At 45.0% G+C, this 118,047-nt stretch overlaps 1 protein-coding gene across 20 annotated transcripts; it reads right to left on the bottom strand.

Moving 5' to 3' along the window:
• Window positions 1-456: 456 nt before the first annotated feature.
• On the bottom strand, window positions 457-114,140 carry FNBP1 (formin binding protein 1). Of its 20 annotated transcripts, XM_033138312.1 has the most exons (20): window positions 100,669-100,846; window positions 71,270-71,385; window positions 62,209-62,265; window positions 61,496-61,643; window positions 47,847-47,909; window positions 47,066-47,170; window positions 36,907-37,035; window positions 32,806-32,952; window positions 30,356-30,550; window positions 26,739-26,924; window positions 22,189-22,278; window positions 15,990-16,004; window positions 15,784-15,819; window positions 12,928-13,037; window positions 11,728-11,860; window positions 10,148-10,269; window positions 7,380-7,519; window positions 6,577-6,735; window positions 3,377-3,408; window positions 457-2,035 (listed from the first exon to the last, which is right to left on the bottom strand). In XM_033138312.1, the coding sequence occupies exons 1-19, from the start codon at window positions 100,723-100,725 to the stop codon at window positions 3,395-3,397; spliced, it is 2,022 nt and encodes a 673-aa protein (XP_032994203.1). In that variant the 5' UTR covers window positions 100,726-100,846; the 3' UTR covers window positions 457-2,035; window positions 3,377-3,394. The 20 variants fall into 20 exon arrangements, with proteins under 20 accessions (XP_032994203.1, XP_032994204.1, XP_032994205.1 ...); XM_033138313.1 differs by lacking the exon at window positions 3,377-3,408 and having other exon boundaries at window positions 100,669-100,844; XM_033138314.1 differs by lacking the exons at window positions 457-2,035; window positions 3,377-3,408 and having other exon boundaries at window positions 6,351-6,735; window positions 26,739-26,894; window positions 100,669-100,847.
• Window positions 114,141-118,047: the final 3,907 nt, after the last annotated feature.

Below are 118,047 nucleotides of genomic sequence, written 5' to 3'. Positions count from 1 at the left end.
GTTTCCTAGGCATATTTTCATGTACGCTTAATGAAACACAACGCCTGGATAGGACAAGTGAGCACAGCATAATGGGGAAAATAGTTGTCAGGACAATGCTGTGCTTGCTGCTGTGTTTTGTCAGTGTGCTGCAGTGTTAACATGCAGGATTTGGCACTTATTTGCAGCAGCCTGGAGTTGGTTGCAGGACCAGGGTCACAACCCTGGACATATCAGCTAGAAGAAAAGCCCCACTAAATACAACGGGACTTGCTTCCACATAAACATCGCTTCTACAGCAAACATGGCTAGCTAGTGACCCTCTGGATGTCGCTAGACTCCAACTCCCACCATCCTTGGCTGGGGCTGATGGGAGCTGGAGTCCAACAAATATGTGGAGGACCACAGGTTCCTTGCTCCTGATCTAAGAACAGGCATCCTCCCCGCTCTCTCTTTCAACAGAGACATCCTTCCATCCCCCGCATGCACTAGGGAATGCTGCTGCTTAGATCAGGGATGGGGAGACATGTGACCTTCCAGATGCTGTTGGACTCCACCTCCCATCTTTCCTGTCGGCCACGGTGGCTGCAGCGACTGATGGGAGCTGGAGTCCAACCACAATGTATCAGAACATGGGAAGGCACAAGTTTCCCCACCACACGCTGCCACCCTAAGATTAGAGACAGAAGTGAGTGGCACTAAATATTATTTAAATAAGTTCTATTTTTAAAAAAATGAAAATACCATTATGTGGTATCTTTGCGGTTCTTTTCTCATAGGCACTTCGTAGACCTTCCAAACTTGTCCTAAGGAAGCACTTATTATTCCCATTCTGCAGAAGGCAGGCTGTCAGAGAAGGCTCCTAGCCTTAACGGCTGCCTCCCGAGTTCATAGCTGAGGTCAGGTTATGAAGCAGTAATAGCATAAGCAGCATCTGCTGGGTCAGGCCCAAGGAGACTCCATCTAGTCCAGAATCCTGTTCTTACAGGGGCCAACCAGGGCCATCTTGTTAGATTCTCCAGACTTAGGGTAAAGAAAGCCACACTGAAATGAATAGATCCAAGTTCGCCATGCTCATTAATTTCAATGTGTCTACTCTGAGCAGAGCAGACATTGGATACAACCCATAATGTTACTGCTGGGTTTCAATTGAACTACTCCAGTGTTTAGGCCTGATTAAAATCAGCAATCTACTTACCAAGCTCCCTAACCAGAACTGAATGCAAGACTTGTAAACTGGTTTTGATTCACTATTTAGCTCTGATCACCGCTGTCTAGAGCAGGCATGCTGGGAATCTTTGGCCCTCCAGATGTTGCTGAATGACGACACAATGCCTATCAGGTCCCCAGCAAGCACTGTCAGTAGCTAGGGATGATGGGAATCGTAGTTCAACAAAATCCAAAGGTTTCCCCACACCTGGTTTAGAAGCCATGTGCTTAAGTGGGTTTGCCTGTGTGTGGTTGCAAGGAAAGCAGAACCCCAGTGTTTTCTCAGCCTCGGTTTCTCATCTACAAAATGGGAACAAAGGCAGCTTGCCTTGCAAGCCCCCTTTTAGAAACTATCAGCAACGGAGTCAGGATGGATGAGCAAAGGTGGCACATAATGGTGGTCAGCTAGCCAAAGCAAATTGCTGTTGCCTCTACCAGAGAGCAACACGGACATGACGGAAGCTTTTTGGTTACGTCCTCCATTTAAATGAGACTGGTGGAACTTCCACATGGTTTAAGAGGAAGAGGAGGGATGGGTTAGTTTGATGCAGCAGGTGGCATGCTGGAGAGTTTTAGCAAGCAACTGGGTGATGATGTTGGGAGTCATGGAATGCATCCACTATTGGGGCAAGGGTTTTATTCCTCCCTCTGCAAATGATAGCTCCGTTTCCAAGGGAGGGGAGCCTAACACGAGGGAGGGTTGTTGCTGTTAAAAAAAGGTGGGGGAACCCACAAAAAAAACCCTGGTGCAAACAGGGTGCTTAAAAAAAACCCCAGACCATTTGTTTCTCCTGTGCCCCTGCTCGCCCCGATGCTCTTGTTACCAGCAGCCAACACATTTAGGAATCTAAACAGAGAGAGAGAAAAAGAAAAGAGAGATTTCGTTAGATACACACAAGTTGGGAGAAGTTTGGGGGAAGGAGGTGTTCAAAAAGAAAAGGCCCAGGGGCACTGTACCTTGAAGATCTAAAGCAGAAACGGATTAAGAAAACAAGACAAAAATTTATTTTATTATTATTATCTCCCCAGGGATCCTTTTTAGGAAGATTCTCATGAAGGCACAGATGTGCAGTCCTAACTCAGTTGATTTTAAATTGGGTTTTATTTGCTGATGACATACTCTTATTTATCACAGAACCTCATATTATTATTCCAACACTGATGCAAATGATAGATCAGTGGTGGGGTAGAATAAATGGACGGGTGTAGCTGCAGGCAACGATCGCGCTATCATTTGTCCTAGGTCACATCTAGCAACATTTACAGTGCTCTTATACCACTTTTAACAGTCATGGCTTTCCCCAAAGAATTCTGGGTAATTAAGAGTTGTAAGGAGACCCCTTACAGAGCTACAAGTCCCAGCACTTAGAAAAGTACAATTCTCAGGTTTTCTTTGGAGGAAAGCCATGACTGTCCAAACGATATGAGTGCTTTAAATGTGGTATGGATGTGACCTTAGATTCCTCTTGATTTGCTGGTTCTGGCGCAATGTGTTCACATCTGCAGAGGAGCCAGTCTCTCTGTGGGGAATTCCTAAAAAGCCCTCTTGGGCAGGCAAACGCAGGAAGTTGCCTTGAAATGAGTCAGATCATCGGTCCATCCAGTTCAGTAATGTCCAAAATGCTAGCTAGCAGCAGCAACTCTAGGGTTCCAGACAGGGGACATTTGTGACAAGAATCAGACTCTTTACCATCAACAGATCATTTTCTGGATGTGTGAAATGAAGACACCCCCCACCCCAGAATAAAATGACTGAAAGCAAGCACCAAAAGGCAAATTATTTTGAATTCAAGAAGGTGGCATGCACAAATAACATTTTTTTAAAAAAAGCAAGCAATCCATGTTTTCTGTACCAGCAGATAGAAGCTAATGGAGAACTCTTAAGGCAGATGAAAAATGACTTTTAAACGGAAGCAACTGGCAACTGTCTATGAACAGCTTTATGGAGGAACAAGCAGTGATGTGATCTAGTGTCATGCCATGGTCTCCAGCAGCTATGGGCAAAGTAAACAAATTATTTCTGTGGCCAGATAACATAAAGAAAATCTCACGAGTCTGAGAAAAAACAGGTTCTTTTTCTTTTATTGCTGGAAATGATAGCGAAATAACTAAGAGAAGGAACTCAATAGAATAATGATGATTATAATAATAATAATAATATAAAAAAACAGTTCTAGATTTAACAAACCTCAGAAGGTGGACTTTCCTATAATGCTGATTCTGAAGCAGGAAGTATGGAAAAACACAGAAAAGAAGGAAAGAAACTTCAACATCATAAACAGGTTTTTTATGTTTAAGTTACATCATATACACACTATGGCTCATCTACTTAATGGCCCTTGTTGCTTTTTACATAATTGCAATTGAGTTGCTCTCAGGAACATCTAAAAAAATAATTTGGCAAACATGAAAATAATCACTTAAAAAAAATCACCCTAGATTTGAAAGTGCATTGGCGTCCTTTAAACAGTGGGAGAGTCTGACTTGTTGGGAAAATGCCTGCAAACTGTGATGGTTGTACTACAAGGTCTCTGGGCTTCTCCCTGGGAAGATTTAATCTACATTCCAGGAAGAAAGGAAGGTCTAAAGAGACCCAAAGCGGACGGCGTTTCCTTGAGAAAAAACTTGCCCCAGTCAGGATAATACCTTGGGCAAAGATGCATTTCCAAATCTGTGTCTGCCCTGCAACAATAATACTGTACAGCAGGTGAGTGGGTTTGCACAAGACATAATCTGCAGGCAGACTGAGGGACCCCTCCCCTGAGGGAACATTTCCCCTGGGATGAAAGCAAACCCCCCACTTTCGCCCTAAAATGTTGAAGATGATGCAATGCAACACTTTTCTCCAGCCAATTCCACTTGCCTGCCTTTGCAGTAGCCACTACCTGGCCATATAATGCTGCCCACTGAAAAGCAGATAGGGCTCAGACCAATGTCGCCTCTTTAGGTCAGCAAGTGTAATACTTCTTGGTTATTATGGCAAGAGGCCCAGGTGTCCATTTGGTGGGAGTGGGGTACAATATGGCACAATGATGCTTGATGCAGGAGCACCTCTCTGGAGTTGACACGTGTTAGCAGTGAGTCATGGGGCAGGGTGCCCTCCGTGGCAAAACTGGAGAACTTCCCCAGCTGGCTCAAGTTTCGGAGACAGCACCTGTGTGCTGTTCCAACAATTCTGATCTCCGACAGACAAGGTTGCAAGTGTCCTCCAAAATAAAACAAAAGGTCTGCTCCTCACCTCCAAAAAAAAACCCCTCAAAAAACCTGATCTTGCACTAAATTGCAAATACCCGTTTGTTTTCCATGTTTTGTTCTGCTTCCACTAGGAACAACAGAGGGTTTAAAACGCCTATGTGGGACACACAATGCCCCACCTTCTGAAAATCTCTCCTCCTGCTGACTATTTCCTCTGCAGTCTTAAGGGCTAGAAGCTAACGTCTGATTTCAAAACAGCAGAAGCTGAGGTGGCAGAGGAAGCTGGTGCCTGGTGCCAATTTCTGCAGGTGCACAGAGCCAACTTACAGGGATTGGTGTGGGTTCAGGATCTTTGCCTTCAGGGACCTTCTTCCGTTTGGTGAGTGTGTATGTGAGGAACCCCATGACAGGTGGAACGCCACATGCCGTAGAATAGGCATGTCCAACAGGTAGATCATGATCTACCAGTAGATCACTGGACGTCTGCGGTAGATCACTGGTAGATCATTGGGTCCCCCCAAAGAAGCTGAACAACTGTGGCCCCCCTAAAAAAAGCTCAACATTTTACCTCCTCCATGAGAAAAACACAACAACCTTGACCCAACCCCCCAAAAAACTTGCCTTCTTCCTTCCTAAAAGAACAAAAACTCAACCACCTTGACCTGAACCCCAGAAAAGGGGGTAGATCACTGCCAGTTTTTAACTCTGTGAGTAGATCGCAGTCTCTTGGGAGTTGGCCATCCCTGCCGTAGAAGATTCCTGGGGCACACATCCCTTTCACACAGAGCACCAGCAAGGCTTTCCAGGCCTTGCCACACCCTCACGTCAACCGAAAAGGCAGGTTGGCGTTCTCTTACAAGCTGCAAGGGAAGATTGCTTAGTGGTGTGAGCAAGCTTGCCTTCCTGGGAGGTGGGCCCACCACCCCTAGTCTTACCATTTCGGAACTGCTGTAAAAGCTTCTGAGTAATCCCATGGTTTTCCACAGCAACACAAAAATAAAATAAAAACACACATCCGGGTCACCACAGTGTGCATTAAAGAAAGACACACATCTTTGTGAGTGTGTTGAACAATGAAAACAGCAACATCCCTACATTCAGACTTTATATTCACCAAGCTGCTGCTAGGGCAGATCATTTTTCCATATCTTTGAGCTAAGTCAGGCACCCCCAATCTTGGCCCTCCAGCTGTTTTGGGACTACAACTCCCATCATCCCTAGCTAACAGGACCAGTGGTCAGGGATGATGGGAATTGTAGTCCCAAAACAGCTGGAGGGCCGAGTTTGGGGATGCCTGCGTTAAGTGCTCTTGTGGTGGGTTGAAAAGCAGCTCCCAGAGAAAGAGCCAGCGAAGCTCACAATTTATCCTACCTTTGCTAGTGTTGGGAAGGGAAAGGGTCCAGCCCCTTGCTCCATCCCACCACCACCCCTCTGTCTAGTAGCAGCAGCAATCTGCTTATGCATTTCTCCAAGACACCATTCCCTTGCTCTCAAATGCATCCCAAAGTGAGATCCTCAGATGCTGCACACCTGAATGGCAAGATTGCAAGGTGAACAGAAGGTGTATGACCTTGAATCTAAGGCTTCTCCCCCCAAATCAAAAAAAAAATTTAAATAGAAAAAGGCTTAATAGGCCACATTTTGCCAGCCTAGATGAGAGCGTACAAGTTGTACGTCAATTGTGTCCAAGACGATACTATGAAATCAACAAACTAATGTCACTTTCCTACCTGCAGAAGATATGAACGGAAATATTCATTAAGGCCACAACCCTAATCATGCCTACTAGGGAGTAAGCCCCGATAAAAGACAATGATGCATACTCTCAAGTAGAAGCGCAAGGGACTGTCTTCTATAATTAGCCGTGCATTCTGTGCCTTGAGGGAGCGAAACTCTGAGCAATTTCAACTCTTGTGTCAGGAAAGTAAAGTTTTTTTGGGGGGGGGGCATATCCCACAATTATCACCCATACTTTTTCTCTCTCCCCCGCCTCTCCCTGTGACACCCTCTCATCTGACCAAGCTTTCGTAGTTCTTGGAGAAGCACAAGTCTGCTCCTTTTGGAATAGGGAGTAATGCACTTTTCTGGTGCAAAAGGCTTTCGTCACAGCATCGGAGGAAAAGCGCCCGCGGCAGCCCCTGCGGAAGCAAAGAAAGCGACCCAGGCAGGCGAGCTAAATGTAAGTCATTGCACCTTTGGCATTCTTTTCCAAAAAGACTTCGACGTAGGAGGTTGGGACGTAACCTTCCTCGTCCTCGTTCCTTCGGATCCGCGTCCAGCCATCGCCTTTGTCCTCCTCGATGACGAACAGCGTTTCTCCTTCAGAGACTGAGATCGTCCCTTCGTTCTGACCTGAGAGACAGGGGATAAAAAAAACAAAGCAAAACCCCTGACAGATTAGGACTAGTGTTTCCCGCGGATTTTTCTCTTTCTTTCTTTAAAACAATAAAAGCACCCACAACATCCATCTATCCATCCATCCATCTATCTATCTATCTATCTATCTATCTATCTATCTATCTATCTATCTATCTATCTAATCTATCATCTATTTCATTTCTATCCCACCTTTCCCTCCAAGGAGCTCAAGGTGGCACACATGGTCCCCTCCCTCCTCAGTTAATCCCCACAACAGCCCTGTGAGGTGGGGCAGTGACTCACCCAAGGTCATCCAGCAAGCTTCATGGCTGAGTGGGGTTTGAAACCCTGGTCTCCCAGGTCCTAATCCAACACTCTAACCACTACACCACATTTCCTATAAAGCATCTGGAAGCCATTTTGCAATGGCACATGCGTGTAAAACGAGGATGAGGATGACTTGGGGCTGCTGTGTATGTGCCAAAGATCCTCAAATGTAAAAGTATGGGTGGTTCCCCCTCCCATCTGTTTGCACGTGCCACGGTGCAACCCCTTGGCCACATTCTGGAACTGCACCTGGCCAAGGTGGGTCCCCTTGGCCACAAACTGCACCTGGCCCTGAGGGATCTGGGACGTACCTTCAAAGGTATACAGAGCTTTGCACGTCCCGATCGTGGGAAGCGGTTCCTCATCGTCAAACTCATCGTCAAACTCCGGTGCCGGCACTTTCACCTCACTTTCCTGGCTCGGCTCCTCTGTGTAACTGCCATCTGGACTGCTCAACACAGGAAAAGAAACACAGCAACTATAGCAACAGGCTTGGAGGGCAAGGGGGGGAGGGAGGAGGCGATGCTGGTCCACCAGTGTCATTATATAGCAGTCTCGGAAGCCGCCTTACACCAAGAAGGATGGCGCAGGCCCATCTATCTCAGCATTGTTTGACACTGACTAGCAGTGGCTCTTCAGATTTCAACCCAAAGTAATCCCTGGCCGTATCTGAAGATCCCAGGGACTGAACCTGGAACCTTCTGCATGCAAAGCAGTTGCACTACTGCTGAGCTACAGCGAGGCAAGATTCTAGTCCTCATAGTTCAGAATAAAAGACTGAATTGTACTGGAGCACTGGAAGCTGCCTTGCACTGACTGAGACTATCGATCCATCTGGCTCAGTGCTGCCTAACACTGATTGGCAGCAGATCTCCATGGTTTCAGAAAAAAGTCCCTCCCAAAAAAGAAAAAGAAAAAAAAAGGAAAAGAGTCCCTCCCCTGTTCTTCCTGGGGATCCTTCTGGGGATCAATGCTTCCAGGACCTTCCACATGCAAGGCTGATGCTGTGTCACGTGTGTGATCGACCTTTCCTAAATCGTATTTTGCAGGTACATCATTTAGCAGAGCAGATAAAAGCAACACACAAAGATGTAATTCACCAGGGAAAATCGCTTGCAAAAACCACGCATACTGGTTGAAACGGCATGCAAAAATAGGGTTTATTAAGAAAAATACCCACGAAAATATTGATCCAATTTATAAAGAGCTTTTTTTAAAAAAATCCAGAAATTGTTGCAGAATGAAAAACTTGGGAGGGCCGGTAATGACAGATTTATTTGTCCACCCACCCCTCATATAAAGATTGGCCAAGAAGCTCTTGCACTCTGCTGCTGCTTTCCCATCTAGATCCAGAAGGGGGAGCTGTGTAGTGAGAAGCAGCACCGGCTGAAACAGCAGTAGCAGAAGCCAGAGAGGGAAGGGAATTGTCTTGCTTGGGCAACAAGATTCAGGGCAGGGTGTATAGGGAGAGAAAAAGAGGCCCAGAGTTCTCCTCCAAGGGCCACTAGCTGCTGTTAAATTTTCCTAGGAGCTGTGAGAGTGAGCTGCTGTGCTCAGGATCATGTCTGCTTAGTAACTGGTGGAAGTGCAGTCAGAGCCGTCTCATCCATTGGGGCTGGTGGCGCGGCGCGCCAGGGCGCAATGGCCTGAAGGGCGCCTCCATCCTCCAGCCCCGCTGGCAGCGCCTGCCGGCAGCGCCTGCCGGCAGCGCCCTCTGACTCCCGGCAAGGGAGCTGGCCGGCCACGCCACGCCCTCTGGCTGCCCAGCAGAGCACAGGAGCACAGCTCTGCGCACCCTTCCAGCGCTTCCGGGACGGGAGGCGAGGGCGGCCGGCTCGCGCTCCCGCGCGCATCCGGATGGCGCGGCTGGGCAGCTTGTGCCCCATCGGGCGCGAGCCGGCCGCCCACCCGATGGGGCACAAGCTGCCCAGCTGCGCCGCCCGGCTGCGCCGCGCCATCCGGATGCGCGCGGGAGCGCGAGCCGGCCGCCCTCGCCTCCCATCCCGGAAGCGCTGGAAGGGCGCGCAGAGCCCCGCGCCGCTCCAGCGCCACGCCCCTCATCCCCCGCTCGCCCACCCCCCTCCCAAGGGGCGGCAAGCGCGGGAGGGAGGCGGCGGAGAGGCGGCATGGCGGGGGCGCCGGAGGGATAGCCGCGCCAGGGCGGCAGATCCCCTTAAGACGGCTCTGAGTGCAGTTGTTGAAGGAAGCTGGCTTGATGCCGTGAACAGAGCGCATAACAAATGAGTTAAGGTACACACAGGGCTACTGTGTCCTACTAACTCATAAGAACATAAGGAGCACCTGCTGGATAAGACTGCTGGCCTATTTAGCCGAGCATCTGTTCTCACAGCAGCGGCCGACCAGATGCCTGTGGAAAACCAGCAAGCAGGATTCGAGCACAAGAGCAGAACTCTCCCCTCCTGGGGTTCCAGCACCTGGTATCTGGAAGAAGTGGAGGCAGAACAGCAGAAGAGCCGTGCTGCACCAGGCCAGTGGCCCACTTAATCCAGCATCCTATTCTCACAGTGGCCAGCCAGATGCCACAAAGGAAAACCCACAAGCAGAACCCAAGTGCAAGAGTACTCTTCCTTCCTATGCCTTCCAACAACTGGTATTCAGAAGCATCACTGGCCCCAACCATGGAGGCAGAGCATAGCCATTGTGGCTAGCTGCCATTCTCCTCCAACAGGCTCTCTTACCCCTACTCTGGGACGCCTAATTTGTGCATGAGAAATGGAGGGGCAGAAAGCAAGGGATGGTGTGTTTTTCATAGTGAACCGGCATGGCTGGTTCATACTCTCACCTCAGTTTACTGGTCTCGCTAGCCTAGTGTGGATAGTGGCTCTCTAAATGGACAAGCAGAGCCTCTATCCCAGGCTAGCTGTGTGGGAAATGGCGCCTGGATTCTCCCTGCACATAAAAGCAAGCAATTGTTCATGAGATGAGTGTTTTGGTGTCTTGTGAGATTCGAGGTTCGTGCAGGTACGAATTCTTAGCACAGAAGCAACCTGAGAGGGTCTTGAGCAAAAATGGCAGCCCAAAGTCGCTGAACGGACACCGTGTAATACAGATACTGTACCTCTCACGATCCTGGGCGCAGTTGTTGACAGTCAAGGTGTTCTGAGGCTCATACATCCCGCTCTGGCGGCGTGCTGGCTCAGTGCGTGCAGGCAACCGGCCTTCTACCTCAGCTAGCCAGCCCTGTGGTGGGAAAGGAGTGAAACTAAATCTCAGTCCACAAAGGGTTGGAGCCACCTTATCCTACATAAGCCTGACACTCGGTTAAGGGTAAAATGTAAGTAATATACCGTAGCTGCTTTATAAGGTAAGAAAAGAACATTGTGGAAGGGTGGATGGGAAGTCAACGGAGATAAGAGATTTGTTCTGGTGGTTGTTTAAAAGAATTTGTGAAATTTGAAAAGTTAATATAATAAAAAAAATTTTAAAAAAAGCCTGACACTCAGTTAAGTTCTAAGTTCTAAGTTTTTCTAACAGTGCAGGTCAGAGACTGAAGGGGGAAGTGGCTTTTTTTTAAAAAAATAAGTTTTTATTATTTTTCAAAATACATCAAATTACGACCAATTCAACATCTAAAATACATTAACCATTGCTCTGCCGACCTACGACTCCCCTCCATCTCGTCAGCAGGTTTTCTAGTCCATTCTCAACACACAGTTTTTATTACTTCATATTAAACTATGTCAAAGGTTTATTCCAGCCCTACTAGTGTTTTTAAACTTCCACGATTCAATCTTAAATATTCCACAAATTTACTCCAATCTCTCTGAAACCTCGAGTCATCCTGGTTTCTGACCCTACCAGTCAGTTTTGCAAGTTCTGCATATTCGGCCATCTTCGTCTGCCACTCATCAATCGTTGGTAATTCCTGTGATTTCCAATTTTGGGCAAGCAGTGGCCTTTTTGATGGTAGCATCTAGACTGGATTTTGACCTCACTCATGGGCTAGGTGGGTGGGACTGACAGCAAGCAGTGCTTTGCCATTTGCAAGAGCAGTTTGGACACTTGTGAATGGACATTTTCCTTATGCAGACACCCCAAAGCTTTCCATTTGCAAATGCCTGTCTACAGGTGCAGTTTGAATCCAAGCACCAACTAGAAAAAGGCAGCTTCAAACAGGCTTCCTGGCAGTGAACTGTTCCTTGGCATGCTGGTTTGGCAGGCAGCTGAATTAAAAACTCTTCCCAATAACACAGGAACAAAGCAAACTGCCTTATACTCAGTCAGACCATTTGTGCTTCTAGCTCAGTATTGCCCATATTGACTCTCCAGGGTTTCAAACAGATGCTCTAGCCACTGAGCTAGGTAGGGCCCTCTCTCCGGTGGAAATCCCTCTTCTTGGATCATGGTTCCCCACTTCAAGAGATGGGAATGCAAGGGGTGGAAGAATGCCAGTCCCTAATGAGGCATTCCATTATGAGAGAGCAAGGTGCCTCTTCTTGGATCAGGGGTCTGGTCACCCCAATACATTTGCTGGACTCCATCTCTCATCAGCCCCTGCAGTCGGCATAGCCCAATGGTCCAGGGATGATGGGACATGAGGTTCAGCAACGTCCGGGGGGGTCACAGGTTTCCCCAACGCTTTCCTAAAGTATCATTGTTACCTTTGCTGTCTTTCAAATTAAAAGCTGTTTCCCATACCTCGAATTTCTGGGCTTCCAGACGCAGCTTCTCCAGGTTCTGGGCGAGCTCGGCCAGCTTGTGATCCACACTGGCTGCGTCTCCCATCTGAGGGTTCTTGATGTAGACGTCTTTCATTTTCGTTAAGGCATCTCTGCAAGGAGCAAGGAAAGCATATCAGGGACTGGGAGGCTAGAGTGCGTCCCTCCCCCCTCAAAAAACAAAAAATTAAAGAGCATATCTGCATGAGAGCCAGGGTGATGTGACGATGTGATGTGTCAGACTAGGACCTGGAAGACCAGGGTTCAAATCCTGCCCCCACTTGGCAATGAAGCTCACTGGGTGACCTTAGGTCATAGTTACTGCCTCTCAGCCTAGCCCACCTAACAGGGTTGTTGTGAGGATTAAATGAGGAGGGGGAGAACCATGCAGGCCACCTTGAACTCCCTGGAGAAAAAGGTGGGATGGAAATGCAATGAAAATAGCATGTAAGTAAATAATTAAACTGCACACTCCCTTGCACCCCAACACTACCAAAAGCTGGGATCACCTCCTCATTATAGGTGCTCTGATCACTGAATTATGGCCCTTTCTCTTAAAAATAAAAGTAGATGCTAGTCCTCATGGTTCTGAATAAAAGGCTCAAAGAAACAGGAACATAGGAAGGTAACTTAATGGTCAGTCACACCATTGGGGGTCTATCCAGCTTAGTATTGTCTACACTGACTGGCAGCTGAGGCTCTCCAAGTTTTCAGGAAGGGGACATTCCTGGGCATACCTGGAGATGCCACCAGAGATTTAACCCAGGATCTTCTGAATGCAAAGCAGAATCAGAGATATATTTGGCTGGTCCCTCTCCTTCAACAACCTAGTGAGGTAGGTCAGGGCAAATGATGAAATCTCCAAGCTTGCTCCTGGCTTGCTCGGGTGCAGAAATCCTGCTTGCAAATTTCTACAGAGTGTGGGCTAGTGGCCAGGGTGAAGGATGGGCATCTGAAGAAGGGAAGTTCCTGGAACGGAAGACCAAGCTGCCCAGACAGCCACGGCCCTGCCAAATGCCTTTTGCTTGCCAAGTGAACCACTCCTGGGCTGAAACCTTTTTGCTCCCCTGATCTGGGGTCCAAGAAATGGGAGATTCAAGGACAGTCCTGGGACCTCCTGAATGCAAGGCAAGTGCCACTGAGCCATAAGTGCTTCTTTGCGTGTTCCTGCCAACCATACCTTTGATCTATTTCCTTTTGGATGTCCCTGTTCAGCTCGTCCACCTTTTGCTGCAGCTTCTTCCTTCTTTGCTCAGGGGGCAGATTGCTGAAGTCCTCTGGTCCGCCACCCTAGACATGCCAGGGTAGCCGTCAAAGAGGAGGGAGGAGGGAGCAAGGTGGGGGGGGGAGGGAGAGGGAGAAAGAGAGGTCTGTAAATTTCGGCCCATCAAGGAATATCCCAGTTTTTGGAGACCCAGAGGGTCCTCACTAGTCTAAGGGGTGAAGGACAGCCCCTTGCAAGGGTTTCGTCAAGGATGGAAGTGACCAGGCATGTTCTTGCTATAGCCTAGCCTGAAATTGATTTAAATGGTGGTTCTGTTTAGGCAAGAAAACAGAAACCCTCTCATGATGAGGCACTGCTCTAGTTTGGCATCAGAACAACAGCCCACTTAGCCCTGCCACTGGCTGGAGGCAGGCAATTGTTTCATTTTTTTCGGAGAACGAAGGCGGTGTGACAGGGGCATTGTTCCCCACGGGGCATGTGATGGGTGAGGAATCTCTGGTGCGTGGGCCAAATCTCTGGCCCTATGGCTGTCTCCAACTGGCCCACGGGACTTCTTGCAGGCCGTGCCTCTCACTGCCCCTGTGCCACCCCATTCTCCAGTCCTTCTGCTGGACTGGAGCAGGCCCCTGACCTGTAGGAATGCCTCTTGGAGGGGAGTGGGGGGTGATAACACCTCTTGATTTTACATACTTGCTTTTGCCTTCCTCTCAGCCTGGCACCCTCTGGATGTTTTGGATTATAACTCCCAGTTCGTTTGGATGTACTTTTATTTAGCTGTAAATAATCCACCAGCTCCTTTTCGACTAATTTGCCTGTCTATCCAGAGATAATCCAGGACAATATAGTTTTAAAAGATTTTTGTTCTTCTTTTTTTGGAGGGTGCGTATGGAGACACTAGGGGGTTCCCCTGAGCCGCCTGAAGGCCTGTTTTGGCTCCTGTCCCGTCATCCCTCACCACTTGAGTCTGCTATTAGAAGGACAGAGAGAAAGAAAATAATAATGCTGGAGAGAGTAATCAGCTTCTTGAGAGGCAATCAGCAGTGGGTGCCTCTTCTGAGGTGATGCCATCGACGCCAGATGCATGGACCAGGGAAGCATGCTTTGCATCAGAACTACTGCTTCATATCCTATTTTACTTCTACTCAGAGTAAACCCACTGAAATTAATAAACACGGCAAACTCGGCTCCATTCATTTTAGTGGGTCTGCTCTCTAAGTAATGCATAGCTGGCAATAATCCATCAGTTTCATTCATAAGCAAATTTAATTGCTTAATTGCTTAATCATACGAGTTTCAGTTGAGACCAATTTATTGCCAACTAAAGCTCATGGGATTAATCCACTAAGATGCCTTTATTCCAATTAATATTATTCAATGACCGGACTCTGGCCAAGCTGAAAAGGTCGTGAAAAAGGTTAAAACCAGGGCATAAAATCCAATGAACAACCTCATAAATAGGTTTGGTGATCAAAACCTTTGTATTCCCCAAGCTTATGTGTTCTCCAGCACCATATCTTGAAGCAAACCCCACCCTTCATTATCTGATTCAGGATTTCAGATTAATATCTGTAAGAAACTTCATTCCACTATTGCTACTAGTTTTGAAATTAGATGGAGTTAACGTTTTTAGTTGGGATTGATGGGGGTTTGATTACAAGGCGTTAGTTGTTCTGAGGTACTATTGTGTAAAGGCTGAAAAACGTAGTTTGCCACTGACCAATGAATATCAACACCCAGACATGGAAATGCTTTGTGGCCAGTCATTGGAATTATCAGAGCAGTGGTTGAAGCTAATCTCAGTAAAAAACAGACAAGGATCCCAAAAAATTCAGTATCAGGGCTGGCTGACCTTTCCCCATACAATGGCCCGGGGGCTAGAAATACATGTTGGGATCAGGATCCGTATGTGCTGTGTGTTCTTGAATCTAGACCAGTGGTTCCCAAAGTGTGCAGAACTGCCTTGGTTGGAGGGCCAGTGGGATTATCTCTAGGGGATGTGAAGAGGCAAAGGGGCAGCAAGAGCTGGTGATTTAAGACTCCTGCTAAGTGACTTGAAACCAGACATTGGGAAACTGGTATCACTTCATCAAGCCCACCCACCGTGTTAAGAATTTACTGAAAAGTGAAATACTTTAGTTAAATAATTGTTGTTTATTTAACCTAAGACCCTTGCTAAATGATTACCAAACTTTGAAAAGCTGGTATCATTGAAAAAAAGTTCACCTGCTGCGTTGAATTAATTAAACCAAACAGTTTTAACTGGATTTTGAATAAATGTGCAATTAATTATTATTACCGGTATATGTTGTGCCAACCACTATTCTGAATAATGCTTTTTATAGGGTAGGGGGCATGGGAACGAGGGCATGGAACCAAAGGAGGAGGGATGAGAAAGTTTGGGATCCATTGATCTAGACTCTGAATTACCGTATCTGGGTTCTTGTCTGTAATTTACTGAAACACCAACACTTTCTCTTTTTACTTTTACTGATAAATATCTTTGAAACCAAGGATAAATGAATACTTCATGCATTATATCAGATGCAGCAACAGATCAAAGCATGAATCAACTTTACTTCATTTGATTTTATCATAGATAAATAATTATAATGCTATGATTGCTTGTTGCACTGAAAATCATTCTATTTTTATGACCTAATGGAAAGTATTTTTTAAAAAATCCTACTACATTTTTACAACCTCAGATTGCATTTTTTAAAGCCGCAACCTAATAATTAAAGTAACTAAACTACTAAAATTAAAGAGTTATTCTTTTTTAGCAGCTCAGTATAGGCATTAAAACCGGATCACCTCCATTAGATTCCAGACCTGCATATTCAGAGTTATCTGATAAAATATCAAAGCAAAACAAAAAAACACACACACAGAAAAGAGACAACAGAAAATCTGAGTTAATTTCAGGGGCGCTCGCTCAGGACGGGCTGCAACTGACGCGGACAAAAAATTGTGATTGCAAAACACAGACACGAAAGAACATTTGCTGCGGTTGTGCTTACCAGCTTGAGAGAAAGCTTCATGTAAGAACGGAGAAGTAGGAGGAGGAGAAAGAGAAAGAGGGGGAAAAAACACAAAGGTGTATCAGAAGGTGTGGAACTTTGACCTGTTCCAACGTTATAATCAAATGATGCACGTCTATACACACTGTCACACACACTCCTCACACGGCTTGTGAAAATGGGACACTGCGTTTGTCGCACAACTGTGCAAAAGTTCACGAGTTTTGTCTGCAGGTGTGGATAAGTAATTTTTTTTTTAGTGCTTGACTTTTTGGCTGTGCACAGTGAAAACCTGACTAAATATTGCTTTTAGCTGTTTTGCTGAGAACAAGGGAAACGTCTATTGTCCGTTTCTAAAAGTGTTTGCCTCTTATTCTGGAGTGGATTGCTAAGCAATGCAGAGGGTTGGACTAGATGACCCTTGAGGTCCCTTCCAATTCTATGATTCTAAGTGCATTAACAGAGGGTGGAGTGGGAGCACAGGGAAGTATCTCAAGTAAGGATGGACAAATTGGTGAATTTTAGGATCTCTTTGTTTCTTGTTTTTTCTAAACTTAAGTTCAATGCTCCACAATTCTAGACAAGTTTGAAATAAATAAATAAAAATGCTCTCAATAAAGTTAGTCTGCAAATTTCTCTTAATATATGGTTTTGGGAAAGCAAACTCCCCTAATATACACCTTTTCAAAGGGCAGCTTCTCCTAACATGATGCATTTTTTAATGTTTCTGCTTCTACAGTTATTAGAGGAGGGCCGTAGTTCAGTGGAAGAGCAGCTGCTTGGCATGCAGAAGGTCCCAGGTTTAATTTCTGGAACTTGCAGGTAGACAGATCAATGGTCTGGCTCTGTATAAGGCAGCTTCCTATGTTCCTGTTTAAACCAGTCCTTAATTCAGAACCGTGAGGACTAGAATCTTATTTCATTTTAGGGGAACTCCTGTTGTGCATGCTTTGCATGCAGAAGGTCCCAGATTCAATCCCCTGACACTTGCAGTTAAAAGGATCAGCTAGTATAGAAACCTGCCTTAAACTGAGTCAGACCATCGGTCCATTTAGCTCAGTATCATTTACACTGACCAGTATTGGCTCCCCTGGTTTTCAGACAGGAGCCTCTCCAAGATTTACCTGGAGATGCTGGGGACTGAACCTGGGACCTTCTGCATGCAAAGCATGTACTTTACCACTGCACAACAGTGGCTCCCCTAAAACAAAAGAAGATTCTAGTCCTCACTGGGCTACGGCCCTGTCCCTCAAAACCATAGATACAAAAGCATGGGGCAGACTTAGAGAGAGGACAAATCCACCAGTCCAGGAATTAGTACCTGGGTGGACTATGAAAGGACCATCAAATTGATTCGACACACACAAAAGAACCACACCCCCCCCCGCCTGCAATCATGGGGAGGCAGTGCCATTTTGATGGGCCTGTGCTGGAAACAATCCAGGGCCCTCTTTGCAGAAGCAGGGAGTGTCACGATCCCATCCCACCTGCTTGCTTCCTCCCTCTACCCTGCCCCATAAAATTTTGGCAGACCTTTTAACACCCCACCCACCCAGCCAGAATGCTAGCATCCCTGTGAACTTCAGCAGAGCCACATATGACACAAGTCGAGAGGGTTTCGTACATATTTTACAGACGGCAGTGGCGGTAACGAGAGAGGGAAGAAAACCGGCTTGCCTACAACAAAAGCAGTCTACGTCAAATGTAAGGCACAGGGATGCCAATGTTACGTGCACCAATGGAAGAACAAGTTTCTAGAGGCAAGACTACCACAAGGCCAGACAATGGCCAGCCAACCAAACACTATCTATCATTTTGCTGTAAATCCAGCAAATGGGAAGCCACACAGCACAGAGCATGCCTATAGCTTTTTAAGGGACGGGAGAGATCAAGGTGAGGAGCTTTTCGACTGGGTCTGTTTCTAGATACTACAGCAACCAAGCGCCTAATGGAAAGCTCACCCAAGCCTTGTCAAATGGCCACAGAAGCAGCATGATTCGCTAAATGGTGAAAACATGGGTTCCCCCCCCCTCCCTCAATGGGCAGTGAGGTAAACATATTAAGCCTCAAATGACTCAGGAGGATGTTTTTCGTTTTCTGATCTTCTGAATCTGTGGCACGTTTTAAAAACCAAAACTAGATTGCATAGAGCTTTTAAGTGTTCCCCACACATTATCTTGCTGTAAATCTTTATGGAAACTCTGAAAGGCAATGGAGAATGATTATGCCCATATCGCACATGGGAAAATTGATGCTAAAGAGAGCGCGGCTTGCAAGTTTTAATCTGTTTCTAGTCTACTGTTATTTTAACTTTTCGAAAGACTTAAAATTATGGCTGTCAGTTTTTCTTAATGATAATTTTATTGTTTTATCCTTTTTGTAAACCGCTTACCGGTAAGTTTTTTTAAATAGAAAACAACAACAATCAAGTGGTATATAGATTTTATGAAATAAATAAATAATAAGCTCTCAGTGAGATTTGACGAAGGGGACTTTCAGATTTGGAAGTCAGTCTCTTAGCTGTTATGATTCACTAATTCCTAGGTTAAAAACAAAACTGTTCTACATGTCAGGGCTCAATACAGTATAGACCAGTGTTCTTTGAACTGAGGCTCCCATCATCCCTAGCCACTGGATTACGGTAGCGGTGGATGATGGAAGTTGTAGTCTTACAACTTCTGGGACCCCAAGTTCAAAGGACACTGGTCTAGACAGAACAGTGACTAATGAAATATATTGCAGAACATTGTGATTCCTTGAAAGATCAACAGGAACCCGTTACTTAGACCAGAGATGAAGAATCTGGGACCTTTCAGATGTTGGACTACAACTCCCATCATCCCTAACCATTGGTCATAGTGACTAGAGCTGCAGGGCTCTAGTCACTATGGAATAGAATAGAGAATGTAATACTGGATCTTCAGAGTTCTGGGTTCAAATCACCAGCCAACCTAGACTCTCGCCCTGAGGCAAAAAAGCTACTACCTCCTTGTTTCAGATGATCCCTGTTGATAAAATAGGCACAGTGGTGGTCTAGTTACAATGTCGTAAAAAGAAGATGGGAAAAGGCAAGCTTATGTATCCTTCAAATCAAACAACATATATAGTATTGGGCTGAGTATAGGCCCCCCCAATCTGGCTTGTATAAAATCTGAGTGTGGCCTATAATCACACTCCCATCAGTAAAGAAGATGAGATTTAAGAGATCTCATTTTAAGGATGCAGCTTATATGGAGGGGGACAGCTTATATTCAGACCAATATGGCATGTAGTAATTTATGAGGCCTTGTTAAAAGGCTGCGCTATAGAAGTAACATGTGTCAATTTCATCTGTTCCTAATTTTCTGCTGCATTGGGTGGGCTTTGTTAATTAATCAGTTAAGCATACGTCCTTCCTTTCAACTCTGCCTTTCGACCAGTAGGCCCTACAACATTATTTAGGATGTCATTAAAAAAAACACACAACACCTTGAGATATTCACTCAGCCAATTTTGGAGACTCTGGGGCGCGGGGGAGCTGATGAGGCGGCGATTACTAGTTAATTACATTTCTAGGAAATGTAAAAAAAGAACAGAAGAGGGGGAAAGGAGGCAATATTTTTTCAGGCGCGCATCCTGGGGATGATTCTAAGGTAGCCATTTGCGGTGAGCAGATGGAGGAAGCCTAAGAGCCACAAGCGTCAATAACACACAAGAGCGCATGAAAAAGCCAGCAAGTTCTATGTGTTATTGGATAAGTCACAGACGATGACTCTCACTTACAACGGGCAAAACAGGCCTTTACCCCCCCCCCCAAAGTCTCTGGTTTTGCCAATGCAACAGTTCCCTTTGAGGGCCTCAGGCAGATCTCTCTGAACCCTTTCCAAGTTTAATGTGTAGATCAAGGAAATGAGGCCCATTGATATAATAATAATTATAACAATACAGAATGTTCTTTAGCTTTCTAAGGCTTGTCCATATTCTCCTGTGAAGCATCTCCAGTTGCAAATATATTGGCAGTTTGCAACAGGAAGCCACAAGGACCTCCCAACCACACTGGAACCCTCTTCATTGTCACAACTTGTGTTTTTTTTCTTCGGGGGGGGGGGGTGTTGTCAGTTTGGATGGTATCTGTGGGTCCCTTCCAGGCCTGCAATTCCATATCCAGCAAGGTTTAGAACCTAGCTGATGAAGTGGTCAGATTAATTTGTTTGTAAGAATCTTTGTAAGTTGTTTTTAAACTGATTTAAAATGTTATTTTAATTGTTGTAACCCACCCTGGGACCTTAGGGTCAGGGGGGAGGGTAATAAATCGCTAATAGTAGTGTTAATAATAATGGCCTTAGCTGCTAAGTACTGCCTTGTACATGTCCAACGAAGCTGACCCAGACTGACACCCACCAATAACAATAATGATGCTTTCTCTAGGAGCGATCTTCTTTAGAACAGTATTTTAAAACTTTAGGTAAAGGTTAATTTATAAAAAACCCAAAACCTGACATGGATATGTTGTCTTTTAATGGAATCAACCCAAGGCATGTCTACTTAGAAGTAAACAAGGAAGGAAAGATATGCTACCTTCCACTTGCCAAACTAAAATTAAAGACTAATTGGGTAGGAATAAAAAAAAAAACAACTGTAAAAAGGCTTCAAAACGTTATTGGAAAATGAAGTACAATTTTAATCCAAAGTAAAATAGAAAGGAAAGGAAAGAAAGAAAATGTTATCAAAATGGATAAAATTACAAAGATAATACTGTCCAGTGTTGGAGCATTCACAATGCTTCTGAATGCCAATTGCTGGAAACTGCAGGAGGGGGGAGTTGCTGGGTCCTGCTTGCAGGTTTCCCTTTGGGACACCCAACTGGCCACTGTGACGCTGGTCTAGGTGGGCCATTGGCTTGAACCAGCTGCAGGGCTGCTCTCATGTTCTACTTCCACTGCTGGAGGCAGGATGTTTCAGAATACCCATTTGCTGGGAACTGCGGCCGAGGAGAGAGGAGAGTGTTGCTGCTGCTACGAGGTCCTGCTTGTGGGCTTCCCACTGGGGAACCTCAATGATTTATCTATTCAGGTCAAAGCCTAACCAAAATCCTTACAGAGCTTGCAGATAACAACAAAATTGGCCAAAGACTGGTTGTCAAAATAGCTAAAATTGCAACCATGATAAAATAACAAATCAGCTTGCCTATTCAGCTCAAAGCCTGACGAAAATCCTCAACCGATCTGTGTTATCTGTGCAGTTTAGTTCATTTTCCTATAACGTTTAGAAACATTTTACATTTTTGTATTCCCATCTAACTGGGTCTTTTGAGTCTACTGAGAAGTAAAGCTAAGTTCAGTTCGACCTCCCCTCCACTGAAACTCAAGAGTGCAGGGGATTGCGACCTTAAGCGTTGCAATGGTCCATTTTGCACGCAATGAATGCTGAACCATAGTTTAGCGCTACTGGAATACACTTCACAGTCAGGAACGGATAGCTGTTGGGTCGAATACGGCCCTCTATGCTTTTCTGTTTGGCCCTTGGAACTGTCCTCAGGCCACACCCCTTACTGGCCCTGCCCTCCTTTTGCCTGCCTGGAATGTGTCCTTGAAAGGATGGGGAACGCACAGGTGTGTGGAAACCCTCTGATACAGCTGACTGCATTAAGTTATGCATCACACCTGTTGCTCCACCTACTTTTGCATCTGGCCCGCCACCCACCACTGGCATGCAGCTTGCAGCCACCAGCCCATGAGGGAATGCAGCCCCTGGGCACAAAAAAGCATTCTTGGCGCCCAAGTCTAAATGGCATAGTCTTCATGACCTTCCAACACCATACATTTGCAAATTTGATTTGCAGTCCATGCCTATCCTCCCAGCTTGTCCTCCCCCACCCCTGAACGGAGTTCCACTGTGAATGCAATTTTTGCCTGCCTAGTTTTCCTGCCCCACTTCTGGCACCCAATTCTTGCTCCTGTTTTGTTCAAGCAAAGGGAGCTGCTTCTGACCCTAAAAATAAAAAGCAAGCCTTCTTTCACATGGTCCCTTGCAATGTCTGCGAAAAGGCTTTGTTATTTTGGAGGGGTTTTTTTTTGAGTTAAGAATTTGATTCTGCACATGCCAGCCTTCCGCAAAGTGGCAGCCCGCCTTCTCTACCCGCCTCTTGCAATGTTGTAAATGAGGTCGGTGACTGGAGCAGCGACTGTACAGCCCGGCCACACTGTCAACACGGACTTACAACATATTCCCTAGCCTCAAGTGCATAGGTGGGTTTGCCTAAAGTCCTCTTCATGAGCTCTTTGTGAAAATACAAAGACTGTGACTGTTGCTGAGTCAGCAAGAGAAAAACACATGGATTAAAAGGGGTTGAGGGGAAAGGGGAAAAAAATAGACTTCTGCATTTACTGCTTCTACAGCAAAAATAAACAGATAGCTCTGCTTAGGTCTGACGTCCACATTATCACCCAACACAGCAGAGGTACCCAATGTGCTGCCCTCCAGATGTTTGAACTACAGCTCCCATTAGTCCCCAGCTGTCAGGTGGAACCCAACTTGTGCACCCCAAAAACGCAAGGATTCCCGCTTGTGCACTGGGACTTCTTCCTACCCCCAGCAACAAAACAAAAACAGTTTCAGAGTGTGTGCAGAGGGAGACCAGTTGAGTCAGGGGGAATTGTTGTGTTGGTGGGAGGTTGACTTAGCACCGCTTTCAATACAACCCACTATGACCAGTGGTTACACCACAGGGACATTTGGAAGGCACCACATTGGCTACCTTGGATCTGACCCCACAGAGGGACACCCAGAAAGCCACACCGGTTATTGGAAAAGATAAAGCAGGAAATTCAGGTGCCTGGAGATGGACAGATCAGAGGATCATCTTGCTAAGCTGTGAGGATGTCTCTGCCTGGGCCCTCACAGCGCTTTATCTTTGTGGAAAATGGGTAAGCTGTAGAGCCAAACCAAACTTGTATTTTTTGCGGGCAAGGAATCTGATGCATTTTCGCATTTTGGTGACTTGCATTTCCAAAAAACCGACACTGAAAACCTAACCACTCAGCTCTAATGCCTTCCTGATGGGTGAAACGAAAGCCTGAAGTTAGTGCAAAATCCCCCAAACACCCCTCCAGCCTCAGAGTTGTCAAATCACTTGGGTGGGTGGGTGGGGGTAATAAACAAATAATCAGAACTCCACTGTGGATATAGAATATGAAATCTTCCTTGCATGGTCACGCGCAGATTTTTTTTTTTTTGGTCATCAAACAAAAGAAAACTGTAGGGGGGTAGGGGCGGTTTCTGCTCTAGTTAAGAGACTTTGCTGCAAGCAGATCCTGAAATTATGCATGCGGTTGAAAGCATCTTCAAGTGTTCAACCATCCAGGTTCTGCTTGGGGCAAAAGTGTCAGACGAGCCACGATGTATGGATGCAGCCAATGTTGGTCCTACCCAGAGCAGACCAATAAACCCTCAGCTCTGTGCTGAAGAGGTTTTTTTTGGGGTGGGGGGTGGGGTATAGAGAACAGTCAGGGATATGTTCCCCAGCCAGCTCTAAGCAGCTTTGATGACGTACTGTGACATGTTAATAAAGTCGTGCTGGGTTCCCTTTCTGCTACTCTGTTCTGAAGCTGCCCTCTGCACATGCTCCACAGCTCATCTGTTCATAAGGTTCCTAAAAAACAGCAAGCCATAAATTTGGAGCTTGTCTGAGACATCAGGGTACATTCAGCTCACCATTTGGCATGTCAAGAAGAACTCTGAGACACAGAAGGGGGAAGTCCATATAAATATTTTTTTTTTTAAAAAAAACCAAAAACTCCACGCATCTCTCATGCCAGCATAAGACTATTAAAAATGTCTTCCTTGCTAGCTTTCTACAGGCAGGGAGTCGTCGATGCAGTAGGACATTCAATTAAAGGGTTTGTGGTCTGAAGTAGAATGACCACATGATTTTCCAGATGGAACATGATTTCCAGGATATATTTTCCAGCACGGATGGGACTCAAGAGTGTGCTGTGGAGTTGTTAGATCACAACATGGAAAGTCAGCCCTTTAAACCCAGTTAGCCCCGTGAATCAGCAAAATCATTCCATTTTTTAAGAACAGTGAGTATGTACACAATATGAAGGGCAACCCCTCACCCACCGAAATTTAACTGCAATAATTTAAACCAGGACATAAAATAAAATTTCACAGGCTAAACACTTTGATTTATATATCTTATATACCGACTGTACACAAACACAGATGAAAGAATCACTACAGCTGGATTGCTATAGTATTAAGGTGGGATATCTACGCAAACTGAGGGCTACTATTGGCTATATGCACACACACACACATATAAAATGAAACAAGGTGATGATCAAGTAACATTCCTGGTGTGAAGTGAAGAGTTAATTACACAGTGAGAAGGAAAGGGAAATCACATCAAGAACTTCCACGGAATGAAAACCACAAAAATTCAAGTGAAGAGTCAATTTTGTTCACTGGCAGAGTCTGGCTCATGGCAATTTGCTTTCATGGTGGCAAAGAAATCCATCCACTCAGTACAGGAATGATCTGACTCAACTCAAGTCAAAAGGAGGTGGGAAAGCCCATCAGGGGTAAACAAAAGGATTGTTGTCATTTAGTTGTGTCTGACTCTTCGTGACCCCAAAGGAATTAAGTGGTGCATTAAAGCAAGACCTGCACATTTAAAGCATTACCATACCACTTTAAACAGCCATGGCTTCTCCCAAAGGATGCTGGGAACCATAGGTGCCAACTCCTAGAGGCCCAGGTCCCTCTGCCCCCCCCAATAAAATATTTGAGGGGGCAGCCCTCCCCCCCCCCCCCGGTAATGGGTATTGCTGCTTTTCTTTCTTTTCCACATTTGGACTTCGTTTCCCAACTTGTAAACTTGTAAAAGGGTTGCTGGATGGCAAGGGAACTGGGACTGGGCAAAACCCTCTGACACCATTTCTTACGGCCCTTGTGAATGGAGCAGAGAGAGAAAGAGAGAATGCAAACTGCAGGTTCACGGAGCTCTGCTGGAATGAGTGTGAAAGCGGCTCTAGCTGATCATTAAAAAAAACCAAAAAACTTAAAAGCACATAATTCAGATGAGTAGGAAAGTAAAGCCCCCCTGTTGTTGTTGTTGTTGTTGTTGTTAATCTGCCCTTTACACCAAGGCTCCCAGGGCAGGTTACACCCATTAAAACACAATATTAAAAACCAATTTAAAACAACTTACTGTCACAGAAATAAGTTGAGTCTTAAAAATATGCCCAAGCAGGCAAATGCATAATTTTGCAGTCAGCCCTTGTTGATTTTGGGCAGGTGCAGAGAGGCAACCAGAGGCCTAGAAATTTGGGCTTGAGGAGAGTTGGGTTCAAGTCCCTTTTTAACTTTAAGAATTCAGAGTATCCCTGGACCAGTTGTTGCTTCTGAGACCAATCTCACAGAGCTGTTTTGGGGATAAAATGTGGGGTGGGGTGGGAGGGAACCTTCACCAGCACTAGGTGCATCTGTTACTAGGATTGGGGGCAGGGCTCAATTGGGCCCCCAAAATGTTTTATTCAAGTTGTTGTCTCTGCTGGGAACTGAAGTCTATTAAGGGTGCCGAGAGCTGTTAGAACAGTGTTTTTCAACCTTTTTTGGGCAAAGGCACACTTGTTTCATGAAAAAAATCACGAGGCACACCACCATTAGAAAATGTTTAAAAAATTAACTCTGTGCCTATATTGACTATATATAAAGTAATTTTCCCACGGCACACCAGGCAACATCTCGCGGCACACTAGTGTGCCACGGAACAGTGGTTGAAAAACACTGTGTTAGAAGACCCCTATTTTCCCTCCCAGAGCTACAATTCCCAGTGGGATTGTTAAACCACTCTGGGAATTGTAGCTTTCGGAATAGGAGCCTCCTAACGAATCACAGCACCCTTAACAAACTACAGTTCTCAAGATCCTTTAGTGGAAGAAGCCATGATATAAAGTACCGTACTTTACTGTGTATAAGACTAGGATTTTTTAAAAAACTAAAAATAATGTTAAAAGGGGGGGTAGTCTTATACACGGGGGCAATCTCCCCCATTTTCTTAATTTTGAGTCCCCTAAAATTGGGGGGGGGGGTCTTATACACGGGGGCATGTTATACACTGAAAAATACGGTAGTTTGGAGTGCTCTAAATGCTTGGCTTAAGATGTGGCCTTTAAGTCATGCAAACTCTTCTTTGGGGAATTTTCTGCGGCAGAGTCCTGCCAATTAAAGGTTCAGGGTGTTACGAGAAATAAAAAATGCCCCTGGACATGCAAAGGCTGCATCACTGCATGATGACATGCCTTCTGTTGTCTCTCCAAATTGGCGGCACTTGGGTCGTTGAATCAACTGCAGTCCAGAGCCACATATCTGCATTGTGGTTTCATTGTGGGGGTTTTTGACAGCAGCTTTTTAAAATTTCTCAGAGGTCACATCCACTCCGTACATATAATGCACACTTCCCCGCAAAGAATCATGGGAATTGTAGTTTGTTGAGGGTGCTGGTCCCTGTTGAGGGGGAAAGTACAGTTCCCGGGATTCTTAAGAGGGGTGGAGCTATGTGCTTTAAATGTGCAGGTTGTGTGTGACGAGAACTTGTATGGTATGCATTAAAAACATATAGACAGACACACGGGAAAGACGGGGGGGCGGGGGCTGGATGCAGTAGGAAAAACAGATTCAGTTACTCAAAGAAGTCATGATTGGATGTGCAATTTAGTTGCCCAAGAAAGAGACAGACAGAGACACACCCAGAAGCAAACTTACCCCGCGTTTTAGGCTCCGGAAGCAGTGGATTTTGGGTTTGGAGGTCATGAACTCGTTGAAGCGGTGGGAGAGGGGCTCCTTTTGCTGCTTGGGAGACTGGGGGCCATTAGGAACAGCGGAAGGTGAGGCAGAAGAAGAAGGGGGCGGAGGAGGGGGCTGATGGGGGGATGTTAAAAGGGACATAAACTACGTATAAGAGATGGAGAAGTGATAGAATTAAAAAAGGGGGGGAAAACGGTTACAAAACAAACCCAGAAACAAAAATACATCCGCGAAAGAAAACCGAACAGAAATGAACCCAAAAGTGCAAAAAAGCAACGTTTCAAAAGCATTTTTTTTTAAAAAAGAAAAGCCATGGTTTCCCCGCCCCCAAATAAAAATTATATATATATATATTAAATAAAGGGAAGGATCAAGGGTTGGGAAGGTGATTGTTTTTAACAATAAAAAAAGATTTGTGTTATTAAAGGAGCATGTGATATGGGGGGGATGAGTTTTAGTAAGTGGTCAATGCAAAGAGTTAATGCATGGCATTCCCTACCCCCACCCTGCGCTGCCAGAAATCCTCATCATGCCACATGCAAACAAGATGAGCAGGTGAAGCGAAGAAAATTAGGAGATTCCCTTCCACAGCCCATTTCCCTAGCCCTGATTATACAACTGGATTCATTAGGAATTTGTTATCTCGGAGTACAAGTGAATCCCCTCTATGGAAAAGACGATGCGTCATACGGCAAAGCTACCAGCCCACCCCCCACCCCCACTTTCAAATCTCTCACCCAGCTATGAAGTTCATCATGAGGCCTTGGCAAGACACACACCCTCTCCCTCTTAGCCCTCTCCACCTCACAGGGCTGTTGTAAAAAGGTACAAATGGGATAAACCCACGCACCGTTACAGGGCCCTGAAATTCTTAGATGGCGGGCAAGATGAAACTGTGGAAAGCTCATATTTTATTTAATTCATTTGTTATTTGAGAGCCAGCGTGTCACAGTGGTTAAGAGTGCTGGACTGGGACCTGTGTTGACCATGGTTCGAATCCTACACCTAGCCAAGAAGCTCACTGGGTGTGACTATGGGCCAGTCACTGCCTCTGAGCCCAAGCTACCCAACAGGGTTGTTATGGGGATTAAATAAGGAGGGGGGGGGAGGACCATGTAAGAGCACCCTTGAGCTCCTGGGAGGAAAAGGTGCGAGATAAATGAAATAAATAAATAAATACCCCACACTTCCTCTCAAAGGATTTTAAAAAAAAATCCCAGTGCATTTCTTTACATCAAATTCTGGCAGGCAGATGAAGATGGGGCAAGCAGGGATGGGTGGATCTGTCAATTCTGGTTGCCTTGTTTCTCTTTTCTCTCTTTTTGGGGGACTATCTTTTCATTTCTGTACATTTCCAAATCAGTTTGTGACTTTCCCCCCTATCTTTTTAATTAAAAAATGAGAGTCCTCATGACAATTCATCCGTATTTTGTTTGAATTTATCCTAACATACGTGGTTTTTAAGGCAATTTTCTCTGACAATACATTTTTTTATTTTTTTGCAAAGCAATTTGCCCTAATCTGCCAGGGATCCTTTAGCTGTGATTCCTGCATTGCAGGGGGTTGGACTAGATGACCCTTTGGGCCCCTTACAACTCTACAACCTTATGATTCTAATATAATGCATCTTTGCATTTTACTTTCACCAACTGATGCATTTTCAAGCACACTTTACCACAGCACACACATTTTTACACATGTTACTTGAGCCAGAGAACTGCATCACAAAATTTGGAGGCATGAATTTCAAAGGGCGGCTGCATTTGGATTTACATATTGCTTTAGAAATCTCAATTTTTGAAAGTTTGCACTTAAAATGAGGACTGAACTCATCCCCCATTCCTTGGCTCACGTTTCCATGTGGGTGTGGAGGGAGTTGCCTGCCAGCTGGATCAGTCGAACATCAGGAAACCCAGGTGGTTCTTAGAAGCTTATTGGGGACTCCTAAATGAAATATCACACACTTCTTCACTGGAAGAGATCTGGGTGGAAGGAGAAGGGCTGGATGTGTTTTGGAGGCTCTGATCTCCACCCACATATGTCCACAAGTTCACCAATATAAGAAGAGCCTAAAGGGAACCCATCTAGCCCAGCCTCCTGTTCTTACAGCGGTCAACCAGATCCCCATGGGAAACCTTTTTCAAAGCCATCCAAGTTGGCCATCACTGCCTCCCGTGGAAGGGAATTCCGCAGTTTAACTCTGTGCGGCCTGAAGGAGGACTTTCTTCCAGCATTCAGCTTCATTGGACGCCCACAAGTTCTAGTGTTAGGAGAAGGGGAGAAAAAAACTTTTCTTCCCTCCATTTTCTCAGTGCCATGCATAATTTTATTAATTTCTGCATCATGTTACCTCTCACTTGCCTTTTCTCTAAACAGACACCCTGGCATGGGGTAAGGTTCCCTGAAGACTGGGAGTCTGAAATAGCACTGTTTGCGACTAATAGCCTAGAGCTGGAAGGATCGAGGACACAGAAATTGCATACTCCCTAACCCACTCTTGAACTTCAGGGGGCTTGGTAGGAGGAAAGGAATCTGATCAAACAGAAGGATCCTGTTAGTCACACACCCCCTGAATACAATGGGACTTCAAGACAGCATGCCTTCATGCATCGATGGGGGAAAAGAGAAACAGTTATTACAAATGGGGAGAAAGTTACGCAGGCCGGCAGGAAATGTAAATGAATGGGAAATGAGTTACAAAGGGTAATCCAAAACATTTGCTGCCCAGGCCACAGATGGAGGGGCCTGATGCACTTGTGTGCCAACACTTATTGCCCAAGTCAACTGCCATGAGCAAGGATGATGTGGCTATTTAGGAAAGCTCTGGCAAACCAGCACTTATGTGGAACCAATGAGTTAACTGACACACGTGGGCAGATGAGCTAAGAACAGATTATAGACTAGTAACTTTCGTATCCTTGTCCACAAGGCTGACTGTGTAGCATGGCAAAATGCGAGTGGCCTAACAGCATCACATGGCCATTGTTGGTACATACGTTGGAGCAGATGTTTGGAATAATAAGACCTCATCAAGCAGGTTTTTAAAAAAAGAAGGTTGCATCCCATGAGTTCAGTTATGTTGTGGAAAAGCAACAGAGAGACAGGCACCAGGGATGCAATAAAGGAGACAGGCATGTTGTTAATTAGCTGGAAAGGGATGAGCAATGTGATCAGAGGGCAACAGGCAAGCATGAGACAATGAAAGCAGAGAGCAACTCTTTGGGATTGAACGGGAAACTAAAAACCACCATGGCAAAGACATGACAACTCAAACAAAACTGTGCTGAAGAAAACAGCTTTAAAAACAATAAAAGGCAACACAATATTTTTTAAAAAGTACATAGAAATCATAAAAACTTTACAAATTAAAGCAAAATCCAATAAATTAAAAATATTACAATAAATTACAAGACATCAGCTATTAGTTCTTAGAAACTAATTTCTAATGAAAAACAAAGAGAAAAGAGAGAAGAAAAAAGTCTTCACTGCTGGGATTACAAAGTAACACACAAGTAGCAAACGACAAAGCTACTGACACAACTAAGCCAAAATCGGGGGGGGGGGGGATCCGGTACCTTGTTTTTCTTGATGAATGGCCACAACTTGCCCTTGGACTTGCTGCTGAATCTGGACTCCGGCTTCCCATCTTTGGAGTTTGAAAGGCTGGAGTCAGAGACGGTCCGCTTGATTGGCTGTGTGAAGTCCTCGAAATCGACATCGCCTGGAGGCTCGAACCCAGATTTGAAGGCTTCTACCACCAACTGGGAATCCTGAAACAATCAGGACAACACAGAAAACAATGCTAATAATTTGTTTTTGTTTTTTTAAAATGCCATTGATAAGTGGTGTACCAGACAGAACTAGTATGTACACTGTACACAGTCAATATGGAGGCAGAGCTGGCCAGCAGGTTCACAGACAGAAAGCAGGTCAGCCTTCATAAAAACTACAAGTGAAGAGCCAGTCTGAGTGCTTATGTACATCCAGGCGGAGTCCTATTGGTCTACTTGTGTCATGATGGCTGCTGAACTGGAAGATGCAGTACCACACTCCTGCCACTAGTGGTGCTCAAGCAGAGAAGACAAGCTCAGCAGCAGCACCTTCTGACAAACCAGCCCAACGATGCTTAGAGGACTCTATTTGCCAGCATGTAGTATCACAGACTTTTTTGAAAGAAGTTTGTGATGTGGAACTCCTCTGATGGAAACTCAGAGCTCCTGGGATTGTCTGTCTTGGAAATCTCACAGCTCTTGAATTCCCCAGAAATATGAGTTTCAATAAAAAGAGCTTCATGGCTTAGTGGTATTTTTGAATTATGTCTGCAATTTACATACCAATTAGTTACAGACATCTCTAAGTGAAGTAAAAGAACACTCAATGCAATGAAAAGTCTAAAATGAGTGAAAACATTAGAATTCCATTAAAACATCTGCAGGAATAAAAAAGAGAAAAAATATTCAGTAGGTGCTGGAAGTTTAACAAGGAGGGAGCCTTTCTCATTTCAGCTGGGGAGTTCCACAAAATTGGGTCCACAATACTGAACGCAGCACAGCTCCTGGTGAATACCAGCTGTGAATCTGAACCACAAAAACTCCCCAAAAGACCCCAGGGACCAGGCACAGATATATAAGGGATCAGGTGGAGATATTCTGGCCCCAAACTGTTGGATATGCTTTACATACACTGTAGTCCCATGCATGGTCCTCAGGTGAATGGACCTGAAGGCCTCTGCCTGAGATTCTGAAAAGCTGCCTGACACTGGTTTGATTACTAGGGATGGGTGAACCTGTCATTTTCAGTTTCTTTCATTTTTTTCATTTTTCCAATCTTATTCTCCATATTTCCACATCTGTTTCCTTAAAGTCCTTGTGAAAATTCTTCAGGATTTTAGTGCAAATTATTTTCATATACACATTTTTGCATGCAGGGTTGCCAAGTATATATATATCTGCATTTTTGCACACAATCCTTGGTTGAGAAAACTGCATTTCAGTCTGCTTACTGTTTCAAAAAGTATGAATTAGGAAAGTTCACTTTTTAAACGCAACCTGGTCCTGAACTGAATTTCTCCCCACTCCACTCCACCCCAACCAACCACAGGTGTTGTAATTTCCCGGAAAGGCAGGGAATGGCACAACCGTTTTCCTGCTTAGCGCCCCCCCACCCCAAGGAACGCAGGGATAATTTATTTCTCCCTTCATCCTGTTCCCAGCAGGATGTGGAGGGCAGAGCTACAGCCACAAGCATGCTAGTTGTGGCACCCACATGTGGCACCCATGGGGGGGGGAAGAGGTGGAGAGAGGAAGAGAGTAAGTCAGAGATCAAAACTGAAATAGTAAAAATGTCAAACGATAATCACATTCTGGGGTTTTGGGGGGGGGGCAGATCCTCCTCTGATTCCCCAACCTTTAGAACTTTTTAATTGCTCTCCCCACCCCCATAAATACATATTACATACTTCCCTCAACAATCCAAACATCCTTCCTCTACAATGGAGCTAAAAATAGCCAGTCCCTTTTCTGCAGCAGAAAGGGATAGATGTCAAAAACAGGAAGTCAGAAACCCAGAACAAATTGATATTCGCTTGCCCCTGGCATACCGGGGAGGGTGGGGGCAGATCCCACACAGGTTCACTTGGTGGTCACTGCTGGGAGGGTTCCTCGTCAGCTGTGTCATCCTCTCCATCTTGTTGGAGATGCTACAAGGGGGGGAAGCAGAGACCAGGAAGGGAGGAGGGAGTGTAGGGTGGGTAGTATGTGACTTAAGTAGCATAAGACTAGAGGGCAAGTGATCAAATTCGGTGGCAGACCTATTTTCCATTTGGGGATAGGACAAAGCACTAATTTTAAGCTGGTCATACCAAACCGCTGCTGTACTTTTATTTCAAAATGTAAGTAATTGGGGGAAACAAAAGAGAAAGCCAACCAGGTACAGGCCGATCACCTTTCTCCATCAAGCATCCCTGAATACCAATTTGGCAGAGAATTCAGCAGTTGTGTTTCTTAAAAAGAAACATTGAACTCACATGCTTCTGATCAATGGATTCAGCTGCTTTTGTTATCTCATCCAGGCATTTTCCAATGATAGGGATCACCTGCCGGTCCACCTCCGCAAAGGTCTTCATGGATTCGCCTATCCTGATTATCCTCCGCTCCTCCATTTCTTGAATTTTCTGTAAGTGTAAGAATCGGCATTAATACAGCGCTTCGACGTGTGAAAAGCATTTTATGTACGTTATCTCGCTTGCAACCCTCCCAACAACCCTGTAAGGTAGGCCAATGTTGTCATCGCTCCCTCAAAATAGCAAACTCAAGTGATGAGTGCCGATAGGATTGGAGGCAAAAAGGAGAAACAAGGGGTGATACCTTTTGCAGGACAATAAAAAACAAAAAAGGGTTAACCCCTCAGCAAAACAGGATGCAGAACAAGCATGGGAAAAGGTATGAACCAAAGCCACATATTTCCATGACTTTGACCTGCAACTCCAAGTTACATATTTCTTTTTTTAAAATTTTTTAAATAATCTTTATTTCAAAATAATTTAAATGAATACATTCACACACAAATATACAACAAAGAAAAATGCAAATCATACAGTACAAACACAATCACAAAAAAGATAACCAATAACCCCCCCAAAAAATGAAAATGAAAAATAAAAACAATGACTCCCCGTCATTTGTATATCGTTTCCCTCTACGTTTTAACATTTCTTACTTTTCCTCACCATACAATACCACCATCTAGCAAATGCATCAATCTGTCATATAATACTGTATACTATCCATCTATATATTCCCTTATGTGTCTCATTCTACACAAATCACCAATTCCGTTTTTATACCTTCTTTAATCAAGTAATCCTCCACATATTTCCACTCGCTTTTGATTTTTTGTTTTGGGACATTTCTAATCGCTGCTGTCATCTTTGCTAATTTCATATATTCTACTAATTTAATCTGCCAGTTCTCAATTGTTGGGATTCTCTCCTCTTTCCAATTTTGAGCAATCAACATCCTCGCCGCTGCACATGCATATAGAAATACATCTCTCCTATCTTCCGGGATATTCTCAGGGATCAAGCTTAAAAGGAAAGCTTCTGGCTTTTTCTCGAACGTCACTTTCAACATTTTTTTCATTTTATCATAAATCCCTCTCCAGAATTTAGCAACCTTTATACATTTCCACCAACAGTGGAAATAACTACCTACCTTCTTTTTGAACTTCAACCCACCATAGGGTTGGGTTCAGGGCAATGACATAACAATTCCCAGAAGGACCCACAGATAGATTTTCAATAATAATAATAAAAGTTAAAAGAATAAGCTGGAGAACTAGCTGCACCAGGCCTCCTCTCCCTCAGCCACCCCATCAGATAACCTCAGAAGGGCTCATTTTGTTAGCCAAGCCCAGCTCCACCTCCCTGAACTGTGATGTTACGTTACTATTTATTAATATGCCACCTTTTGGCCAAAACAAGCATCCCAACACAAATACAGACACAAACATAGCCATGCAAATACAATACAATACAATACAATACAATGCAATACAATACAATACAATACAATACAATACAATACAAATTGAACTACCGGTAATATTTTAAAAGTATTAAAATGCATACAATTTCCTTCCCTAAAGGCAACAAATTGTTCTGCACAAAAATGTTAAGAGAGAGCAAGAATAAGTACCGGTACTTAAATAGCAGCTCCTCCTTTTAAGGGTCCCAGGCAGGAGGTGGGCGGCTTTCTCACATTACAGCCTGTGCCAAGTGATTACTGTCAGAACAGGTGTTTTAAGAACTGGTGCTTGGGTGTGATCTTCTCCTCTGACCTCCCTGCCCGTTCCCTTCTGTTTTCTTTTTTTTTTAAAATATACATTATAAGCCTGAGGAAAGGGGCTGCCTTGTTTTAATTGACTGTGCATAAGCCACTCCTGGGAGCCCTTTTGGCTGAAGAGGGGGTACAAATGCTCTAAATAAATAATCAAATGAATAAATAATAAATATGCCTGGCTCTTGCAGAGGTGAAGGAAATGCTGCTGAAACCAAATAGATGTTAAAGCAGACTAGCAATCGTGCCTTGATAGGGAGAAGCAAGCCAGGGGCTTATCCACACTTAACTTTCCTCTGCTCTTTTCAGGCAGTCTGCAATTTAAAGCACCGCTGTGTCCCAGGGCCTCCCCCTTTTTTTGGCCCCAGAGCTTTCCCCATGCAAACCTGCTCTTTAAAGCTCAATTGGAGCAAACATCAATCTGCTGGAAACTAGAATGGGTGTTTTCTCTGATTCAGCTTTAAAGAGTGGGTTTTCACAGGGAAAGCTCTGGGCAAACAAACACTCAGACACAGAGCATTACATTGCGGACCTCTCTCTGGAAAAAACGGGGCAAAAGGTAGGGCAAAAGGATAAGCCCCAGGTTTCCATGCTCAGACATTCACTAAACTAATCCCTTCTAGGTTGGTCTAACCCATTGCACAAAGTGGGCAATAACCAGGCTAACTTAGGGATAGGAGAATCTATTGATTCAGTTTATCGTTTTTCAATACACAACAAAAGTTTCATTCATTCTTCCAATGTTAAGTTCATTCTTCCACATTTTTGTATCAGTTTGCAATTAAAAAGAAAAGGTTCTCAAAAAAATTCAACCGTATTTAAGGGTGATTGATCTGATATGATTGATCTGTTCATCTTTAAGCCCAGAAAACACATTTGCTCTGAAGATTTCCATGCACCTGCTTGGTTCCCCCTTGCCCCTACTTTACATTTCTACTGTCCTTAATTATTTCATGACACAGTGTTGGGAAAACAAGCAAACAATCTATTGTAAATGGGGAAAACAATTGCCCATTTCAGCTGCAACAAAGGCAGCTGGGCAGCCCAACCTCCTGAGGTGACTGCAAGGCATCCTTCCTCTCTGCACATGCGTAGAAGCATATTTCCCAGGCTAGGCATTGCAGCCTGGCCATTAAGGTGGCATCCACAAATAGAATTAAGTCTGTGACATTAAAAACAAACACCAGCAGTGAACATTCAGCCTTGAAGGATAATGCATCTGATGCAGTTCATACATTACTAAGGCCTGTATCTTGCAAAATCAAATCCAACAACATGCTGTGGGGTGGGGTGCTGTTCCTGTTTTCAGCTGGCACCAGCCCACCCCATAACAATGCAAATATTTTTTGCTCATCTCACAGCTGCAGAACAGTGGCAACGGAATGAGAAACCGTGATGTCACCATCCAGCTCCCTTGAACAATAGCTATGGGCTCATCCAGCCACCCTGCGATCTCTACCACCACCAAGGGGCTACTTCAGCCCCAGACAAGTGGAAGAGCCACTATGGCCCTGGGGGGTGGGTTGGGGGAGGGCAGCAGCAGACATCCATGCCACTGTGGCCTTGGTTAGATGTTTCAAGGCAGTAGACACGGAACAATCAGGATGTCGCCATTCCAGCACTGCCCCACCCCACAGCTGACAGCCAGTATCATGGAGTGCAGCATACAAAGCAACACATAGAATTGAATATATAATGATAGCCAACATGGTGCCCGCTGGACACTGTTGGACTACAACTCCCATCAGCCCTTGCAAGGACAATCTGTTCAATTAGGTTAGCCCATTTGCACTGGGATAGATCCAATGTTGATTCTCCTTAGAGTAAGCCCACTGGAACTAATGGGCATGGCTAGCTCCATTTCATTTGTTTTAATGGATATACAGTACTCTCAGTAGGGCTTAGCTGGATGCAGGCTTTCCCAGCTGGATAAATCAGGTTTTACCATAAGTGTCTGCTCATTAAGGTTTTAGTATTGCTTTAAAATGTGTGTGTGTGTGTGTGTGTGTGTGTGTTTTCAATTATCTTAGATACAAACTGCCCTGATGAGGCGGTGGCTCAGAAGGCAATTACAGAGCAAAACCAAGTGTAAGTCACTGAGGTCACATCTGCAACATACACTTAAAACATGGCTATCCCCGAGAACTGTTGTTTGTTCAGAACACTGGGAACTATAGCTCTGTGAGGGGAAAACAGGATTTTTTTGGGCAGGGGGAAAGTGTGTGCTTTAAATGCAAGATGTGGGGATAACCCAGGAGATGGAGAAAGTGGGTTGCTAGAGGGGCTCTCACCTGGAAGATGTTAGGGATGTGGGTATGGTAATGGTCATGCTGCTCATGGTTGAATCTCTGTAATGTGGAGGAGTATTCCGCTTTGCTCTCTTCAGCCATCTGATGGCGGAGCTGAGCTTGCTGCCGTGCCTGGAGGAAAAAGAAAAAGAAAAAAGTCTCAGAGACTTTGGTGACCTGGGGAATTAATCCGGTATCATACCACTGGCATGGTGCATGATGCTTGCCGGACACAGTGCACATTTTGGAGGATTGCCATAGTTGTGTTCCATGTGCCTCCTGTAAACAGTGTTAAAGATAAAATAAAACAATCGTTTTTTAGGACAACCAACTAATCCGCTTTGATAGAGCAACCTGAACTTGCTGGTATGTGATGGAATCCCGCCTGAAAAGAGTGAGTCCCCCTTTATTGTTAGTCCTTGTTATGGATTACCAGTGGTATGTTCAATTTGATTGCATTTTTATTAATATGAAATGTTTTCATTATCCTATTGTTTATTACTGTTACAATAATATGCATAGAACATTGGAAGCCAGCTTATACTGCCTTAGGTCCATCAGATTCAATGTTATCTACACTGCCTGGCAATGGTTCTCCAGGGGTTTCAGCCAGCAGTACTTGGGAGATGCTGGGGATTGAACCTGGGGCCTTCTGCATGCAAGGCAGGTGCTCTGCCACTGGGCCAAGACCCTTTGGGCAAACGCTGAAAGGAAAAGATGCCTAGAGAGTGATTCAGCGGGAGTAGAGAAACCCTCTCCTTCCCCCCCAACTCCCTGCCTGTTTTTATCATTAGTTTATTTCTGAAGCCTCCCTGTGTGTCTGCCTCTCCCGGTCCCTGTCTTGTTTATCTACTCAGAGACGGAACTACAGTTTTGGCAGGCTGCCTTTTGGTTGAGGTACAACAACACAGCCTTTTGCTGGAGAAGCGGGAGGAGGTAAGGTCCGGCTAACTTTGAGCTTGGAAATCAAATTTCTGCTGAGAAGCCTTTGAGATGCCTCACTCCTGAGACCCAGGGTGGAGAACCTTTTTCATTCTCTTCTGGGCAACCCCCCACCCCCACCCCCTGCTCAGGGGCCACACGCCGGTGGTGGGTGGGTCCAGAAGGAAAAGTGGGTGGAACAATGGATGCAAATTTTACCTCTATACTGTAGGTTCATTTGTACACATTCATACACACGCCCCTTTCTAGCAGAGGGAGAACAACATATGCCACCTTGAGCTCCCTGGAGAAAAAGGTGGGTTAAACAAACAACAAGCACTGTAGCAACCAGATAATTAATCTAATGCAGACAAAGATTGATTAATATGTGTCCAAAAGATGCACAATCATACATGTGTGCTACACCCGGAAGTGACTCAAAACGTCACTCAACATATCACGAAAGCGAGGAATGGGGGTGGAGGGAACGGGGGGCGGGCGCTTATATGCACTGTCGACACACAGGGGCTGGGAACAGAACCCTCACGCAAAATGGGTGTTGACTGTAATTATCAACACTGGCTGGCTCTCATTGGACTGGTAGGGCAGAAGGCAGGAAGACCTCCAGTAGGTGGTGCCAGAGCCGATGACAGGCAAAGCCGCTATCTGTTTGGTTGTAAGTAAGAAAGCAGGTAGGTGGGGGTTGGCTGAGGGCACGTTGAGGATGGTGGGGCACAGGGTTGCCAGGTCAGGAGCATTGAGGTTTCAGGGCCAAACCTGAGACCTAGTGGCGGCCCCTGGGGATGCCACAGGGGAAGGGCCTAGAGAAGGAGGTTAACTGGGAGAGAGGAAAGGAGGAGGGCAACCCAGCCCCTGCTAAATGTCTCTGTTATAATCTGCAGCCAGCTACTGCTAGGCTGAAGCTTGAAAACTGCATGCAGTCTTGTTAATAATTGTGTTGTTGTTGTTGTTGTCTCTCTTGCCTACCTAGAGATTCAACCCTCCACCTGAGGGAGCCAGGCAAACATGGAGACTTCAGGTCAGACCTGGAGGTCTGGCAACAGTAGTGGGGCAGTGTCCCGTTTGCTCTATTGAACCTGACTTCAGCTGATGCTAATAATTACGCATATGCTCAGAGGTGCCCTCCTCACTTTTAGCCTCTGGGGCTGGTGGTGCAGAAAGCAAGGAGGCCACCAGTAGGTGGCGCCAGAGCCAATGGCAGGCAGAGTCACCTTCTAAGCCATTGTAAGAAGACAAGTAGATAGGGGCTGGTTGAGGGCAGAGTTGTGGGGGCAGGCAGTGTACAGCATGCTCTGATGGAGCAGCCTCTAACTGATAATTCTGTAGGCGCTCAGAGGCACTCCCTTCACCTTTATCCTCACGTGTTTTTGGCTCTGGTGAAAGGCCTCTGTGGCGGAGGGAGGGCATCTGGGCCACAGCCGGGAGGAGAAAAACCCAGCTCAGATGCTGGCGGCGAGCAGGGAAAGAAAGCCAAAATGAAACAGATGGGAGAAGAGCTGGGGAGAAAACATTAAGTAGGTTGAACAAAAAGAAAGACAGGAGGCTCCAGGGTAAAAAAATCCTAGCCAAGGCAGGAGTTTGGGTAATGCTAAAACAAAAGGGATTGATGGGGAAAATATTTGTGCAAAGATTTTCTGACAGCAGCCATTTGAATCACATGGAATGGATCGACTCAGTGAATGTCTCCTAGGAGCCTTTTTGCAGATGAGGCACTCTCTGTTGCCTCTTGTGTGGGACCCTGCCCTGGAGCTTCCTTGCCTTTCTTCACACAGCCTCTGCCTCTGGGCTTCAGGGGGTGTGATTCTTTGATCATTCAGACACTTCCTGATACTGCAGAAACACCAGCCAGAGAGAAGAGGTTCCCTGCTGCCTCTCTGTATCGGACCTGACCCAGGCCTTCCTTGTTTTTCCTGCACAGCCTCTGGGCTTCAATTGATGCCAAAGAAATACCAGCAAGGGAGGGAGAAGGGGGTGTGACTCACTGCTCCTGCTTGAAACCCTGGGGAGCTGCTGCCAGACTGTGTGGAGAATACTGAGCTAGAGACAGACAAGTATAAGGCAGTTCCCTATATTCCCATTGCATTTGACTTTTCACCATCAAAATCCATGGAGGAGAATTTTGGTGCACCTCCTCCTCCTCCGTAAAGAACATGCTGGCAACACTTCCCTCCACCCCAAAATTTCCTTACCAATCCTGTTTTGCCACTATTTCCATTGGCACCTCAAAACCTGAGTTTGCTATTAAAGGGAGTGCAAGAAGAAAGCGCCAAGCAGACATTTAGCTGGACTTGGATCCATTTTAAAGGTGTTGGAACAAAAGGGGTGAGGAAACAGTCTAATTTAATGCTGCCCAGGTCAGTAAAGTGGGGGGGGGGGCGTAAAAAGGGAAAGGCTATTTAGCCTGAGTTTCAGAGTGGAATCACATGATTGTGATCAAAACCCCTGCAGTGCAAAAATCTTAACTAAAACATCCATGACAGATCAACCCCTCCTTAAAAACCTCCAAAGGAGAGCCCACCACCTTCCAAGGTAGCCCATTCCACTTTTTAACAGCTCTGCCTGTCACAAAGTTATTCCTGATGTTTAGTTGTAATATTTGTTGTCTGAATAGAGCATGGGTAGGCAAACAAAGGCCTGGTGGCCAGTTCCGGCCCAATAGCCTTCTTCCGGCCCGCGAACAGTGCAGGAATCAATGTGTTTTTACATGAGTAGAATGTGTCCTTTTATTTAAAATGCATCTCTGGGTTATTTGTGGGGCCTGCCTGGTGTTTTTACATGAGTAGAATGTGTGCTTTTATTTAAAATGCACCTCTGGGTTATTTATAGGGCATAGGAATTCGTTCACCCCCCCCAATACAGTCTGGCCCCCCACAAGGTCTGAGGGACAGTGGAACGGCCCCCTGCTGAAAAAGTTTGCTGACCCCTGGAATAGATGAAAAGCACTCTGGGTCTCCCCTCAAACTCACCCACTAAATGCCTGGTCAGGAGCTCCCAGAAGCTGCAATCACCAAAACAGAACTGCTGCTGGCTTCTAATGATATAAATAAAAAGCTGCCGAATACCAAGTCAGACCATTGGTTCATCTAACTCAAGATTGTTTAGGCCGGCAGGCAGTGGTTCTTCAGGGCTGTGGATTTAAACTTGGGCCTTCTGCATGCAGAGCAGAGGCTCAGCCCCTGAGCTACAGCCTCTCCCTATGTGATCATAGTTTGCGATCATAGAATTGGAAAGGACCCTGAGGATCATCTAGTCCAACTCCCTGCATTGCAGGAATATGCAGCTGGGATCAAACCTGCAACCTTGGCATCACCAGCACCATGCTCTAACCAACTGAGGAAGTGAGGCTTTATGAGAGAGAAAATAACCACCCTTTCCTATAACTCCTCTTAGGAACCACCCTTTCCTATAATACCATCTTGTTGTTCTCGCTGTTCAATAGCAAACTCTGTTTTGTGTTTCTAAGTGTGCCCCTTTTAAAATGTCAGTGCAAGAAGATACTTGGCTTTATTTATTAACTTCCATTTGTGCCACCTCTCCTCCAAGGAGCTCAAGGTGGGGTACAGAGATCTTCATTAAGAGAAAAAGCCATAGCTCAGAGCACCTGTTTTGCATGCATCAGGTCCTGGGTTCAATCCTCAATGGCTGGGAAGGTCTCCTGCCTGAAACCCTGGAGAGCCGCTGCCAGTCAGTGCAGAGCTAAATGGACCAATGGTCTGATTCAGTTCAAGGCAGCTTCATGCAAGCGGCTTTCCTTTCCACCCCCCAGCTTTCTAAAAACTTCAAGAACAAACACCGAGTGACCCAATAAGGATATCCAAAGCTCAGGAGCAGCTTTTGAGCTAGTGACGAAGGGGAAAAAAGGGAAGATAAATGGGGGCAGGTTCTGAGAGTCTGGTGAGCCAGAGAGAGAGGTTGTTTCCCCAAAATGGGCAAAGAATTGAAACACAAAACTGAAACCTGTGGTCTTGAAAAGGAGAACGGCTGAGAGGCTCATATCCCCAAACTGCCGCCAGCCAGCTTTTGCCGCTCCAGCAGAGTTTAGGAAGCAAAAGTCTTGGAGTTAAATATTTGCACTTTCAACTTTACCAAGTGCAGATGTGGGGGAGGAGGCGTTAAGGTGGATGGGAACATTTCCCAAGACACCCATCCGTAAAGGCCAGGAAGTGGGTTGTGCAGATTCCTGAGAAGCACCAGCCCCAACACTTTGGAAGCTCCCGCTAACAGCTCAGGGTCAGAGCATCTGCTTTGCATGCAGAAGGTCCCAGGTTCATTCACAGACACCTGCAGGCAGGGCGTACAGTTTTGGAGACAGCAATTTTGTTAAGTTTATCTGTAAATGCAAATTTAAATGCTGGGTTAGATCAAACGTTCATCTACTTCCCCCATCTGTCTCCTGTCAATGTCTAGCCAGATACCCTTGGAGAACTCAGAGGAAGGGCAGAACTGGAAACAGAATTTGCCTGCCATTGGCTTCCAGCACCTGGTGATCAGAGGCACCATTGAGAAATAAGCAACTCAGGAGCATTCATTGCAACACGTTATACAGTGGTACCTCTTGTTAAGTACTTAATTCGTTCCGGAGGTCCGTTCTTAACCTGAAACTGTTCTTAACCTGAAGCACCACTTTAGCTAATGGAACCTCCCGCTGCCACTGCACCGCCAGAGCATGATTTCTGTTCTTATCCTGAAGCAAAGTTAACCTGAAGCGTTATTTCTGGGTTAGCGGAGTTTGTAACCTGAAGCGTATGTAACCTGAAACATATGTAACCCAAGGTACCACTGTACTTAGGACTGCTTCTGAAGGAGGCTGGGAAACTTTAGCTGGTGCAGAATTTGGTGGTCAGGTTGCTCGCTGGGCCAAGACAGCTTGAATATACGACACTGATCCTTGCCCAACTGCACTGACTGCCAATTAGTTTCTGAGCCCAATTCAAGGTGCTGGTTTTGACCTATAAAGCCTTAAACAGTTCAGGACCGCAATACCTCAAGGACCACCTCTCCCCATGTAAACCATTCCGACTCTGTGTTCAACATCTGAGGCCCTTGTACATGCACCTCCTCCATGTGATGTATGAAGGGAAGCAACACAAGAACAGGCCTTTTCTGTGGTGGCTCCATTTGGGGAATGCTGATTAACATTTTAAATATATTTGCGGGAGGAGGGTTATTGGTTTGTTCCTGTTATAGTTCTTGTTTTTATTGAACTGCCCTGTGATATTTGGGTGAAGGGCAGTTTACACAATGAATTAATTAATTATACTGCCTCCAACTGTGTAGGCAAAGCATAGCCATCAGGGCTAGTAGCCTTAGCTTCCTCCAAGAATTTGTCCAATGCTCTTTAAAAGCCATCTTTAAAGTGAGTTCCATAGTTTAACTATGCACTGAGTGATGATGTACACAGGAACCCCCCCCCCCCCCTGCTTAATTCACCCACTCGGGCAGGTGGAATGACTCGCAGCTCTTAATTAAGCAAAAAAAGAGAAACAAATATATAATTCAAACAAACACATCACTTTGGGACAATGTTGGCGCTCCCCAGAGATGCAAAGAAATATGTGTCTGCACACCTAAGGGAACAATATACGCTCTACTAAAGTAATCAGACACATGGAGAAGAAAGCTAGGGTGTCACTTCCAAAAACGGGCTCAGACAAGATGCAAAGTAGGTCATCAAGCTTGTGGAGAAAAACAGCAGCCGTCTCTGAATGAAGCCAGCAAGAGATCTGGTCTCAGGGCCAAGAAGTCTTTGGGAATGTGGTGGGTGAGAGAGCCAAGCAAATAAAATCTGTACTGAGCTAGACAAACCAATGGTATGACTTAATATAAGGCAGCTTTTTATTTACACCATCCTATTATTTTAGAACCATGAGGACTAGAACCTTCCAGGACTATGGCAGAGCATCTCCTTTGCATGCAGAAGGTCCCAGGAGAGATGAGAATGCTCCCTGCCTGAAACCCTGGACAGTTGCTGCTAGTCAGTGAAGACAATACTAAGCTAGATGAACCAACAGTCTGACTCTGTTCAAGGCAGCTTCCTAAAAAAAAAAAAGGAACTACGTTTTTTCCCCAACTGTCTAAAAACTTCCCAAATAAACACACACACACACACACACACACACAGAGAGAGAGAGAGAGAGAGAGAGAGAGAGAGAGAGAGAGAATGATTCTGTTGCATCATCCTCTGGAAGCTGAGCGGCTTCTGAGTTATTGCTAAACTACCCCCTCCAAGCTTCCCTCCTCCTGCCTGCCTCCCCCTCTTCCCCCAAACTATCACAGCAGTCCCTTGATTAAACAATGTCCTATTCTGCACTTGCGAATTATGTAAGGATGAGCCCCACATCACATGCTTACGGCAAAGCACCCAAAGGGAGGCAGGAAAATACAGCTCTCTCTGTGTGTAGTTGATATTTTATTGGCCCATCATTCAGAAGTGGCTACTGGCATGGCTAGTTGCACAAGCCTGGAGAACCCCAGTGATATATATAACATTTTAATTTCATTTTATAATGTACATAGGACAGAGAGAAGAGTTATATAGGACAGAGAGAAGAGTTATAACAGCAGATAAATCACAGAATCCTAGAACTGCAGAGTTGGAAGGGATGCCCAAGGGTTATCTAGCACAACGTAGGAATCAGAGCTAAAGAATCCATGGCAAGTGACTACCCGATCCTCTGCTTTGAAACCTCAAATGAAGTAGAGTCCTTATCTTTTAATGCTAATTAAAAGATGGAAAAACCTATAAAATAGGCATGCGGAGTGAGTACAGTCTGTTGCACGTTGGGTTAAAATAACCAAGTCTAGGTAAAGAACACCCGCGTTATCAGATTATCAAGCCAAGTTCCAGATTTTTATCTTCCTTCTCTTTTATTTTCCTTGGTTTCCTCTGCTCTGGGCCATTATTGGGATTATACACACATGAAGGCGATGACTGGCTGGTGAAGGACCCTGTGTGCGAGGCAGGCAAGGGAGGATCTCCCAAGGAGAGAGGCTGGGAGAAGAAAGGGGAGCTCCCAGGTGAGAGATGGAAGGGTCCACCCCTTTCTGTGGGTGACAAGAGTTAAGAGCTACCTTTGAGAGAGGACTCTGCATATTCTTTTCTTTTTTTCAGTTTTTCTTTTTATTTAGCTTGTTTTTTTACTGTATTATGCAAAAAAACCTTAATAAAATCTTATGAAAGTCTAGTTCCAGATTTGCCTAGCTTGTGACGAGGGATGTCTTGAAAATAATGGCTCTATAGGAATGTCAAATCCTATAGAAAGCACCTGGAGGTTCTAGTCCTTGTCAATATTTCAAAATATGCACAATTTTCTCCATTATAGCTACATTCCAGATTGAGTGGCACCAAGCACACAGTGTAAGGTTTTGGGATGTTTTCCATTGAGTTGCCAGTACTATTTGAGCTGCCAAGATGATACATAAGACCAATTCATTGGCATCTTAGAAAATATTCAGCGAAATTTTGGACAACGAGCAATTGTTTCTTTGGTATTGTTTATAATTTCTGTCAATATTAAATGCCAAAACACAGGCCACTGTTTTGATAGCTGTGATGCCCCTTGGAATGACAATCTGCTGTGGTACAGCTTTGTATTTGGGGGTGGGAGAGATTCCGGCAATTTTAAAGCTGGCAGCGAACAGTGTGTGTGTGTGTGGGGGGGGCAAAAGTGCCCCCCCCCGCTTTGCATTTCAAAGAAATGTGATGAGATAGGAGGAGACTGGTTTGTACCTAGTTGCTGGATCCCCAGCAAGTCAAGAATTTAACAAAGGGAAAGACATGTCCATATTGGGATGTACAGGCAGCTCTCGCTATCCAAACACTTGTTATATGAAAATTCACATATCCAAACACAAGGAATTAGTAGCCAAACCTCGCTATACACATCACAGATTCAGATATCCAAACAGGCAGACCAGCATGTAGTACTGTAAACTAATAAGCAGCCTTAAACAAAGCCTTACTTTTTCATGTTTTGCTGGTTTGTGGCAGCTGTTTCACCAGATACCACTGGGGGTGGGGAGGTCAGACAGAGGAGAGAGCATTTATTCCCTCCCTGTTTGCCTTTTGCAGACGGTTTTCCATATTCCTTTTTGGCCATTTTGGGGTAAAAAATTCCATGGTCAGTGGGGAGTAATGTGGGGCTTGGTGAAGGTCACTGAAATGAAACCCCCATGTCCAGAGGCAGTCTACCTCAGCAAGAAGGGCAGCCCTACCTGGAGATGCTACCAGGGATTGAACCTGGGACTTCCTTCATGCAAAGCAGACCCTTTATCCTTGAGGTACAGCCTAAAATTAATAACCTAGTCCTCATGGTTCTGAATAATTTGAACAAAAACATCAACAGCCCTCTCCTCCATGAGGTTGCCCAACCCCTTTCAAAGCCATCCAAGTTGTGGCCATTACTGCCTCTTGTGGCAGCGAGCTTCACAGTTTAATTACCGGTAAGTGCTGCATGAATACATCCCAAATGCTGCAAGCTTTCCTAATAGGGGGACAAATGCAGCTACATGCCTTCTGGAATTTGCTCCCCCAGAAAAGTTACGGAGATTAGCCCTTGTTGCAGTTTATTTCTAGCTGAGAAGAGCACCCTGGCTATTTTTAGCAAGCCATGTCTGAAATATCGAAATTCCCAGAGGAGCGCTATGGATGCAATCACCAGAAATGGACCTGGCTTTCTCAAAATCAGCGGTAACCAACACATACTGAAAGGTATCTGTTTTCGCAAGTGCTCAGTCCGTTTGGGAGCTGAGTTAGGTATGAAGCTTGTGTGTGACTTTCTTTTAAAACAGCAATGGGGCAACTTCTGTCTCTGTGAGGACAGTGAGATGATAGCTGAGACCTCTGCTCTGACAGCCAGTATGGTTGGGAGAGACCAGGGTTCAGTTTACTGGGTAACCCTGGGATAGTCACTGCCTCTCAGCCTGGCCTACCTTATAGGGTTGTCGTGGGAATCAAGTGAGAAGGGGGAGAGCATTTACGTCACCTTGAGCTCAATCAATCAATAAAATATACTGACAGTTGCCATGATTCCCATTTAAAGCAGTATCATACAACTTTCAACAGTCATGCTTTCCCCCAAAGAATCCTGGGTGCAGAGAGTTGACAGAAGGCCCCCTATTTCCCTCACAGAACTACGACTCCCAAGTGGTTTATAACATATACAGTAATCCCTCTTCCCAGAAAATGCCCAAATCTCCTGCCACCATTTTTTTTGTTTACCTTTTCGACGTCTGCTTTTGTTACATTGATATCAGCGTCCATCTTTTCGAAATACTGCTGCGCCCTGTCCGCTTCTTTGCAGTCCCTTTCAAATCTTCTTTTACTCTGTTAAGGGAAAGGCAGTGTTGCGTAGCGGTTAGAGTGCCAGACTAGAACCTGGGGGGTCAGGGTTCGAATCCCATCTACTTGGCCATGAAGTTTGGGCCAGCTGGGTGTGACCTCTCATCTTAACATACCTCAGAGGGTCATTGTGGGGATTAAATGGGGAGGAGGAAAACTATCTAAACCACCTTGAGCTGCTTGGAGGAAAGGTGGGATACAAATGTAAATAATAATAATAATTATTATAATAATAATAATAATGGGAGGGAATAAGGTTTGAAACTCCCTGTCTCTTGACATCAGGCATTGCTGTACCCTTTTCATAAAAAAATGTTTTGTTTAAGCAAGCTTATCCAGACATGTATAATGCTATGTGGTTTTTTTATCTCTTTTCACTACCACTTAATTATCTTTGGAATGCTTGAAATGGTCTTTCAATTATGATTTTCATGTTTTGCTCCTCACATAAACTGCAATCAAGCAGTATATAAATGTAGTGAAATAAAGAATAAATAAAATAAGATATGGCTCAGGAGCACAACACCTGACCCACTTGCCACTTCAGGAAAGAATGTTTCCGGACCTCGTGGGGATTGTCTGAGACCCTTCCTTGTGTGAAACCCCTGCGTAAGACCCACCAACGTCAGGAGGGGAGCTTTTCTTTTTTCTTTTAACTCACCGATTCAAGCTGCTTCCAGCAAGTTTCGATGTGCTGCTGAGCTTTTCTGCCATCATGAAAGTGCTGTTGCAAAACCATAGCAAAGAGTTATTAAGGAACTGTACTGAGACAAAAACGTATGTTCATCTGTTTGCCCTATATTTATTTATTACATTTAGACATATGATATGCAACAGTTACACAAAATGAGATTTAAAATAAAACAACAGTATACACTCAGATAAACGTTTCTCAATATATTATCAAGTTGTGTTAAATGATGTTTAATAACATATATGCTTAGATTTTTGACCATTAATAACAATGTTAAGTTATAGGGGTTTATATGAATTTATAGGGAGTAAGGAAGAAAATTAAAACATATGCTTCATGCAAGTCAAACTATGGTGTAAACTATAGGTACCGTTCTGCTGAATGTCTCATTGTTTGTTTAATCAATAAAATAATACCAAACTGCATAAAAATTGTCACATTTCTTTTGGCCTCTTGCTAATTTTAATTTTTGTATCATTTTTTCCAATAATGCTGTTTGCCAAATTACATTATATTATTGGTCCATGGTTAATAATTGTAATGATTTCCATGTCCTGGCAATGGTTGTTCTTGTAGCGGTTAATAAATGTGTTATGAGTTCTTTATTTCTAATTTGCAGCATATCATGACTATACAAATTAAGTAGAGCTGGTCCTGAAGTAATCATAAATGCTTTTAATTAAAGGCATTTCTGTAAATATGTTTTACCAAAATATTTATATTTTTGGACACTATCACCACATATGCTGATATGTCCTTATAATGGGACATCCTCTCGAGCACATGGGATAACTGTTCGGTTTTATATAGAATAGGTGTCTTGCTGTAAAGTACAGTGATACCTCGTTACTCGAACGGCTTTGCTCCTGAACAAATCGGCTCCTGAACACCGCAAACACGGAAGTAAGTGTTCCAGTTTGCGAATGTTTTTCGGAAGCCGAATGTCTGACACGGCTTCCGCAGCTTCCAATTGAGTACAGGAAGCTCCTTCAGCCAATCGAAAGCCACACCTTGGTTTTCGAATGGTTTCGGGAGTCGAACGGACTAAGTTTGAAAACCAAGGTGCCACTGTACCAGTTGTGTAAAATTTTAAGTGCTCTTTATTTTGTTGTTGCCCATATAGATGTATATAGTGCTTTTACCCATAGCCTGTTCTTCGATTTTTAAATTCCTGTTCAATTCCCACAGCTTCCCAAATTTTGCTGAGGGCAAAATGGAACCTCTATAATAGATGTATACAAATATGACATTAACCCTTTTGTCATTATATTTTCTTCAACAATTTTTTTTCATATATTCTTAATTGTTTCATGGCTTCATTTTTAACCTGAGAATTTTTTTAAAAGGACCTTAACTGGTATCCTAATGGCCATGGTATTTCATTATTTCAATACTTTTATTATGGAAAATGGAATATTATGAAATATGTATGAGCATTATCATTTTATGCAACAGTATTATTTTTCCAATTCAAAAAACCAACTAAGTCAGTATAACCCACCTATTTCTATATTCCCAGTCATAGAATCATAGAATTGTAGAGTTAGAAGGGACCCAAAGGTCCATCGAGTTCAACCCCTTACAATGCATTTTTAAATATATATATATATTAAATGAGATTCTCTTCCAAGCCACATTGTTTCTGGGTCAGCAACTTGTTTCTCTTAACTAGCCAACATGATGCCCTCCAGGCAGTAGTGTGGTGGCAAATCCCAGCCATGCCCCTCCACTCCACCCAGCTATGCCCCTTTCTATGATTATACAAACTTCTAGCAGTATACCAGGGGTCAGCAAACTTTTTCAGAAGGGGCCGGTCCACTGTCCCTCAGACCTTGTGGGGGGCCAGAATATATTTGAAGAAAAAAAATGAACAAATTCCTATCCCCCACAAATAACCCAGAGATGCATTTTAAATAAAAGGACACATTCTACTCACACTGATTCCCGGACCATCCGCGGGCCGGATTTAGAAGGTGATTGGGCCGGATCCAGCCCTAGGCCTTAGTTTGCCTACCCATGCACTATAAAGTAAAGGTAAAGGTACCCCTGACCATTAGGTGCAGTCGCGGACGACTCTGGGGTTGCGGCGCTCATCTCACTTTACTGGCCGAGGGAGCCGGTGTTTGCCCGCGGGCAGCTTCTGGGTCATGTGGCCAGCATGACTAAGTTGCTTCTGGCGAACCAGAGCAGTGCACGGAAACACCGTTTACCTTCCCGCCAGAGTGGTACGTATTTATCTACTTGCACTTGACCCATGCACTATACAATGCTCTTAAAATTTAATAATAATAATAATAATAATAATAATAATAATAATAATAGGGAATGCATTGCAATGATCAGTGAAGATCTCCCCGTGTTGCCTTTCAGCTAGGTCTATTATTATCTGTGCATGTACATGGACAAATGATTTGGAGTACTCCAATTATCTTCTGAAGTTCCATTGTATGTAACAGAAATTGCAAACCCATTCTGTTGAAACTGGAGCCCCTTATGTTTTCAGTGTCCCTAAACGCTTAGCTTTGGAGCAGACACAATTCCTCAAGTGTCCTTTCCACCCACCTTTTCCAGAGTGACCCTAGGAGCCCATTCTCAGTGGCTGACTCACCTCCTTTCAATTCTGATAGGTTCCAATGACATATTAACTGGAAAGCTCTAGGAGGCAAGAGGCAGGGACCCAGCTTCAGAAACAGCAATGGGTCTTCGACCCCAGACCACTACACCTCTGCCTCCAGATGTTAGTCTGGAATGATGGGAGTTGCACCACATTGGCCACCCCAGCCCTAACTGGAAAGGGGAACATTTTTGGGTTGTCTAACTTCTGCTCTGATATTAGGCCTACTGGATCTCACTTAAGTCATGCCCATAATTTTCAGTAGATCTACTCAAGAGTATCTTAGCCAGGTTACCATACTCCTACCTACAACGAACATTCAATTAAAGGCCAGCTGAAGCCCTAAAAGGCAATGCAGCTGGATTACTGGCAGAGCTGAAAGAGTCATCGTTTCCCATTAACTCTGATGACACCCGTCCTGTGCCAATCTTTTCTACCACATGGAGAATAATTATCTCCCTTTTTTTAAAAAAAAAGGAAAACCCAACACCTACTGCAATACAGCATTAGAAAAAAAGACATTCTGAATATGAATTCCTCTTCTCTGGAGCTGCTTCACTGTCACATCAACCTGTGGGATATTTTAATACCTGCTAAGCAGATAAAAGTAAGGCAGCTTACACCGCCTGCAACTCCTGGGGGGATTGCAATACACACTCGCTCGCTCACTCTCCTCCAGGGCTAATGTTTCTTCCAAAGCACACTAAGGCTCAGATAGACCCGGAATGGGAAAGAGAATATACATATATATTTAACTGGACATTGCCTGGTTGACAATCACAGAATTGCAAGAGACCCCAATGATAATCTAGTCCAACCCCCTGCAATGCAGGATTCACATTATTTATAAATGTGGAATTAATGGGTTGCATCCGGTGCTAGCCCTATTCAGATCTACAGAATTTAATGAGTGTGACTAACTTAGCCCTGTTAGAGTAGACCCATTGGAACTAATAGTCTTAAGCTAGTCATGCCCATTGAATTCCATGGGTCTACTCTGAGTAGGTCTATTATTGGATAAAACTTTTTCTTCTTCTTTTAGTTTAGTTTAATTTGTAATATTTTATTTCCTGGTGTTTAGGAGGATATTCCCTTTAGCTGATTACCATGTTTTATGAAGTGAGATTTCCCTTGTGTTGGTTCCCTTGTGGGGTGGATGTGATGCTTGCTTTCATGATAAAAAGGATGTTCTATTGGTGGCCATCATTGCTTCTTACAGGAAGAAGAAGAAGAAGAAGAAGAGTTTGGATTTGATATCCCGCTTTTCACTACCTGAAGGAGTCTCAAAGCAGCTAACATTCTCCTTTCCCTTCCTCCCCCACAACAAACACTCTGTGAGGTGAGTGGGGCTGAGAGACTTCAGAGAAGTGTGACTAACCCAAGGTCACCCAGCAGCTGCATGTGGAGGAGCAGAGACACGAACCCGGTTCCCCAGATTACGAGTCCACCGCTCTTAACCGGAGCAAATTCCACAGTTTAACTATGCACTGTATGAAGAATGACTTCCATTTATCCTGTTTTATAACAGTAGGCAATGACTAGAGAAAGTTGGGTCCCTTTAATTGGAGCATCATAATTGTGACATGGGTATTGCTAGGAACCAGGCTGCACCTGGTGCTACTACTATAGAAATGTTCTTGGCTGAAGCAACTTAGAATCGCAGCGTTGGAAGGACCCCAAGGGCCACTCAGTCCAACCCCCTGCAATGTACAGCTAACAAACCCCTGGCAGATAAGTCACCCAACCTCTGTGGAAAAATCTCCAACAGAGTCCACCAGCTTCAGAGGCCATCTGTTCCACTGTGGAGCAGCACTTAGTTCTTCCTGATGTTTAGTTAGAACCTCCTTTCTTGTCATTTGAATCCATTGGTTCAGGTCCTACCCTCTGAAGCAGCAGGGAAAAAAGCTTGCTCTGACTTTCCGAGTGATATATATCACTTGGCTGCAAGTCTTGGAAGACCAGCTTTCTGCCTTGCAGACCTTTTCCCACCTGGCCTGGCAGGGCAGGGCCCCGAATGATTCCAGCTACAAAAGCTGAGGCTGCTGAACAGACTCGTAGGCTTGGGTAAGGGGCTTTTGTTGGGAGAGTTGTTGCTATTATTGCTTTTAAAAAAAATGTACCTTTCTTTTAGATCTTATTATGATTTATGTGGAAATTGTTTGATTTGGTTGTATATTTGTATGTTTTATTTATGACAACTTTTAAGAATTTTTTCATGTTGTAAGCCACCTTGAACATGCCTCAACTATGGAAAGGCGGCGTAAAAATAAAAGTTGCATGGATGTATGTACCGGTATGTAAGACGGCTATCACATCTCCTCTCAGTTTCTTCTTTTCCAGGCTAAACATACCCAGTTCCTGCAACCGTTCCTCATAAGCCTTGGTTTCTATACCCTTGATCATCCTGGCTGCCCTCCTCTGCACACCTTCCAGCTTGTCAATATCCTTATTAAAGAAGCGTATTCAGAGCTCGGTATTCCCCAAAGCACAGCCTCAGATCCAGCCCAACCTCATTCCACCTTGCCTTGCATCCAGCTTCTAAACCTGACCTCCCAAAAACGTTACTGGGAGCAATGAGGGCAGAATGGTGGATGAACCACCCCAGAGGCCTTTACTTCTGTTTTGTTTTACTTAATTTCCTGGATATCAAACCTTCCAGGCAACTGCGGGGGGTGGGAGTGGGGGAGCCAGCAACTTCACATTTTCCACAGCTAAAATAGCTGCCTGGCCAAAACAAAAGATATTTTAATTCAGTGTGATCTGTAATTCTCATTTTTCCAGGTTGCGAAATACGTAAGAGACAAGAGATTAATCCCAGTCTGGGCACAGAGAAAGTCTTCTCTGGGGCTGCACAGAAAAGCTTTTTAAAAACAATATCATAATAATGGTGTGCAACAAGGTACTAAAACCAAAGATTAGTGGGGAATGAAACCCAGGGATGGGAATAGTAAGTTTTAAACAGTTTAAACTACACTGCTATTATTTCAAGCACTTGGAAAGGAATAAAGGGTGCAAATCCCCCCTCCACCTAGGATGGTGCACAGCCCATCCAAGCTGACCCAAGTTCCCAAATTGCCCTGACCGAGGGAACACCCAAATCTACCTGGATCCAGTCCTGAAATCATTCACTGGCAAGGCTAATGCTTAATCATGGTTTTTAAACACCTATTAATGTGATTGGGAAGGGGAAGGAGATGCTGTGCCTCCACTTCCCTGGACACCTGCAGGATTGAACCCTCTGCTCACCAGCTGATGATCCAATCCTGCTGGGTGCTGCCTCTCCAGGTCGCTCCCTGTGGTGAGCTGGTGAGTGGAGGGGTCAATCCTGATCAGTTTTGAGGGCACCCACATTTCTCAGCTGGAAACAGGTGTGCTCAGCACAAGCTTCTACTTCCTACCCAAGATATCATAAGAAGAGTCTTCTGGATCAGGCCAGTGACCCATCTAGCCCAACATCCTGTTCTCACAGATGCTCCAATGGAAACCCACAAGCAGGACCTGAGTGAAAGAGCAACCCTTTCCCCTCCTGTTGTTTCCAGCAACTCTGTAACACTGTAATGCCCAACAACGGTTCTGCAGTGGGTTTTCACAAGACTTGGCCAAAGCCTGGATCTCTGCAAACTAGCTTTCAAACTAGCCTTCAGCCAAATCTGGTGCACAGCCCTAATTTATTCACTCATGAGTCTTCAAGACAAACAGGGCATTTAAAGGGAATTTATTTTAACTACATCAAGCATCCCCTTCAAGGGATGAATCTATTTTATGCCTCAAATGCAGAGAGGAAGCCGACAGATACCCAAGATCCTTGCTAAATATTCAGAGAGATTTCTTCAGTTGAGTCACTGTAAAGTGCGTTTGTGTATCTGTTTTTAAAATCAGTTGGTAAGCAACTAATGTGCTTGTTGCTCACAATGGCAGATTTTGGAAACTTGACATCAGCTCTCTCCATACCAACATAGTCCAAAACACTGAGTGTGTCAGACTTTGAAGATCCATGGTTCATACCCCAGCTGAAAGTCCTGGTTAGACACACATCTACCTCTCGATCTTATACTTTCCAGTTTCTTTCTATCTGTAAAATGGGGCACTATGACTGCTGCCATAGAGCAAAAGCACTTTTCCAACTTGAGGGCAACAGTTCCTTCTGGACCACATTCTGGAGGCCACGTGTCGATCAGAGGCAGAAGTGGCAGTAAATACAATTTTTAACTCTGCGCAATAGGCTCATTTCTTCACACCTCTCTCTATCCTCTAACCAATCAAGCCAGCACGACAAGTGATTATCATTTAAAATTTCCACCAGGTAGCATATGATCATTTGAAAGGAACTGAGGTGTAGTGATTTGAGTGTTGCATTTGGACCAGAGAGACTAGGACTGGGCAGTATCAGCTTTTCAACATCACGGTATATCACCAGCCAAACATCACGGTCTGGCGATATACCACGAAGTTGAAAAGACAAGCTGCACTGGCCTCAGCCCGTGAGGCACCGGGTGAAATTGCTGCAGCTCTCACTGTGGGAGCTGAGGCGGTTTCACCCCAGCGCCTAGTGAGCTGGGACAAGGTAGCTTGTTTGTACAGCTCAGCTGGGGTGCGACAGGACTCCTAAGCCATCCCCAGTGTCCCACCCCACCCCAGCGGGAGCCAGTGCCAGGCTGGGGGATCCTTTAACTGCTCAGCTGAGGGGAGTGGCAACCACACACTCCTCAGCCGGGCAGTTTAAAGATACAGAGGGAGGAACAAGCTGTATCGGTGCCTCACTGATGCAGCTTTTTTCTCCCTCTGCACAGTATGTGGGCAGAGTGGGATGGAGGAAGTCGCTAGCAGAGGGACTCAGGAGCGGTGGTCGTTTCACCAGTGATCGCTGAGTGAAGCCAACATCACGGTCTGCTCCTCATACCAGTCCTGGGCGATATACTGATATACTGTGGTACCGCAGGTTACATACGCTTCAGGTTACATACTCCGCTAACCCGGAAATAATGCTTCAGGTTAAGAACTTTGCTTCAGGATAAGAACAGAAATTGTGCTCTGGTGGCGCAGTGGCAGGTCCCATTAGCTAAAGTGGTGCTTCAGGTTAAGAACAGTTTCAGGTTAAGAACGGACCTCCAGAATGAATTAAGTTCTTAACCTGAGATACCACTTTATCTCCCAGGCCTAAGAGACACCTTGGTTGAAATCCTCACTCAGCCATGAAGCTCACTAGGTGACTTTAGACTGTACACTCTCCACCTAAGAAACATCTAAGAGGTGTTGTGAAGAATAAAATAGAGTGTGAGGAACACTATGTCCATCACATTGAGTTCCTTAGAGGAGGGAAATAATAATTCTGATTTTGGTAGTCAAGGTGAGGGATCAAACAAAACTATGTCAGTGTAGCTCTCCTCTTGATCACTAGAAAAATTACGCAGCTCAGCAGAAACTTGGGTTGATTGTATTAAAAGTGGAAGTCAGGAAGCAAAGTTCTACATTCTATACTTCATGCAGAATCGCAATGTACACCCAAACTTTGTACATCATGTTCAGGATCAGCAGACTACACACAGAGAGAGAAAAAACCTAAGAAGAGCCTGCTGTATTGGGCCAGTGGCCCATCTAGTCCAGCTTCCTGTTCTCACAGTGGCCAACCAGGTGCCCCAATGGGAAGCCTGCAAGCAGGACTCAAGCACAAGAGGACTCTACCCTCCTGTGTATTCCAGCACCTGGTAATTCAGAAGCATGGCTGCCTCTGACTATGGAGGAAGAGTGTAGCCATTGTGGCAAGTAGCCATTGATAACCGTCTTCTCCATGAATCTGTTCAATGCTCATTTAAAGCCATTCCAGTTGGTGGCCATCAATGTCTTCCATAGTTTAACTGCACTATGTGAACGAGTCCTTTCTTTCATCTGTCCTGAATCTTCCAACATTCAACTTCTTTGAATGCCCATGAGTTCAAGTGCTATAACAGAGGAAGAGAAACTTTTCTCCATCCACTTTCTTCATGCCACGCATGATTTCATAAACTTCTATCATGTTGCCTCTTATTCACCTTTTCTCCAAACTGAAAAGCCCCAAATGCTGCAACCCTTCCTCACGGGGAACTCACACCATCCCCATCGTCATTTCAGTTGCCTCTTTCTGAACCTTTCCAATCTTCTTTTCAGGGAGGCAATCAGAGAAGGCCCTCTGTCCTTCTTTGCACCCACAAGGAAGCCACTCCAAACTCAATGTCTCACAAAAGGATAACAGCTGCCAGCATGACATGAGCTGAGTTCTCTCTGTGTGTGCAAAACACAATGACTCACGGTGCAATCCCAACGATGGAGCTGCCTTGGACAGGAGCAGATGCTTTAAAAAACCAAAACATAAAGCATTGCAATAGATGGATCCCAAAACAAGCGGGGGGGGGGGAGGTTTGAGGGTGAGGCAGGACTGAGCAGCTTGTGCTGCTGTATTGAGCAAGGATCATGTGAAATATTTTGCTCATGAAAGATTCCATTAAAAAAATAAAAATGAAAAAGCCTCATTTGTATTGAAGAAACAATTGGTTAATTGTCTCCACAAGGCACTGTTTGGATTTACTAGTCAACAGAGAAATAATCTTGGCTGGAGCTGGAGCAAACACTTTGGCTGATTATTTATGGACATTTCCTGTAAACCTCTTTGAAAATCAAAATGAAAAACAAAATTAAGGAAAGCACCCCAGCATTTTCCAGTCAATGGGTCGCAACGGTCAATTTCAGTTTCTGATTGTTTGTCTGTTAATCTTTATTGCAGCAGCTCTCCATATCTCCACACTGGATTGCTATCAAAAACTTTTAACCAGGTGCCTCAAACTTAGCAGGGATGGTGCCTGGCTGACTTCCAGTGGGAGGGAGTTCCACAGAGTCAGGCCCGTGTCACTGAAGGGCATGCTTTATCGTTGGCACAAGTTATGCTTCTGGCCCAAGTGGGGCCACTAATAGTTGCTTCACTAAGTGAGCCCATTGATCAACTCAGGACGTACAGGGCAAGGCAGCCCTGAAGGTAATATGCAGCAGCATTCATGGTAATGTGGATACTGAGATGTGACGATAATAAGAACCCTGCCGGATCAGGCCAGTGGTCCATCAAGTCCAGCATCCTATTCTAACTATGGCCAACCAGGTGCCCATTATGGAAAAGCCAGTAGCACAATTCAAACACAAGAGCACAGTTTCCAGTTTTCCACAGTTTCCAGTTTTCTTAATTCAGAAGCAATAATGTCTCTAACCATGGAGGCAGAGCATAGACATCGTTGCTGGTAGCCATGTCATATAGGCAAAGGACTACTATCTGGGGACAGCAATGACATCAGCCCCCCCCCTTACACATACACACAAGCTGAGGTCCATTTGAGCCTACTCTTCATCAGCCACGTCTATATTTCTCCCTATTTTTGGATCAAAGCCCTTCATGCAACAGTGCAAAAGGGATCATAGGTACAAGGTCTTCAGAACAATCCCCGCACGCAAAGGGGTGGGGTGGGGAGACACTTTTCTCCACAGACACTTGCTCATCATGTAATGGATTTGCTGGGACTCGAGCCAGGTAAGAAATAACCTTCACCACGTTTCTCCTTCCTCTGCAGCAACAGCAGACAGATGAATAGATCAAACACTCTGGTCCATATGAAGAAGGTCTTTCACTTTCAAACTGTTAACCACAGGTAATATTACTTGGCCACTGGATCAGGTAAAAAAAGGTCCCATCTAGTCCAGCATCCTGTTCTCACAGTGGTCAACCATTGTGGGAAGTCCCCAAGCAAGAGACTGAGTGAGTGGCTGTTGCTCAGTATTCAGAGATAAACTAACTTTGAAGATGGAGGCTCTTTTCTTAACTACCATAGTGAAGAAGAGCTCTGTGGGATCAGCACAAAAGGCCATCTAGTCCAGCATCCTGTTCTCACAGTGGCCAACTAGATGCCTCGAAGAGGAAGCCAGCAAGCAGGACATGGGCTCAATAGCAATGCTCTCCTCACTTGTTATTATGAATGTTGATGATGATGATGATGATGATGATGAAATCTTTAATGTGTCCCAACACAAGAGTTTTTGGAATTGCTAGTATGATTTTAAAAATTACAATTTTCTGCATTCCCGTCCCATTTTCTCAACTGGTCTGGCAATGTGGGAAAGAAACCTGTCAGAACAATAATCCAGGCAGGCCTCAGACGTCAGAGGGAAGTAGCTAATGGCGCAGATCTCCCCCACCCCCACCCCAGCTGTGGGCCTGTGCTGAATTCCACGTTATTGTCTTCAAGAAAGGCCCCTTTGATTTAAGTCGTTTGACTGTTTCCAGTCAGATGAGGCCTTGACACAATGTTCAATGGCACGTTTTCTATCTGTTGCTCTGTTGTTAATAATCCAACGCTGTTGGGGTCAGACTTGGGACTCGTTAAAAAATGTTATACTGGGACACGTGCTGTAGTCAAGGTGTAATTCGGACCACTGGGATGGGCATTCTAGAACCAGGGATGGGCTAGCCTGAGCTTAATTTCAGGCAGGCCGAGGCCTAGTTGCATGTAGTCAACAAGGAGAGAGAAATCAGGTGTGGATGGAGAGAGAAAGGGGGGTTAGAAGGAGTGCAAGAGAGAAAAGAGGCTCCCCCCCTTTTCAAATCTGCCCCACCCACTTTTCAAATCTGCCCCACCCACTTTTTATCTGGCTCCACCCACATGCATCTCTCATGGACATGATGTTAAAGTGCTCACAGCGCCATGGACTGAACCCAACATCAGTCATATTCAGAGCAGCCCGGCTGAAAGTAGTGGACTTGAGTCCCTGACTTTAACTTTCAAGTAGAAGTTTGTTGGATACAACCCCGTGTGAGTAAAGGCAGGAGAGAATAGTCTGCTATCATGAAATTCCTAAGGTGGATTCCTGAGCCAGAAAGCAAGAGATTTGACAATCCACCCACTCAACAGATATCCTGGCGATGAACAAAGGCATCACACTCACATTCAAATCGTCACAAGATGTGGGCCTGTTTTGACTCGATCAGAGATTCCAGTCCTCATGGAGGTGATCAGGGCCGTCTCATAATAGCGGCTGGGTGGCGCGGTGCACCAGGGCGCCAGGCCCCCCAGGGGCGCCCCTGCGAGCCCGTCGGCATACCGGGCACTCCCTCCCCATTGGCGGGCGGGCACTCGCGCGCCGGCGGGCAAGCTACAAGCCGGCTGCCCTCCGGAGCCCCAGCTGGAGCGCTGGGAAGGGTGTGCAAAGCCCCGCGCCGCTCCAGCGTAAGCCCCTCATCCCCCGCTCGCCTACCTCCCTCCCGCGCTGGCCGCCCCTCGGGGGATGAGGGGCATGGCGCTGGAGCGGCGCAGGGCTTTGCACGCCCTTCCCAGCGCTCCAGCTGGGGCTCCGGAGGGCGGCCGGCTTGCAGCGCCACGCCCCTCATCCCCCGCTCAGCCACCCCCCCTCCCGAGGGGCGGCCAGCGCGGGAGGGATGTGGGCGGAGAGGTGACCCACCGGGGGCACCGAGGGATCGTCGTGCCAGGGCGCCCGATCCCTTTAAGACGGCGCTGGAGGTGATCTAGGCTCCATTGCCTTTCCTCCGGGGCTATCTGGGATGTATATTTTTCTGCTGAAAATCAAAAGTTGCTTTTCTGACTTCACACCGAAGCCACGAGGAATCAGATGAAAATAACAAATAACTGTGGTTCCTGCTTTACAAGGGATTGGACTAGATGACTGCTAGGGGGTGCCTTCCAACTCTATAATTCTATGACCTCCGAAGGTATGGACTGTTCTCCATTTGAAGTTTGTAAAGAGAGGTTGGATAGCTATCTTTTCAGGATTCTTTAGCTGTGATTCCTGCATTGCATGGAAAGTGGACTAGATGACCCACGGGTGACCCTTCCAACTACACAATTCTATGCTTCAAAAATGTGGACTTTGCAAGGTATCACTGATGGGCAAATACTGGAATCCATGTCAGCTAAGAATCCAATTCCTTGGATCATTACCGGCTGCCAGCCACTGTTTACTTAAGAGAGAATATGTGTGTCATATTGCATTACGCAGCGGATTTGGTTTATTATTTCAGCCTGTAATCATCCCTTTTACCCTACCGCGAGCTAATTGCACGTTTACATGGAGGAGGAGGAAAAAGAAAGAAAGGAGAGGCAGGAGAATCCTGCCTGGAAACCTGAAACCACTCATTGCCTCAACCCCCCTCTGATCCAGATCATAACCAAAAGCCTCTGTCTCCCACGGCGCCCTCAAGGCGTGAGCCACTGCATTATTTATGCCTTACAGCAAAGGAACAACTGAGAGCCTATGTCTCAAAAGGGCTGCTGCAGGGTGGGACAGTGGGGGTGGGGGGTGGGGAATTGGAAGAGCAGAGAGAGCACGGCTTGCTTTAGTATTCACCAGCTTGAGTGCCACAGCCAAACCCAGGCGACGCAAGTCCTTTACAGCCTTTAAGCATCCTTGTAAAACCAGCTGCTGCTGCTGTGGGCACCAGCCGCCAGAGTATGCAGCCTTGCGCCAAGTCACAGGGCTGGTTCCATCTAGCCTCTCTCTCTTTCTCTGCGCCCCCCAACTGTGTGTGCGCGTCCCACCTCTCTCTCTGTGCACTACACTCCCTTTCTCTCTCTCATATATGACACGAAAGAGGGAGAAATTCCTGAGTGAGTAACAGAAGAAACCCAGCTTCTGGAGGGCCACAGAAAACCAGGCCTGGCTTCAACCAGGGGCCTTACATCAAGTGAGGGTACAGGGTTTACTTGTTACCTGCCCGCCTAGGCCTTCATAACAGGAAGGGTTACCATTCTGACTCAGGGACAGGGATCTGTTTTGGCCCTATGGGCAGCTGCTGGGACTCCCATTATCTCCAACAAGCATGGGCAATGGTCACGGACGACTGTAGCTGTAGTTCAGTGGCATCCAGGGGGCCACTGGTTCCCTGCACCTGCTCTTAAGAACATATATCAGGAAGCAAGGAACTGCAAACAAATTGAGGGGATTGGGGTAGAGATTTGAAGAAAACTGAATCTACCATTTTCCTCTCCTGTTTCAACTCCTGGACGTAGCGGGCCAATTCGGCAGTGATCTGGGAGGTCATGTTCTCTGAAACGACCTCATGCTGTCCTGCGTAGTCGTTCATCTCATTCAAAGTGGCTAAGAAGGCCTGGCAGGAAGAATACCTAAAAAAAACCAAAACAACGCAAGGTGAACCACTCATTTAAAAGGAGAGGAGGAGAAAAAAAAATTAAATTTAAAAGACACATTGCCCTTTATCCCTTGGAGGTAATCAAGTTCTCCAGAGTTCTCCGCAAAGACAACGGCTGGTGTGGACCGTAAAGGATATTTATAAATGGGGTTGGGTTGTGGGGAATCTACAGTTCAGTAGGCAGAACATTGAACTCTGCAGACAGAAGGTCCCAGATTCAGTAACTGGCACATTTCCCAGAGCTGGAGAAGGAAAGACATGTCTTTGAGAACTTGGGATATGGTCAACTGAGGTACCGTTGGGGAAGAGCGGGCCAATGGAGTGACTCAGCATCATAAGACGGAATTTAGATAGAACCTTTTTTCAGCCCAAGGGCCACATTGCACATCTGGGCAACATTCTGGGGGCTGCATGCCAAGGTTGGGCAGGGCCATAACAGAAAGTGGGTGGGCAAATTAATGCAATTAAATACTGATTTATCTATCACCAGCTTCTCCCTAGAAAGCGGCTGAACATGCACAGGTTTGTTGGAAACTTACTTGTACTCATCTTCTTCTTTGGAGTTCTTTTTGGGTTGGTATTTCTTTGAAAGATTCCTAAAATAATAATTAAAAAAGAAGCAAAATAAATAAAAATGAAATTTGTGATTGCCAGTGAATTTTCTACCCACCAGCTGTACCCAATGAAGCTCTATTTTATGCCACTGAAATTAACGTGCTTAAGTCTGTCATGCCAATCAATTCCAATAGGTCTACTCTGAGTGAGTCTAACTTAAGTATTATAAATATTTTGTGAGGAGGCAAAAAACCTTCAGTTCTTTTATCGGGTTTACTCTGCTGCCGTTCAACTATTCTGAGGGCACTCTATATAGGGTGCATTCAGATGTAGCAAATATTGCATTAATTTTCCTGATTATCCCATTTTCTGTCTTTTCTAATGTTCCTTTCACTCTGCAGTACCTGTTTCATTACAGAATGGTGGCACATCACACTAAATTTCATTTACACACTGGTGGGCGTAGCGTGACACAGCAACAGACGTCACTGAAGAACACCACTGCTCCCCCGCCCTTCCTGCAGATGCCAGCTTCTGTCCCCCCATGATTCTGCCTCCCCCCACACAAAAAGGGCAGGAAAGAGCAGTATTGCTGTTGACTCCTGCAATTTTCTGGGTTAAGGGGACAGCAAACAGATACACACGCGCACCCCGAAATTAACATGGAAATGATCACCAAATTCCACTGTATTCCACTAGATTTCTGGAGGCAGAGTTTACATTGTGGGAAAGCCCAGATATACAGTCATACCTCGACTCCCAAACGCCTTGGGAGTCAAACATTCCGGCTCCCGAACGATCAAAAACCGGAAGCGAGTGTTCCGGTTTTCGAACTTTTTTTGGAAAGCATGGCTTCCGCTATTGTTTCCGGTGTACCTGCGCAATCGGGAACCAATTGGAAGCTGTGCCTTGGTTTCCAAACGTTTTGGAAGTCAAATGGACTTCCAGATCGGATTCCGTTCGACTTCCGAGGTACGACTGTAATGCGGAAATTAACAGGGAAATGTTGGGGGTATGGAATAAACTGCTGCGTGAATGCAAACGCAGTCATGGCACAATTTGCAAGGATGGGCAAACCTGTCAGCATGTGGTGGTGTGGTTAGAGTGTTGGTAGGACCTGGAAGACCCAGGTTCTAGCTCCTACTCCGTCATGAAGCTCACTAGGTGATTTTGGGTCAAGTTGCTGTCTCTCAGCCTAACCTACCTCACAGGGTTGTTGGGGGTATCAAAGGAGGAGGGAGAGAATCTTTATATCACCTTGAGCTCCTTGGATATAAAGAAAATAAATTTTGTTTACTCTCTGTTTCTCATTTTTCCAGTTTAAAACTTCTTTGCAACCTTTCCACACCATTAGTACACGTTTCTCCTAATGTATATGCATCTTTTATTTTTGCACACACATTTTCCCCATTTTAATGCATTTTGAATGTTATTATGCTACCACTAAAATACACATTTTTGTACACTTTTTTGTTGGAGAACAACATTGAAAAACTCAAGAGAAAGGTGCATTTTGAAAGATTACAGTGTTTCAGTTTGCAAATCAATGCAGGAAGTCTGTAGGCTTGCATTAAATTGAAAATTCACCCAAATTTCTCCCCCCCCCCCCAATCCCTGAATACAAAAGCACACAAGAAGCAACAACAAAAGCTAAAACTTGCAGCCAAATCTCAGCATTGAGATTCGCCTTCTAAGTTACAGGAGCTTTCTCCCACCTCTCTCTACTTTCCCAGAAACTGATGCAAACCTTATAAATATGCAGACCGGATAGCTCATAAATAAGCTCTCTTTTCACAAGACTCTAAAAGGAGAACTTGAATGACAGCAGAGGCTAAAGGAGAATTTGTTGTGCAGTTTAGTACAAAAAAATTGTTGCATTGTTGTGTTTTACTTTCACAAGTCTGTTTTATTCCCAAACTGCAGCAAATCAATACCAATTTTTTTTTTGGCATTGCTTCCTTCTTTCTAAATCTCTTGTATTCTTTATTTCCCCTTTCGCAATAGGATTTCTGATAGCCAAACAAAATCACAGGTTTTTCCACTGGAGAGAATTTTGTTTCAAACACCCCCCCTTTCCCCCCTGGACTCTCTAACTTGTGGCAAAATTGCAGTAAATGAATTCTGGAAAAATCCAACTAATTTCCACAGATGCATTTTTATTTTATTTTTATTAAACCCAATTCAACCTCCTTCTGTTTCCAACATTTGGAGGAGTGGATGGGCAAAACGCTACAGACCAAAATATAACTAAAAGTACACCACTTAAGAATTTGAAACTAAGGTACAAAATCAGAGGAGGAAGACAGTTATTTTGTAATTCCACCTGCCTCATGATTTTAACTTGCAACTTTTGAATTGCTTTTTCAGATGTATAAATTTTGCCAATTTAGAATACTGTAAAATGTAAGATACAGAAGAAAAAAATGTGCAGCTTTCAGTGTTCTACATAACTCTTTGCCTTTCCTCCGTCTAGCAAAACAAATAACAGAGAAACAAACAAACAAACAAACAAACAAACAAACAAATAAGATTATAATATAATAAAAAGAAGAATGTTATCCTTATAGATATTCTGTCCATTTCAGGCTCCCAATTTTCTAGTTTAGTTCCAGTCAACATTTCCACATTGGTTTCTAATTTATTTACCAGTACTTATTTCAAAGAAGGTCTCGTGAAAATTCATCCGCATGAATCTTAGTATGAATTTCTCCTAATAAATACATTTGTATGCCACTTTTCCTAATGTACACTTCCTTGGAAGAAGAAGAAGAAGAAGAAGAAGAAGAAGAAGAAGAAGAAGAAGAAGAAGAATTCACCACCCATCCAGCTGGGTTGCCCCAGTCACTCTGGGCAGTTTCCAACACATATAAAAAACATAATAAAACTGGATCCTGCTACCAAATACATGATTAATCCCTTTAGGGAAGGGTAACTTTCCCAGGAACTGGGAAGGGTGTTCAACTGGTTCTGCCCCACAGGTCAAAGCAATTTCTTCCAATATAATGCACATCAATATGCTACTTTCACTAATTATATGCACACTTTACATGCATCTTAGCACACATTGCTTGGCTGGAGAACCACCTTGCAGAATGTGGAGAAGTGCAAAGGGGGTGGGGCTGCAGCTCAGTGTCAGAGCCATGTGTTAAAAAGGTCCCAGGTTCAATTCCCAACGGCATCTCCAGGTAGGGCTGCCTGAAACTCTGAAGAGTCACTGCCAGTCAGTGCAGAAAATAGCTAGATCGACCACTGTCTCAATACTTAAATCACCTCTTTCTTTAGAATCCCGAGGACTGGAATCTCATTTTAGTTTGGATGCAGAAGTACCACACCTCGATGGTACAAGCTTCTGCTTTGCATGCAGGAGGATGCCCATGTTCAATGCCCAGTCTCCATGTAGGGATGGGAGACACACCTGTCTGAAACCATGGAGAGGCACTGCCAGTCAGCGTAGACAATACTGAGCTAGATGGACCAACTGTCTGACTTAGTATAAGGCAGCTTCCTATATTCCTATGTGAATTTCAAGGATATGGCTGTATTTCACGTCACGTATTGTTTTGGAAAGTGCAAATTATAAGCAGGTTCGCCTTTAAATGAAAGCCAAATCTAATTTATCCCCCATCCCTAGTTATCCTCAAAAACAGAAGTCACGTAAATTTATAGAGGCTGCAGAAATCTGCAATCCCAAATGCAGAATTGTTATTCTTTTGGTGTGTGGGTCAAGTGGGTCCCATTTATGTTCCCTACCCCATCTCTGCCTGTTCCATGCAGATGTATGCCACCCCCACCCCATCCTTCTTCACCAGCATCTTGTCCGTGGTGAAATCTGCCGCTGCCTCCCTCCCTCTCTACAACTGAGTTTGGAGCAGCTGCATCTGAGATGGTGAGCTAACACTGCCTTGCCCCCCCCCTTTCAGGGATTTCAAGGCCTGCATGGCCGATGCTCTGCTTGGCTGGCTCTCCTCATTCTCGCCAGATCACTCCGGATCTGCCTGAGAAGTCAGATATGCCTGAGAATTCTCCTGCAGCGCAGAGAGAATGCCAGTGAGATGGGTGCCCAAATCCAGAATGCACACGTCTCCCTGCTGATGCCCAGAAGATGCCTCGGAAACACATTTTATCTGTTTATTATCTGGCCACTGTCATGCTGAAGGTACGAAATGGGAGAGAAATCCTATTTCCTTTGCATTTTAATGAGAAGCTACCTGATCTGTGCTTCTCAAACTGACCTGTGAACCAAAACGCCAATGATACTTCAAAATCTGCCCTGCACTGAATTTTGTAGTGTGGTTCTCCAGACAAAGAAAGTGTACAAAATATGTTTACATTAGGGAAGAGCTTGCCTTAAAAAGGATACGCTCATGAAATGACATGCAAAAACACATTCCATTATTTTTATCTATTTATTGCACTTATAGATCATATTTTTCTCCAAGGAGCTCAAGGTGATGTGCATGGTTCTCTCCCCCCTGCCCCCATTTAATCCCCACAAGGACCATGCAGGGCTGAGAGACAGAGACTGGTCCAAGATCACTCTGTGAGCTTCATGGCCAAGTGAGGATTTGAACCCTGGCCTCCCTGGTTCTAGTCTGACACTCTAACCACTACACCAAACTGACTATTTATTTATATTGTATTTGTAAACCATATCCAAGGAACCCAAGGTGGCAAACACGATTATCTGCCCTCTCTCTTTTAATCCTCAAAAACAACCCTGTGAGGTAGGCATGACTGAAAGGCAATGACTGGTCACACCCAGTGAGCTTCATGGCTGAGTGGAGGATTTGAAACCTGGTCCTTCTCAGGTCCTAGTCTGACATCGTAACCGCTACACAACACTGCCTCTTGCCTAAGCAATCATATGCAATATTGGTCAAAGATGTGCATACAATAATGTATTTATTAAGAGAAATTTGTACACTAAGACGCTGCGGAATCTTCACAGGGATTTTTTGCAATTGCTGGAGACACATGCAGAACTGAAATTGAGTGGGGGTGGGAGGTGGGGGAGTGAGATACTGAAGGAAATTGAAATTTACAGGTTTGTCCACCTCAGCTGGAAAGGATCATTTCCCCCAAAATTGGCCACATGCTGAGAGATGAAGAGAACCTGCAATTTCTGCATTACAGGGAGTAGGACTGCATGACCCTTTGGGTCCCTCCTACCTCTATGATTCTAGGACCAGCTTAATCCAGCCTCCTGCTTCCAATATACCATATTTTTGCTCCATAAGACGCACCCGAACATAAGATGCACCTAGTTTTTAGAGGAGGGAAGGGGGAAAGCCCTGTTTTTTTGAGGATCAGCTCAAAGTTGTGCAGCTTCTTTTGCAAAGAGGAAAACCTCCCTTTTTATGGGGTTCAACTCACAGTTCTGCAGCATCTTTAGGAAAGGAAAGGGGGCCGTTTCTACAGTTTCCAGACAGATAATCTAATCAGCCAGTCACATGTCGCTGAGGAAACAAACAGCCTCCCTCTGCAGAACATTCAACAATGGAGGCCTGGGCAAGGGCAAAAAGGGAGCCAGCGATCGACCACACATTCCTTGCAAGTTGGCTGTCTTTCCCTCCCCCTTCCCAGGCAGCCTCCTTTATTGCTAGCATCCCTTATCTCTCTCCCGATCGCTTGCTGATCAGCTGTTCAGCGGCTTCCTTTCAACACCCCCTTCTCTCTTTGTAAAAAAAAAAAAAAGCATGATCTGCCTTTCCCCTCTGGGCAATTCGGCTCCAGGGACCACGCATTCGCTCCATAAGACGCACAGACATTTCCTCTTACTTTTTAGGAGGAAAAAAGTGCGTCTTATGGAGCGAAAAATACGGTATGCCTCTGGAAAGCCAACAAACAAAACCAGAAGTCCCCTCTCCTGTTTCTTTTTGCTGTACCTGTTGGACAGATGTATAGAACTGCTGAAAATGGAGGTTCTGGATGACTATTATGGGCCATGAGGCAAGAATGAGCAGGAAAATGTTGTAGCGTATCCTCACTTATTAAACAGAAGTGCTCCTGATCAGGGTTTCAGCCGGCCAGCTAGCTACGTTTTCTTCTAAAAGACTCAAAGCCATCCTGCCTTACCAAAAGTTAACATTCCATGTTGCTTAGGGTGCCCCCTTAAATGTTCATTATTATTTTTTAAATGTACTCCTGCAAACCTTGTTGATCCTCTTATTTTCTCAGTGGTTCCACGTTCAGTCCCCTTTCTACCGGCACTCCCCACCTGTGATCACTGTTAGGCACTCACAGCTCTAAACCTTCAGGAATTCATCTCGTCTGATAAATACCTAAGACATTTGCTTTCACCTTGTTTCCAACAAGCAAGGAGACCAAGCTGTGCTTTATGGTGCTCCTTGCTAAATTGGGACATCGAAAGTTGGAAGAACAGCAAGGTCATCCCCCTGAACAGAGCCACCTGAGCCTAACGATGAAACATATAACGGCAGAGATTTCAGCTGCAAGGTGACGGCTGTGTCTAAAGATGGCTCCCCGCCTCCTGAATTTCTCTCCAGTTTTATCTCTGTTATAGGCCTCAACAGACCGGGTATAAATATATTATTAATATTATTATTATTAGTAGCAGTAGTGGTAGTAAAATGCAATGGTAATACGGTAATATTAATAGCACATTCCCAGCCCTTTGTGGAGAGGCCAGGGATTGAACGTGGAGCCTTCTTGTATGCACAGCATATGCTCTGCTACAGAGCAACAGTCCTTTCCCCCCTAGAAATAAAGTTAAGATTCTAGACCTCATGGGTCTGAATTAAGCTAAATCATTTGAATCTGACCACTGGGTCCATCTACCTCAGTATCATTGACTGCAGTGGTTCTGCAGGACTTCAGACTGCGCGGGGGGGGGGGGGGGCTTCATCCAGACCTAACTTTTTGGACATGCTGGGAACAGAACCTCAGGCTTCCTGCGTGCAAAGCATGTGCTTCATCGCTGCACCACAGTCCCTTCCTAAGCGGGAAAGAACCCTGAGGGGTGCTCTTTCTAAGAGGTGAAAGTATACTGCAACTTTTTTTTTGTTGCAGTTTCAACACTGCTGTCCACTAACTCTGAGCCTGCAAGACTTTCCTCAGTCAGATGCACCTCGCATAGCTGTCAACCTTTCCCTTTTCTTGCGAGGAATCCTATGCAGAATAAGGGAATTTCCCTTTTTTTAAAAAGGGGAAAGTTGAGAGCTATGGCACATTCAACAGAAAAGACTGGTTACTTTCTCCTTTGCCTCAAACAGAGGAGATTAGGAGGCGTGTGAGAAAGATTAGCCATGAGATTAAAGTTACAAAAAAAACCCTACCCTCAAAAATAATTTTTGAGTTCCGAAACTGCTTTTAAAAAGCCCCACAAGATTTATAACAGTAGGCCTTGCTTGGAGAGGATAGCTGCTGCACACAGGAGACTGAGATCAGTGGGAATTGATGCATTCAGACAAACAGAGAGGGCTGCCCCACCAACCTGTCTGCCCTCAGCCAGCTTCCACCCACCCACCTTCCTTTCTTACTTACAACTAGTCCAGCGGGTCATGGCCCTGCCTGTCAGCTTCATTTACCTTCCCCTCTTAGTGTTGCCCATTGTACAGCTCAGCAGGAAGGAGGGTGGAGGGACAAAACAGGAATGAGTTGGCTGTGGCTCCTGCTTGGGCTCGCTGCCTTCTGCCCAAGTCTCAATGGACACCAGTCACCAGCGGTCAAGAGGGCTGCATTGGCTGTAGCACAGGAATAACTTTGTTGGATCACACAAAAGGGCATCCCGTACCCATGGGATGAGGACCCTTTGCCCCACAGTATTCTGCTCATTTATCTGTTTGTTTCATTTATAAAAAGATTTACCGGTATATACTGCTGTTCATTTATAAACACACACACAAACACACAGAGCATTTTACTACAATTAAACACAAATCCATGTAATAAAAGCTATATAAAATAAGTTAAAACCAGAAATCAGCTAATTATTGTGGAAAGATGTACTGGTACTCTTAGCTGCCTGCAGTGGCCTGACGGAATATATATAAAAAAAAATCAGCAGGCATTTAAAAGGTTGGCAAAGAAAGTGCCTGCTGAATCTTCAGTGGGCAGATAGTTCCACAGGGCTGGGCCAATGGCACTAAAGGCTTGGATGCTCATTTCTGTCAAATTAGCCTCGCCAACTCAGGAAACAACCAGTGATGCTCTTCCCAATAATCTCACTGATCATGCTCGGAGGGGAATGGGTTCAAGCGGTACCCTGGACTTAAGTTGTTAAAGGCTTCGTAAATTATCACAAAGACCCTGAACCTGGCTCGGTGGTGGATAGGCAGCCAGCGCAGATGCTTCAACAAGGGTGTTGCATGCTTTCAGCGAGGTGCCCCCATCAACAGCTTGGCCTCCACATTCTGCACCAGCTGGCTGGAGCTTCCAAACCGGGCCCATGGGCAGCCCCACATACAGCACACTGCAGTAATCCAGTCTTGAAGTTACCAATGCATGGACTACAGTTGGACTCCCCATTATCCTCAACCAGCGTGACCATCAGCCAGGAAAGATAGGAGGCAACAGATTCCCCATCCTTGTTTACATGGTATTAGCAAATTTAATTCTCTGAGTGCCAAAAGAAGAATTAACCACAAGCAAGAGCATGGGTAGGCAAACTAAGGCCCCGGGGCCAGATTCGGGACGTGTTTTTACGTGAGTAGAATGTGTGCATCTTTGGGTTATTTGTGGGGCATAGGAATTCGTTCATTCCCACTCCCCCCACAAAATATAGTCTGCCCCCCCACAAGGTCTGAGGGACAGTGGACCGGCCCCCTGCAGAAAAAGTTTGCTGATCCCTGAGTAAGAGGAATGCAACCAGCAGGTTTGCAGGATCCTTAAGGTTTCTTTTTTTTTGTAACAACCCATAAAAACTAGGGGATGTGACTAATGGGTCTACTCTGAGTATAATTTAGCTAGGAAATACCAAATGCTTTGAAGTTCTAAATAGCTACCACCCAAAACTATCTTTAAAAGGATAGCCTATGACCAAACCTAGAAATGAAACAATCTTCCGAAATTGGCAAACAGACTCACCTAAGTTGCTTTGCATAGTTGATCTCAATCTCCGTCCTCTCTTTCACAAATTTGATGTACTTTTCCAGAACGTCGATCCCCCACTGAGTGTGTTTTTCAAGGTTGTCAAATTGATCCTGCAGAGCAAAAAAGGAAAAGAAAAGAAAATTGGATTCATTATGAGCCTTGGTGCAAATCACAATTGACATTTTTATTTTCAGTCATTTAAAAAGAAAATCACCAATAAACACTCTATCTGGGGCCCAGTCCCATCTCAGAAGCCAGCCCCACTGTTTGACTTACGAGAACGATTCTGTACATGCCTAGCACAGAAGGACGTTCGGTTGAGCTCAATGCAGCTTGCTTCCAGGTGAGCCCGTATACAGGATCACAGCTTTACTGTTGAGTAAGTGCTTTTAGGATTGCAGTGCAGTCGCTGGCTTTGGTACAATGCCAATAGCCATGAGCATGAGCTGTCCTAGCAAACTGTTTCAGCAATTTCTCTCCCTGACTTCCCTCTTTCTCAGGGAATCTCGTGAGTAACCATGTCCTGTAACTGATGAAGATATATCTCTATGCGAGAAGGTAGATGTTGTGACTCACAGCCTCTCCCTGCTTTCAGAAGAATCTGCAAGGCGGATGCTTCTTATAATGTTTCTCAAACTGAGAGGAAGAGCAGATCAGGTGGGGGAGAGCAGACCTCATGGTCACCCACAAATTCTCCTCCCCCCACCCCCGGTCTTTGTGGCCGGCAGGAGGGGGAGGGATGCACTAGAAGTCACAAAACTGATGGCTGGAATGAGTCTCCCATGAGAAAAGATTGCAGTGTTTGGGACTTTAAGGTTTAGTGAAAGGTGAGTACAGGGCAGCATGATATGAGCTCATAAAATGATAAAACAAAATAAAATAAATAAATTCCTTCTAGTAGCACCTTAGAGACCAACTGAGTTTGTTCTTGGTATGAGCTTCTGTGTGCATGCACACTTCTTCAGATACACTGAAACGGAAGTCAGCAGACCCTTAAATATACCGGTAGTGAGGGAGTGGGGAGGGGTATTACTCAGAAGGGTGGTGGGAATGGGTCATCAGCTGTTAGGTGTGAAAAACCTGTTAACGACTGCAATTTGGTCTTACAGGGAAAGGCAAGGGGTGAGATGGCTAAAGATAGCTTTGTCATGTATAATGAGATAAGAATCCAATGTCTTTGTTCAGACCAGGTTTCTCCATGGTTTTAAGTTTGGTGATTAGTTGCAATTCAGCAACTTATCTTTCCAGTCTATTTCTGAAATTCCTTCTTAATAAGACAGCTACTTTTAGATCTTGTATGGAATGTCCTGGGAGATTGAAGTGTTCTCCTACTGGTTTCTCTGTCTTGTGATTCCTGATATCAGATTTATGTCCATTTATCCTTTGGCATAGGGTACATAAAATGATGTAAGGCATTGGGAAAGTAGATAAAAGTTTTCCTCCCTCTCTCCTGACACCAGAACTCTTGTTTTAAGACTGAGGACAGATGAAGGGGGAAAATTTTATTCACAGAGTTCATAAACTATGGAACTCGCTCCTGCAGGAGGCATTAATGGCCACCAATGTAGATGGCTTCAAAAGAGGACTTGACAAATTTGTGGAGGATATGGCTATCAATGGCTCCTAGCCAAAATGGCTATGCTCTGGATCCACAAGCAGAGGCAGCCATGCTTCTGAGTAGCATTTGCCAGAAACCACAGGAAGAGAGGGGGCTCTAGTGCTTGAGTCCCGCTTTTGGCTTCCCATGGTATATCTAGCTGGCCACTGCGAGAACAGCATGCTGCACTACATGGGCCTCCTTTGGCCAGATCCAGCAGGGTCTTCTTATGTTCATACGATGCACCATATTGTGTCTAGGAAGATGAGCTCCAAGCCCCTGGAAACTGTTGTCATCCTGGTTCACAACCACTTCAACATGTGGTTGGAGTTTTTCATGACTGAATGCTCTTTCAATCTAAACATAAAAATCCCTGCACATAGAAAGTTAGCCTGCCAGCAAAACGAATTTTGGGCCTGGACTTCTCTCTCATATTTTCTATGCACAGGGATTTGTCTGTGTGTGTTTTAATGGAGGAACGTTCAGACATGTGAGCCCCATCTGGAGTAACATAGCATAGACACAAATACATCACCTCACTGAGAAATATCAGTCTGCTGCCTACTCCACACTCTTAAGTTTCTTCTTCGCCAGGCTCCTTGCCCCATGGCTTCCCTACCTCCTAGAATTTCTCACTAGTACTAAAGCTGTTCCCAGGAGGCAAAAAATAAACCATAACTCCTGTCCCAGATTTTAATCCCAGCCAAAGTGCCAACTGCCTCTCCCCTTGCAGAAGCTGCACTGCAAACATTCTGGTAGCATTTGCTGAACATTCCATATCATTGCAGCCAATCAGCTTTGATGCCACAAGTGCAATATAAAGGAGATGCATAGTGGCATGGATAACAATTACTCTGAGGGTATCCTGCCTCTGAAACCTTTCTAAATATGTAGCTGCATTGCTTCCAAAGCACAAGTGACACCACCTTTTCCTGTGCAGCACTTCCTGTGAACCATCATGCTTCCTTATGGAAAGAAAAAAATTCAGAGAGACCTCTTGCATGATCTCACACACAGAAAACTCTTCAGCCTAAACAAGTGATCTCAGCTGCCCTCTTTTCAAACCCCCCACTTCTTCAGAGACTGCACTTAGATTTCAGGCATTATTTACCAAAGTCTCAAAATACTACTCGCCTTTCAATCAAGCATCCTCCATTCTAAACCCATCTAAGGCTTGTACAGTACACTGTTTTGCCTAATATACACACCTTTTTGAGAAAAGATACATAGGAAACTGCCCTACAACTCAAAATATTCTGCTCATCTACACTAATACCGGCTGCTCTGACCGGCAGCAATTATCCTGGTTTTTCCCATTGCTGGTTACCCAGTGGTGGGTGGGACCAGAGGTGAAAGTCGGTGTGGCAACAAATCTCCGTTCTTCATTTGTAAGAAAGCACTATTTTACTTTGGCAGCGCCTTAAACTCTGTGCCTATTGATATCTGACAGACGCCTTCACTTTGCTCTTTTCAGCATTTGCTAAGACGTTTTGTGTTTAGACAAGTCTACTCAGATGTTTATAAAGCTGCTGTGAGTTTTTATCTGTTTTATTCTATTGTTATTTTAACTTTTCGAAAGCTTTAGATTACTGTTAATTTTTCTTGCTGGTAATTTTAATGTTTTTTGGTAAACTGCTTTGAAGTGGGTATTTTTATTTTTGCAATCCAGCGGGATATAAATGTGACGAAATAATATTCAATATTTATAATGATGTCTTTGCTTTTTAAAAAGCAAAGACATCACCTTGCCGACAAAGGTCCGTATAGTTAAAGCTATGGTTTTCCCAGTAGTAATGTACGGAAGTGAGAGCTGGACCATAAAGAAGGCTGATCGCTGTAGAATTGATGCTTTTGAATTATGGTGCTGGAGGAGACTCTTGAGAGTCCCATGGACTGCAAGAAGATCAAACCTATCCATTCTCAAAGAAATCAGCCCTGAGTACTCACTAGAAGGACAGATCCTGAAGTTGAGGCTCCAGTACTTTGGCCACCTCATGAGAAGAGAAGAATCCCTAGAAAAGACCCTGATGTTGGGAAAGATGGAGGGCACAAGGAGAAGGGGACGACAGAGGATGAGATGGTTGGACAGTGTTCTCGAAGCTACTAACATGAGTTTGGCCAAACTGCGAGAGGCAGTGAAGGATAGTCGTGCCTGGCGTGCTCTGGTCCATGGGGTCACGAAGAGTCGGACACGACTGAACGACTGAACAACAACAACAACAATTTATAATGAATGAATGAATGCACATTTTATCATTGTACAGTAGGCCAGTTTCTGCACATACCCTGCTCTCTACCTTTCATCTAGGCAAGCAAGAGACACCCCAGTAAGGCAAAAACACTCAAGGAAGTTGCAATGGGGCATTCCCAGAAGGCCACACCTGATCCTTAGGCCTTGAGTTTCCAGCCTTGGTGCTACCAGATCCTTTTACCTGTAAATGCCTAAGGCTGATGGATCTTTTGCATGCAAAGCCTCTTTCAGTTTCTCCAGTGTGGTGGCTGAGATCCCCCTTTTAACATTCAGTATCAGTAGCCCCTAGGCCATTTGGGGAAATGATTCCGCAGTAAGGCTTGGTGCAATCTCTTTCAATGTTTCCACGGTGCTCTGACATTAACCTTCCCAGGGAAGTGAAACTGAAACCCACATGCAACATTCAGACAGGTCCAGGCTGGGAGAAAACCACTGGAAACATTTTACAAACAATGTCAGCTATACTAACCAACAACATTTCCCTCTTCTCACTTTTTTTGGGGTGTGTGTGTGTGTGTGACTTTTGGAACATGGGGCTGGCAGCAGAAGGTTCGTGGCTGCCTTATCCTCCATGAATTTGCCTTCATTTGCTTTTCAAAACCCATCCAGGTTTGGTGGTGTGACACAAATTTCAAAGTGCACATAAAAACAATATGCTTCATCCTTCAAAAGTTAGGAAATATTCCCTGGGGGAAAAAAAGAGAATCTCTTTATTCGAGTTCATAGAACCATCTGGAAGCCAACTTGACTCTCTTAATGACCCCATATATTTTCTCTGCAGTAGAAGGAAGTTTAGTTTGCAAAATCCTTCAAATAAATCCTGCAAATAGATGAACTTCTTACATGAATACAGGAGGTCTGCAACCATGGTTCCTGCCTCTGCTCCTTCTTGCAACAGAGCACTTGGGATCCTGAATTGGCTAGGATCACCTATGTGACTGATCTAGGGAGGAGAAAGCAGCAGCTTTGCTGGGTGGAATGCAGTGGGAGAGTTAGGAAAGAATTATACCAAAGTGGGAGGGTAATATAACATCTGGGATCAAAGGAAGTTAAACATCTGTGCAACCTCTTTTTGAGGGGGAAATTATAACCTGCTGAAATATTTTATTTCCAACTCTAAAATTGAAACTGGAGAACATTTGGCATAGCCCTGCCTAAAAACAAAACAAGTATTATTGGTTAGTTACTGCATATTGAGCATGTTATCTAAGTCTTTGTTCTAGACGAGGGTTGTGGGAACCTGTTCTTCCATATTTTGCTGGATTCCAGCTCCCACCAGCCTCAGACCAATAGCCAAGGATGCTGGGAGATGTAGTCAATGGTCAGTGACGATGGGAGTTGTAGTACAGCAACATCTGGAGGGCCAGAGGCTCCTCACTTCTGACCTAGGGTGATCTGAACAGCAAACCATCCTAACATATTACAATGCTTAATCAAGGGAGAGAGTTGATTCTGAATGTCTGATACGACACTGTTTTTCACTAGACTATAAAGCTGCTGCCAAAAGATGGAGTTGCATGCTGGATTGCTCAAGAGGAGAGGAGCAAGTCCAGATCTTGAGTATTTCTTGTTCTTAAAGCCATCTGAAAAGCAGTTCCTTTTGAAATAAACCACTTCCTCCGATTCACAGAAAATAAATAAGGCCTACTGAGAAAACCAGTGCATGAATCTTGCATAAACTTAACACTTGCAAAGAGGATGAGTTTCCGAACAAGAACATTTCAGAGCAAGTGGTGTCACTGCAGGCAAGAGATCTCTCTCCGGCGTACAGTGAAACCCTGTCTTGCATAACGGGAGAGGTGGCCACGTTGCTACACTTCAAAGGGTCAATTTCTTGACCAAGCATAAGAACAGAACAAGAGCCTGCTGGATCAAGCTAAAGGGAGCCCATCTAGTCCACCGGCTAGTTCTCAGAGCGGCCAACCACATGATTATTGGAAGCCCGCAACAGGTATTCAAGCACAAGAGCACTCTCCCCAACTGGTCTTCAGAAGAATTGCTGTCTCCAACTGGTAGCAGAGCTACCATAGCCATCTATAGTCTGCTCCTCCATGAATTGTGTTTAATCCTCTTCTAACGCGGTCCAGGTTAGAATTACAGAATGGTAGAGTTGGAAGGGGTGAAAGAATATGTAAACAATTGGTTGCAGTATCACCAAATTAACGAGATGTTTAAGTGCGACATGAAGAAGACAGGTTTTAGCGAGACTAAATCAAAATCTGAAATTGAAATATTAAATAGTGACTTTAAAGTACTTGCTAAGATGTACAAGATGCTGTTGGAATAAGTGTTGGAAATGTAAGGAAAGTGTTGGTACCTTTTATCATATGTGGTGGGAGTGTAAGAAGGTGAGGGCATACTGGGACATGATATATTATGAATTGAGAAAAATGTTGAAATATAATTTTGCTAAAAAACCTGAAGCCTTTTTACTAGGTATTACAGGTACAGACATTAAAAAACAGGATGTTAAACTTTTCCAATACACAGTGACTGCAGCTAGGATTTTGCTAGCACAAAGGTGGAAACAAGAAGAAATACCGACAAAAGAAGATTGGACATTGAAATTAATGGAATATGCAGAACTGGACAAAATGACGGGAAGAATCCGGGAACAGCGGGACCAGAAATTCATCAAAGACTGGTTAAAGTTTACGAACTATTTGACAAATAATTCGCAGTTGAAAACGCTAGTAGGACTTCAAGAAGCTTTGTAGTGAATGTGTAAAAATATTATTGTAATTATGGTAGATAGAGTGAGTAAGAGATTTATGATAATGTAAGCAATGGTAGATTAAAGAAGTATAATACTTATAATATTAAGATATAATTCTGAATGCCATGTGGAAGGTCTGAGGGAAGTCACGGCTATGATAGCCAAAACTGAAAAATGAATGTGAATGTATATTGTATTTTTTGTAACAAAATAGAAAATTCTTTCCAGTAGCACCTTAGAGACCAACTGAGTTTGTTCTTGGTATGAGCTTTCATGTGCATGCACACTTCTTCAGATACATTCTTCAGATGTATTTTTTGTAGTAATTTAGTATAAAATAATAAAAAATTATATATATATATATATATATATATATATATATATATATATATATATGGAAGGGACCCCAGGGGTAATCTATTCCAACCCCCTGCAATGCAAGAAACACAACTAAATCATACATCACATGGATATCCATCCAACCTCTGCTTTAAAACCTCCAAGGGAGAAGAGCCTGCAACTAGGGCTGGACAATATCAATATTTCAACCAGCTAAACACGGTGATATAGCAGTACATCACGATGTCTGAAATAAGGAGAAAGGAAGAAATAAGGTGGGGAGAAACAGCCAAGATACATTGCCCAGCCTTAGAATCAGCCCCACACCTGGGGAGCACCGACACCCGCCTAATGCTCCTGCTGCCGCTAGCAGGGAGGCAGGAGGAATGAGCAGTGATGAAGCTGCCACTAAATAGCCTTTGACAGCCATCTCCTCCTCCTTGAATTCATGCAACCCTCTTCTAAAGCCATCCAGGTTGGTGGGCATCCCTGCTTCTTGCAGGAGCAAATTCCATTGCTTAACTCTACACAAGTAAGTCCTTCCTTTTATCTGCCCTGAATCTTCCAATGTTCATCCTCCCTGGGCATCCATGGTTTCTGGTGTTACATTAAATTTCATTTAATCACATCATGAAGCACTGCTGTTTTCAGAGAGAGAAAGTCCTGGCAGGTTAAAACGAAGAAAACCGGGGAGGGGGGGTGAATCCCAGCCCAGCAAGTTTGAAAGGCGGGAGGGGGTTAAACTACAGAGGGCAGTTTTCAAGATGTTGCCATAGCAACAGTGCTGGCATTCCTAGGGAAGGAGGGGGGACACACATGTTACTCTGCCAATTGGAATCCGCTTCACAGCTACTGAGAGGCTGTTTCATTGGTGAAGTGGGTTGGTGGTTCCTCAAATCAGGGAGCCGCATTTTCTCTCTCTCCCCCCCTGCAATCTGTTAATCTTGCAACCTGCACTCCACTTGAGACCAAGCCATTCGCTTCCAAAAAAAAAGAAGTTCATCTCTGCCCAGTTGTCTGTTCCCGCCAGGGGACAGCCAAAGGACTCCAGGAAGCTGATGAACAGGCCATGCAGCAAGCACGCACTTCCCCTATTCCATTGCCCTCCATCCTTGATATTCAGAGATAGGTGGCAAAAGCTCCGCTCTTATTTCCTTCAAGGAATCTAGAAGGGGAGAGCATAGCTGAGAGAAAACCTCTTACTTGTTCTGATGAAAAGTAGAAACAAAGTCCTGCTCTCAATGTGGCACAATGGGTCAGTGCGTCTAGCTGTTAACCAGAAGGTTGGTGGTTTGAGTCCACCCAGGAGTGGCAATGGGCAGAATTCCTGTATTGCAGGGGGTTGGACTAGATGACCCTCGGGTCCCTTCCAACTCTACAATTCTATGAGTCTATGTAGTTACAAGCATTCTATGAGTCTATGTAGGTACAAGCATTCAGTGCTGCAATTTCCCCCTCAGAAATAAGTGTCTCCGTGACCTTACTAGGGATCAATTGCTTCCAGAGGGCTGCTCCTATTATTCCCTTGCAAGGCTGGGGGTGGGGGGAAAACAGAAAGGAGAGTTTTGTGGCAGCTTAAAAAAGTTATCAGATTTATTGTATTTATTAATCATTTTGCGGGTCACAGAGACCACTGTGCCTTGCATCTGACAAAGTCCAGAAGGAGCGTCTCGCAGCAGCTTCAAACGCAGATGGAGGACTGTTGTGTTCACACCCTGCCCGGGGGCTTCCTAACGCCACCTGCTGCCCACCACAAGAGACAAAATGGACCACTTTTGCTGGATCAGGCCAAAGGCCCATCTAGACCAGCCTCCTGTTCTCATAGTGGCCAAAGAGATGCCCCAAAGGGAAGCCCTCAAACAAGACCTGAACAAGAGCAACACCCCTCTCCCCACTTGGGATTCCCACAGCTGAGGTGGAACATCACCACTCCCTGTGATGATTTTCTGTTACAGGTAGGTAGCCGTGTTGGTCTGCCATAGTCAAAACAAAATAAAATAAAAAATTCCTTCCAGTAGCACCTTAGAGACCAACTAAGTTTGTTCTTGGTATGAGCTTTCGTGTGCATGCACACTTCTTCAGATACACATGACATCCTAATCCAAGGTGGCCATGTGCCCTTTAGGGAAGGCTGTCTCCTTTTTCAAGAGACGTCTGGTCCAAATTTTAAAGACAAAGGACTCCAAGAAGGGGGTTGTCAAGGGGCCCTGAGGATACTACAGAATCCAACCTCCAACAGAGCCCAGCACCTTCTGAGGCTGCCCATTCTACTGTCAAAAAGCTCTTGCTGCCAGAATGTTCTTCCTTGTGCTTAATGGGCAAGTTGTCCATCAATGGTAAACATCTGGAGAGCAGGCTGAGCAGAAACACCTGGTCACAGCCGCTATGGTGTGGAAGGAGGGCCCTCCCCCAACTTTGCACCTCTCTCTCTTCCTTTCAACTTGTGGCCGAAAACGGTTGCAGGTTTTGTACTGTAAAAGCAGCATCCAGAAAATCTGTGTTAAGGGGGGGGGGTAGGGGGGGTGGAGGAGTATTTTTCAGGAATATCCAGGAGCCTAAAAAAGCTTCCTGTCCCACTCAGCTGCCTCTAATGTCATAAGACCTTTTCCTCCTTCACAAACCGTTTCTGTTAATTAAGTCGGCAGTTCTCAGTTAATGAGAGCTGCACATTTGGGCCTCCTGGGAGTACATGCGGTTGGCTGCACTGGAAAGGAACAAGATGAAGGAGGGGAAGAGTGGCTGGATCTTTCTAAGCTTCAGACACACACACACACACACACACACACGGTTATTGGTACTGTTCCCATTAACGGCAAACCTGGGTGGTTGAGTGCTGACACAACTAAAGCGAAGAACGGGGCCGTTTTGGAAAGGAAGGTTTAGGTGGGTCCATGTTAAATCGCAAACTGAACTGAAAATTCACCCACCCACACAGCACGTTCCTCACTTCCTGTGAAATCCCAAGCCCCTTGTATTACTCACCGCAAGATCACCAGCAACAAGTATTCTGAGGCAGTGGAGGTAGAGGATAAGAAGAACCTGGATGAGGCCAAAAGCAGCCCACCAGGTCTAACATCCTCTTCTGACATCCGCCAACCTGATGCAGAATGGGAAGCCTGTGAGCAGAACTCAACCATGAGAGTCACCAGCACCACTGCGCCAGAAATGCCCACTGCAGGGCTGACACTGGCAGGTGGAAATCTCCTTTCAACCTATTTTTGGACAGAGAAACTCAGCCTCCCATTTAAACAGGCGATACCAGGCATTTCAGGCTTCATGGCATAACTTTGCAGGAGGCACACTTTGGCACCTGGCTAACATGTCTGCACCTCTGCGGGGCTGGCGATTTAAATTTAGATCACTTCATTCCAGGATCAAGGATGTGGGAGAAAGAGAAGCTGGAGGAGGATTAATAATGTGCACAAGAGAAGTCTACCCTACTATGATTCCAAAGCTGATGTGCCTGATCTGACCTGAGCAGATCATGACCCAGAGTAGATCAATCGCCCACGTCAGAAATCTACAGTCCAGCTGATTCCCGTACAAGGGTCTGGGGTTTCAAAACGAAGTCAAAAGTTTTACTTATGGGGTGGGGCCTGTGGATTAAGTGCTGCCCCATGTGTTGTGCATTCAGATGATGTACAAGCCACTTGCCTCAAGCACCCCCTTCTGCACTGGCTTTTCCATCCCCCTTGGAGTCCGAGGACCAGCAGTGTAGTGGCAGATTCATAAGTGAAGGTTCCTTCATGATAGCCACAGCCACACCTCCTCACAGCCATGCCCCTTTCTAAATTTATATAACCTTCCAAGATCATACAATAACCTTACAATTAGGTGATAATTATAATAATGATTATGGATGCATTGGAGATCTCCTTGTATTGCCTTTCAGTTCGTTCTACTTAATTATCTGTGCTCATGCATGGGCAAATGATTTGGAGTGCTCCAGTATCTTCTTTCGGAGTGCCTTAAAATTCTGCTTTCCTTTGTACAGAACTTGCACCCCATTCTCTTGAAACTGAAGCAACTTGTGTTTTCAGTGTTCCTAAATGCTGAGCGTTGGAGCACACAGGACAACAAGTCCTCTGAATTCTTCCCACCCGCCTTCTCCAGAGGGACCTTAGAATCAATTGTATGATTTTATTATTCATTTTCATATTGAAAAGGGCACATTCTTTCAGCTCAGGAACATAGGATGGCTCCCTGGATCCAAACACAGTTCAGCCATGCAAGTCTAACTCAGAAGTTGGAAGAAGCGAATCCCACAACTGATAAGAGCCAGAACAGTGAACCTGAGGCCCTCCAGATGTTGCTAAACTGCAACAACCCACAATTTTTTTTGATCCCCCTTCCTCACCTCAAAAAAGACTCTAGCTCTCATAATTCTCAGTAAAGGACTGAATCAAATACAGATATAGGAAACTGCATAATACAGAGTCACATCATTGGTCCATCTTGTTCAGTACTGTCTACACTGACTGGCAGCAGCTCTCCAGGCTTTCAGACAGTGGCCTCTCCCAGCCCTACCTGAAGATGCCACTGGGGATTGAACCTGTGGCCTTCTGCATGCAAGGCGGGTGTTCTATCCCTGAGCCAAACCCAATTCCACAACATTTTCAAGAGCAGTGTTAAAAAGGCGTCTGCCGCCCCATTTGGAAATCAGACACAAGCTTGCCTCCTTGACACACTCACACAAACATAGCTTTTCAGAGCTGAACTGCCAAATAGTAAGGTAAATGTTAAGGACCCCTGGAAGGTTAAGTCCAGTCAAAGGCAACTATGGGGTTGCGGCACTCATCTTGCTTTCAGGCCGAGGGAGCCGGTGTTTGTCCACAGACAGCTTTCTGGTGCAACAGAACACCGTGATGGAACCAGAGCGCATGGAAACGCCGTTTACCTTCCTGCCGCAGCAGTACCCATTTTTCTACTTGCACTGGATGCTTTTGAACTGCTAGGTTGGCAGGAGCTGGGACAGAGCAACGGGAGCTCACCCCATCATGGGGATTCGAACTGCCAACCTTCCGATCAGCAAGCCCAAGAGGCTCAGTGGTTTAGACCACAGTGCTACCCGCGTCCTTTTTTTTTTCTTCGCCAAATAGTAACAGCAGTTAGATTCCCCTAAAGTAGGTTTACACATACTGAGGTTTTGGACAGTGTGCGATTTTTACCGCAATTGGATCCATATGGCTGACGGCAAGCCCAGTGTGAAACCCAGGCACCTTTCCAAGTTTTGCTTGTGAAATTCATATGGGAAAAGAAATCAGGAAGGGGGATTAATGGTTTCGGAATATGTATGCAGCACATAACTTGGAGGTGCAACAATCAAGGTAAAAATGCTTCTAACAGTCACCCTATTCCACCCAGTCCCATCTTTGCTGGCTAACAGCTGGTCTCCAAATTCCCTTCAACTTTTCCAGGTTTAGAACCTCAAATACTTTACACTGGAAGGTAGTACATGGCATTTTCGTTAAGGGAAAAGGTGAGTACCGGTAAGAGGTGACATGACATAATTTCAAAGAGGAATAGACAAATTCATGGAGGAAAGGGCTATCGAAGGCTACTAGCCAGAATGGCTATGCTCTGTCTCTGCAGTCGGGAGGCAGCAATGATTCTGAATACCAGTTGCTGGAAACCACAGGAAGGGAGAGGGCTCTTGTGTTCAGGTCCCGTTTGCTGGTTTTCCACTGAGGCTTCTGGTTGGCCACTGTGAGAAGCTGGCCTAGATTGGGCAATTGGCCTGATCCAGCAGCTAAACTCTCCATAAGTTCTCAACCCACAAATTGGAATATGGGACCTCACAGAAGTAAAACATGTGCTCACAGCTGCTGCCAGCCTTCAAATTTGACCCTACATCGCAACAAGAACTCTCCCTCTCTTCTTCACCCCATGAAGCGCATCCTTTTATATCACCAGCTGTTAAAACATCATCATCATAATTTGCATTACAATTCAGCTACGTGTCTTTCCCCCTTTGGCACATGCTGGCTAATTACTAAAACATCACCCATGGATGCATCAGAAGATCATATGATATCTCTCTCTAAGGAGCAGAAATAAACAAAAGCGTAAACTTTTGTTTTGGGAAGGCTGCAGCAGTATTGAAACTTGTCAAGACAGACCCTGTCTGTGTGTTTGTGTGGGTCCCTACAACAGGGTATACAAACTATTCTACACCGTTTAGGAATCCAGGGAACAAAGGCAGATCAGTACCAGAGCACCTGCTTTGCAGAAGGTCCCAGGTACAATTCCCAGATTGATTCTACAAATGGAGTAGGGAATGTCTCCTGCTTGGAAAGCTACTGCCAGTCAGTGTAGAACAGCGCTGGTCTAAGATATAAGCTAGTCATGTCCATTAATTTCGTTGGACCTACTCTGAGTAGGACTATCATTGCACATTCTTTGAGAATCCTAGGTCTTTGTTTACTCCCTGCACACTGTCCTATTGATCCAAAAGGCCATCAACCCCTTTGGGGAAGCCCACAGTAAGCCATAGTGAACACAAAGCACCATTTGTCAGTGTTCAGACAATAACAAGGAACCCCAGCTAGTTGAAAAAGGAAGGAAAGTCTTCCAGGAACTTCCTTGCATCCACAGCAGAGAAGGAGAAGATGGTGGTAGAGCTAGCTCTGAGTTTGGGGCATAAAACCCGGTTCCCCAGATTACGAGTCTACCGCTCTTAACCACTACATCACACTGGCTCTCAAACAGATGCTTTATGAACTCTTCGGTTGAAATCTCTGGGACTTGTTAGTGCTAAGCTCTGGCTGGATCATATACCTATTTATTTATTGCATTTATATATCACCGTCTTCTCCAAGGAGTTCAAGGTTCTCATTTATTCCCCGCAGCAACAACAACCCTGTGAGGTAGGTTAGGCTGAGAGGCAGTGATTGGCTGAAGAGCACACCCAATAAGCTTCCTAGCCAAGTAGGGGTTTGAACCTTGGTCTCCTTGGTCCTAGTTCGGCACTCTATCCACTACACTGGCTATGAGTTTCACGGACTTCCCTGCCTTCTTCAAGGCGCATGATGTGGAGAACGAGTCAGTATTCTAATTTGAAATGTAGAACAACGTCCCAAAAACGCCTACCCCATTTAATATGGACACTTGTGTGTCTCTAAGAGAGCTGGAGACTTCCAAGAGTGTTTGTGTAATGCTGGATCCAGTTAAACCCAATGCCTCATGTTGATCCATAGACAGATACACAGATTTAGAAGGAAATTTGGATATTTGAGGGCAAGTAGGAGGAACAAGAAAGAAGCAGATTTTTTAAAAACCAACAAACCCATGGTTTCACAGACCGCATCAGACCCCAAATTCCTCCCCCACCAAAAAACAAACAAAAAAGAAGTCTCTAGGCAGGTTTTTAAAAAAACCAAAATCAAAAAAACAGAAGTTAACATGAGTCCCCCACATAAATAAATACATGAATGCACGGTGGTAGGTGGAGAAAGAAAGAAAAAAGTGAAAATATTTGCAAAGAATGCTGGCCCATTAAAAGCAGACAAAGGCACTTGTTCAACTAGGGGAATGAATAATTTAGCTGGAACTCATGCATCCATTAAATTTACACAATTTTTGCAAGCCTTTCCCTACCCTCCCCAAGTTCTTTCATTTGTACTCTGTGGCTTCGACCATTACTAAGCATGCCACATTTGGAAATGTTAAAGCAATACCAAAGCAGTGACTTACGTAGCCTAAATCTTGCTCCAAGGGATAAATGCTGGCTGGTGGCTGCTCCATACAAACAGTGTATTCCCTGCATACAGAAAGCTAGCAAGCCAGGGACAAGGGCACAAAGTCTGGAAAGAGGGAAATGCCCCAATTGCCAGATGGAGAGATTCGGCAGGCACATTTGGCCCACAGTCCTGATGTTCTCCAGCCTTGGTCGAGACTAGAGGAGTGTTCTTCAGTCTTGGGCGCCAGGTGTTGGGCTGTAGTTCCCATTATCCCCAATCAGCTTAGCCAATGGTCAATGATGATGGGAGTTGTAGTTCAACAGCACCTGGGGACTCAAGCTTGAAGAACACTGCTTTAGAGGGACAAAGCCATCCACAGTGGAGGGTGATGGGTGAGGGAATCAGGGTATGTCCTAGATTGCAATCCACACTCTGCTCGCTTTCCAGTAACCCTTGAAAGCAAAGGCCTTTTAAATTCTTTACAGAGCTGAGAGCATCTATTTTTCAATATATGCGGGAGCAGTAAATTATACATGCTACCAGTATGCACTTTTGAAATTCATCTGCCAGAACGACAGATTCAGTTGGGAGCTATAGAGACGTCTTCCTTTGCTTAACACAGAGAGAAATCCATTTTCTTGACGGAGGTTCTTGAAAGAGTTGCTTACCCTCCGATCCAAATTAATTCTCCATCAACCAAATGGATGTGTGATATTGTGCTTATAGGACACCATCAATATTTAATGATATCATCAATAAAGCTCCATATATATGTGTGTGTGTGTGTGTGCGCGCGCATGTGCACTTTTGTTTAGTGTACCCGTCGGCTGGGGGCAGTTTTCCATGCTAAGAGGGTTTTTAAAAAAATCATCATCATAATTCATGGGATAACTAGGTGAGAAAAATTAAGGTTATGATCCAGCCAGAGCTTAGCACTAACAAGTCCCAGAGATTTCAACCGAAGAGTTCATAAAGCATCTGTTTGAGAGCCAGTGTGGTATAGTGGTAAAGAGCGGTAGACTTGTAATCTGGGGAACCGGGTTCGCGTCTCCACTCCTCCACATGCAGCTGCTGGGTGACCTTGGGCTAGTCACACTTCTCTGAAGTCTCTCAGCCCCACTCACCTCACAGAGTGTTTGTTGTGGGGCTGGAAGGGAAAGGAGAATGTTAGCCGCTTTGAGACTCCTTAGGGTAGTGATAAAGCGGGATATCAAATCCAAGCTCTTCTTCTTCTTCTGTTTGGGCTCTTCTGTCGAAATCGGTGAGATAAAAAAAGGCTCAAAGTTTTGCTTGGATTTCTGTCAGAATGAGCCTCTCATCAGGAACAATCTGTGAGTTCGGGGCTGATAGAAATCTCAGGATCTCTTCCAGACTGCCTGTTTATTGAACATTAATCCTGATTTAAATTGAAGAGAGCTTCTACAAACATCTAAGAACCCAAGAAGAGACTGCTGGATCAGGCCAGTGACCCATCTAATCCAGCACCCTCTTCTCACAGTGGCCAACCAGGCGCCTGCATGGGAAGTCTGCAAGCAGGACCTGAGCACAAGAGCACCCTCTGCTCCTATGGTTTCCAGCAACTTGCATTCAGAAGCATTGCTGCCACACTGGTTCCCCAGGGGAATTCCCACACTTTCTGGAGCATTTTACTGTCACCTTACTGCAAAAGAGTCCAATTTTCAAATTGATTTTTGGAAGGGGGTTTATCACACACAAGCATCAAATCCACTTTAATTTCACAACCTGAATTTGCTGGGAGGCAACTGTCAACGTTTTGCTGGTGGGAATCAGTCCAAAAGTGTCCAATATAGTGGTCAGGGTGAGACGGCTCCTCCAGCTTCAGCCTTGCATTTAACAACTTGCCTGGTAATCACAGGGGAACGGTGATCCTTCTATGGCTAGTGTGGAAAACAAGTGGGCTGGCCAAGGGAGAACTGGTCACTCTGTCACCCACACACTTGATATAAGGTGGATCCTGCATGCTCCACCAGCCTTGCTAAGCGGTCAGCCACCTGTATTTCTGTGCCACTAGTTTCCTAACAAACTATCAAATTAACTATACAGGCTAGTAACTTTAGTAGGGTTATTTGCAAGGCTGGCCCAACGCCCACTGTTCCACTCATCCAGAATTCCAGCCTGGTTGGGATACTTTCAAAAATTAATTCCACAGTTAGACATTGTGCCGTTCCCTGTGGCTTCCAGCTCATGTGCATCTTTCCCCTGCTGCACACGTGTGCACTCATATACCATGGACGCTTTAGTTTAGAGAAAAGTTAAGAGGAGGCACGATAGACAGTGTACAAAATGGCACAGAGAAAGTGGACAGAGGAAGGCTTTTCCTCCCTCTCTCCTAATACCCAAACTCACAGACATTCAATGAAGCTGAATGTTGGAGGATTCAAGACAAATGAAATAAAGGACTTCTTCACAGGTGGCAGTGAAGGCCAACAATTTGGATGGCTTTAAAAGATTAGACAAATTCATGGAGGATAAGTCTATCTGATGGCCACTAGCCATGATGTCTGTGTTCTCCTTCCACTATCAGCGGTAGTGTGCCTCTGAATAAAAGTTGCTGAGAATCACAAGTGGGGAGAGTGTTGCTCTTGTTCTCAGGTCCTCCTTGCAGGCTTCCCATTGAGGCATCTGATTGGTTGCTACAAGAATAGGATGCTGGACTACATAGCCTCTGGACCTGATCCAAAAAGGCTCTTCTTATGTTCACTGGGCATGGGCACTGGCAATCCTGCTCGACCACCATCAGGTTTTAGTCTCTGGCTAATTTCAGAGTTGTAGCTTCCACAGCCATTGATAAAACACCACTCCAAAAGAATCTCAGGCCAGCCTCACTAAACAGGGATGTCAAGAGTTGCTTCTGGTGCATTGCATAAAACTTGCCTTCATATTTACAAGCCACCAGTGAGCTCCCCCACAAAAAAAAAAAAATGTCCTGGAGAACAGGTTATTTCCTAGAGGTAATTCCTTCCATAACACTGTGGAAAAGAGCAATCACACTTTTTTTTGCCTTGTAAAGTTATTTTCCGCCCCCAGATCCCTGCTGAGATGTTTCATCATAGCTTCCTATTGCAGCTATAGAAAATGCAACCAAACTACATATTGTGTGCAGTTTTCATTGTCCATGTATAAAATCAAGGATGTTTTGCCTCCCTTTACAATGCACAGCGCTGACCGCTCTCCCCTATGCAGAAGGCTTCCTAGGTGACAGGACAGGCCTTCCAGCTGCCACCCTAAAAACCTAGCTGACATACTGCATATGAAATGGAGAAGTTGCTCTGGGTGGGTGGGAAATATGCTGGCGCCAGTGTATTCCTGTGAGTAGCAATTGCTAGGAATCACAAGGTGGAGCATCAAGTTGCTGTTGCACTCAGGTATTGCTTGCAGGCTTCCCACTGGGGCATCTGGTTGGCCACTATGAAAACAGGATGCTGGACTTTGATGGATCCCCTTTGAGCTAATCCAAACGCCAGGCTCTTCTGGTGTTCTTACAAGTAGCAGGTGGCAATTACAAGGCCTTTGCACACTGCATCATGTTGACCTGGAACACAGGAATCTGCCTTATACCATATCAGGCAACCTAGCCCAGGGTTGTCCACTATGACTTGCAGCAGCTCTCTCTCTCTCTCATGTTTTCAAGCACAAGTCTTTCTCAGCTCTACCTGGAGATGCCAGGGATCGAACTCAAGACCTTGGGCATGCAAGGTAGATGTCCTACCACTGAGCCATGACCCATCTGCTGTCTTTTATAAACCACTGAAGCAAGCAAAAGCAGTTCTGAGAATCAGTTCAGATTTGTAACTAAATGCCTCAGAAACACTTAAGCCCAAAGTGCTAATGCATATTGGCAGGGTAAAAATCCATAACTCACGCATCTTCCGTGAGTGTTTCTGCCTGGCTAGGATGTGTCATTGAACCCTGATAATTAATGCCTCCTGCTTCCTGGACATGCAATTACGGTAACTGCAGAAAATAGCCTACTGTGCAGGAGTAAAATTGGCATATGTAGCTTAGCCCATTTTTGCCTCTGACCCTGCCCACCACTGAGATGGGCTCTAAGAAAGTTACTTAGAACGGAATGTGGCCCTCAAGTCGTAAAAATTTCCCTAGCCCCTGATCTCGCTTGCATTGTCTTCCTATAGCACCCCCCAAATATATATATTATGCGCCCAAATAAGCCTGTCCATTCCAATGATGTGTCTATTACTACTGTGGCCCCTGGAAGGTTGCATGTAAGGGGATACGGCCCTCAGGACAAAAAGGGTTTCCTAATCCTGGGCAAGAATATGATGTTGCTGTGGAGAGGAGCCAGGTGGAGACACAACACTCACATTCTCTCTCTCTGGAGTACCGGTAACTCTCCCCAGTTGTGAAGAACCAGAGTACTCAAAAACTGGCATGCCAGGGATGACAATAAAAGGGAATTCAGTGCCACACGAGGGGCGGGGGGGGGCAGAACACAGAAGGGCTGTGGCTCAGTGGTAGAGCATCCACTCTGCATGCAAGCCCCAGGTTCAACCCCCAATGGTATCTTCAGGCAGGGCTGAAACAGCAGTGCCAGAAACTCAAGATATATAAGCTAGGCGCCAAATGGCTCCTTAAACCAGTTGCCAAAACGGAATGCCTAGGTGCCAATTTGGGGCCAGAAGTCTCAAAAGTCATATTTTTCAAAACAACCTTTTGTTTTCCTAAAATCCATTCTGATTGCGCGGATAAAATGTCACAGATGGAATTCTACAGGATGGGTTGTCATTCGTGTGTGAAAACAGTCAGGACCCAATGATCCCCAGGCATGCACCTCCAGATGGTGGGGCCGTGGCATCTTCACTTGGTCGCAAGTGGCCGACTGCCAGGTGCGAAACGCACCTGGTGCCTGGCAAATTTTGAACACTGTGGGGGAGACTCCCTGCCAGAAACCCCCAGAGAGCTACTAGCAGTCAGTTTAGACAATACTGAGCTACAGGGACCAAGGGTTTGACTCAAGCCAGCTTCTTATTTATAACATCCCATCACATAGAACCATGAAGACTAGAATCTTACTTTATATTTAGGGGATGGACCACAGCTCAGTGGTAGAGCATCTGCTTTGCATGCAGAAGGCCCCTGGTTTATGCCCCAATTGCATCTCCAGGTAGGTCTAGAGGAAAACACCCTGCCCCAAACCCCAGAGAGCCACTGCCATTCAGTGCAGACAATACTGAGGTGGATGGACGAGGGGTCTGACTCAGGCTAAGGCAGCTCACTGTGTCCCTGTTTAATTGAGCTTATTATATGGAACTATGAGGACTAGAACCTTACTTTATTTGAAAGGAAATGGGGCACCTGATTTGCATACAATGTAGAAAATACTGAGCTGTACAGACCAATGGTTTCACTGGATATAAGACAGCTTCCTGTCTTCCTATCCAACACAACTGAAGCTAAAAAAAACCAACCTTTTATAGGCACAGCAAAAAGGAGACACACATAAAAATATGTACTAATCCAAGCCTAGCCCTGCCTGCACAGTTAAAAGAAATTTCTATTGTATGCGCCAAGTCAAAACCAGATTTGTGTTAAATCTGTCGAAAAACAAATATTAACTGCAGATTAAGGTCAAACTTGGATGGTTGATCCAGGACAGCCATATGGTATCCTTCAGCATGCAGCAGTGTAAAAAGGGGGACGATGACGACGAAGGGGACCCTGACAAACCATATACAACATATAGGAGTTATATTTAAATCGACTGGGGGGGGGGAAATATGTCAACAATTCCATTTGGAAATTCCCCAGCAATACTTGGCTTTTGATCACAGGAAAAGAAAGGGTTAATTTAGGGATGTGTTGAAAGCATGTGGATAATAAAAGGTATTCAAAAATACTTATCCATCTGCCTAAGTGTGTGATTAATTACTTTGGGCTGCAGCCAGTACAACCTTTCAGAGCAGACGCACTGAAAACAATGGATATTGCTCAATTCAATCCATTAATTTCAGTGGGCCTACTCTGTGTAGGACTGAATTGGGTACAACCTGTTGTTTTTGTTTTCATTTATAAAAATTGCAGTGTAAATGAGGTACTAATGAAGCCTCCAGCACAAGCCTCTCTGGAAAGACAAACTCTTTTCTTTCCAACCATGTTTGCAACAGGACAATGTACAATACAAATGATGAAGCAAAACTTAAAAAACACAACAACCCTGTATAAAAAGCCATTCCCTAATGTTGTCATGAGCCCAGAGTCCAGCAGCAAACCAAGAGATGCAGAGTCAGAGGCTGCAGAGTCAGGATTATGCTCTTAAAAAAAGAGAAAAAATGCAACACAAAAAGAAAACTGATCAGGAAGGTGGAGGAAATGTGCAAGCTCAGATTCTCATTTAATAAGTCCTTCTATTGACCAACTGGAGCAGAGAAGTTCAAGAAGGTCTGAATGCAGTGGCAGAGCTTCATGCTCCAGCACCGGGGGGCAGGGGCGGAGAGCAGGCGGGGATGGGGCTGGTGCGCATCCCAGGGGTGTGGTGCGCTGCCTGCAGGGGCGTGATGTGCATCCTGGGGGCGTGGCACAAGTTGAGAACTTTGCCCCAGGATGAGAGCGGAAATTGTGTGCAGTGACAGCAAGAGGCCCCATTAACGAAAGCACGCCTCTAGTTAAGAACAGTTTGAGGCAGTGGCGGAGGAAGGCTCCGTGCTACCCGGGGCGGTGAAAGGAAACGCCCTGGGGGCGGGGCGCCGTGACGTCACAGTGTGATGTCACGAAGGAGTGCACCTGCGTGAAATATCGCGCAGGCGCACTCCATTGGCGGGTCGCTGCCGCTTCCGCAGCCCCCTTTTAAGCCGCAGAGCGAAAAGGCGGCTCGTGGGGCTGCCGAGCGCTATCGCTATCGTCGTCGGGCCGTGCGCTGCTGCTCCCGGGGCGGCGGAGCGAGCAGTGGCACGTGGGGGTGACAAGCGGCGGCCCCTCCCGCCACTCTCGACTGCTCGCTCCATTGCCCCGGGAGCAGCAGTGCTGCACAGACAGGGTGCTGTGCAGCGGGGCTCCCCTTGGGGAGTGGCGGGAGGGGTCGCCACTTGTCACCCCCCCTCCCCTGGCACCCGGGGCATACCGCCCCCACTAGCGATGCCCCTGGTTTGAGGTTAAGAACGGATCTCCGGAACGAATTAAGTTTGTAACTAGAGGTACCACTGTAGAGGTTGGATGGTAACCTGTCATGTATGATCTATTTGAGACTCCTGCATTACAGGGGGTGGACTAGATGACCTTGGGGTCCCTTTCAACCCTACAGTTCTACAATTCTATTACCTCATCCCTGGGCCTGAGGAACTGGGGGCCTCCTAACTTACCCTCACCAGTCCAACTCCGCAGGGAACGTTCCCAGAAGGAGGCCAAGGGACACCTAACATGCGCCTGCCTGCAAGCGGGACGGGGTGGACCCTGGTTCTATCAAAGGGGCTGGGGCCTAGAGAAAGCAGGGGGGGAGGAAGAGGAGCCTGAAAAGTCCACAGCATTCTCCAACCTTGGTTGGAGGAAGTTGCTCACTGCCTGATGGCTGCGACACCAGCCCTGCAGGCCCCCCTGCAAGAACGGAACAGGACAAATGCACACAAAATCTGAGGGCGGACAGGAAATATCAGAGGGGGAAGAGATCAGATCTTTGCAGGAAACCGCAAGTTCAGACGCTAAGCTGACGTGACTTCTCCACTCCACATTTTGCTGAAGTTTAACCTGAATCAGCAGCAAGACAGAGATGCCTAACCCTCTGGACCGATTCCTTCCAAACCTTTTCCCCAACCTCCAGGCTGTTTCCCTCTCTCATGGCTGGGGATGTAAGACAATAGCTTCTGTTCTCGTAAGCTAAAATGATCAAGGGGACAGAGGGACTGCCCTGAGAGACAAAAGGCTGGCACATTTGGTACTTTTCAGTTTAAAGAAAAGGTAAGAGTCAACATGACAGATAAGACGTTTATAAAATTATGCATGGAGTGGAGAAAAGTTTTCCTCCCTCTCTCAAAACTCTGGGACTCATGCACAGCCAGTGAAGCTGAATGTTGGAACAATCAGACCAGACCAAGGGAAGGACTTCTCCACACAGAGCATGGGGAAATAGTGAAATTCACTCCCATAGGAAGCAATGATGCCCACCAATCTTGATGGCTTTAAAAGGGGCCTGCACGAATTTTCGCAGAAGAAGGCTATTGAAGGCTACCGGCCAAGGTGGCAGTATTCTGCCTGCATGGTTGGAGGCTGTAATACTTCTGAAGACCAGTCTCTGGAAACCGCAGGAGCGGAGAGTTGCTGTTGCACCCATGTCCTGCTTTGGGGCTTCTCAATAGGGGCATCAGGTTGGCCACTGTGAGAACAGGATGCTGGCCTGATCCAGCAGCGCTCTTCTTGTGCTCACCCAGAAGCTTTTGTGGGTGCTAACAGTATCGCATATTAACGCCCTGACACTAGGAGCACAAATTATAATTAACAGACAACAAAAAAAGGATCCTGGCAGGGGGGTCATATTAACCTGCCTCCTTGAACTTTCTCCAGTTAACACTCCTAAAGTACACCTGTTGGCTTTATGAAAAATGCTTTTAAAAATCCTGAAGATCCATATAAGGATCATATCAATGTATACACCTGTCTTGCTTACCAACAAAAAGTAACTAAATTGTGCATTGTAGTTTGTATTTTCACAAACCTCCTGAGATTTTCTTCTCCAGAGGATTTAGAACAAAAGCATTCTTTGTCAGATTACTTTTTTGCAGAGCAAATCCTTAAATAACCTGATCCTGACGTGCACTAGTGGTTCACAAAGCAAAGAAGAAATATTTTCACAGTCTGTACTTGTGCAGGGAGAGGTAGAACAGGGTTGTTGTGCAGTTCAGCCTGTGCAGAGAGAAAATGAAAACTGTGCGTTTAATTTTATCCTAACACTGTGCAGTGAGCAACTTCCTCCAACCAAGGAAGAAGAGTAGGGGAAATGACTCCTGCAACCTGCAGAAATTATTTTACACACTGGACTGTGCCATTTGCATGAGGAGAGGAACATCTTGTGATTAATCACCCCACTTGGCCTCAACATATGTGTCCTACAAATTTTTACTCTTTTTTAAGCAGTCATAAGGACCAGAAACTTGGATCAAACAACACATCACATTAAAATGCATGATTTGGTCTCTGCTCATACTTGTTTTATTTGTACATAGAAACTGTGTGTAGTAGTAGTTATTGTGGGATCAGCTACAGAAAACGGGGAAACAGAACAATGAGAACATCCATAGTGTATCGACGTAAGTGCTATTGTGTGGATTTGTTCTCCTTTCTCTCACCAACCCTCATTTTTCTAAAGATGAAAATGCAGCATGACCTACAAACTGTTCCTACCCCCAGGCTTTCTTCCCTCCCTCTCCCCCTCTTTCATTTGTGGGTTGATTTATTTTTTAAACACTAGCCCTGCGCCACCACCATCTTTACCCGAGTGAAACCCTCGGAGTTAATTACAGCTTGCCCATTAAGGTACAAACCATTTTAATGTCGCCCCAGTACCTCACAGAAGCTTGGGGTGGGGTGCAGCACAGGGCCATTGTCTCCACACTTTGGTAAACCAAAGGCATTAAAAGAAGCAACCCCACCCCCAAATAAAACTACCCCAGCTAAGAGATCCAAGGAGCAACAGACATGCCCTTAAGGGACATTAATACTCCCTCTGTTTGAATGGGAATGAGCATACCCCACTCCAACAGATCAGCTTCTCCAGGGCTTGGTTTTCCAGATAAAAGGAAAATCTTTCAGAACTGGGGAAGGGGGGTGGAGGGGAGAGTGTCTCACATCATTTTGCTCACCAATTTCCTAAACAGATGGAAGTTCAAGGCATTTTTTCACAAGACTGTGTTATTACATTTATTATCATCATCATCATCATCATCATCATCCTGTCGAGATCATCAGAGGGGCCCCTTTTGACTGCTCCACCATCCTCTGAAGCTTGGGGGTGGGTATGGCCCAGGAGAGGAATTCCCTCCCCATGAAGGTGCCAGGTGTACATCTGGCACCTTCATTATGCAGTTTCCATTGCACATGCTGAAGATGCACCTCTTTGACATGCTCTTTGGCACCTGATATCACTGTTCTAATATATAAAATCACAAGGATGTTGTCATGCTGCAGTTCGCTTACCCACAGACAGGTGGAGCTGCAAACTAAACAGAGTGATGAGCTGCTGGGCCATCAGGCAGCCCTGGCAAGGCATGGAGAGGAAATGGGATCTGAAGGACAGAGATGCAGGCCCAGACAAAGCGAGGAGGAGAGAAATTCTGTGGGGAGGAAAACTGAGACAGGGAAGGGGGTCGGTATGTGGAACGAATGGGGGGAGCACCCTCTACAGTGGTACCTCAGGTACCTCAGGTTACAAACACCTCGGATTACAGGCTCCGCTAACCTGGAAGTAGTACCTTGGGTTAAGAACTTTGCCCCTGGATGAGAACAGAAATCATGTGATGGTGGTGCGGTGGCAGCAGGAAGCCCCATTAGCTAAAGTGGTACCTCAGGTTAAGAACGGTTTCAGGTTAAGAACGGACCTCCGGAATGAATTAAGTTTGTAACCAGAGGTACCACTGTACTTGCTTACATATCCACTTTCTTGTGGTTTTCCAAGGAGGCATCTGGTTCGTCACTGGATTAATAGGCCTTCAGTCTGATTCATTCATATTATTAAATTATATATTTAATCAGCCAGTCCTGAGGTTCACCAGCCACCCCTGCAGTGTAGGCAAACTAAATGGATTGTAGCCTACAGTTTTCAAAGTAGAACAGGAGATCTACAGTGCCAACACAGTTCTGGGGAGAGAAACCATTTCCTCCTACTGCACTTGAGGCAAAAGAAAACATGTCCACCTAAAACAAAAACACAGCTTATGCAGACCATTCTTGCAACGTCTCAAAACCCTTCAAATCAGGGCAATAAAGAACATGAGAAGAGTCTGGTTGCTGGATCAGGCCAAAGGGAGCCCATCTAGTCCAGCATCCTGTTCTCACAGTGGCCAATGAGATGTCCCAATGGGAAACTCTCAAGTAGGACATGAGTGCAATAGTTGTTGCTCAGTATTAAGAAATAGACCGCATTTTGAGGATGGAAGTTCCATTCTTAGCTACCATGGCTAAGAAGATCCCTGCAGGTCAGAGCAAGCAGGATATGAGTTCAACAGCAACACTCTCCCCACTTACCATACTGCCTCAGACAGTGGAAGAAGAACATAGCCATTGTTGCAAGCAATTTAGACTCATAGTCTAAATAGGCCCTACACGCCTTTCATCAAACCCCACCAAATCTAAGAGGCCCCGATTCAAAAGGAAAATGCATTCTACTCTATCAACAACAATATTTAGAAATGGGTTAAGAGATGACTTTTATGCTAGAGTCCTTCCTAGACTGTACCCACTTCGGTTTGTGGGAATCCCATCTTCGAATGATTCTCCACACATTCAAATCCCTGCATGCAGAAAATGGGAATGAGAGGAATGTCCATTGCACCCTCCCTCCTGAACCAGTCTTCTACATGCAGGAAGCACGTTTGCAAGAAGTTTGCAAGACAAAAACCAGACACCAAATAAGCCTGCTTCAACGCGCGCATGCACCGCCCCCACCCCCCAAACAACTGAGCTCCTATCAATGTGAGAACTGTAATTTAAACACATCAAGACTAATCCACAGGGAATTTCTTAGGGATTATTACTGGCTAGAGAAGCTGGTGGCCCAGAGGCTCAGCCAAGGGCTATTAACCCAAGATTTCATTCATGTTACTGATTTCATTCATGAAATCACTTCCCATGAGACATTGCAAAGCAATTTTCAATACACATAAAACAGCTGGGGGGGGGCAGGAGAAAGAAGTCCCCCCCCCCTCTTTTTCCTGTCAGGGATTCTTAAACTTTCACCTCCTTTCCAACTCTAGAGTTATATGATTCTATGACTAGGTTATTTTTGTGTGGGGGGTTTGTATGTATCAAATTCTAAAGCATATATAGACCACTTAACATCTCAAAAATCTCTTAAGCAGTGACTTAGATATTATACATAAAACCTGTTGCCCATTTACCTTTGGGTAACCTAATTAATAAATAACACAAGGTTTGGGAGTTTTTCCCCTCATGAACAACATCCTGGATTGAGGGAACGCATGCAGTGCTGGAATTAGGGCACTGTAGGTGGTTCCCCTGTGTATGGCGCTGAACCAAGGGAGCATGTAATAAAATAATAATAATAATAATAATAATAATAATAATAATGCCTATTTTTATACAGACACATACTCAAGGTTAGGCCTCAATCAGATGGGTGATTTGAGTTGCTGCAACTTGGACACTTGAGCATGCGCAGAATGGGAGGTGAGAGGGCCTGAAATTAAGAAATATTTCAGGGGGTGCCAAATTTTGTCCTTGCTCAGGGTGTCATATTAACAAAGTCTGCCCTTGGCATATGCCACTGGTGGGCACGGCCAGAGGTAAGAAGCAAGCAGGGAGTTGCCAGGCATATGCATGTCAGAGAAGTCACTCAAGCAACGCAGGCCAGAGAGAAAAGTCTGGATAACATTCAACTGAGCAAACTGAACAAAAAGAACACATAAATTTGAGGAGAGAGGGTTTGGCTCTCCTAGTTCGGCCCTTGTACAGAGCAGAGAGACATTCAACCACGTGGAGGGGAAACTCCCTCAGAGTGCCACATGCTGCTCTGACAAACATCCTGCCACTCTGCCCGGCTGCCATGCAACACCTATACACCTCTCTTAGCTAGTAGACTGCCTCCTCTGCCCTCCCCCCCTCGAAAAAAGAAGACGCTTGGCAAAGAATTTCCCCTTTCAGGAGGAATTCTTATGGTTTTTTGTTTCTCAGCTATTTTTGTTGTTGTTGTTCTATGGGTTGCAGTGTTTTGACTTCAAGTGCAGCATCTCTCGTACCTGAGCATCAGAAATTGGAGGGATGTGATGGAAAAAGACAGCAGTGGCAACAACAGCAACAGCTTCCTTTCTTGAGAACACCCTTGCATACAAAAAACATGAAAAGAGGGTTCTGGTAGCCACCACTTCCTGCCTCCCTCAGTTCCCCACAGTGAGCTAAGAGTGGAGGACACTTCTGGAGATTTGAATATGTCAAAGCTTGAGAGGCCTGCAGGAGGTTTTTGACTCAATAAAGTTACCAGGCCACACTTAAAATGAGCCAGTAACAATAGCGTCATCTCGTTACTACAGAAATCGGTACCCGTTTCAGAAGCAGGATAAAATAATTGTAATACAAATTCAGGATTACAATTTCCAGAAGCTTCTAAGACCACCGAGGTGGTAAAATTAAGCTTTGGGAATAACTTGTGAGGTCAGACCATTGGTCTATCTAGCTCAGTATTTTCTACACCGCGAGTTGGAACCTCAGGTCTGTGTGTGGCCCTCAGGACCCACCCTAGGCCATGCACGCCATAAAGGAAATCTGCTTGCAAAAACGTACATAATGCAAAAATTGCATACATGAAATGAATATATCAGAACACTAAAATGCTGACTTTAAAAAATCTTAATGTGAGACCACCTTACCACACACACACACCCCACACACCCCACTACACCAATATGCAGAATTCGCACAGTTATAGATGCCACATTAATAATATTCATTCCACATTTATCAATCAATCTTCTAGTAGCAACTACACTTTGGAACTCCCTGTCTCTTGACATCAAGCAGGTGCCTTCCCTATACAGGCGTATCTTTTCAAATTTGCACTTTCCAGAACTTTATAACTGAAACAAAGACATCTTTTGAAATTTGCATTACAAATTTTGCAATGAGGTTCTCTAACCAATGTTTACAGAAATGCATATACAGTGGTACCTCGGGTTACAGACACTTCGGGTTACAGACTCCGCTAACCCAGAAATAGTACCTCGGGTTAAGAACTTTGCTTCAGGATGAGAACAGAAATCGCGCAGTAGCGGGGCGGCGGCAGCGGGAGGCCCCATTAGATAAAGTGGTACCTTAGGTTAAGAACAGTTTCAGGTTAAGAACGGACCTCCTGAACGAAGTAAGTTCTTAACCCGAGGTACCACTGTATTGGGGAAAAGTGTGCATAAAAATAAAGTTATTAGTGAAAATAACAGTTAAAAATGAACTATATTAGGGAAGTTGGCTAAAAAATGGGCACATTAGTCCACACAGCATCTAAAAATGTTTTCATTAGGAGACACCCACGCCAAAATACTGATGAATTTTCATGATAATTTAAAACAAATAAACAAATTGCTGCAAAGTGTGAATAACTGAATTTAAGACTGGGAAAATGGAACCAAACCAAATTTGACAATTCTTCCATTCCTAATTATTAGCAAGCCCCCTCCCATCATGAACCAGAAGCACAAGGAGTCACCCCTTCAGTGAAATAGCCACAATACTATGGAACTCCCTCCCACTAGAAGTCAGACAGGCACTGTCCCTGTTGAGTTTCAGCCTCCGGGGTTTTAAAACTGTTTTGATTCCTGGAGGCACCAGTTTGCACCAATGATTGCTACTTTGATGGTTTTAGTTTATATTTGTATTTGGAGACCCAGATGGCAGAAAAGCAGCATATAAATATTTAAAATAACTAAATAAACATGATTCCTATCATCCTCAGCTGGCACTCTGCTTGAAGACGGGCAGCCAGATGACTAGACACAGGCGAGAGAGTCCCGCATTGCAGGGGGTTGGACTAGATGATCCTCGTGGAAATCCTGTGATTCAATGACTGCACTGTTACCTGAGGGTTCCGCCCTGACACAGCCACAAACGAGGAAAGGACTCGTTTACCTTTTTAAAGATCCACGTTGGTAATATCCAACGACAGCTCAGGAAACAGAACGACATTTGACCAGAACTCTTAAAAGGTGTTGCAGAAACAAAGGCAAAACAGGTGCAGGATCTGAACCCGATTCCACGCGTCACTTCAGGGAGGATCTTGCCTCGCTGATCCGTTCAGAGAAGAGAAGCAAGTAGGCAAAGACGCAGTTTCAACTGATGATAGCTGCCAAGAACCGGACACTTAGCAGGTGCCTCTGCTTCCACTGCTAGCGTCAAGGTCAAGACATGCCAAAAAGCCAACGACTGTTGCTGCAAGACAGGTGCAGTGCACCATGGCCACACCGAGCTGAATTTAAACACGTTTCAGTGTTTAAGGCCATGCATGTGAAGAATGTCTTATTCACTACGAAACCTGTAATGTCACCAACAAATATCAGTAAGGTGTCAAAGAGGAAATGAATGGTGCAGTGGAAAAAACCACCCTGCCTACTGTCAAGCATTTATCATTGCTGATTCAACACCGTTAATTCTCAAAACTGCTTGTAGGAGCACACTGAAGGCACTGTCAGACAACCGGAAGTGGGCAGAGAATGTAAGAAATTCGTTTAAAATGTAAAGGCTTCTATGAGCTTATTTTCTGGCCTTGTCAGGTTTATCAGCCTTGTGGCAATGAGTAGCTCTGGTATGTTGTGGCTTCAGGTAGGATGTAACGGACTGATTCCATTGTCCCGGTGGCAGTAGGATTATCAACTGCCGTCAAGTTAGGCTGCCTGTTGCATCTCTCCACAAATCAGGGATCTGGCCTTCCCTGCTTCCAATCGGGAAAAGTCCCCAGGACAGTGACTCATGCAGAGAGAGAGAGACACTGGAGGTTTAGCTTTGCTGAAGGTGAGTAATTCTGACCTTTATAATTAGGGCCAGCACTGGGGGAACTGGATCAGGAGGATCTACCAAACCTCAAGAGATGTCTGTTCCAGGGAAGGATCCCAGTGGTGTCTCGAGTGAGAGCAGGCAAATAGTTAGGATCTCCCTCTGATGCACCCTCAGATATGCCCGTTCCAGCAGTACCAAGAGCACATGTGATGCGGAGTCTGGTCTTACCCCACCTGTCCCTTACAACAGGAAAACCCCAGTGCTGGGGCACTCAGTTCTCACCCTGCCAGCTCACTAAAAGGACCACTCTTTTGACTGCCCAGTGTAGGGAATCCAGCAGTTTGCCATATTAAATGCTATGTCCACCCGGAGGGGTGGGTAGGTGGGGTCACTTGTTGATTCAACGCCTTAGCTCACATTTAACTACAACTTCCTCATGCACCCGCAGATTCCTGCAAACCTGTCACTTGCCTTATATACCGATCTGACCCCAAAATAAAAACTGGAGCTTTGAGTTACAGATCTTTGCTGGCCGGGGGCAGCCAGGACAAGGGACTTTTGAGCGGAAGAGAGAAGATATGTAATTCCTTTGGCAAAACAAATGACCAACAAGCCTTTTTTTTTTTTTACCAGATGCATTCTGATATTTGATTTACTGTTGAATACCATCTATTTACCGAGAAGATAGTCTATACCCAGCTTTAAAAGCACAGATATAATGTCAAACTTTCCATTTCTATTCTGTCTAATATTTCTCCCCTAACCATTCCTGAATGTATGTCAGGTTCTTGGATTTCCAGAGTTTTGGCTAACAGATTTTGTGGTTTTTACACTGAAAATCTATTCTAAAAACAAGTTTCTCTTGAAGCCTTCAGAGGGGGCTCAATGGGCAGGCCCTTAGGCTTCTCCAACCTGGTGCCCTCCAGATGTTTTGGACTACATCAGCCCCACCACCATGGCCATAACTGGAATTATCCACACATCAGTTTTCATCACCGCCGGACTGCAGTGGTGTTGGCATCTGGAGCTTCCCAGGTGTGATCATGCTTCTGAACCTATGGGGAACCGTGGGAACAAGTTTTGGCTCAGTCCATCGTTTTGATTCAGATGGGATAGCTCAGTCGGTAGAGCATGACTCTTAATTTCAGGGTCATGGGTTCAAGCTCCACGCTGGGCAAAAAGATTTCTGCGTTGCAAGGGGATGGACTAGATGACACTCATGGTCCTCTCCAGCTCTACCATTCTAGGATTCTATGTTTCTATGGAGGACGCGGGTGGCGCTGTGGGCTTGCTGATCGGAAGGTCGGCGGTTCGAGCCTAGGGCTTGCTGATCGGAAGGTTGGCGGTTTGAATCCCCGTGACGGGGTGAGCTCCCGTTGCTCGGTCCCAGCTCCTGCCCACCTAGCAGTTCAAAAGCACATCAAAGTGCAAGTAGATAAATAGGTACCATTCTGGTGGGAAGGTAAATGGCGTTCCCGTGCACTGCTCTGGTTCACCAGAAGCGGCTTTGTCATGCTGGCCACATGACCCGGAACCTGTACGCCTGCTCCCTCGGCCAGTAACGCGAGATGAGCGCCGCAACCCCAGAGTCGGACACGACTGGACCTAATGGTAAGGGGTCCCTTTACCTTTATGTTTCTATGTGTCCCCCCCCCGCCTGCTCCAAAGCCAGCTACACAACGACAGAATGTGACATTGCATCGCATGAACCCTGAGCAAAGTCTATCCACACACAATCTGTCATGCTCGCTGTTATGAATTTAGATTAGGAGGAGTGCTATATAAAGCACAAGCTACTACCAGAGGGTGCTATGCCACCCGCAGCACACAAAAAGCAAATGGTCCACTAATGGGTGGTTGAAGCATGCTTTGCTCCCCAAGTATGAAGCTGTTAGCAATGAAACTGTTGCTAAAATTGGAGAGGGGAGTGCTGCCATTTTGGAAATGAAAACATCAGCCACTATCACACCATACATTTAAAAACACTATGATGCCACTTTAAACTGACACGGCTTCTCATATATATATATATACCGTGTTTCTCCTAAAATAAGACACCGTCTTATATTTTTTTTTGCTCAACAAAACACAGTGTGGCTTATTTTCAGGGGATGTCTTATTTTAACCGTGTCGCATCAGTACGCTGCATAGCCACCCCTTACCAGGCTGTTTTAATGGGAGGTACCACATCACTATGGCTTATTTTTGGGGTATGGCTTATTTTTGGGGAACGGCTTATATTTCGCAAATGCATAGAAATCCTGCTATGGCTTATTTTATGGCTATGTCTTATTTTAGGAGAAACAGGGTATATATAACTCAAAAAATTAGAATATCGTGGAAAAGTTCATATTTCAGTAATTCAACTTAAAAGATGAAACTAATATATGAGATAGACTCATGACATGCAAAGCGAGATATGTCAAGCCTTTATTTGTTATAATTGTGATGATTATGGCGTACAGCTGATGAGAACCCCAAATTCACAATCTCAGATAATTAGAATATTAAATGAAATCAACAAAACAAGGATTGCAAATAGAACAATATTGGACCTCTGAAAAGTAGAAGCATGCATATGTACTCAGTACTTGGTTTGGGCCCCTTTTGCATCCATTACTGCCTCAATGCAGCGTGGCATGGATGCTATCAGCCTGTGGCCCTGCTGAGGTGTTATGGAAGACCAGGATGCTTCAATAGCAGCCTTCAGCTCTTCTGCATTATTCGGTCTCATGCCTCTCATCTTTCTCTTGGCAATGCCCCATAGATTCTCTATGGGGTTCAGGTCAGGCGAGTTTGCTGGCCAATCAAGCACTGTAATCCCATGGGCATTGAACCAGGTTTTGGTACTTTTGGCAGTGTGGGCAGGTGCCAAGTCCTGCTGGAAAATGAAGTCAGCATCCCCACAAAGCTCGTCTGCAGAAGGAGGCATGAAGTGCTCAAAAATCTCATGGTAGACAGCTGCGTTGACCCTGTATTTAATGAAGCACAGTGGACCAACACCAGCAGATGACATGGCTCCCCAAATCAACACAGACTATGGAAACTTCACACTGGACTTCAAGCATCTGGCATTGTGCGCCTCCCCATTCTTCCTCCAGATTCTGGGTCCTTGGTTTCCAAATGAGATGCAAAAGTTGCTCTCATCAGAGAAGAGGATTTGGGACCACTGAGCAACAGACCAGTTCTTTTTTTCTTTAGCCCAGGTAAGACGCTTCTGACATTGTTTCTTGATCAGGAGTGGCTTGACAAGAGGAATACAACATTTGAAGCCCATCTCCAGGATCCGTCTGTGTGTGGTGGCTCTTGATGCACTAACTCCAGCCTCAGTCCACTCCTTGTGAAAGTCCCCAACACGTTTGAATGGTCTTTTCCTGACAATCCTCTCCAGGCTGTGGTCATCCCTGCTGCTTGTGCACCTTTTTCTTCCACACTTTCCCCTTCTGCATAACTTTCCATTAATGTGCTTTGATACAGCACTTTAGGAACATCCAACTTCTTCTGCAATTACCTTTTGAGGCTTTCCCTCCTTATGGAGGGTCTCAAAGATGGTTTTCTGCACAGCTGTCAGGTCAGCAGCCTTTCCCATGATTGTGATTCCTACTGAACCAGACTGAGAGACCATTTAAAGTCTCAGGAACCCTTTGCAGATGTTATGGATTGAGTACTGCACCTTTTCACAATATTCTAATTTTCTGAGATTGTGAATTTGGGGTTTTCATCAGCTGTACGCCATAATCATCACAATTATAACAAATAAAGGCTTGACACATCTCGCTTTGCATGTCATGAGTCTATCTCGTATGTTAGTTCCACCTTTTAAGTTAAATTACTGAAATAAATGAACTTCTCCACGATATTCTAATTTTTCGAGTTTCACCTCTGTGTGTGTGTGTGTGTGTGCGCGCACACACACACACACACACACACTTATATATATGTAAGTGTAGTTTGCTAAGGGTGCTGAGAATTGTCAGGAGACCCCTTTACCCCTCCAAGAGCTACAGTTCCCAGAGTGGCTTAACAATCAATCTCTCTTCCCAGGGAACTCTAGGAATTGTGATTCTGTGAGATTAATACCAGGGTCTCTTAACACCCCTCAGCAGCTTTAAACTACAGCTCCCAGGATTCTTTAGGGGAAATCATAGCTGTTTACATTTAAAGCAGTACCATACCATTTGAAGCAGTCATGGCTTCCCTCAGAGAATCCTGGGAGCTGTAGTTTGTTGAGGGTGCTGAACAAGAGATGCCTACTCCCTTCCCAGAGCTATAGTTCCCAGAGTGGTTTAGCAGTAAATTCCTCTTCCCAGGGGACTCTGAGAATTGTAGCTTTGTGAAGGGAGTCACAGCTAAAAACATTATAACCGCAATTACAGTAAATAAAAAACATCCTTCCAGCCAAGGTAAATGGGTGGTATTCTCAAGGCGGCCAGGGATAAGTATTCCTCAGCCACTAAATGCCTGGGTAACCAAGAATGTTTTTAAATCCATCCTGAAAGTTAGTAATTATGGAGACAGGTGCACCTCACTAGAGAGGGCATTCCACTACTGGGGAGCCACCACTGAAAAGGCCCTGTGGTAGCTCAGTGCCAACCACCAAGGCCTTACCTGCCCATTGTAGGGTCTGTGATGGTTGGTATATCTATTTCCAAAGCTCTCTCCTACAGAGACACCCTGTGCTGAAGCCTGATATGGATGGACCCAGAACAGGTGCTCACAATGCAGGGGCAACACCTAGAAGAACTTCTCAGGCAGGGTGGATTGATTTAAATCAAATCGATTTAAATCATGATTTAAATCACTAGTCAGTAAGACTTGATGTAAATAATTTTTTTTACAGAAAGACATTCCTGCTGGTATAATATTAGTATTTGCAACCAGATGAAGGTTTAATTTTTGGAATAATAAATTTTCAGAGTAGTTTTTACAGTTATGTCAAAAATTACTGATTTGGTTATACTATTAGAAATACATAGACAGATAATTATGAAATTATTGTGAGGTTTAATAAGTTAACTTTATTGGAAGGAGAAAAATAATCATTTCCTTAATAGCAATTTAAACAATTTATTTAACTAAAACAATGACATTATAGCACATGTATCCATGTTTGTTAACTGATGTGGTTAAACTTTTTTTTAAAGAAAAACTTATACTGAGTTTCAGCACACATGAAAAACTTAAAACAAATCCTTATTTCCTGATGAATAACCTTTGGACTATAATGTAACTTAAATAGAAAACTGTCATTAGAAATATTTTTTTTCCTCCAAAAGCATTTTATTTTAAAAATCCAATTTAAATTTAAAAATCCCGACTTAAATAACCCCCCCCCCTGATTTTTTTGAATATATATATATAATCATTTATTTTTATCCACCCTGCTCTCAGGTGATGGGGGGTGTGGTGCTTGGGTGGCATCTAGGAGGTGGGGCCAGGGTCCCAGGGTTGGGGAGTTAATAACTAGAGCCAGTGCAGAATCTTGAAAGTCTTGGCAGAATCTGGAATGAATGGGCTTTTCAGAACCATCCCCTCTAATGTTGGTTACCAACCAGAAGAACACACTTTTACTGACTGGGCTGGTAAAATACCAGGTAGACTGGCAACTCTAAATTCATATGCTTTGTAGCGCTCTGCAGCCATAAGCATATAGAACATAAAATGCATGAATTGGGCTGAATTAAGCATTCAGCTTGGCTATGTAAATTGCCAGCACACCACAAGAGGAAATGGGGAGAGCAGAAAGTCTTGCACTCTGAGCCTCTCTTCCTGATTATCATTTTCTGCAAAACGTTTACCTCCACGATATTGGATTTATCTGTTGTTGCAGCAGCAGCAGCAGGCGTTACCTCCTGGCTACACCTAAATGAGGGAAATGCTAATCTCAGGAAGCCCCAGCAAACCGTTGAAAAGCATCTCGATGGATGAGGAGAGGTTCCGTAGTAAAGCAGGACATTGAGAATGATGTCACAGTTTTGCAGCAACGAAAAACAGCACCTTTAGGAGACACGTTTCTCATGCTTGACTTCCTTTTTGGCAAGCTGAGCATCTTTTGCAAATATTGAGATCCATCTTACATTAAGGATTGAACAAAGCGCTCTACATCAGAACAGATTTCAGTGCTACCAGCCTTACGGCAAACATGTTTTTGTGAACGTGGCAACTCTTAAAATGTTTTGAGAGTATAAACCATGTCCATTTATATTGTTTTATCAGAATGTGATCCACCTCGAAATCTTTTTCAATGAAGGGTGGGATATAAATATTACTAAGTGAATAAACAAACAAACCTTTTTTGAAACTATCACCTTTGAGCATGCCCAAGGCCTTTTACATTCTCAGTACAAACAAGGAGGCAAACATACAAGATGCCCTTTTACTTCATTCCTGACTGTTTGGAATACCCATTGTGTGTTCAAAGCCTCAGGACTAAAAACTTATTTTAAGAAAAAGCACAAGTTGAAATTCCCCTGCAGAAGAAGTACCACAGCCTTGAGGACTAGAAACTTAAAAAAACCCCAACAACGTACAGGTTGAAATTATTATGCAGAGGTCCTACATTGATCAGTCAGTACAGCATGAGGCCCTTAATCTCAGGGTCATGGGTTTAAGCCACACACTGGGCAAAAGATTCCAGCATTGCAGAGGGCTGGACTAGATGACCCTTGTGGTCTCTTCCAACTCTTAACAATTCTCTCATTATAAGTACCTCAGTCAACACGCACTGCCTGCAAGGCATATGTAGCTCCCAGCTGCTCCTACCATATTGTGCTTATCAAGTCTACTCAATTAGGACAAAACACCTCAGATTTGTTTTCACTTGCAAACAGCTGCTTATTTTACCTCTCCCCGCTTTGCAAAATCCTGCCTGCACATGTCAATCATCCTTCTCCTCCGCCCCACCACCCTGCCTCAGCTTTACTAGAACAGACTCTTGCCAAATGTTGGGTATTCCTCAAAGCGAAAGCCTTGCTCGATACATGGAAAGGGATGTTGTTCCTATATTGCCTGAAGCTTTTCTGTAGTAGGCATAAGGTGCTCAGGCCCTCTGCTGATGCTGAACCAGCCTGTCCAAAGCTTCAGAACTGTTCTGCATCAAGAATTCACAACCTGAGATCCCGACAGTTTCATGGAGGGCTGCAATTCCCTAAACTGGTTTAGGAACATAGGAAGCTGTCCTATGCTAGGCTGTCATTAAAATTCTAAATGAGCCAAAATGTAGGAAGCTGTCTAGCTCAGTATTGTCCACACTGACTGGCAGCAGCTCTTGAGGACTGCATGCAGGGAACGTTCCCAACATCACCTAGAGATGCCACTGGGTATGAGCCTGGCAGCTTCTGCACACAAAGCAGATGCTCTCCTACTGAGCCATAGTCCATCCCAAGAGTTTAAGTGTCTGTCCTGCCTTCTAGGGACATTGTTAGAAAAAGCTGCATCCCCTGACCCAGATTGTCCAGTGCAATCCAACAGCCAATAATGACAGCCAGACATAGCATCATCCATGTGTATAGAATAATACACAGAGATTTCCAAAGAGACAGACAAGTTTGTAATTAGCTGTTTCACCTGGAAAATGAAGCCTATCATCTCTCCTGCAGCAACACGCCAAATCAACCTGTAGACCAAACTACTCAGGGCCGACCCACCCATTAGCTTCACTGAGGCACTTGCCTCAGGCAGCAGGCTGGGGACAGCTGAGAGGGGCGGCATATCTGAAAGAGAAGGGCATCTTCACGTGCCTTCATTTCTCCTTTGGCTGCTGATAGGAGCCACCGCCGCCACCCCAGGACAGTTCCTCTGCCGCCGCCCCTTGTTCCTCTCTGGCCGTTTTTCTCCCCTGATAGTTTCAGTGCGCCGAGGCTTCCCTGGGATGCCTCCAGTTGCTTGTGACAGCAGTAGTGAGCACCATTTTCGGATCTGCCTCAAGCAGCAAAATGCCTTGGACCGGCCCTGAAACTGCATGGCTGTTAAGGATGCAGGGATACCGTGACCAATTTCCAGAGTTCTTCAGTAAAATGCATTTTTGCCTCAGGAGCAATTATGGCGCTCGTCCACAACTCCGAAATCCTGCTGCGTCTCGCAAGCCACAAGGCCCACTAATGCCATGCCACCCTTGGCCTCCAGCTCAAATTCCCTTTGGCCAGCTCTCCGCAGCTAAAACACCTATCATTAAGCTATTTGGTTTATCCACAAATCCCAACCTGCTTGTCAAAAGAGGAAGCTCTAATACAGTTCTGCTCTGCCATTCCCCACAATGCTCAGCTCATACATCCGTGTTCTTCCAGTGTGTAAAAAGCAAACAAAAACAAGGGTAGTAAACATGTGTCAGACCAAGGGCCGCATTTTCTTCTCAGGGCAACCATCCAGGGGCCACGTGTTGGTGGGTGGATTCCAAGGCCAAAGAAAGCAGAGCAATGGATGTGAATTTCACCTTTCTATAGCAGCCTTCATTCTGACACGTACCGCCATCCAAGCAAGCAAGCAAGAGACAATGACAGAGTTCAAGGGCAAAATAAAATGAAGGAGGGTGAAATGGTATGGGCTGTGGCTCGGAGAAAGTTATGAGGGCCAGACAGAGAGGTCCAGGGGGGCGCGGTACGCCCTGAGATTGAGCATCCCCATCCCTGGTGCAAAACTCTTCATCATTATTATTTTTAGAACACTGCTCTAAGGGACCTACCTTCCAGGTCTTCCAAAAACCAAGATAAGCTCAAGCATGGCTTGTTAAAGATCCATACTGAGGAAGCATACCTGGGCTATAGGTAACACAAACCCTGCAATTGATCTAGCTTATTGTGGTCAGCTATAGGCCATAGGGAGTACTGCAAAGATAGCAGCCAGCGTGGGGGGCACTGCAAGCAGATTCCCAAGGGCAGGAGTCCAGGTTTGCAGAGTGTTGGAAGAAGTGGTTAGAGAGAACCTCCCCCCCCCCCTTTGCACAATATCAGAACATAACAGGGTCATACAGTGAAGCTGAAAGGTGGGCGAGTCAGGACAAATTGCATTCCTCCACCCCCACCACCAACACATTTTTTTTTTTAAATTGGAATGTTAACTGATGGAACTCACTGCCACAAAATGCTGCAATGGCCCATTGGCTTAGATGGCTTTAAAAAGGGGGTATTAATATTATTTTCAAATTTTTATCTTCCCCATACACTCCCAGGGCATGCTGCTACAAAATATAAAATTAAGAAGCAGTTTAAAACAAATCACAAGAACAGCAGTGGGTCTTAAAAATATTTGTCATGGGTGTCAATGAATCCTCAATGAATTTTTCTGATAAGGCTACTAATAGCCGTTATTCCTGCATTGCAGGAGGTTGGACTAGATGACCATATGAGTCCCTTCCAACTCTATGATTCTAAGGCTACTTGTTATTCTGATAATGCAAACTGAGCCTTAATTCACACAAAGGCTTGCAATGGTCTCAGAATGTAGCCACAGGGCACACCCAACACACATGCGTCCATGTGCGCACAGCCACACCCACCCACAGCAGAATCTTCGAAGGCAGGCATGTCTAAGCATTTTTTTTAAAAATAAAATAAAAAATCCTGGGTTTAATTCATCCAGGTTCTACTCAGAGGAGACCCACTGACACTTACAATCCTAAATTCATCACATCCATCCGTTTCAATGGGTTGACTCTGCGCTGGACGCAACCTCCAATTTTCACCTTATTTTTATTTATTTTTTTATTTACGCCCCTGTTTTCCTTCAAAGAACCCATCGCAGTGAACTTAGGAAGAGCCCAGCTGCTGTACCAGGCCCCAAAAGCCCTGTCTGGTCCAGCCTCCTGTTCTTAACAGTGGCCAACCAGATGCCCCAGTGGGAAGAAGTCCGCAAGCAGGACCCAAGTGCAACAGCAGCAATTCCAGCTTGCGATTCCCACCAGCTGTTAAGTAGCTGCTGCCTCCATCAGTGGAAGTAAAACGTAAGAACAGCCAGCTGGGTCAGGTCAATGGCCCACCTAGCCCAAAATCCTGTTCTCAGTGGCCAAGCAGATGCACCCAATGGGAAGCCCCAAAGTGGGACCTGACCCCCCCCCCATTCTATCCTCACAATCACCTTGCAAGGTAGACCAATGTAAGAAATTGCTGTGACTGCCTCAAGTTAGCCCCATGGCCAGTGGGTCTCTCCACCCCCATTGTAGGGCAGATAAAAGGCACTGGGGTGGCAGTGTTAGTGGTGAAGAGGCTGTTTAGGGGTAGAGACGTTTTGCTGCTTACGCATTGCAGGGGGTTGGCCTAGATGACCCCTGGGGTTCCTTCCAACTCTACAAATCTTGGATTCTAGGGTGAGAGGAAGAAAGGGTGGAACCTAACTTCCCAAGATCAACTGCCAAGTCCCAAGAAACCAGGTAAATAGAAACCTGCAAGTCTGATCTTCCCATTCCAAACCAGTTTCCTCACAGCCTGTTTTCTCTCTTGTAAGGGTACTTGAAGCTGGATCCTTTTGTATATGAAAGCCACTGCCTGCCTTTCTTGCTCTCTAACCAACTTAGCTATCCTAAACCCTTGCAACAGAAAGGCAAAACACATCAGAAAGGAAGACCCCAATATCTGACCTTGTTCCCCCAGCCTTAAATCCTTTAAAAAGAAATGCATTATTTCCTTCTCTTTGCTGAGACCACCAGGACTCCTCTCCCAGGGAACTGTTTTTTATCATGGACACAAAACACACCTCCTCTTCCCTCCCCCCCCCCTTCTCCTCTCTCCATTGCAGTCTTGGGGGTGAACACAGCAATGACACAGATTTCCTTCCTGAAGTTGAGAAATACAAATGATTATTTTTTAAATAGGAAACGTCACTTGCTCCTCTCCCAAACCTTCACCAACGCTGCAATATTTTTGAGGGGGGGAGGGGAGAAGGAGGAGGGGTTTGCACCCAATGTTAGTCCTACACTGAGTAGACCTATTGAAATCTCTTGTGATAGGACCAACTCAAGTCCTTACATTCCAATGGGTCTACTCTGAATAGTTTGATGCAGCACTTGGGTTCTTTTAACGACAGTATTCATTATGAAATTCCAGAGGGCAATTATTAATTATGCATGTAATTAATACGGACATGTGTGCACATACTCATTCGCTGGCTATCTCTTCCCCCTCCCCTTTCTCAACTGTGGAAACATCTGGGGTTTTTTTGTAAAAAAGAAAGAAAGGGGGAGCTGGTAAACACTACATTGCAGAGGAGGGAACACGAGGAGGAGAACCGTTATTTTCAGGCGGCAGAGAAATAAGGCGTGTAGAGAGGCGAGTAGAGATAACTACTGTCGAGATCTAAGGGCTTACTCAGAGTAGACTCACTGCAATCAATGTATTTTAGTGTTTGTTTTAAATACTTCCCCTGGTCCTCTGCTTGCAAATCGTTTTTCAGTATTGTGATTTTAACCTTTGCAGCCCCACTCAGGGACATTTATGGTAAAAGCTTAGGGTAACTGGCCTTAATATTGTGTGTGTGTGTGTGTGTGTGTACACAAACTGCTGGTACCCGCTGTGTTGTGTTACTGCGTAGGATCTGTATCCAGTGATAGCCCTCCTCAAGAGTAGACCCCTTGAAATAAAACGAGCATGACTAATTTAAGCACACTGATTTCAAGTGGGTCTGCTCTGCGCAGAACCAACCTTGTAGTTATTAGGGGGTTGTACCCAATCTCCACCACTACTTTAAGTCCACTGATTTCCAACGGGTCTACTCTATGTAAGACTTACTTAGCTTCCACCCATAGAAAGACCGGCTTTTGCATTCCAATAAACCCTACTCAAGAGTATACCCACTCAAATGAATAGACCCAAACTAACTACAGTATACCCCTTATTTCCAATGGGTCTACTCTTAGGAGGTCGAATATTAGCCGAAACCTGGAGGTTGGCTTTTTTTAAAGGAGTTAACTTTCTCACACCATTTTCTACGAAGACTTAAATCGCCAATATAATACAGTATAGACATAACTTTATTGCACTGCTTTCCTATGCAGATTTAGCACTCCAATAGAATGCCTATCTGTATCTAATCTTATCGCAGTTTTCCCATGCAGATCCAAACCCCCAGCATTTTGTGTGTGTGAGTGAGAGACATGCATGAAGTGACGCGCTCGTCGCCCCCCACCCCAGCTCAGGAATAATGCAATCCCTCTCCCCCACATGCTGCTGCTCAGCCATGTAGAAATAGCCCCCACCCACACACTGCAAAAATCCATGCCTCTCTTCCACGACCACCAACCCATTTCTTCCTCTTGCTGCTGCTTCTACTTACCCAAAGCTCCGTGCCCCAACTCATGGCTCCAGCGACGGGTGGGCTAGGGGGCCGGCCCTGGATGCGATATTCAACGCCGGGGGGTCCACACCCCCTCGTCCTTCGCCTGCCACCCCAAAAGCGAGGCCAGCACCCCTCCAAACCGCTTGCAAAAAGAGCATAAGCTTGCAAAACAACAATATAGCAACAATAATAGAGCTTTGTGCCCCTGATTTGATTGCTTGCTGGGTTGCCTCCTCTCGTGGCTATTGTTGCTACCACCTCATTGCTGCCTCCAGAGCAAAATGGCCAAAGCAGCAGCAGCGGCAGCAAAATCAAGCGAGTAGCTCTCAGAGTAGTAAAGGGAGGAGACCCGGGGAGGAATTGACAGCACCTGGGAAGCGCGCATGCGCCCGGCAGTAAGGCGCATGCAAGGAGTGGGGGGGGGGTGATTCAGTAGTCTGGTGCTGGGATTGCGCAGGCGCCAAGAGTGGGCTCAACTGATGCTCCAGGGGAATTTTATTTTATTTTTTATTTTATTGAGCCAAGCTGTCAAGTGAAGCTCTTCAAATCTCAGTGCAGCATCCTAAGGCTTTGCAGCAGAGATGCAACTGTGGTACAGATTTGGTACAGGTTTTCTTATTTCGTTTTGTAATGTAGGCCTACAGAAAGCAGGGGGGGGGGAAAACCCAGTTATAACAACAGATGTAAACGAAAAGATTAAAAACAAAACTATAGAATAGGCACGTAGAATGAGTCCAGTTGCATTTGGGTTAAAATGATGAAGTCCATGTCATAAAAAGAAGAGCATGAATAAACTTTGTCTTCACGTAAAGAATATTAACGTAATCTCATTATCAAGTATAGTTCCAGATTTTCAAGGCTTGTGAGGAGGGTTGGCTTGAAAAATATTGGAAGGTGCAGTTTCGGAATGTGGCCCACTGTGGCACATGTAAACGGACAGGAGGCGGAACCCAGAGACCACCACCCATACTTCTATATTTGATAATATTTGGCGTGCACACTGCAGCCCCCAAGTCCTCCTACTCATTTTACACACATGAGCCATTGCAAAATGGTTTCCAGGTGCTTCACAGGAAGTCTGGTGAAGTGGTTAGTGTTTGGATTAGGACTTGGGAGAGCAGGGTTCAAATTGGCCATGAAACTTGCTGGGTGACCTTAGGTGAGTCACTGCCTATCCAACTGTCCTACCTTACAGGGTTGTCATGGGAATTAAATGGGGGGGTGGGGGTGGAGAACCATGTATGCCACCTTCTTTACTGAGCTGTGTTTCCAAGTGATGCCCACTGCAGTGTTGAATAGCCACTACAAGAAGGTCCCATACGCAGACAGACTTTGTATTTGTGGTCAACCTCAAGTGGAAGACATTGCTCATTATCTGTTGCCTGCTCCTTATATAGAGACCCAGAATATCAGTTTCTGAAACCTTTGTTCACACAAGCAAGCAGGTGCATCCCAGCAGTAGTAGTTGGGTTTCTTCTGAGTGACAATAATAGCTTCATAACAGACAGAGGGGCTCCTCTGTGCACTGGCTGTCCCCCCAAAAAAATCAGGAAAAATTAGTTAGATGAAATCATTATAAATTATTGTGGTGATTCAGAGTTTAATCTGAAAGCAAACTGGAATTGAGTTTGTTGGTGTCTCCTGTAACCTCTCTTGCTTCATGTAAAACAGGTGTAGGTAGGAAAGCATTGTTTATATAGAAAGGTAAACAGTATTCACACATAGCATCAGTTCATATCCAATATAGCAAATCCAAAATACCAACTGGTATTTTATCTTGCTCTTCAGACAAAAAGGCTATCAGGGTCATTTAAAAAAAAACCAAACTCCTCCAGGTTATTATTATCTTTACAGACATGGCACCAAAGGGTAAGTGGATTGGGAAGGAGAAGGAAAGAAGCAAACCCAGCGACAAGATTGTAGATAAAAGAACTATGGAGCACAGTGGGCCCTACTTTGAAGTAGGAGCATAGGTTTATGCTAATTAGGCTGCAGTTCTTTAGCTACTTACATGGGGGCAAGTCTCATTTTATTTGAAACTTAACTTCTCCTTATGCATGTATGGGATTGCACTGCGAAAGCTACTGTTTCAACTCATGCTTTCCTAGGGGCAGTTTCCAATTCCCCTCATCCCTGACCTTTGGCCATGTTTTCCAGGGGTTGATGGAAGCTGGAGTTTAACAACATCTGGAGGTCACCAGCTTTGGTACCCCTTTTACAGAGACAGTTTTATTAAAGTTGCATGGGCCCCTTAAAGACTAGCATATTTATTGTGGCATAAGCTTTGGATGAGGGCAAGTAGCTCAGGGGTAGAGCATCTGCTTTGTATGCAATGTGCCAGGTTGAATCCCTGGTATATTCAGGTAAAACTCCCAGCCTGAAACCCGAGACCTGCTGCCAGTCAGAGAAGACAGTACTGAGCTATTTACAACCAGGAAGACTGGAATCTTATTTTCTTTGGGGTGAGGAGAAGGCTGTAACTCAGTGGTATACTCCAAGAAGGCCCTCCCAGGTTCAATCTCTGGCATCTCCATGTAGGGCAGGGGAATCCTGCAAACATGACCTGAGTGCCCTCTTGTGCTGTTGTTCCCAACAACTGGGATTCAGAAATAGGCTGTTCCATTCTCAGCTATTGTGGCTAAGCCGAGGGGTGCCAAATCAGGCCAACAGGCTCATTCAGTCCAGCATCCTGTTCTCACAAGGGTCCATTGCAGCAGATACACTGCATCGTTTGATGATGTCCTCTCATTTCTACTTTGCTTTGGGTGGCAACACTGCATTTCTTTCTCACTTTCTGTGTGTGTGATGGACCAGGAGTCAGCTTTGCCTGTTGAACAGCAGCCTGAAGGGGGGGAGGCAAGGCAAAATGACTCATACCCAATCCCAGTCAAAAACCCATGCCCATGCCCAGACCAATACCCAGTCCCAGACCAATGCCCCATAGCCAGTCCCAGTCCACTGCCCATGACTGGACCTGGACCAGGGTGTGGCTCAGCACAGAGGGTCCCTGTTTCAATCATAGTCTCAGAGAGCAGCTGACAGACCTCAAGGAACTGTTGCCGGTGAAGAAAAGACTGAGATACACAGATTACTAGTCTCACCCTGTATGAAGAAAAGTTGTATCTTGCTCTGCCCCCAGGGAATCCCTTGATTTCCATGAAACATGGATCCAATTATAATCATTATTTATATCCCACCTTTCTTCCAAGGAGCTCAAGGTGGCGGTACATAGTTCTCTGTCTTCCCATGTTATTCCCACAACAACCCTGTGAGGTAGATTAAGCTGAGAGGCAGTGGCTGCCCCACAGTCATATACCCAGTGAGCTTTATGGTAGTGGTGGTAGGGGAGATTTGACCCTGTCCTAGTCCCACACTCTAACCACGACACCACACGGCCTCTCATTAATTGAGCCATTTCCTTTAATATCGATTACAGAAAACAATGTGGTAAAGGGGAAAAAATACTACTATATATGACGGTAGATGGAACATTATGCTGAACAGAGAATTCTTAATCTTTGTAGAATAGATTGTGTTTTAAGAAATGCAATCTGAATCCTGAAATACTGTTCATGGGAAGAGGGTTTATTCATGTTTATGTTAATACCCTAAACAGTATTTTTTTTGTAAAAGTTTTTTTATTTGTAAAATAAAACACTGTAAAATGTTGTTATGCTCCCCCCCCCCAAATTCCTATCTGTAATTTGAGGGAAAGGGGGATTTCTAGGGGAAGGGGAGGGAGGGGGAGGACCCTGCAGCAAATTTAAGACACTTCAAATTAAGCCTTATTAAGCTCTATGCAGATTAAGGCCAAAACAAGGTTCTGTCCACTGGCAAAATTGGTTGTTTTTGAAACGTAGTCTTTCCTAGTAATGGGGGAAATGCATCATCCCCCTCTCCTGGGAATTATTTCATGTCCCAGATAAGTTTCTGGGTGGAAAGTTGTGGGGGTGGGGTGGGGTCGGCAAATAATACCCCCGCCCCAGCCAAACCTAACTGTGTAACTTTAACTCAAAATAAAACCAGTGTGAAAACACTGATTAGGAAGAAAGGGGGCACGCTAGAATGCTGTTGAAGAGAAACAAAGGCCTCCATTTGTTGTTTTAATCCTTTGAGGTTAGGGGTGCAAAATTACTTGAGAGGAAAGGGGATGGCCTGCTCTTGTGTTTTGAAAATAAACTTGTGAACATGGTGATAAATATTTATGCCAAGAGGGAGTGGGATAAGAAGCTTTATCACCTGCTAAAGCCT

This window comes from Lacerta agilis, chromosome Z (genome assembly GCF_009819535.1).
Source record: "Lacerta agilis isolate rLacAgi1 chromosome Z, rLacAgi1.pri, whole genome shotgun sequence".
NCBI lineage: Eukaryota > Metazoa > Chordata > Lepidosauria > Squamata > Lacertidae > Lacerta > Lacerta agilis.
The sequence above is the reverse complement of the archived record's forward strand: the minus strand, read 5'-3'. Positions and strand labels throughout refer to the sequence as shown.

Excerpts from the sequence above, each read along its gene's own strand:
- FNBP1 (XM_033138309.1), bottom strand. The coding sequence starts at position 100,725 with ATGTCGTTCTGTTTCCTGAGCTGTCGTTGGATATTACCAACGTGGATC. Across the intron at positions 71,386-100,668 it reads CAACGTGGATCTTTAAAAAG|GATCAATTTGACAACCTTGA; the intron begins GTAAACGAGTCC and ends TTTGCTCTGCAG. Across the intron at positions 13,038-15,783 it reads AGGTCTGGAATCTAATGGAG|GGTGGCGGACCAGAGGACTT; the intron begins GTGATCCGGTTT and ends TGGCATGTCTAG.